This window comes from Pelobates fuscus, chromosome 13 (genome assembly GCF_036172605.1).
Source record: "Pelobates fuscus isolate aPelFus1 chromosome 13, aPelFus1.pri, whole genome shotgun sequence".
In the NCBI taxonomy this organism is placed as follows: Eukaryota; Metazoa; Chordata; class Amphibia; order Anura; family Pelobatidae; genus Pelobates; species Pelobates fuscus.
The window spans coordinates 61,231,500-61,375,678 of record NC_086329.1 but is presented as its reverse complement, the minus strand read 5'-3'; the positions used below and the strand labels follow the sequence as shown (position 1 = coordinate 61,375,678).

At 44.8% G+C, this 144,179-nt stretch overlaps 1 protein-coding gene across 2 annotated transcripts; it reads left to right on the top strand.

The window, feature by feature from the left end:
* Positions 1 to 44,312: 44,312 nt before the first annotated feature.
* On the top strand, positions 44,313 to 143,145 carry PALS1 (protein associated with LIN7 1, MAGUK p55 family member). 2 transcript variants are annotated; one of them, XM_063439072.1, is made up of 14 exons: positions 44,313 to 44,476; positions 70,154 to 70,639; positions 77,769 to 77,977; positions 85,269 to 85,346; positions 87,739 to 87,885; positions 90,882 to 91,043; positions 92,347 to 92,424; positions 97,160 to 97,343; positions 97,685 to 97,756; positions 110,839 to 110,910; positions 118,147 to 118,314; positions 125,810 to 126,012; positions 139,063 to 139,173; positions 142,442 to 143,145. In XM_063439072.1, the coding sequence occupies exons 2-14, from the start codon at positions 70,279 to 70,281 to the stop codon at positions 142,616 to 142,618; spliced, it is 2,022 nt and encodes a 673-aa protein (XP_063295142.1). In that variant the 5' UTR covers positions 44,313 to 44,476; positions 70,154 to 70,278; the 3' UTR covers positions 142,619 to 143,145. The 2 variants fall into 2 exon arrangements, with proteins under 2 accessions (XP_063295142.1, XP_063295143.1); XM_063439073.1 differs by having other exon boundaries at positions 44,327 to 44,375.
* The last annotated feature ends 1,034 nt before the right edge of the window (positions 143,146 to 144,179 follow it).

Here is a 144,179-nt window from a genome sequence, read left to right as displayed (position 1 = left end):
GCTCCTGTGCCACATAAACCACCGTCCATAACCCTTTCACCTCCCCCTCGTTATGGAGGTGATTCTGAAGAATTTAGAGTTTTTTTAAACCAAATTGAGTACCACTTCGAAGCTTCCCCCGGTTCATTCCCTACAGATAGATCGAAATTTGGCTATCTGATTAACCAATTAACAGGAAAGACTTTAACCTGGGCTAACCCCTTATGGGAGAGTGGAAACGCCGTAGCCCGTGATTACAGTGTCTTCCTAACAGCATTTAAGGCTACTTTTGAACCTAAAGGCAGGGAAAAGAATTCTGCTAAAGCCATAATGAGGATAAAACAAGGCAGTCGCTCTGTAGCCGATTACGCCATAGAGTTCAGAACATTGGCGTCCGAGGTTGACTGGACCAATAGTGGTTTGGTGGCTGCTTTTTCAGAAGGTTTAGCTGAGAGTATACAGGATGAGACCACAGCTAGAGACCTTCCGGTTAACCTCAATAACTTTATTGCTTACATGATAGATATCGATAACAGGCTCAGAGAAAGAGAGAAAAACAAACAATGTAATAGACGTCCTAACTTGTCCATAGCCCCTTGTTTCTCTAACCCAGTGGTGATTAGCCAAGCTCCACCTCCAGAACCTGAACCCATGCAATTGGGTATTGCTAAACTCACTGAGGCAGAGAGACAACACAGACGTAATTAAGGGTTATGTATGTATTGCGGCAAGAAGGGACATCAAAGATTTTCATGTCCAGTTCGGCCGGAAAACTTGCACACCTAAGGCACGTACGGGGACCGACCTTAGGTGTGATGTGTATGTCCCCTAAATTGACTAAGAACCGTTTCCTTGTCAGAGTTACCTTGTCTTTTTAAGAAAACCGCTGTACAGTGTGAGGCTATGATTGACTCTGGGGCAGCGGAGAATTTCCTAAACAAAGAATTCTCTGCAAAGTTTCTCCTGCCCTTAACCCCTTAAGGACACATGACATGTGTGACATGTCATGATTCCCTTTTATCCGAGAAGTTTGGTCCTTAAGGGGTTAAGACAGAAAGAGAGACCCATAGCAGTAGAGGCTATTGATGGAAGGCCTCTTACCCAGCCTCTCATCACACACGAAACTCTGCCAATCACTGTCTCAGTGGGTATTCTTCACTCTGAAGAGATGGTTTTTCAAATCATATCTTCACCTACATGTCCGATAATACTCGGTTTCCCTTGTCTCCAAAAACACAATCCACGTTTAGATTGGGTTGAAGGAGCGATTGTGAGTTGGGGTGAGAGATGCAGAGGTGTTTGCTTAAAGCAGATACCACAACCAATTAGTACCATCAATGTTCCCATTGCACCTCCCCTGACCACACAAATACCACCGCAGTATTTGGACTTAAAGGAGGTGTTCAACAAGGCCCAGTCGGAGGGGTTGCCACCACATAGACCCTATGACTGTGCCATAAATTTATTACCAGGTACTATTCCGCCAATGGGATGAGTGTATGCTCTATCCCCCCAAGAAAACCTTTGTTTAGAGGAGTATATAAAGGATGCTCTCAGAGAGTGTCATATCCGTAGGTCCTCCTCACCCGCTGGGGCTGGGTTCTTCTTTGTCTCTAAAAAAGAAGGAGACCTACGCCCCTGTATAGACTACAGGGGTTTGAATAGGATTACGATAAAAAACGCCTATCCTATTAACGTTATATCAGAGCTATGCGACAGGTTGAAAGGAGCTTGAGTCTTCACTAAGCTTGATCTCAGAAGTGCGTACAACCTAGTCAGGATTAAGGACGGTCACGAGTGGATGACCGCATTTAATACTAGAATGGGACATTACGAATACCTGGTTATGCCGTTTGGATTATGCAACGCTCCAGCGGTATTCCAGGATTTTATTAACGATGTCCTAAAAGAGTACCTCCACAAGTTCGTTTTATTGTACCTAGACAACATTCTCATCTATTCCCCAGACCTAGAGACCCATCACGAACATGTGAGAATAGTACTCAAAACCCTGTTAAAGAACGGTCTCTACTGTAAGCTGGAGAAATGCCAGTTTGACCAAACGGAGATACAATTTCTTGGATATGTTATATCTCCGTCCGGTATCCACATGGATCCCCGCAAGCTGGAGGCAGTCTTACAGTGGCCGTTGCCCAAGGGCCTTAAAGCTACTCAACGCTTTATAGGTTTTGCGAATTACTACCACAAATTTATTAAAGGGTTTTCTTCTGTAATTTCTCCTATAACCAATCTAACCAAAAAAGGAGCAAATTGCAAATCATGGCCAAAAGAAGCAAGAGAGGCATTTGAACAGTTAAAATCTATATTTTCCTCAGCACCTGTCCTGACCCATCCAGATCCAACCAAGCCATTTATTCTAGAAGTGGATGCGTCAGAAACAGGAGTTGGAGCCATTCTGTCTCCGAGAGAAAGTCCTGTTGCGCCTTTACATCCCTGTGGATTTTTCTTTCGCAAACTCACACCTGCAGAGAAGAACCATGACATAGGGAACAGGGAACTTTTGGCCATTGTACTTGCCCTTAACGAATGGAGGCATCTCTTAGAAGGTTCCAAAAAGCCACTTTTGATCTTTACTGATCATAAGAATTTGGCTTATATTGGGGACGCTAAGAGATTGCCCTCTCGTCAGGCTAGATGGTCATTGTTCCTCTCCCGATTCAACTTCGTAATTACTTATAGGCCTGGGACCAAGAACACAAAGGCAGATCCGCTTTCTAGACAGTTTGAGACAGATGAAGTTCCTGAACAAGAGGTATTTCCTATCATACCTCCAGAATGCCTCATTGCCACCACAGTTTCCGAAGTGTCTTCTTGTCAGGATCGGGACAGGGATCCAACACGCAGTGTACAAACAGGTGGTAGGTACGTATACCGGACCTTAGAATGGCCGGACTTAACGTAAGGAGTAAGTAGAGAATGGTCTAGGGACAAGCCGAGGTCGAGGGAACGAGAGGACAGGTAAGCGAGAGACAAGCCGAGTCAAAGGGTAACAGAGATAAACAGGGTAGTACAAACAAGCCGGGTCAGAACCAAAGAGACAACTAGAATACAAGAGCACTGAGTGACTAGACAGGCTAGAACCACGACAGGGCAATGAGCAGATGCCGAAAGCCTTACTTTATACCTTGATTCTAGAGGGTAATCACGCCCCCGACGAGTCCTGATTAGTGCTCGGGACTTGACTGACAGGTCGACCCGGGTTGGCGTCATGACGTCGACTACTGAGCGTCGCGTCATATAAGGAAGTGGATCCCTCGCGGTCAGCTTGTAAATGGCCGAGAGGACCGCGAGGAACGGAAGAAACAACCCCTCTGGGAGGATAAACGTCTAAGTCTCTCACCTCCTCTGAGGTAGAGACTACAGGTACCCTGACAGTACCCCCCCTCTCAGAAACGCCCACCGGGCGGAAGGAACCGGGACGAGATGGAAAACGGGAGTGAAAAGCCCTGCGGAGGCGAGGAGCATGTACATCCTCCTGAGGTACCCAAGTCCTCTCCTCAGGACCATATCCCTTCCAGTCAATAAGATATTGTAACTTCCCCCGGGAGATTCGAGAATCGATGATGGAGTTGATTTCATACTCCTCCTGACCCTCAACCTGAACAGAGCGAGGAGAGGATATAGTGGAGGAAAATCTGTTACAGACTAACGGTTTCAGTAAGGAAACATGAAAGGAGTTAGGAATGCGTAAGGCAGCTGGAAGAGCTAGGCGATACGCAACTGGGTTAATTCGAGTCAGAACTCTGTAAGGGCCAATGTAACAAGGAGCGAATTTCATAGAAGGAACCTTTAAACGAATGTTTCTTGTACTCAACCATACCCTATCACCTGGAACAAAAAACGGAGCCGCCCTTCTGTGCTTATCAGCGTGTTTCTTGAACAACATGGAATTATGTAGGAGAATTTGTTGAGTCTGATCCCACAACTTCCTCAAATTGGCAACATGAACATCAACCGACGGTACCCCTTGGGAAGGAGAAACCGAGGGAAGAATGGAAGGATGAAAGCCATAATTCATGAAGAAGGGGCTGGAACGAGTAGAATCACAAACGAGATTATTGTGTGCAAACTCCGCCCAAGGAATCAAACCGACCCAATCGTCCTGGTGTTCAGAAACAAAACAACGCAAATATTGTTCAATCTTTTGATTGGTACGTTCAGCAGCTCCGTTAGACTGAGGGTGATAGGCATAAGAAAAATTCAATTTGATGCCTAGTTGAGAACAGAAGGATCTCCAAAAACGTGAAACAAATTGGGAACCTCTATCGGACACAATTTCGGAAGGTATCCCATGTAAGCGAAAAATCTCTCTCGCGAATATCTCCGCCAATTCAGGAGAAGTCGGGAGTTTAGTTAAGGGCACGAAATGAGCCATCTTAGTAAACCTATCAACCACCGTGAGGATCACAGTCTGTTTTTTAGAAACAGGCAAATCTACAATGAAGTCCATAGCCAAACAGGACCATGGTCTCTCTGGAATGTTCAAGGGATGTAACAAACCACATGGAAGCGTATGAGGTTGCTTAGTCTTCATACAGACCTCACATGCTCCGATGAAATCCCTAATATCCTTCCGTAAAGAAGGCCACCAGAAATCTTTAGAGATCAAGGAACATGTCTTGCGAATACCCGGATGCCCAGCCGCCTTACTGTTGTGAAAACACTGTAAGAGTTCCAGTTGGAGTTCAGGAGGAACGAAATGCCTTGCCCCAGGAGTCTGTCTAGGCGCCAGATGCTGCAACTTCATGATCTGACCAAGCAACGGAGAGTGAATCTTAAGACTCGTGTTGGCGATAATATTGCACCTGGGTACTATAGAAGACAAAACCGGCTCAGATATCGCAGAAGGTTCATATTGGCGAGACAAAGCATCGGCTTTAGAATTCTTAGAACCAGGTCTATAAGTGAGCACGTAATTGAAATGCGTGAGAAATAAAGACCAACGAGCTTGCCTGGAGGACAAGCGCTTGGCCTCCCCAATATAGGACAAGTTCTTGTGGTCTGTCAAAATAGTAACAGGCTGTAAGGTGCCCTCCAATAAATGTCTCCACTCCTTTAAAGCCATGATAACTGCTAGTAGTTCCCTGTCACCAATGTCATATCTGCTCTCAGGACCTGATAGTTTCTTGGAAAAAAAATCACATGGATGTAAGGGCTTATCCACACCTGACCTTTGGGACAGGATAGCACCTATACCTGTCTCTGAGGCGTCTACCTCGAGTAGGAAAGGCAGAGTCGTATCAGGGTGAACTAAAATTGGTGCAGAAGCAAACAGTTCCTTGAGTGTTTTGAAGGCAAGAAGGGCTTCAGTAGACCAGTTCTTAGTGTCAGCCGCCTGTCTGGTCATATTGGTAATAGGAGCTATAATTGAAGAGTATCCCTTAATGAAGCGCCTATAATAGTTGGAGAATCCAATAAACCTCTGAATGGCCTTGAGGCCCCTGGGTAAAGGCCAATCCAAAATGGACTGGAGTTTATCCGGGTCCATCTTAAACCCTTCCCCAGAAATCACATAACCAAGAAAGTTTATCTGGGATTGGTCAAAGCTGCATTTCTCCAATTTGCAGTACAGGCCATGTTGAAGAAGCTTGCGCAATACCCTTCTGACTTGTTTGTGGTGAGTCTCAATCTCTCTAGAGTGTATAAGTATATCATCCAGATATACAATAACGCAGTCATGTTGAAATTCCCTAAGAACTTCATTGATCAGGTCCTGAAATACTGCCGGTGCATTACAGAGACCAAAAGGCATTACTGTGTATTCATAGTGCCCATAACGGGTATTGAACGCCGTCATCCACTCGTGTCCCTGCTGAATTCTCACCAAGTTATACGCCCCTCTGAGATCTAACTTGGTGAAAATCTTGGAGCCTTTTAGACGATCAAAGAGCTCGGTAATCAAAGGAATTGGGTAGGCATTTCTAATGGTTATTTTGTTCAAACCTCGATAATCAATGCAAGGTCTTAGTGTACCATCCTTCTTCTTAACAAAAAAAAACCCAGCCCCGGCAGGAGAGGAGGATCTCCTAATGAATCCTTTTTCAAGGTTCTCACGAATATACTCCTCTAAGACTAAGTTCTCTTTAGTGGACAAAGGATATACATTACCCCTGGGAGGCATAGTACCAGGTAGTAGATTAATCTTACAATCAAAAGACCTGTGTGGAGGTAAAGTATCAGCATTCTTTTTGTCAAATACTGCCTTTAAATCCAGGTACAGGGGCGGTATTTGTACCTCTGTAGAGTAGGTAGAATTAATCGGTGTGTTAACTGCGCAAAGCGGTGACACTGTCCGTAAGCACCTGTCCTGACAACCCTGACCCCATGAGACTATCTCCCCTAATTCCCAATCAATAATAGGGTTATGTTTTTTTAACCAAGGATACCCCAGGACTATGGGAACAGAAGGAGACGAAATAAGCAATAAAGATATGTCTTCCTCGTGTAAGATACCAACAGTTAATTTAACGGGTATGGTTTCACGAAAAATAACAGGCTCAACTAAAGGTCTACATCTATGGCCTCAACGGCCAAGGGTGTCTCCCTTAACTGGGATGGGATAGCGTGTTTGGTAACAAAAACTTGGTCGATAAAGCTCTCAGCAGCTCCGGAATCTATCAATGCCATAGTTTCTAGTACTCCCTTCTCCCAAGTTAAAGAAACGGGTAGCAGAAGCCTGTGATCTTTATAATTATGATTAGAGGACAAAATAGAAACACCCAAGGCCTGTCCTCTAGAGAAACTTAGGTGCGAGCGTTTCCCGAGCGATTAGGACAATTTAGGCGTAAATGACCTCTGACTCCACAGTACATACACAACCCCTCCCTTCTCCTGTACTGTCTCTCCTCTTCTGAGAGGCGAGTATTGCCTATCTGCATAGGTTCTGGAAAAAGTGAGGTTGTGGATTCAGAACTTTGAAATGAAGGAGCTAGTTTAAAGGAAGGTCTATGGTTTCTCTCTCGAGTGTTCTGCCTCTCTCTTAAACGTTCATCAATGCGAGAAATAAAAGAAATTAAATCCTCCAAATTTTCAGGAAGCTCTCTAGTAGCAACCTCGTCAAGGATTATGTCTGATAACCCGTTTAAAAATACATCTATATAAGCCTGTTCATTCCACTTAACTTCTGCCGCCAAGGACCTGAACTCTAGTGCATAATCCACAAGTGTTCGGTTATCTTGTCTAAGGCGCAACAGTAATCTAGCTGCATTGACCTTTCTACCTGGAGGGTCAAAAGTTCTTCTGAAAGCAGCTACAAAGGCATTATAATTATATACTAACGGATTATCATTTTCCCACAATGGATTGGCCCATCTCAAAGCTTTCTCAACAAGTAATGTGATAATAAATCCAACCTTCGCCCTATCTGTAGGATAGGAGCGGGGTTGTAATTCGAAATGGATACCTATTTGGTTTAAGAAACCACGACACTTCTCTGGAGAACCACCATAACGTACAGGTGGAGTGATACGGGAAGAAGCACCTACAGTGGCTACCTCTAGACCTGAACTCACAGGGGAGATAGAAGTATTACGCATCTCCTCTGGTTGATTACTAGAACGAGATAGTAACGCCTGTAGTGCTAGAGCCATCTGGTCCATTCTGTGATCCATGGCGTCGAACCTAGAGTCAGAAGGACCAACCTGAGTGTTTGTACCTGCAGGATCCATTGGCCCTGTCGTAATGTCAGGATCGGGACAGGGATCCAACACACAGAGTACAAACAGGTGGTAGGTACGTATACCGGACCTTAGAATGGCCGGACTTAACGTAAGGAGTAAGTAGAGAATGGTCTAGGGACAAGCCGAGGTCGAGGGAACGAGAGGACAGGTAAGCGAGAGACAAGCCGAGTCAAAGGGTAACAGAGATAAACAGGGTAGTACAAACAAGCCGGGTCAGAACCAAAGAGACAACTAGAATACAAGAGCACTGAGTGACTAGACAGGCTAGAACCACGACAGGGCAATGAGCAGATGCCGAAAGCCTTACTTTATACCTTGATTCTAGAGGGTAATCATGCCCCCGACGAGTCCTGATTAGTGCTCGGGACTTGACTGACAGGTCGACCCGGGTTGGCGTCATGACGTCGACTACTGAGCGTCGCGTCATATAAGGAAGTGGATCCCTCGCGGTCGGCTTGTAAATGGCCGAGAGGACCGCGAGGAACGGAAGAAACAACCCCTCTGGGAGGATAAACGTCTAAGTCTCTCACCTCCTCTGAGGTAGAGACTACAGGTACCCTGACACTTCTCCACTCTTCTGTGCCATAATAGCAGATCAAACTCAGACACCCATGGGAAGACCTCCAGATAAACTGTATGTGTCACCTCCATTGAGAAAAAAGGTACTTGATTTATTCCATGATAATCTCACAGCAGGTCATCCTGGAGTCCATGAAACCCTCTCTACTATCTCCAGGAGGTTTTGGTGGTCTACTCTTACGAACGATATCAAAGATTATGTGGGGGCATGTAAAATATGTGCCGTTTAGTGATGTCGCGAACATAAAATGTTCCGTTCGAGAACGGCGAACGCGAACTTCCGCAAATGTTCGCGAACGGGCGAACCTGGCGAACCGCCATAGACTTCAATAGGCAGGCGAATTTTAAAACCCACAGGGACTCTTTCTGGCCACAATAGTGATGGAAAAGTTGTTTCAAGGGGACTAACACCTGGACTGTGGCATGCCGGAGGGGGATCCATGGCAAAACTCCCATGGAAAATTACATAGTTGATGCAGAGTCTGGTTTTAATCCATAAAGGGCATAAATCACCTAATATTCCTAACTTGTTTAGAATAACATGCTTTAAAACATCAGGTATGATGTTGTATCGATCAGGTAGTGTAAGGGTTACTCCCGCTTCACAGTGACAGACCAAACTCCCTGTTTAACGCACCGCAAACAACCGCAAACAGTCCATTTGCACAACCGCATTTGCACAAGGTTGGATACCAAGCTAGCCATGTCCCGTTCCTTGTCCTCACTGATGTCATTGAAGGTCTATTCCTCCACCCAGCCACGTACAACACCAAGGGTCCCCGAAAGGTGACAACAAGCCCCCTGTATTTTTTTTTTTAAATGTACACTACTGTTACACCAGTTATGAGTTGCACTGGTGTGATACTGTGCCCTGGCAGGCCCTGAAACGCACACGTGTGAAGGAAACTGACTGCTATTATTTCACAGTCAAATTTCTAGTTTTTTTTAATGTACACTACTGTTACACCAGATATGAGTTGCACTGGTGTGACACTGTGCCCTGGCAGGCCCTGAAACGCACACGTGTGAAGGAAACTGACTGCTATTATTTCACAGTCAAATTTCTAGTTTTTTTTTATGTACACTACTGTTACACCAGATATGAGTTGCACTGGTGTGACATTGTGCCCTGGCAGGCCCTGAAATGCACACGTGTGAAGGAAACTGACTGCTATTATTTCACAGTCAAATTTCTAAAAAAAAATTTTAATGTACACTACTGTTACACCAGATATGAGTTGCACTGGTGTGACACTGTGCCCTGGCAGGCCCTGAAACGCACACGTGTGAAGGAAACTGACTGCTATTATATTACAGTCAAAAAAGTTTAGGTTTTTTTTCAAATGCAAGCTATTGTGACACCAGATATGAGTGGTGGCACTGGGCAAGTGGGCACAGTATACGCTGTGAGCCTGACACACACGCTGACAGGCAGGCAACTGCAATTAGATTACACAGGGGAAAAAAAGCAGACTGATGTTCTAGCCCTAAAAAGGGCTTTTTGGGGTGCTGTCCTTACAGCAGAGATCAGATGAGTCCTTCAGGACTGTAGTGGACACTGAATACACTAGCCTAGCTATCGATTTCCCTATTAAATCAGCAGCAGCTACACTGTCCCTCCTCTCACTAAGAATGCAGCTTCTAGCTGTCATGGAGGAAAGACGCACTTCGTGTGAGCTCCCTCAATATCTCACTTTAAGCAGCTATCAACAAGCGAATTTCACCCCAGAAGGGGATGACCCAGCAATGTTGCTCCTACCTGACCGACCCGACATGCTTAATAGCGGTCAGCAACTCGACAGAGTCTTACTTACCTCCGCGTGGCAAGTGTGGCCTGGTGCTCACCGGGCAGGAGAGGCGGCCGATCTCCCGATCCTGGGATGCCCAGGAGCAGCTACTTCCCGGCAGGAGCTCCGTTACCCCCCCTCAGACCGGTGGGGGTTATCCCCGTCCACCCCTGAGAGGCTGTCTGGAGCTAATGGACGCACAGAGCACAGCCGCCCAGGCTGACATACTCATCTGCGACTCTCCCAGTATGGCGGCAGCCACGTGTCCTCCTGGTACCAGCAAAGCATGGCAGGATATTGAGTCTAAGCTGGTGTAACAGACCGTTTCAGCTGACAAGGGGTTAAAATCCGTTTAGGCGATAATCCCCTTTTCAAAGACAGGCACAGCTACTGTAAAATCACCAAAACTCACGAATTGGATATAAGTGAATGCACCAAACTCCCGAACTGCATACAAGGGAATAAGGTAGCACTCCAAACTCCCGAACTGGAACCTGACGAATAGCTGCTAGCAGACGAACAGGAAAAGCTCCCAAGCGGCTTACACTCCTGGCAGTCAGTCCCTATCAGCATACAGTGAATCCCCCCAAGAATGAGACAAGGCTCTGTGTTGAGGGTCAAGCGGTGGTTTGTTTATTGAGGGCTACCTGCCCCTGTATTTATGCAGGTCTCCCACCTGGTGGACACTCCCCTAGGGGACCAAATGGAAGACTGTAACAATGGACAGACAAGTACCAATTACAGACATACAGCAGTAAAACATCCCCACAATGCATCCTGGCTTCCTCCCCAGTAATTCAATTATCTCCCAGGACAAAGGCAAAACTCCATTACACACGCGGGGACAGACTATCACTTTAAAATTCATAAAGTCACAGTTTATACCTAAAACACAGACATGTAACATATCCCCAGATAGCTCAGGTCTGAGTGCACATTATTAGGTGAATCGCACTCAGACCACACGAATACAGTTTAATTGCCATGGAGCTAAAGTCTTTAATTATACGAACAGGCTCCATGGCATGGCTATCTGGGTTAACATTCACATATACAAACTACCGAATTTACATGCATTTGTTTAATCCATACGAATTAGAACCAGGGGCTGGAGGTTCAGCGGTGCCTGCACGTAAAAAATGTCCGGGTTTGGTGCATGAAAGCCAGGCAGAAAAGCGCTGGCTGCCCGGGGAACTCCAGAACACCGCCATCTAGTGGCCGCTAAGTGTAACCGCGGCCACCCAGTAACAATCAATTAAGCTGCGGTTCCACCAACGCGAAAGGCGTCGAAGACGGGACCGGAGGCAAAAACAGAAATGCAGAGCCTGCCCCACGTCAAGCACTCACCTCCACCTTAAGCCACCACAATCCCGCACCGGACGTGAAGCACCACCGGGACAGATCCGACCACCCGACAAAACAAGCTTCCACCACCTCAAGCCGCGAACCCGGCACTCAGCCAGAGACTTGCCTTTGTTGTTCCAGGTATCAGGGACTCCCAGGGTCTGCACCTGGCGCCCAGAAGGGATCGGATGAGCACAAGCAGTAAACAGCAGCCTGCCAAGCATGTCCCACTATAGCCGATCCTCCACACCATGCCTTTGATCACATGAACTGCTCTCTGCACATTAACTAATCGTAAAGTAGCAAGTGTTTAAACATTTCATTATTTCACCTCCTAAAGAGTTTATTGTCGTAGTTCCTTACATGCCTTTACCTTAACCGTTCATGTATTATGTTATTCACTACTAGTCTCATCTCATGGGGCGACTCACACTTTATTTAGAACTAGTGGTGGAGCTGCTGATATAAATACACAGTTGATAACGTGCAAGCTACACCCTAAACATGACAGCCATCTTTCACAACAATGTACTGCTATATACTCATAACCTCAGTGCAACTAGCCATGATATACGCATGTTCAGCCTAGCATGCTCAAATATAACACACTTCTGTCTAAAAAAAAAAATAATAATAAAAAAAAAGAATGCAGCTTCAGAATTAATCTAAATTGTATGCTGTCTAGGAGGTGGGGGGGTCTGGGAGAGAGGGTCTGGTGCTGATTGGCTGGAATGTGTCTGCTGACTGTGAGGTACAGGGTCAAAGTTTACTCAATGATGACGAATAGGGGGCGGACCGAACATCGCATATGTTCGCCATCCGTGGCGAACAAGCTATGTTCGCCGGGAACTATTTCCCATTCGGGACATCACTAGTGCCGTTTCTAAAGTTCCTCCTAGATCACCTCCTGGGCTGTTACAACCACTGCCCATACCTAATGCTCCATGGACCCATTTAGCCAGGGATTTTATTGTGGATCTACCCAGTTCAAACGGGTTTAATACAATCCTTATGGTCATCGATAGATTCTCAAAGATGGCACATTTTATTCCTCTTAAAAAATGACCATCTGCTCAAGATCTCGTCAGATATTCTTGAGAGAGATCTTTCGGTTGCACGGAGTGCCCAAAACAATTGGGTATCGAACTCTCCTTTTCGTCAGGATATCATCCTCAAACAAATGGAGCAGCTGAGAGGGCCAATCAATCCTTAGAATCCTATTTACGTTGTTTTATCAATGCCAATCAGTCTAACTGGTATGAGCTCTTACCCATGGCTGAGTTCGCCAGGAACAACGTGACTCATGAATCTTCTAATCATAGTCCATTTTTTGTAAATCAGGGTTATCACCCTATAATTTTCCCTTCTGAATTCTCAGAAATGGACATTCCTGCTTTAAACACCTGTTTAGAATCTATTCATGAGACTTGGGATTCCGTTCATTCAGCTCTGCAAAAGGCTTCGATACGTGCGAAAGTCCAAGCTGACAAGAAACGGGGTGCCAATCCTGTCTATCATCCGGGTGACAAGGTGTGGTTATCCACACGCCATATCAAACTTAAGGTTCCTTCCATGAAATTTGCCCCTCGGTACATAGGTCCTTTTCGAGTCATCCGACGTATCAATCCAGTGACCTATTCCTTGGCACTTCCTGCCCATATGAGGATTGCCAATTAGTTTCATGTATCTTTACTCAAGCCTCTTACTTGCAATCGATACACTAGAATGTCCACTCCTCCTCCGCCCTTGGTAGTGCATGACCAGGAGGAGTACGAAGTTCAATCTATAATGGACTCCAAAATATCCAGAGGTATCTTGTCCTATCTTGTTGACTGGAAGGGGTATGGCCCCGAGGAATGTTGTTGGGTTCCTGCTGACCGGGTTCATGCGCCCTGTCTTGTCCGGTCGTTTCACAACCACTTTCCCCTCAAGCCAGGTCCTTCCCGCCCGGTGGGTGGTCTTCGAGGTACTGTTGCGGTTGCCGGCCCGCCGTGTGGCACGGCTGTGCCCGACCAGCACAGTCTAGCCGACAGCACGAGCTTACCTGCTCACCGGCTCGCCGTGAACCGCTTACCTGCATCCTCCGGCTGTCGCGCCCGGATCCAAAATGGCGCTGACCGCGTGGTCGCGCCTAAACATAGCTCCGCCCCCGAAGTTTATACTGACGTGCGCATGACGTCACAACGTCAACGCTTATTCTGAATTCTGGTTTCCCTGACTTGGCTTGTGTAAACGGTATTGTGTATTTTCTGGCTTCCTTGACTTCGGCTTTCCCTTTGACCATTCTCTGTCTCTAGCGTATTAGTCTGGCCATTCTAAGGTCCAGTTTACGCTCTGTCCTTTTATTTTCCTTTTCTTGCCTATGTATATGTTTACATAGTTTCTGCGTGCTGGACCACACTAGTAGTCGTGACACAGTGACTTTCAACACTGTTCGTGAAACGAACCAAGTACCGAATGGGAGACCACACACAGGGGGTCGTGTGGCTCCCATTATGGATTGCAACATTGTATCTACCCTCTGTTAATAGGTTCTCAGGGTGGCGGCCGTACGTATACCAACCACGCGGCGGTGGCCATCTTGGATCCTTTGATAGCCCAGCGGTGTTTAGTCGTCGTGTGCCTGGAACTAAAATCGGCTACTCAACGTCACGAACACCGCTGGACTTCCAGACTATTCGGGACCACCGGTCCTTCGGTATTTTCATACAAATGTTCGTATGCTTTCCTGTGTGTTCGTATTAAACGATGTTTCGTGTGGCATTCGGCTAATTGTGCTGGGATCTGAGCGGTGGTTCCCCAAAGGATGCACTCAGATCCCAGCTATCTATACAGATGTCATTCGGTTAAATGGTGCGAATAACGTGCAAGTGATGTATTTTTATGTGAAAAGACAGGTTCTGCTGTACATAGGGATAATCCAATTAATAGTATATTCTTATGGGAGTATCCCTCTAGTACAGCAGTGCATGGTGGGAAAATTGTCCTGTATGCTCAGTATGCTCAGTTCCTCATGTAGTCCCCTACTGTACAACCCCTGCAAAGTCACTCCAGAAACCCCTTGCATGGGGAACTGTGAATAAAAACTCAGTTGACTCCCAGGCTATGTGTCGTCTAGTTCTTGGGGGAAGAAGGGATTATTATAATGCTACCTGGATTATTGTATGCTGTTCCTGTCTACCAGCGGAGATACTGTGTATCGTACTACCTCATGCTGAAATTATTTCCATAGTGATCATGGCTAAGTACTGCTGAGGACCATTCATGCAAACGGCCACCAGACTACCAGATCTTACAGTAATCCATCTGCCATTCCTAGGAAGCCTCAGCAGCAGTAGCTTTGCAACAGTTCCAGCCAAAGTTTGTGTAAAAGATCCTGCTATCCGTTTCAGCGTTGATCCTTGTAGCGTCTCCCGAAATCCAAGCTGAGAAGAGTGAAGTAGTGATTAAAGCTCCCAATCCCCCAAACATGAGTCGAGACTTCATGAAGGGGTAAACGATCTGCTTTATTGATGGCCAAACACAGCCCTTTTATGATGGTCTTCCAGCAAAGGAACTCCCACATGGGACCTTATGGAAGACTGTGACAAAATATACAGCACCAATCAGTGTATAGTACAATTAGTAAACACACCCACAGTAACAGTGTAACCCCTCCTCTCTATCCGGGAGATAATTAACTTAAGTGGTTGCAGAGAACCTAATTATCTCCAGGTAGAGAAAAACATGTCCTTTTTATATTTTACAAAACTGTATTAAAATCTATAACTTAGATTTAACCGAACATATTCCCCCTGTTCCACATACCCCCAGATAGCTTGGATCTGAGCGCATATTATAGGCGAATAGCGCTCAGATCCCACGAACACAGTTCTCAATATCGTCGAGTAAAGTTTAAGTTCACCAGTTGTTCGTGATATTCAATCCGAAAAGAGTTCCATAATTGTAGCTACCTGGGGTCGGTATGTCTTGTGTGAAAGGAAAGTCCCGAACGGCAAAGTGATTAACGTGTTCGGGAGATATTAACCGTATGAACGAGGACTCCGTACATATCAGCGGTGGGTGGCGGAATAAGTGTCCGAAAATAGTTCCAGAGGAATGCTGCCTTTCCACCGCTGAACGTTCAACGTTTTTAAAATGGCGACTGCCACGTGTTTGTCAAACGAACGAGGACCACCATGCCTTTCGTCAATTACCTTGCGGTTAACCACAAGGTCTGGGAGGTAAATGAGCGGCACACAACCTCAGTGGGAGGTCGGGTGCTTCGGTAGTTTGTTCGGTTCTTTGGAACTGCACGAAATAGGCGTACATACGCATGTTTAAACAAAATGCTGTTCCTCTGACGCTTGTTAAAACAGGGATTTCGTTACAGTTTGTTTACCAAATAATTTACAAATCTCAGACTTGAAAAATACAATATCCTGCCACAATATAGAGAACTGTCTATAGATTAGACAGCCTCCAAACCTCGAAAAGGTGAAACGTCAAACAAATGCATAACAACTTACACTGAACTAAGTCTACCATTATAAGGAGGTGAAGAATTTAAATTAACACAAAACTTACTTTTTTCCACCTCTTATATACCTCAGACTACCTCCAAATTTTCTTCAAGTACACTTTATAGCAGCACTTAGTAGCAGAAGCCAAGCTAATTTATCCAACCCTTATATAACTCCTGAAAGCACAACCCCCTATGTTTAACACCCGAGTGGGCCTATGCATGTTAACATACAATAGCTATTAACAAGTAATAAATAGCAATTAGCAAACACCTAACTAATCAGATCAGATGCCTTACCAAATACCTACAGGAAATCAAACCTTACACAATCAAAAACCTTTTCCTAGAAACGACTCTTATCTGTAACAGTAAAAAAGAAAGATCTCAGAGAGTTGAATAATAAAATCACTCTCCAGAATATCTCCAAGTACACTTTGTAACAGCAGTTAGTAGCAGCAGCCAAGGTAAATTTGCCAAGCTAATTTCTTCAACCCTTATATAACTCCTTTGAAACAAGGAAGTGGAGATAACGTTTTGGCTCCTCTCTGAGCCTTTATCAAGTCAGTTACTTGTTTCAGATAAAAAAAATAAAAAAAGACTGCCTTTTAGAAGAAACCTCAGGTGGGCCAGGATATTTCTTTTCTTCCATTTGATGTCTTCAACGATTGGCCCTCCCTTTCTGGAGCACCCTGCAGGAAGAATTCCTTATTTTTAGTGTGTGCATTACACTTTTGTTGCAAAGGAACCTTGAAGGCAGTCCAACATGCGAAATACAGAAGGATGAAGCTGCCAGTCTCTCCGGTATTGGGAAAACCAGTCCGCCATGAGACTGTCTTGTCCTGGGAGGTATTCCGACACGAGCGACAAGTTCTTGTCCAGACAGTGCTAGTAAATGTCATTTGTAATGGAAACCTCCCAATGGGTTTATGTAGCGGACAGCCAAGATGCAGGGAGCAGTGACTCTTGCCCTTGGTGAAGTAGCACATGGCGAACGACCCTGCAATTAGCTCCAGACAGTTGATGTGAAGGGTCTTCTCCTCTGGAGTCCAGAGACCTCCTGTCGCCACGCCATTGCAAGTCGCACCCCAGCCCAGACAAAAGGATGAAATTCAGGCGGTATAAAAATATCGCCTTGCCATTCCAGGCTTCCATGTGTCAAAGCCACCAATGGAGTTCCAGAAAGGCCTTGTCTGAAAGTAACATGAGTTGATCATAGGAGGCCAATGATCTGAGGTAGTGAGCCTTCAGGCGTTGGAGAGCACGGTAATTCAGGGGACCCGGGAAGATAGCCTGAATGGAGGACTAAAGCAGATCTCCTGAAAAATGGCAAGGGAAAGATTTAACAAACAACGAATAAGACAAATGAAGCCCTTACATTTTTAACTACTCAGGTAGTAACAAGGAATTTTGTATGAAGATCCTCTCCTAAGTCACATAATTTCAAGTAAACATAGAATCATATATAAAGGATCAAGAACCACCTTATTAGAAGTAGTTTTAAACAAATAAGAATAATATAAAAACTTTTTTAAATAGTGAAATAGAGTTCTTTCTATGTGGATCATGTTTAGCCTGTAGGACAACGGGAGCACCCAAATGTGTTAAAAAATAAAATGAATAGGAGGTAATACTGATAAAGTGTGATGGATGGCCTAATTTGTTTGGCGCAAGCCACAAGCTTGCGGCACCATTTTTGTGACTGTTTTCCATGTATCTAGATTGTAACGGCTTACCTTGTGTGGAGTCCGAAGTGTAGAGATGTATGCTTATCCTTGCAGATAAACACAGCCCTCGGTAACCAGGTAAGAAGCTATATGGGCTGTGAATCTGTGCACGGGCAGGAACAGTAACCAGGTATGAGGAAACAGACAAGGGCAAATCCAGAAGAGTAGTCAGGCACAAAATTAAAAAGATGGAGGGCGGGGCCTGACTGCCAAGATGGCCGGACGTGTTCCATGAGGGCTCCCATGCCATCGAGCACAAATCTGGATATCCAAAACAATCCAAGCATGCCAGCAGCTCAAAATGCCCAGGAACAGGTGCAGGACCTCTCAGGGCACACAGCGACACCTGTCCCACGTCGACAAGCCACTGGAGCACCTTTACCGGCCATGCGGCCTACACCGGAGCGGAGCCTGGGGCGAGGGGGAGGCGGCCGATCCCCCAGCACAGGTCCTGCTCACACGTCCCACTCGGAGGTTGCCCTGCTGCCCCCCCCTCTGGACCGGCGGGGGATATCCCGGTCCTCGCTGGGGACGACTACCCCCACAACGCGACTCCACAAAGCGACTAAACTCACACAAGCACGGGAACACAGGGGCGCGAACAAGATGGCGGCAAAAAACGCTCTCCTTACACCGCCCAAGTGCACCCTAACGTTCTTCTACCGGCTCTGCAACAATCTTTGGCTCCACACAAAAGGTCGGCACCTTAAACGAGCGATGCAGAGTGTAGCGGCGTGGATCCGCCCAGCTACCCGGCGCCTCCTGTGTAATGGCCCATCCAGAGCCCCCAGACAGCGCCCTCCTCAGAGCTCTTCACAGTGGGAAACGCTGACGGGCCTCCCAAGCATCGGCCGTCGCCCTCCTGAGCACCAGGAGGGAACCAAGCCTGCACATCTAACCTACCACTCGGCAACGCTGGATTCCTCCGGCCAAAGAGGCAAAACCCAGCGCCCACACCCTCGAGCAAAGGACCGCAAGGCTTACCAGACAGCAACACAGCCTCCAACTGGCGACGGACTCGAGCGGAATACCCCTCCAAGACATACTGGCGGCGACCTCCTGCAGCTGCACCAACACCGCAAATACCTGCGGCCCACCTGTCAAGCCTCCAGGGTAGGCGTCGGCTGACTGAGATATTAGGCACCAGGAGTGGACTGTACTCTTGAAGGGACAATACAGGGTCCCACAGTACTCCCAGGATCCCTAAGTGAAACTACCCGTTTGATTTATTTTGTTTCTCTGTTGGCACCATGCGATACTAGCCTATAACACAAAGATATGTCAGTATTGGCTGTAACTACATTGCCCTATAGCATAGTACTTTCAATCAGCATACTCACCTTCATACTGTCAGGGTACCTGTGGTCTCTACCTCCGAAAGAGGTAGAGACTTAGCTGTTCCTCCATGCAGAAGGTCTGATGGCTCCCTTCCCCGCGGTCTATCCGGTCATGCTAGGCCGGCCGCGAGGGAGTGACTGCCTTTTACAGCATCTAGGCAGGAAGTAGTCATCAGGACACTCCCCCGGAATGACCTGTCAGTCAATTGCTGCAGGACCAATCAGGACGCCTCGGAGGCGTGGTTACTGCTCTGAACAGGGTATTTAACAGAGCTTCTTTCATTAGCTCATTGCCCTGTCGTGGTTCTAGCTTGTTCTAGTCACTCAGTGCTTGTGTATTCTATTATCCCTTTTGGTTTTGACCCGGCTTGTTTACCTTACTCTGCTTATCTCTGTTACCCTTGATTCGGCTTGTCTCTCGCTTACCTGTCTTCTGTTACCCTCGATCTCGGCTTGTCTTTGACCATTCTATACTGTACTACTTACGTTAGTCCGGCCATTCTAAGGTCCGGTATACGTATCTGGCTACTGTTTGTACTCTGCGTGTTGGATCCCTGTCCCGATCCTGACATTACGACAGGGCCAATGGATCCTGCAAGTACAAACAGTCAGCTGGCTGCTCCTGATCCTAGGTTTGAAGCCATGGATCACAGAATGGATCAGATGGCGCTTGCGCTACAGGCTCTATTAGCTGGTGCCAATAACCCACCAGAGGAGATACGTAATACCCCTGTTTCTCCTGTCGGTTCAGGTCTAGAGGTAGCCACAGTGGGTGCTTCTTCTCACATTACCCCCCCCAGTACGCTATGGTGGGGCTCCTGAGAAGTGTCGTGGTTTTTTAAACCAAATTAGTATCCACTTTGAATTGCAACCTCGCTCTTATCCTACAGATAGGGCAAAAGTAGGATTTATTATCACCCTACTCATTGAGAAAGCTCTGAGATGGGCCAACCCACTATGGGAGAACGATAATCCATTAGTTTATAACTATAACGCATTTGTAGCTGCTTTTAGAAGAACATTTGACCCTCCAGGTAGAAAGGTTAATGCAGCCAGATTACTGTTGCGCCTGAGACAGGAGAACCAAACACTGGTGGATTATGCACTAGAGTTCAGGTCTCTGGCGGCAGAAATCAAGTGGAATGAGCAGGCGTATATGGATGTATTTTTGAATGGCCTATCTGATGTAATCCTTGATGAGGTTGCTACCAGAGAACTCCCTGAGAATTTAGAGGATTTAATTTCGTTCATCTCTCGTATAGATGAACGTCTAAGAGAGAGACAGAACACTCGAGAGAGGAACCAGAGACCTTCTTTTAGGTTAGCTCCCGCTGTTCCAAGTCCTGACTCCACGATATCTTTGCTTACTGAACCTATGCAGATAGGGTATACCCGCCTCTCTGAGGAGGAAAGACAGCACAGGAGAAGAGAGGGTTTGTGTATGTATTGTGGAGCCAAGGGTCATTTACTCTCGAACTGTTCTAACCGCCCGGGAAACGCTCGCACCTAAGTCTCTCTAGAGGACAGGCCTTGGGTGTTTCTATTTTGTCCTCTACTCCTGATTATAAAGATCACAGGCTTCTGCTACCAGTTTCCTTAACTTGGGGGAAGGAAGTAGTAAGGGCTATGGCATTGATAGATTCCGGTGCTGCTGAGAATTTTATCGACCAAGCCTTTGCTAGTAAGAACAATTTCCCATCCCAGCTAAGGGAGACACCTTTGGCCGTTGAGGCCATAGATGGTAGACCACTACTAGACCCTGTTATCTTTCGTGAGACCATACCCATTAATTTAAATGTTGGTATCCTACACGTGGAGAATTTATCTCTTCTGCTCATTTCGTCTCCTTCCGTTCCCATAGTTCTGGGGTACCCATGGTTGAAAAAACATAACCCTATTATCGATTGGGAGTTAGGAGAGATACTCTCGTGGGGCCAGGGCTGCCAGGATCGGTGTTTGTGCAAGGTTTCTCCATTAGCTAATATTAACATACCGGAGAATCCTACTCAGTCCACAGAAAGACAAATACCAGACCTTTACCTAGACTTAAGGGCAGTGTTTGACAAGAAGAATGCCGATTCTTTGCCTCCACACAGGTCATTTGACTGTAAGATTAAGCTTCTACCCGGCACTATGCCTCCGAGGGGCCATGTATATCCTTTGTCTGTTCAGGAAAACTCGGTTCTAGAGGAGTATATTCGGGAGAATTTAGAAAAGGGATTCATCAGGAGGTCTTCTTCTCCGGCCGGGGCTGGGTTCTTTTTCATTAAGAAGAAGGATGGCACGCTGAGACCTTGTATCGATTACCGAGGCTTGAATAAAATAACTGTCAGAAATGCCTATCCTATCCCACTGATTACCGAGTTATTTGATCGTCTTAAGGGCTCCAAAATCTTCACCAAGTTAGATCTCAGAGGGGCTTACAATTTGGTGAGAATCCAGCAAGGTCACGAGTGGATGACGGCATTCAATACCCGGTATGGCCATTACGAATACACTGTGATGCCATTTGGACTATGCAATGCTCCTGCAGTATTTCAAGATTTGATTAATGAGGTACTTAGGGAGTTTCAGCATGATTGTGTTATCGTTTACCTGGACGACATACTAATACACTCTAAGGAGATTGAGACTCACCATAGACAGGTCAGAAAGGTATTACACAAGCTGCTGCAACATGGTCTATATTGCAAATTGGAGAAGTGCAGTTTTGATCAGTCTCAGGTAGACTTTCTTGGATACGTGATTTCTGGGGAAGGTTTTAAAATGGATCCTGTAAAACTTCAATCTATTTTAGACTGGCCCTTGCCCAAAGGACTCAAGGCTATCCAAAGGTTTATTGGTTTTTCCAACTACTATAGGCGCTTCATTAAAGGATACTCCTCTATCATTGCGCCTATTACCAATATGACCAAACAAGGGGCTGATACTAAGTTCTGGTCTAAGGAGGCTCTGGGTGCTTTCAAGACTCTCAAGGAACTTTTTGCCTCGGCTCCCATTCTAGTCCATCCTGATACGACTCTGCCTTTCTTGCTCGAGGTCGATGCCTCTGAGACAGCAGTTGGGGCTGTTCTGTCTCAAAGGTTAGGGGTGGATAAACCGTTACACCCTTGTGGTTTCTTCTCTAAGAAATTTTCTGGGCCTGAGAGCAGATATGACATCGGGGAAAGGGAACTGTTAGCAGTCATTAAAGCCTTAAAGGAGTGGAGACATTTGTTGGAGGGGACCCTACACCCTATTACGATTTTGACGGACCACAAAAACTTGTCCTATATTGGGGAGGCTAAGCGCTTATCCTCTAGACAAGCTCGTTGGTCCTTATTCCTGACTCACTTCAATTATGTACTGACTTACAGACCTGGTTCTAAAAACTCTAAAGCCGATGCATTATCTCGCCAATATGAACCTTCTACTGTACCTGAACCAGTTCTTTCTTCTATAGTTCCGAAATGCAATATCATTGCTAATACGAATCTCAGGATTCATTCTCCATTATTGGCCGAGATCAGTAAGTTGCAACATCTAGCACCTAAACAGACTCCTGCGGGCCGTCATTTCGTTCCTCCTGCTCTTCAACTGGAACTTTTACAGTGTTTACATAATAGCAAGATGGCGGGACATCCTGGTATTCGCAAGACTTACGCGTTGATCTCTAAGGACTTCTGGTGGCCTGCTTTACGGAGGGATATTGAGGAGTTCATCGCTGCATGTGAAGTTTGTACTAAAACCAAACAACCCCATACGCTTCCATGTGGATTCCTGCAACCCTTGGAGGTTCCAGAAAGACCATGGTCCTGTTTGGCCATGGACTTTATTGTCGATCTACCTATCTCTAAAAGACAGACTGTTATCCTCACCGTGGTTGACAGGTTTACTAAGATGGCACACTTCATTCCCCTGCCTAAACTCCCGTCTTCTCCCGAATTGGCAGAGATATTCGCTAAGGAGATTTTTCGCCTACATGGGATACCCTCTCAAATTGTATCGGACAGAGGCTCCCAATTTGTTTCCCGCTTTTGGAGGTCCTTCTGCTCTCAACTTGGTATTAAATTAAACTTTTCTTCTGCCTATCATCCTCAGTCTAACGGAGCTGCTGAACGTACCAACCAGAAAATTGAACAATATTTACGATGCTTTGTTTCTGAACACCAGGATGATTGGGTCGGTTTGATTCCTTGGGCGGAGTTTGCACACAACAATCTCGTTTGCGATTCTACTCATTCAAGCCCCTTCTTCATGAATTATGGTTTTCATCCGTCTATTCTTCCTTCGGATTCTCCTTCCCAGGGGGTACCGTCGGTTGATGTTCATGTTGCCAATTTGAGGAAGTTGTGGGATCAAACTCGACAAATCCTTGTGCACAACTCTATGTTGGTCAAGAAACACGCTGATAAACGTAGAAGGGCGGCTCCGGTCTTTGTTCCTGGTGATAGGGTATGGCTGAGCACGAGGAACATCCGTTTAAAAGTGCCCTCCATGAAGTTCGCTCCTCGTTATATTGGACCCTACAGGGTGCTGACCCGTATCAATCCAGTTGCGTATCGTTTAGCTCTTCCTAATACCTTACGCATCCCGAACTCGTTTCACGTTTCATTGCTGAAACCACTCATATGTAACAGATTTTCCTCCACAATAGCCCCTCCTCGCTCCGTTCAGGTGGAGGGTCAGGAGGAGTATGAGGTTAACTCTATTATTGATTCTCGAATCTCCCGGGGGAGAGTACAATATCTGGTTGATTGGAAGGGATATGGTCCTGAGGAGAGGAGTTGGGTACCTCAGGAGGATGTTCATGCTCCCCGTCTCCGCAGGGCGTATCACTCTCGCTTCCCATCTCGTCCCGGTTCATTCCGCCCGGTGGGCGTATCTGAGAGGGGGGGTACTGTCAGGGTACCTGTGGTCTCTACCTCCGAAAGAGGTAGAGACTTAGCTGTTCCTCCATGCAGAAGGTCTGATGGCTCCCTTCCCCGCGGTCTATCCGGTCATGCTAGGCCGGCCGCGAGGGAGTGACTGCCTTTTACAGCATCTAGGCAGGAAGTAGTCATCAGGACACTCCCCCGGAATGACCTGTCAGTCAATTGCTGCAGGACCAATCAGGACGCCTCGGAGGCGTGGTTACTGCTCTGAACAGGGTATTTAACAGAGCTTCTTTCATTAGCTCATTGCCCTGTCGTGGTTCTAGCTTGTTCTAGTCACTCAGTGCTTGTGTATTCTATTATCCCTTTTGGTTTTGACCCGGCTTGTTTACCTTACTCTGCTTATCTCTGTTACCCTTGATTCGGCTTGTCTCTCGCTTACCTGTCTTCTGTTACCCTCGATCTCGGCTTGTCTTTGACCATTCTATACTGTACTACTTACGTTAGTCCGGCCATTCTAAGGTCCGGTATACGTATCTGGCTACTGTTTGTACTCTGCGTGTTGGATCCCTGTCCCGATCCTGACACATACTACCTAGCCTATCGCTTAAAGGTCTGGGGACACATGTTATTTTCAGAATGCATACCACTGTCCAGATAGACATATTAGCCTACTATGCTTCACTATTGCTAACCCCCAGGTCAAGACTCTTAACAGACCCTCCTATGCAAACTGTTAGGTGCTATAACGCATGATCCACCTTGTCTACACAGCCTGTGCTCTATGTCACTCTACCACACTCACCTTACTCAACTGATATACTCCTGTCTGCCACATTTATACGTCTCACTAGTCTTCACCTCCTTCAGACAGGATAATATTGCACACAGTAGGATCTCGTCTCACGGTTACACAAATTTAAGTTTGTTAGTCTACATAGCTTGTATAATCTCTGAACGCACAACTATCACTTAGACATGCTAACATAGAACGGAAACGCTACTGTAGCTTACTACTATATCCCTAGCCTGCTATCTCTCATAAATATATAAAATGTGCTGTTTTATTTGCCATGACAATGTTTGCTGTTATGCTGCTTGTCACTGCTGTCGTGGCGTTACAAGCATTTCTGTTATTCAATGCACGTGAAAAATAAAGAATTAAAAAAAAAAAAAATTAAAAAGATCAGGGCAGGCGGCAAACAGGCAATAACGTAGATTCCACATCAGGGGTCACACGCCAAGTCAGTCTTGACAAGCAACAGGAAAAAATAAACAACAAACTGACACTGCCCTCAGGGAAAGGCAGTGTTAGATACCTGGGATAATGATCCATCTGCCTCAGGTGGACTTAGATTGACAGGTAGGAGCCACTGGTGATGTCCAACCCCTAGTGCTGCAGGTAATGCCGGATAAACAAGGCTAGATCCACAAGTACTAAAGTGGTTCAGAGGCAGGAATGCAGGCTTAGGATGCAGAAGGACCCAGGTTTAAATCCTGTCTGGCAACTGTAGGGTGACCAGATCTGGATGGCATGGTGAGAACCGTGACATAGATATAGCTGTGGGTCAACAAAGGGGGGAGAAACGTGACAAAAAGAGACTTTAATGTGTCACATGGCACAGGATGCAGAGCCTCCCCACATACTGAGATATCTACCTGGCCGATCTAGGTATGCTTTTGTTGTCAAGGTGGACTTAAATGGGGAAGGGAAATGTAGTTTGTATAATCTGTTGCTGTTTGAAAATAAAGTTTGTTGCTGGTTGTCTCTTTCCTTGCTGTAACTATCCAAGATCTGCTTTAATGTGAATGCTGGTGGATAAAGGGACTCCAAGCCCAGGTCATAGCACTTAGTATAGTGATCAGCTGTGCAAATTAGTGGAAGTACCCACGGATGATATTAGGGCTGTATCATCACAAACTGGTGGCAAATGGAGGGATAACTTGGAGTACAGTGATCTGAAGAGGTTAAAGTTGACCGGAGATGCACACCAGAGTGCTGCTGAGGGACACAACATGGCTGAGCCGCAGAATGGAGTGTCTGAACCACAACCAGAGGCTTCCAGCATCGCTCCTGCAATGTAATCCCGAGCAATCAGACTAGCCCTGAGAATGCAGGACTACAGGTATGCCAAAGGTGGCTGAGTAGGTGATGGGGATTTGCTAGCAATCGCAGTAGAGGACCTTGCGCACAAGGATCATGACAGGCTGGAGGGATGCTTTCTATTAGGAAGTGGAGCCGTGGGTTGATTGGGCATCCTATTTGGAGGAGTTTGTGCTCTATGAGTACTATGCCCTTGCCCCCTCAGATGTGCTGGTGGGGGACAAGTCAATGGCAATCCCACAATGCTAAGATGTGATTGGATACCAATGTAGAAGCCAAAAGCAGAAATGTGCAGCATGCAGCAGCAGATAATAGATCTGTAGTGCAGCGGATGAGAGAATCGCGGGAGATGTTTCAGTCACTGGAAGCGCAGAAGCTTGTGTCCCCGACAACTTCACAGCACACAACCCTGGAAGCCACGCCAGAGGGGGACATCTCATCCACCCTGCCACAAGAGACAGAGCTGGCAGGGACTGCAGCAACAAGATCCACAGCGGATAATAGAGAAGAGACCGGTGAGAGAGCTGGTGATGCTACAATGGGTAGTGGGGTCCGATATGGAGACTGGGACCTCACTGCACCAAGAAGCATGTGAACCCAACTCTGCAGCATTTTCAGAGGGACAGAGCAGATCGGCAGACCAGGCAGAGTCCCAGTCGCTCAGGGCTGTCCAATCCGGCATGGGGGCAGTGATCGCACAGCAAACTGAGCTTTGTTTGGGGGCCTATCCAGGAGGATGTTGTGATAAAACCACCATGTTATTCGGGACTTTTATTTTAATTGGTTCAGTAGCTGAAACATACCCTGGCTCATTAACTTCAAAGAGAACAGTCGATTAAGTGCTCTCCCTGTGTGGCCGCGTTCGTACAGTTGAAGCCACGTGCAGGAGAAAACGGCGGCCATCTTGTCCGCACAAAAGGAGGCAGCGGGACCTGGTCATCGAGTGTCTGGAACGAAAATTGGACACTCGACTTCCCGAATACTGGTCAAACTATACGAATGCCTGCTTCCTTTTCCCGAACAGCCAGGAGAGCACTGTTCGATAGTTTTGTTCCCACGAACTAGGGGAACAATCGCTGCTATGAGCCAGGAGGAACTATTAGTGCATTTGTTCATTTTTGAGACTTTCTGAACGAGACCGACCGCACAACCTAAACTCATGGAACTATTTCTAGGCAGGAGCCTTGTGTGCGGTCAGCCAAAATTAGACTAACATAAAATATGGGGGGGCCACCATGGCCATTTTGCTTGGGGCCCCCAAATTCCTTCAAATGGCCCTGAATGGACGGCGTGAGTTGCAAACAAATGGTCATATTGCGAAAACTATCAGGACTATGGCTTAGCCGTGGACATGTTTAGTGGCAGCAGGGTTAGCTGAAAACTGCCATAGGTGGAAGGCACGCAAGTCTCTCTGGCAGTGAAGGGATTATGCAGACATTTTCGTTAAATACGTTTATGTATTTTGTGCTTTAGAGATGTTACCTGTAATTCACAATTTGTAATTTTCCCATCAAAACAAAAAATATTGCCAAAGCAGATAGAATCCAAGCAATGCTGACACATCATTCTTAAAAAATAAAAAAAATAAAAAAGGAAATAACAAAATTGCTCCTTTTAACAGAACACTTGGGCTAATGCACATCATAGAAACAACGTGAACCTCTTTAACCCCTTAAGGACGCAAGACGGTTCAGGACCGTCATCTGCATTTTTCCCTTGCCGACCGACGACGGTCCTGAACCGTCCTAAATTTAAAATGTACTTACCCGATCGCCGTCATTCCCCCGGCGGCGATCGGCGTTGCTCCCGTTGTGGGGAGACTGCCTGCAGCCCAGACAGTCTCCCCATGGCGGATTAGGACCCCTGGGGCCATGTGATCGCCCAACAGGGCGACCACATGGTCACAATAGGTGTCCTAGTCTCTGCCTGCAGGGGGACTGTCTGTGCTGACAGGCAGTCTCCCTGCAACTGTAAAATCATAAAAACATTTAAAGTGAAAGTTAATAAAAAAAAAATATTATTATATATGTGTATATATATATGATATATATATTATACCTATATAATATATGTCTATATATCATATATATAATGTCATGCTAAGTGTATTTTTATATTAATATGTACATATATTAATATAAAAATGCACTTATAATTAATTTACACACGTATATATATAATATATATAATAACTATATATATATTGTATATATATATTATTATAAAATATGAATAATAAATAATTTAAATTAAATTAAAAAAATTAAAAATAATAATAACAATTAAAAAAAAATTATATATCTATACGAAATGTTATTCTAACTGTATTTTGATATTAATATATATATATTTATATCAAAATACACTTAGAATGAAATTGTATATATATCTATGTATATATAAATAAATAAAAAGAATACGAACTATTCATATGTCCATATACAAAATGACATAAATAATTATATAAATATACACATAGACTTCAAATATATAAATATGCACATATATTTAAATTCTACGTGCGTATTTATGTAATATTTGTACATAATTAAGTTATTTTATTGATTGCAATTTAAGGGACCTGCCTGCCAACCCAGGCCGAAAGTCTAGAGAATTTAATTTGCTAGCACTGTATTTTACCCTGTAACGTTCTACGACACCCTAAAACCTGTACATGGGGGGTACTGTTTTACTCGGGAGACTTTGCTGAACACAAATATTAGTGATTCAAAACAGTAAAACATATCACAGCGATGATATTGTCAGTGAAAGTGACTTTTTTGCATTTTTCACACATAAACAGCACGTTTACTGATGATATAATTGTTGTGATACATTTTCCAGTTTTGAAACACTAATATTTGTGTTCAGCAAAGTCTCCTGAGTATAACAGTACCCCCCATGTACAGGTTTTATAGCGTTTTTGAAAGTTACAGGGTCAAATATATGGGTCAAATATTTTTACATTGAAAATGGCCAGGTTGGTTACGTTGCCTTTGAGAGCGTATGGTAGCCCAGGAATGAGAATTACCCCCATGATGGCATACCATTTGCGAAAGAAGACAACCCAAGGTATTGCAAATGGGGTATGTCCAGTCTTTTTTAGTAACCACTTGGTCACAAACACTGGCCAAAATTAGCGTTCAATTTAGTTTTTTACTTTTTTCACACACAAACAAATATGAACGCTAACTTTGGCCAGTGTTTGCGACTAAGTGGCTACTAAAAAAGTCTGGACATACCCCATATTGAATATCCTGGGTTGTCTACTTTAAAAAAAATATGTACATGTGGGGTGTTATTCAGCGATTTATGACAGATAATAGTGTTACAATGTCACTATTGATACATTTTAAAAATATATGTTTTGAAACCGCAATATCCTACTTGTACTTATAGCCCTATAACATGCAAAAAAATAGCAAAAAGCATGTAAACACTGGGTATTTTTAAACTCAGGACAAAATTTTGAATCTATTTAGCAGTTTTTTTCATTCGCTTTTGTAGACGAATAAAAGATTTTTCACATAAAAGTAAAAAAACATGTATTTCTTTCAATTTTTCATCATATTTTTTCATTTTTTTAAAATTAAATTACATGAGATTATATAAATAATGGTATGTAAAGAAAGCCCCTTTTGTCCTGAAAAAAACAATATATAATTTGTATAGGAACAGTAAATGAGAGAGCGGAAAATTACAGCTAAACACAAACACCACAAAAGTGTAAAAAGATGCCTGGTCGCAAATGTACAACATCGCAAAAAAAGTCCAGTCCTTAAGGGGTTAAAGCCACAAACTTAAGACAAAAAATACGTATACACAATGTGTAAGGGTTTGAAAGAAAATTCTGAATCCTTACATGTTTACTTTATCGTTTGTTTGATTTTTGTGAACCATATATAAACTACAAGCAGCGTGAAAACTATAAAAACTCAAGTGGCCATGCTGATCAAATTAAATAGTATGCTTTACACAGCGTATAAGGGTGATGTCACAGCACAACGGGAATCTAACAGGGGAAGAGGTGAAAGTCATCCTCCTCCTCCCAAGACCACGCCATATCTGCCAAGTGACCCTATGTAGGGGGAACAGTCTCTATTCTGCTCTGTGTCATTGTGTATCAGGGACCCTTAGGATAGGTGTCAATCCATATCTGCCAAGTGACCCTATGTAGGGGGAACAGTCTCTATTCTGCTCTGTGTCAGTGTGTATCAGGGATCCTTAGGACAGGTGTCAATCCATATCTGCCAAGTGACCCTATGTAGGGGGAACAGTCTCTATTCTGCTCTGTGTCAATGTGTATCAGGGATCCTTAGGACAGGTGTCAATCCATATCTGCCAAGTGACCCTATGTAGGGGGAACAGTCTCTATTCTGCTCTGTGTCAGTGTGTATCAGGGACCCTTAGGATAGGTGTCAATCCATATCTGCCAAGTGACCCTATGTAGGGGGAACAGTCTCTATTCTGCTCTGTGTCAGTGTGTATCAGGGATCCTTAGGACAGGTGTCAATCCATATCTGCCAAATGACCCTATGTAGGGGGAACAGTCTCTATTCTGCTCTGTGTCAATGTGTATCAGGGATCCTTAGGACAGGTGTCAATCCATATCTGCCAAGTGACGCTATGTAGGGGGAACAGTCTCTATTCTGCTCTGTGTCAGTGTGTATCAGGGATCCTTAGGATAGGTGTCAATCCATATCTGCCAAGTGACCCTATGTAGGAGGAACAGTCTATATTCTGCTCTGTGTCAGTGTGTATCAGGGATCCTTAGGACAGGTGTCAATCCATATCTGCCAAGTGACCCTATGTAGGGGGAACAGTCTCTATTCTGCTCTGTGTCAATGTGTATCAGGGATCCTTAGGACAGGTGTCAATCCATACCTGCCAAGTGACCCTATGTAGGGGGAACAGTCTCTATTCTGCTCTGTGTCAGTGTGTATCAGGGATCCTTAGGACAGGTGTCAATCCATATCTGCCAAGTGACCCTATGTAGGGGGAACAGTCTCTATTCTGCTCTGTGTCACTGTGTATCAGTGACCCTATGTAGGAGGAACAGTCCCTACTCTGCTCTGTGTCAGTGTGTATCAGGGTCCCTGAGGACAGGTGTCAATCCATATCTGCCAAGTGACCCTATGTTGGGGGAACAGTCTCTATTCTGCTCTGTGTCAATGTGTATCATGGTCTCTGAGGACAGGTGTCAATCCATACCTGCCAAGTGACCCTATGTAGGGGGAACAGTCCCTATTCCGCTCTGTGTGAGGAGGAGGAACGAGAAATGAGTAGCTCGGCATCCAACCTTGTGGAAATGGGGTCTTTCATGCTGTCGTGCCTGTTGAGGGACCCTCGTATAAAAAGGCTGAAGGAGAACGACCTGTACTGGGTGTCCACACTACTACACCCCCGGTATAAGCAGACAGTGGCGGAAATGTTACCGAATTACAAGTCGGAAAGGATGCAGCATTTGCTAAATATATTAAAAAGTATGCTTTACACCATGGGTCGTCAACCTGGTCCCTACCGCCCACTAGTGGGCGTTTTAGGATTCCAGGTGGGCGGTAGGGATTTCCAGGTTTTGACGACCGGGCGGGCGGGTGCGAGCCGGCGGTACCCCTGTGACTGGGTACCGCTGTGACCATTTGCGGCCCCGGCCCGCGCGGCAAACCGCCGGGGCCGCATATGGAGGGGTCCATCGGGTGGCCCATGCTGTCAGGGCCACCCGATGGATGTGGATTGTGAGGGGGCCCGGTCAGCGCTGGGCGCTTTAACAGCGCAACCGGGCCCCCTGTGATGACATCACAGAGCTGGGAGGAAGTGACTACACGTCACTCCTCCCAGCTAACACTGAGAGCCGCGCGGGAGGAAGACCAGGGAGTCAGAGTGGGAACTCTGACTCCCATCCACCTGAGCCACCACTGGACCCCAGGGAAAGTCACCCTCCTGAATCTAAAAGGTAGAAAACAGGAGGGTGACTTAAATATAATGTGTGTATGTGTTTGTATGTATGTATGTATGTCTTATGTGTGTGTCTGTATGTGTGTGTCTTTGTGTATGTGTGACTGTCTGTTGGTATGTGTGTCTTGTGTGTGTCTCTATGTATGTGTCTTGTGTGTATGTGTCTGTCTGTGTTCCTGTATGTGTCTTTGTGTGTGTCTGTATGTGTTATGTGTGTGTGTATGTATGTGTCGTGTGTATGTATGTGTCGTGTGTGTGTGTGTGTATGTATGTGTCTTTGTGTGTGTGTCTTTGTGTGTCTGTATGTGTGTGTCTGTATGTGTGTGTCTGTATGTGTCGTGTTTGTGTGTGTCTGTATGTATGTGTGTGTGTGTGTGTGTCTGTATGTCGTGTGTGTGTGTGTATGTATGTGTGGTGTGTGCATGTATGTCTGTCTGTGTGTCTGTCTGTGTGTCTGTCTGTGTGTGTGTCTTGTATGTGTGTGTGTCTTGTGTGTCTTGTATGTGTATGTGTCTTGTATGTGTGTGTGTCTTGTATGGGTGTCATATGTGTGCCTGTCTGTTATAGTGGACTATATTAAGTGGGCTACCTAGCTCAGCCTTCCTACTGGGCATTGCTACAAGGAAGGTTAAAAAATAGAAAAAAGGGGAAAAAAAGGTGGGGAGGGGAATTGAGGAGGGAGAGGAGATGAGCTGACGTCTCTATTCTGCTCTGTGTCAGTGTGTATCAGGGATCCAAAAGACAAGAGAATACAAGAGCACTGTGTGACTAGGCTGGCTAGAACCACGACAGGGCAATGAGCAAATGCTGAGAGCTCCCTTAAATACCCTGGTTCTAGAGACTAATCACGCCTCCGCCGAGACCTGATTCGTGTCCGGGATTTGACTGACAGGTCGGGCTAGAATAGCGTCATGACGTCGACTATTGAGCGTCACGTTACAAAAAGGCATAGTTCTCTCGCGGCCGGCGTTTACATGCGCGAGGGGACCACGAGGAACGGGAGAATCATGCCGTCTGGATGGAAAAACGTCTAAGTCTCTACCCGTCTCAGGGGTAGAGACTACAGGTACCCTGACAATACCCCCCTCTCAGAAACGCCCACCGGGCGGAAGGAACCGGGACGAGATGGAAAGCGGGAATGAAAAGCCCTGCGAAGACGAGGAGCATGGACATCCTCCTGTGGTACCCAGGTCCTCTCTTCTGGACCATATCCCTTCCAGTCAACCAGATCAAGGAATATGTTTTGCGAACGCCCGGATGACCAGCCACCTTACTCTCGTGAAGACACTGTAAGAGCTCCAGTTGGAGTTCAGGAGGAACGAAGTGTCTAGACGCAGGAGTCAGTCTAGGTGCCAGATGCTGCAAGCTCCTGATCTGATCAAGAAGCGGAGAATGGATTTTGAGAGTTGTGTTAGCGATGATATTACACTTGGGTACTATAGAGGATAAAACCGGCTCAGATATGGCAGAAGGTTCATGTTGGCGAGACAAGGCATCAGCTTTAGAATTCTTAGAACCAGGCCTATATGTGAGTATGTAATTGAAGTGAGTGAGGAATATAGACCAACGGGCCTGTCTCGATGATAATCGTTTAGCCTCCCCAATATAGGATACGTTTTTATGATCCGTCAAAATGGTAACAGGATGCAAAGTCCCCTCCAATAGATGTCCACTCCTTTAAAGCCATGATAACCGCTAGGAGTTCCCTGTCACCAATGTCATATCTGCTCTCAGTACCCGACAATTTTTTTGAAAAATACCCACATGGATGTAATGGTTTATCCACACCCAACCTTTGGGACAGGATGGCACCTATACCCGTCTCAGAAGCGTCAGCTTCGAGTAGGAAAGGCAGAGTAGTATCAGGGTGAACTAAAATTGGTGCGGAAGCAAACAGCTCCTTGAGAGTTTTAAAAGCCAGAAGTGCTTCAGTAGACCAATTCTTAGTGTCAGCCCCTTGTCTGGTCATATTGGTGATAGGAGCAATAATAGAGGAGTAACCCTTAATGAAAAGTCTGTAATAATTAGAGAAACCAATAAATCTCTGAATGGCCTTGAGACCCTTAGGTAAAGGCCAATCTAAAATGGATTGGAGTTTCTCCGGATCCATTTCAAACCCCTCTCCAGAAATCACGTAACCAAGTAAGGTAGTCTGGGATTGGTCAAAGCTACATTTCTCTAATTTGCAGTACAAGCCATGTTGAAGAAGTTTGTGCAAAACCCTTCTGACCTGTCCGTGGTGAGTCTCAATATCCCTGGAATGTATAAGTATATCATCGAGGTATACAATAACACAGTCATGTTGAAACTCCCTAAGAACTTCATTAATTAGATCCTGAAATACTGCCGGGGCATTACAGAGGCCAAAAGGCATTACAGTATACTCATAGTGCCCATAACGAGTATTGAACGCAGTCTTCCACTCGTGTCCCTGCTGAATTCTCACCAAGTTATAAGCACCTCTGAGGTCTAACTTAGTGAAAATCTTGGAACCCTTTAATCGATCAAAAAGCTCGGTGATCAAGGGGATCGGATAGGCATTTCTAATGGTTATCTTGTTCAAACCTCGGTAGTCAATGCAAGGTCTTAAAGAACCATCCTTCTTTTTAACAAAAAAAAATCCAGCCCCAGCAGAGGAGGAGGATCTCCTAATGAACCCTTTGTCTAGGTTTTCACGAATATACTCCTCTAAGACTAAGTTCTCATTCGTAGACAAAGGGTATACATGGCCCCTGGGAGGCATAGTACCAGGAAGTAAATTAATTTTGCAATCAAAAGGCCTGTGTGGTGGTAAGGTATCAGCCTTTCCTTTGTCAAATACCGCCTTTAAATCTAGATACAAGGACGGTATCTGTACTTTAGTAGAGTCGGTAGAGTTATTAAGTGTGTTAACAATACAAAGGGGTGATACTCTCTTTAAACATCTCTCTTGACAACCCTGACCCCACGAGACTATTTCCCCTGATTTCCAATCTATAATGGGGTTATGTCTCTTCAGCCAGGAGTATCCCAGGACTATGGGAACAGAAGGAGATGAAATGAGTAGGAGAGATATCTCCTCCTTGTGTAGAATACCAGTAGTTAAGTTAAGAGGTGTGGTCTCCCGGAAAATCACAGGCTCAACTAAAGGTCTACCATCTATGGCCTCAACAGCCAAAGGTGTCCTCCTTAACTGGGATGGGATAGCGTGTTTGGTGAGAAAAACTTGGTCGATAAAGCTCTCAGCAGCTCCGGAGTCTATCAATGCCACAGTTCCCCTCTCCCAAGTTAAAGAGACGGGTAATAGAAGCCTGTGTTCTTTGTAGTTATGAGTAGAGGACAAAATAGAAACACCCAAGGCCTGTCCTCTAGAGAAACTTAGGTGCGAGCGTTTCCCGGGCGATTGGGACAATTCAAACGTAAGTGACCTCTGACTCCACAATACATACACAGTCCCTCCCTTCTCCTGTACTGTCTCTCCTCTTCTGAGAGGCGAGTAAGGCCTGTCTGCATAGGTTCTGGAAACTGTGGAGTTTTGGTTTCAGGACTTTGAAATGAAGGAGCTAGTCTAAAGGAAGGTCTACCGGTTGTATCTCGAGTGTTCTGCCTCTCTCTTAGACATTCGTCAATGCGAGAGATAAAGGAAATTAAGTCCTCCAAATTCTCGGGAAGCTCTCTCGTCGCTACCTCGTCAAGTATTATATCGGATAATCCGTTTAAAAATACGTCTATATAAGCCTGTTCATTCCACTTAACCTCTGCCGCCAAAGACCTGAACTCTAGTGCGTAATCCACAAGTGTTCGGTTCTCTTGTCTAAGGCGCAACAGTAATCTAGCTGCATTGACCTTTCTGCCAGGGGGGTCAAAAGTTCTTCTAAAAGCAGCTACAAAGGCATTATAGTTATAGACTAATGGATTATAATTCTCCCACAACGGATTAGCCCATCTCAGAGCCTTCTCAATGAGTAAGGTGATAATAAATCCCACCTTTGCCCTATCAGTAGGGTAGGGACGGGGTTGTAGCTCGAAATGGATACTGATCTGGTTCAAAAAGCCACAACACCTTTCAGGAGAACCAGCATAACGTACAGGTGGGGTAACTCGGGAAGAAGCACCTACAGTGGCTACCTCTAGCCTTGAACTCACAGGAGGAATAGAAGTATTAAGCATCTCCTCAGGTGGATTATTAGGACGTGATAGTAATGCCTGTAGTGCTAGTGCCATCTGATCCATTCTATGATCCATGGCGTCAAACCTAGGATCAGGAGAACCAAGCTGACAGTTTGTACCTGCAGGATCCATTGGCCCTGTCGTAATGTCAGGATCGGGACAGGGATCCAACACGCAGAGTACAAAGAGTAGCAGATACGTATACCGGACCTTAGAATGGCCGGACTTAACGTAATACTACGTATAGAATGGTCAGGGACAAGCCGAGGTCGAGGGAACGAGAAGACAGGTAAGCGAGAGACAAGCCGGGTCAAGGATAACAGAGAAGACAGGTAAGTAATAACAAAGCCGGGTCAGAACCAAAAGACAAGAGAATACAAGAGCACTGTGTGACTAGGCTGGCTAGAACCACGACAGGGCAATGAGCAAATGCTGAGAGCTCCCTTAAATACCCTGGTTCTAGAGACTAATCACGCCTCCGCCGAGACCTGATTCGTGTCCGGGATTTGACTGACAGGTCGGGCTAGAATAGCGTCATGACGTCGACTATTGAGCGTCACGTTACAAAAAGGCATAGTTCTCTCGCGGCCGGCGTTTACATGCGCGAGGGGACCACGAGGAACGGGAGAATCATGCCGTCTGGATGGAAAAACGTCTAAGTCTCTACCCGTCTCAGGGGTAGAGACTACAGGTACCCTGACATTAGGAGGTGAAATAATGACATGTTTAAACGCTTGCTACTTTACGATTAGTTAATGTGTAGAGAGCAGTTCATATGATCAAAGGCATGGTGTGGAGGATCGGCTATAGTGGGACATGCTTGGCAGGCTGCTGTTTACTGCTCGTGCTCATCCGATCCCTTCTGGGCGCCAGGTGCAGACCCTGGGAGTCCCTGATATTTGGAACAACAAAGGCAAGTCTCTGGCTGAGTGCCGGGTTCGCGGCTTGAGGTGGTGGAAGCTTGTTTTGTCGGGTGGTCGGATCTGTCCCGGTGGTGCTTCACGTCTGGTGCGGGATTGTGGTGGCTTAAGGTGGAGGCGAGTGCTTGACGTGGGGCAGGCTCTGCATTTCTGTTTGTGCCTCCGGTCCTGTCTTCGACGCCTTTTGCGTTGGTGGATTTTAATGGGGACTGCTTCGCTTAGCTGTGGTGGAGCTTGTTGGGGCTTCCTGCTTGTTATTTGCTTCCAAAATTGATTAAAGAGTCTGTCCAGCTTAGACTCAATATCCTGCCATGCTTTGCTGGTACCAGGAGGACACGCGGCTGCCGCCATATTGGGAGAGTCGCAGATGAGTATGTCAGCCTGGGCGGCTGTGCTCTGTGCGTCCATTAGCTCCAGAAAGCCTCTCAGGGGTGGACCGGGATAACCCCCACCGGTCTGAGGGGGGGGGGGAATTACGGAGCTCCTGCCGGGAAGTAGCTGCTCCTGGGCATCCCAGGATCGGGAGATCGGCCGCCTCTCCCGCCCGGTGAGCACCAGGCCACACTTGCCACGCGGAGGTAAGTAAGACTCTGTCGAGTTGCTGACCGCTATTAAGCATGTCGGGTCAGTCAGGTAGGATCAACATTGCTGGGTGACTGACTAATGGATGATACCCTTCTGGGATGAAATTCGCTTGTTAATAGCTGCTTAAAGTGAGATATTGAGGGAGCTCACACGAAGTGCGTCTTTCCTCCATGACAGCTAGGCCCTGTCCCCCGGAAGCGTCATTCTTAGTGAGAGGAGGGACAGTGTAGCTGCTGCTGATGTAATAGGGAAATCGATAGCTAGGCTAGTGTATTCAGTGTCCACTACAGTCCTGAAGGACTCATCTGATCTCAGCTGTAAGGACAGCACCCCAAAAAGCCCTTTTTAGGGCTAGAACATCAGTCTGCTTTTCTTTTTTCTTTTTTTCTGTGTAATCTAATTGCAGTTGCCTGCCTGTCAGCGTGTGTGCCAGGCTCACAGCGTTTACTGTGCCCACTTGCCCAGTGCCACCACTCATATCTGGTGTCACAATAGCTTGCATTTAAAAAAAACAAAAACTTTTTTGACTGTAATATAGCAGTCAGTTTCCTTCACACGTGTGTGTTTCAGGGCCTGCCAGGGCACAGTGTCACACCAGTGCAACTCATATCTGGTGTAACAGTAGTGTACATCAAAAAAAAAAACTAGAAATTTGACTGTGAAATAATAGCAGTCAGTTTCCTTCACACGTGTGCATTTCAGGGCCTGCCAGGGCACAGTGTCACACCAGTGCAACTCATATCTGGTGTAACAGTAGTGTACATTTAAAAAAAAAAAAATACAGGGGGCTTGTTGTCACCTTTCGGGGACCCTTGGTGTTGTACGTGGCTGGGTGGAGGAAGAGACCTTCAATGACATCAGAGAGGACAAGAAACGGGACATGGCTAGCTTGGTATCCAACCTTGTGCAAATGGGGAGTTTGCGGTTGTGCAAATGGATGGTTTGCGGTTGTTTGCGGTGCGTTAAACGGGGAGTTTGGTCTGTCACTGTGAAGGGGCGTAACCCTTACACTACCTGATCGATACAACATCATACCTGATGTTTTAAAGCATGTTATTCTAAACAATTTAGGAATATTAGGTGATTTATGCCCTTTATGGATTAAAACCAGACTCTGCATCAACTATGTAATTTTCCATGGGAGTTTTGCCACATGCCACAATCCAGGTGTTAGTCCCCTTGAAACAACTTTTCCATCACTATTGTGGCCAGAAAGAGTCTGGGTTTTAAAATTCGCCTGCCTGGGGGCAGGGCCAGGCCTGGGAGCTGGTCAGCAGCCATTTCTGGGAGCTCCTGTCCTAAAACCTGAAAAAAAGCTCAAAATCAAGCACATTACTAATAAGTTACCGGCTGACATGACAGAAACAAGCAGAGGAGTATGCCTGCTTTCGATTGATGCCCGTCTGATACTGATCTCACCTGGGAAAAGGCTTTACTGGAGCCTCGGCCTACATCCTGCACTAACAATGACAGACCCTGCTCTGGCTGGGGAATGTGGAAAGAGCCTGTAGGATCCATCAGAGACACCCAGACTGCTGAATTATAACGAGGATGACAAGCAGTAGCTAATTTGAGACAGCAGGAGCCACGGCCCCGCTCCCCCCCCCCCCCCCCCCCCTCAGGCCGGTGGGGGTTATCCCGGCCTACTGTTTACTGTTATCAAGTTTAACAAGTTGAATTTTTTTTTTTTTTTTTTTACATTGATGGCCCTGTATATACCATGAGCCTACCTGCCTCACTAAGCATGAAACAAACACTCTGCAAAGCCTACGTGCTGCACTGACACTTGAGGGACGGAGGGGGCTCTGGGGTTGCTGCGCGTGGGCAGCGGGGCCTGACATGCTGCCGCCGCGGCACCCGTGAGTTCGACTGGCAAGAAGCCGGTGCTCCGGGACTGTGCCACGCCGAGATCGTGGAGCCGTCGCCTCTAGGCTTTGTGGGGGGCCTGGAGGAACTTGTCCCCAGAGCTGGGAGCCCTGGGGAACCGGAGGCCTCCGGCGGACCGGTGGCTGTGAGGATGGCCGATACCGACCCTGAGCGGCTGGAGATGGGAGAGACAATCGATGGCCCTCATCTTACCCGGCTGGAGATTCTGGAGCACAGTGGGGGTGCAGGAGACGACCGGTGCGTGGACTTTGGAGGGGGGTCTGGTGCGCCGGTGAATATCTGAGTGCCCGCTGGGCTGTGGAACTCTCGGCAGAAGGCCTGGCATGGCCTGGAGAACTACTGGCAGATGGCTGATGGCCCCGGGGCGGGCCCCCTGCCTTGGTGCGCCTCACTCACTGCCCCCCCCCCGCTGTACATGGGACAGGACGCATGTTCGGAGGGAAGGACATGATAGCCATGATTATAGCCTTTGACTTTTATACACTTTCCCGTTTTTATTTTGGTGTGACAGAACGCCTGGAGATACGTGCACCGACCAGACCCAAGGGAGCCAGGAGATGAATTCACTCCGAAACTCACGCGAGGGCCACAGACTCCACAGAGAGTCTGGATATTTATTTTCTACTTACTTACTTATTTTTTACTTTAATACATTTCATTATTTCCTTAGGCTATGCTTTCTGGGGCTGACTATTGTTATTAGTTTTTAGAAATATATGCAGGAACAGGAGTTATAATAATATGTTTATTTAGAATGCCACCCTGATTTATGCCATCATTGATCAGAGAACTTGACATTAAATTGCAACGTAAAATTGTGAGGGAACACAGTCTTCTCACAGCTTAAACAATTATGGCATAAATGGTCAATATGAAATACATGATAGATATTTAGGCTACTTCTTAAGTTGATGGTTTTTTAAATGTTTCCTCAGTAACATATGCAGCAACCGGAACCAGACTGCTAACTCTGCCCATAGTGTGTTATTATTATCAGTACTTCCTATGCAGGGCCGCCATCAGGGGGTGACAACCATAACGGTTGTCACAGGCTGGGGGGCCCGGCCGCCCGGGCCCCACGTGTAGCGCATGCTGATGGGGCCCATCGGGTGGCCCACTCACTTAGGGCCACCCGATGGGCCCTGTATCTTCAGGGGCCCAGGCAGCGCGGCAACCGTGCAATAGCGCGACCGGGCCCCTTTAAAAAAAATCCCAGCCGCAAAGTACTGCTGGGAGGAAGTGTCCGTCACTTCCTCCCAGCTCCCTCCCCTCAGGGAGGGAAGAAAGACGACCACCGCTGGAGCCACGCCGACTCCCATCAGTCACAGCCTTCCACCTGCAAAAAAAGGTAAGAAAAATTAGCTGTATTTGTGTATGTATGTCTGTTTGTATGTCAGAATGTATGTATGTCTGTGTGTATGTCAGTATGTCAGTATGTATGTCAGTATGTCTGTGTGTATGTCAGAATGTCTGTGTGTATGTCAGAATGTCTGTGTGTATGTCAGTATGTCTGTGTGTATGTCAGAATGTCTGTGTGTATGTCAGTATGTATGTCAGTATGTCAGTATGTATGTCAGTATGTCTGTATGTATGTCAGTATGTCTGTGTGTATGTCAGAATGTCTGTATGTATGTCAGAATGTCTGTATGTATGTCAGTATGTCTGTGTGTATGTCAGAATGTCTGTGTGTGTATATCAGACTGTCTGTATGTATGTCAGTATGTCTGTGTGTATGTTAGAATGTCTGTGTGTATGTCAGTATGTCTGTGTGTATGTCAGAATGTCTGTGTGTGTCAGTATGTCTGTGTGTATGTCAGAATGTCTGTGTATGTCAGAATGTCTGTGTGTATGTCAGAATGTCTGTGTGTATGTCAGAATGTATGTCAGTATGTCTGTTTGTATGTCAGTATGTCTGTGTGTATGTCAGAATGTCTGTATGTATGTCAGAATGTCTGTATGTATGTCAGTATGTCTGTGTGTATGTCAGAATGTCTGTGTGTGTATATCAGAATGTCTGTATGTATGTCAGTATGTATGTGTGTATGTTAGAATGTCTGTGTGTATGTCAGTATGTCTGTGTGTATGTTAGAATGTCTGTGTGTATGTCAGTATGTCTGTGTGTATGTTAGAATGTCTGTGTGTATGTCAGAATGTCTGTATGTATGTCAGTATGTCTGTGTGTATGTCCGAATGTCTGTGTGTATGTCAGTATGTCTGTGTGTATGTTAGTATGTCTGTATGTACGTCAGTATGTCTGTGTGTATGTTAGAATGTCTGTGTGTATGTCAGAATGTCTGTGTGTATTTCAGAATGTCTGTGTGTATGTCAGAATGTCTGTGAGTATGTCTGTGTGTGTATGTCAGTATGTCAGTATGTATGTATGTATATATGTATGTATGCCAGTATGAATTAATGTATGTCTGTGTGTATGTATGTAATGTCGGTGTATGTATGTGTAAGTCCTCATGCATGTGTGTCTGTATGTATGTTAGTATGTGTCTATCTGTCACTATGTATGCCTGTGTGTCTGTATATGTGTGTATGTCTCAGTATGTGTGTGTCAGTACGTATGCCTATATGCGTGTATTTCTGTTTCAGTATGTGTGTCTGTTAGTATGTATTTTTGTATGTGTGTGTGTCTGTGTGTATTCCTGTGGGCGGGATTTGGAGGCGGACCTTGTGGGCGGGATTGGAGGTGGGCCCCAGGGGGCCCATACCCAGAGCTGAGTTAGGGGCCCCAAATTTCTGGTGGCGGCCCTGTTCCTATGATATATGCAGCTGCCTCCTTGGGAGGCTTACCTTTTTTTTTTTTTTTTAGGCTTAGCTCAAGAATGATGGTAATTGCTACCTGCCCTTAATATTATTGCAGAAACCGGAGAAGCGTCGCTGCACACATATAATTTGATTTCTTATTATAACCACCATCTTAGACACAGGCATATGCCTCATCTGTGAGAATACCATGTAGAATGTTAGTTATGTATTACGATTATCTTGTCCCACTGTACTTAACTGTAAGCACCTATCATTGACCATTCCTTACTGTCTGTGAACATGTCTGAATTGCGCCTTATGAGACTACATACACCATGTTCTGAATAACGTATTGTAACATTCCTGTTATTGAAAAAAATTAATAAAACCGCTTGAATGAAAAAAAAAAAAATTAATTGCCTGCCTATTGAAGTCTATGGCGGTTCGCCCGGTTGGCCCGTTCGTGAACATTTGTGGAAGTTCGCGTTCACCTTTCGCGAACGGAAAATTTTATGTTCGCAACATCTCTAATCCCGGCCAATCAGAAAGTTAAGGCAGGTATAAAAGCCTAGAATTACCTTTACTCATTGCCCTGTCGTGGTTTGCCTAGTGGTTGTCGGAGAGCGCGTTCCTTTTTCAAGTTTATTCTGTTTTTTTACTTTGGCTTTGATTTTGACTGCCCTGTATTCTGGTATCCCTGACCTCTGGCTTTCCTTTATCGTTGTGTCCCTTTCTGTGTCCCCTGACCTCGGCTACCACCCTGACTAATTTTTGGTACGTTAGTCCGGCCATTCTAAGGCCCGGTAATACGTTACCTATCAGTCACCTGAGTAACACAATTCGACGTGCTGGATCATATAGTAATCCTGACATTGGTTACACGGGTTACCTAGCGATATTGTTTCTGACAGGGGTTGGAAAGGGTATGGTCCTGAGGAGAGATCATGCGTCAAAGCTTCAGATGTTCACGCTCCTCATTTGTTTCGTTCTATTCATGTCTGTTATCCTGATAGGCCAGGCTCTTCCCACCAGGTGGGTGGTTTCGGAGGAGGGGATACTATCATGATAGCTTACCTTAATCCCACGGACCCACGAGGAGAAGCCAACTCATCCCAGCCGCAAAAATTCTAAATAGTCCACATTCCCTGACGTTTTAAGGGGAGTAGATTTAAAGCAAAAGACACTCCATTATAAAAGGCCACCTTTTGCTTTTGTTCAGTGCCCTATTATGGTTCACTGGTTGTTCCCTCTAGTGCTATACTGATTTCTGTCAGTGTGTTTTGGTATTTGACTTGGCTTGTGTTATATATTGACTATTCTGCTTTCTGGTATCCTGATTCAGCTCATTTTCTAATTTATCCCGTTTTCTGGTTTCCTGACTCGGCTACTCATCGTTATCCTGATCTCTGGTTTTCCTTGACTTTGGCTATACCTCAACCTACTTTGTACCCCTACTTTATAATTAAATAATAATAACTATTCTATCTACATTAAACCCAGCCATTCTAAGGTCCGGTAATACGCTTTCTATTTGGGTTATATTCTGCGTGTTGGGTTCACTTGTCGTGACAATATGGTTGTTCGGGGAATGAGCACTATATTTCCAGCATAACCATATATATGCATACGCAAAAGTTACATCATTGAGGTCTGTGGGTGATCTTGCAAGACTTTGTGTCTTTATATCACTTCATTTCAGTGAAATTCCAACACCGTCATAATAAGTATTTCATAAATCTATCTTTATAAAATACTAATATTTTGGTGGATGTGGAGTGATAGTAGCGCTTTAAGAAGTGTACTAACTACAGCCATAAATTGAATCTTGCACACTGAATGCCGATTTATTCTCTACAAACAGCAGGGGGCAGCCTTCCACCAAAACTTCACTCCTATGAAGTACTATGGCCGTAATGATATGCATCGCACAATTACAGAGTCAACCCCCTTCGAGCGAAACTCTCCCCACGCTCTGGGTGCCCTGTGACAGCATCTATCACTTATAAAGTTTTTTAGGCGACGCCCAGCGCTGACACAGTTTCATTCCACAGCAGTGCGCGTGCGCAAAATCCCAAGCAAGGCCCCCCGAGCGCTGTCGTCGTCGCCCTGTCGCGCATGCGCAGTGCGCCGACCTGAAGTCTCTGTGTGTTTGGGAACCTCCCGCGTCCTGGCTCTCCCAGCGCGGACAGACGGCGTCACTGCGCCCAAGTTAAGGTAAGATTTGGGAGCGGAGTTCTCCTATGAGTGGCCCCTCAGTCTGCCTGTCTTGCTCTAATCAATAAAGGAAACATAGGAGCGGCTCCATATTGAGAGAGGTGAGATCCGCTTGTTTATTATACCTGTTGCTGTAGTCTTTCCTTCTGTTCCACAGGCAGTTTACCTCAGCCATAGACTTGTGAGAGGCCTTCCTATATAAAGCTTCACTTTGGCGTCTCAGCTGCTGTACATAACAGGTCCTTGGATGCTGATCCAGCGTCATAGGAATTGTAGTTCACATCATCTGGAGGTCCAAGTCCTGTGTCTTCACTGTTAGGCGATGAGTAGTTTGTATTACACATTTAAATGGCATTAAAGAAATTACACCTGCCATATGCTTATAGCTTTGTGGTCATATTGCAGAATCTTGGGCTGCCAGATCCACCATGGTCTACTGGGCACATATCCCTTTATACATACTAATGGCAATATATGATAAGTGCTGCCCTGTAGAATGTAGAATCCAAATATTGCAACAATGGAATCAAGTCATGAATCACCGAACACTTCCAAATCATGTGAAGTCTACATTCTTTTTAATGTACTGCACATCAGCATGAAGATGTGACAGATGATGTCTGGAAAAGCCTGGTCTATCTGGTAATCCTATAAGGAACCTTTATGTATACAGTCTTTGTGCCAAGGATTGAACATGTAGAAATATTATATAGCTATACATTACACTCCTTGAACACCAGTGTTCTGTTTGACAATTGAAGATGATCATCACTGTCATTCAGTTTGATTGTGTGTTGTTTTTCATAATTTGTTTTACGGGTTGTTGTGTGTTAGTTTTTGATGAAAATGTTCTGAAGACTGGAAATGCAAAAGAGGGCAGTTTCCTAATTTGCTATTTAGAATGTGGGTTGCATTTAAAATATTACTTTGTAATGGTTGGTCCCCTTGTATGCTCTAATTTGTGTATTGTATTTCATCTGCATAGGCAGTGGTATTCTATTGATCTATATTAAGAGTTCTATATAAGTATTCCTTTTCTTTATACCACTTTCAAAACTGTTGCTTTACTAGGTATACGTCCACACTGTTGATGTACTCGTTTCAAAATTGTAGTTTAAATTATTTAAAGTGGCACTTCATGCATCATACCTATTACAGAGTATTGTAGTGGTTATGATGCTATAAGGCTATGGGTACCATCTTACTTATTTTTTTTTTTTTGTTTAGGAGTAGTTTCTATCTAGCACCAACAGCCTGCCGCATTGGTGTAGTTAGAAAAAAAAAGGGGGACACAGCCCATAGGTTTACAGCACCATAACCAGTATAATGAGTCATTATAGTTATTGTCATTAGAGTGTATATATTGCTATAGCGTTTTAAGACTACGGTTAATTTTTATTTTTTATTTTTTTGTCATGGGTTTATGTATTTGGGAATAGCTTGATAAGTAACTTTTTCAGCTGTAAGTTATAAAACCATGGTAATTAAATTAGGATTTAATTGCCAATAAAAAGGTTTTACAAAATACCTTAAAGGGCACCCTTAAGTACCAAATGTAAACCTTACCTTTTCTGTGTTTGTAGTTGTCCCTAAGGATACCTGTAGTGCCTGTCATTCAGACAGCTTCCTATTTGGTATTCTCACACTCTGCATGAAGATGAGGAATGCTCCCTATAGAGATAAATTAGTATAATGCTTTGAGGAAATGTGAAACTCTGCAGACCCCCAATCCTTCTCTATGGGGAAGCATTGGTTTCACTGAGATGATCAGTGATGAAAGCTGGGGGATGAGTGGTATCTGCAGTGAATTGAAAGGGGAGTAATCTGTAGCTTATGTTTATAGGGGGTCATGTGCATTTAGTACATCTAACATTAGAAATACATGATTTTATTTTTAACGTTAGATTGGTTCTTCAAAAATTCTCATTTACATTGGTGAAAGCAGTGCTACTACTGTAGCAAACTATGTAATGTGAATAGGTGCCTGTGACTCGTTTCTATTGACCTGCCCTTTTAAAATGCAAATGAGCAGGAACAGTCTATACAAAAACAGTATTCACTGCTCCCTTTACACTCCTGAGTGTTAGTCTGACTCAGAGTAACATGTCACATCCTTATTTATTACATTGTGAATATCAAATTAAAAGGGACACAGCCCAAATACTAAATAAACATAAATTACTGTTTAGTCGATATACCCCAAACGAAAACTTGCATGTATGTAATTATGCATTTTTTTCCATTGAGGGTATGTCTAAAAACAGCTTTCAAAACCTGCAGTTCTCTTGTCTGCTGTCTTTGCACCAGCCCACCTCCGTACTGAAACAACTTTCGGAGCATGAGTCAATGTAAACCTTGCAGTAAATTAAGTGGTGCTTTATATGCATTTTAATCCAATTTAACTCCCAATTACATTTTATTGGCTTGTGTTAGCCATGGCTCAGATCAACTCTTCCACTGATCTGAATATGCTGCATAGCATACCTTCATACAGCAAGTGTCACATGTTTTGTGCGAAATATGTTTTAATATTGGCAATAATCAGTCTCTTAAACCAATATGGTTGATATTTTACATATGGCAGAGCTTATTATAGCGAATAATAATGCTCTTTTTTATTTTATCATATTGGTAGATTGTGTACAGTCTCAGTATGACTTGCAAACTACAGGACTGAATTTTTTTTTAATTTTTTTTTTTAAATGATATTTAAGGCAAGGTATGCAACTAGTGGCACACCTGTCAAACACATACAGAGAAGAAATCTTGAAAAAACAAAACAAAACATAATGGTCTCCACACAATGTAAATTATATGTGAATATATGACAGTTCACCTGAGACCATAAAACCTTGGATAGCAATGATAGGCTGTGAAATCTGGATTTTCTTTTCTTTTTCCTGTCTCTCGTTTTTTCAAACTGCACATACCGTATATACTCGAGTATAAGCCGACCCGAATATAAGCCGAGGCCCCTAATTTTATCCCAAAAAACTGGGAAAACTTATTGACTCGAGTATAAGACTAGGGTGGGAAATGCAGCAGGTACTGGTAAATTTCTAAATAAAATTAGATCCTAAAAAAAATATATTAATTGAATATTTATTTACAGTGTGTGTATAATGAATGCAGTGTGTGCGTATGTGTGTGTGTATGAGTGCAGTGTGTGCAGGGCCGGTGCAAGGATATTTGCCGCCGTAGGCAAAACATTTTTTGCCGCCCCCTCCCCCCCCATATGTCCTGACTTCCCCTCCTCCTCCCTCAGTGGTCCTTACCTCCCCACCCCCGTGTTCCTTCACTCCCCCCCCCCCAGTGGTCCTGACTCACCCCTCCCCTAGTGGTCCTTACCCTCCCCTCCCCTAGTGGTCCTTACTTCCCCCTCCCCTCCCATAGTGGTCCTTATCCCACCCCCCCCCCTCTCATAGTGGTCCTTATCCCCCTTCTCCCTCCCATAGTGTTCCTTATCCCCCCCCATCCCTCCCATAGTGGTCCATATACCCCCCCCCCTCCCTCCCATAATGGTCCTTATCCCACCCCCTCCCATAGTGGTCCTTATACCCCCCTCCCTCCCATAGTGGTCCTTATACCCCCCCTCCCTCCCATAGTGGTCCTTATACCCCCCCTCCCTCCCATAGTGGTCCTTATACCCCCCCTCCCTCCAATAGTGGTCCTTATCCCCCCCTCCCTCCCATAGTGGTCCTTATCCCCCCCCTCCCTCCCATAGTGGTCCTTATCCCCCCTCCCTCCCATAGTGGTCCTTATACCCCCCCCCCCTCCCATAGTGGTCCTTATACCCCTTTTTTTTATTATTCATTTTTTTATTATTATTTTATTTATATTTTTTTTTCGTCCCCCCTCCCTGCTTGATATATGGCAGGGAGGGGGGCTCTCCTTCCCTGGTGGTCCAGTGGCAGTTCAGTGGGGGGGAGAGGGGGGCTGGCAGAGCTGTACTTACCTTTCCTGCAGCTCCTGTCAGCTCTCTCCTCCTCTGCGCCGTCCGTTCTGCTCTTCTGTCAGCTCCCAGTGTAAATCTCGCGAGAGCCGCGGCTCTCGCGAGACTTACACTGGGAGCTGACCGAGGTGCTGAACGGACGGCGCGGAGGAGGAGAGAGCTGACAGGAGCTGCAGGAAAGGTAAGTACAGCTCTGCAAGCCCCCCTCTCCCCCCAGTCTGTATTATGGCAATGCAAATTGCCATAATACAGACTCTGACTCGAGTATAAGCCGAGTTGGGTTTTTTCAGCCCAAAAAATGGGCTGAAAAACTCGGCTTATACTCGAGTATATACGGTAATTAGTTTGATACAGACCTGAGGGATGGAATTCAGACTCTTTGTACAATACTAGTTAGTATATGCTTTAGGGGTTTTGGAGCATATAGTACCATTTTTTTTTTTGTAAAGATTCTTTATTTTTGTTTTATAACATTGTCTGGTACATAAGTATGGTCAAGACAGAAATTAAGAACAAAAAATTAACAAAGTATAGGTGGTGAGTGCCAACCCAATGAACTATGGGTGGTCCATAATTACAGTAAAAGTTGAAACAGGGTGGGGTAGTCTGGCTGGTGCTTGTTTACCCTTACAAAATGGGGTATAGCTCTGTCCAGTAACCAAGGCTCCTTCTGGTGGCAGTTTGCCTGGCCCTGGACCTGGGGGGGTTGGTATCTAGTGTGCCAGACTTTCTAACTTGGGTTAAGTGTAACGGTCGTTGGAGTTGGGTCCACAATGTGAGTGGGGTGAGAGTCTCCGTGAGGCTTCGGGGGTTTAAGTCATGGTTATGTTGACCTCATTTTCTCGGTTCTATGGTGATTTGGGTGTTTGGTCGGTGGACTTGTCGAGTGTTGTCGGTTTGCGAGGTGGTGGCAGTATGGTCACTGGGTGGCAGAAAGGTATAGAATAATGGGGTAAGGGATAGAGAATTGAGTTTAGAAAGGGAGGATAAGAGATTAGGGGGTGGACCACACTCCCTCGGGGGAAAGGAGCGGGGTCTGGATTGGTGCTAAGGCATCGTTCTTGTGTTGTGTTTCTTTTTTGTTTTTTTTTTATAATTCTTTATTTTTGCAACGGTATTGAGTAGACAATTTGAAAGGTTCGGCTCGTGCAAGAGCCCATTCGTTTTCCAGGTGATGACATGAATATACAAGTACGTCACAATACATGTTTTGGATTCGTTAAATAAAGACAGCATTGCTACTTTCATCCGTTGCCATTTTTACAAACGAATAACATAAAAAAAGAAGAAATGAAAAACATATTAAAAGAAAACTAAACTGCGGGCCGGGATACCGGTCATCTCGGCCCAACTGTGGTGGTTGGGGTAAGGCGGGGGGTGGGAGTGGGTATGGAGGGGATATGGGGGGGGAGGTCATATTTCGGTCTGTTGGTCGTATTTGCCTCTCCCGTCGGCTACCTTGCCTTTATCGGTCACTGTAGGTTTCCCAGGGTTCCCAAGTCTTGGTGAAGGCTTTGGTGGAGCCTTGTATTTGGGCCGTGAGTTTATCCATGAGATGGCATTCTTTTATCTTGTTGATCACTATTGTTACTGAGGGGGTGTCTTGTTGTAGCCAGGTTTGGGCTACTGCTCTCCTAGCCGCTAGAGTTATTTTATTAAGCAGTTGCTGGTTTGGTTTGGTCCAATCCTCTTGGGGTCTGGCTAGTAGGAATGACCATGGGTTTAGTGTTACATGTCTGTCCATAATTTGGGTTGACAGTGTTTGAATGGCCTTCCAAAATATTTTAATCTTGGGGCAGTGCCACCACATGTGGGCGTACGTCCCTTTGTCTCCGCAGTTGCGCCAGCAGAGGTCTGTGGGCGTTTTTTTCATGTGGTACAATTAAACAGGGGTGGTATTCCACCGGAACATTGTTTTGTACGACTGTTCCTGCATTGTGACGCAATGGAGGTTTTTGCGTTTGCCTCCCATATGTCCTGCCAGTCTATGCCCTCTAAGGTTTCCCCAAGACCGGCTTCCTATTTGTCGGTGTAGTGGAGGACGCCCCGTTCCCGCGTGGTGGAGCAGAGGTGGGAGTACAAGAGTGATATCATGCCCTTTTGGTAGCGTTCGGCTAGGCATATTTTTTTAAAGAATGTCAGTTTAGTTTTGGCCGCTATTTTAACAGACTCTTGGGCAGCATAGTTTCTTAGCTGGAGGTACCTGAAAAAATCTGCAGGTGTCAGAGTTGTTCTAGTTTGTAATTCCGTAAACGGAATTATTTAGTCTCCTATGTAGAGTTGGTGGACTCGTTGAAGGTCTGCCCTTTCTAGGCCTTTGAAATCTCTAGGTCTCATGCCTGGGATAAATGCCCTGTTTCGGTATATGGGAGTGAGGGGGGATGTCGTTGCTGTTTGTATTTTATAGCGTATTTTTCCCATAAAGGGATTGTTTGTGATAGCTGGGCAGGTGGTCCTCAGGAGTGCTCTATGCTCTTTCGGGGTCCAAATGTAGAACTGTGGAAGATCTGATTTCATGATCAGAGATTCCAGGACGACCCATCTCCTGGTTTCTGGAGGGGTATGCCACATTGCTATTTGTGTGAGGTGGGCTGCAATGTAATAGAAATGCAGGTGTGGTAGGCCCAGGCCTCCTCTCGCTTTCGGACGGTATAGTATATTGCGGGCTACTCTGTCTCTTGTTGTGCCAAATGAAGCGATCAATAGTCCGCTGTAATGGCTTTAGGTCGTTCTTCGTTATGGGGATGGGTAGGGCCTGAAATAGGAAGAGGATACGGGGTAGGATGTTCATCGTGACCGAATGAATCTTCCCGATCCATGATATTGGTTTGTCTGCCCAGGTCTCCATGTCCGCTATAAGTTTAGTGATTATGGGTGTATAATTTAATTTGTAAAGCGCCGCGGGGTCTGCCGGCAATTTAATGCCGAGGTAAGAGAGAGAGATTGGTGATATGTGTATGTGGTAGTCTGATGTGATTCGGGTGATCTCATTATGCGTGAGGAGGAGTGGGAGGGCACTGGATTTCTCCATGTTGACCTTGTAGCCTGATATTGTGCTATAGGTCCGTCGAAGGGGCATTAGTGCGTGTATGGAGTTGATGGAGGACGTCTTCCGCATATCCGGAAACTATGAATTCTTGGTCTGCTATCCTCAACCCCTGTAATTTCGGGGTGTTCCCTGATTGCCTGTAGGAGGAGTTCAAGAGTTAATACGAAAAGCAGCGGGGAGAGGGGGCAGCCTTGTCAATTACCGTTGTGTATGTTGAATCGTGGGCTGTTTGATCCTGTCAACTCTATTTGCGCTGTTACGTCTGTGTATAGTGCATGGACTGCCGTGATGTGGGGTGGGGGGGGAGAGTGTATGTTTAAGTGTTCCAACAGTATGAACATGTAAGGCCAGTTCACCCTGTCGAACGCCTTTTCATGGGAGAGGGCTATCGCTGGTGTTTTGGTTGTAGTAAGCATCCAGATTGTGTCGATGTTTCGTCTTGTATTTTCAAAAAGCTGACGAACCCCACCTGGTCTGCGTGAATGAGGCGAGGGAGGTGTGGGTTAAGTCGTGTCACAAGTATTTTGGCCAGAATTTGACTGCCATGGTTTATGAGTGAGATGGGTTGGTATGCCTCCGGTTGAGCATGGTCTTTATCTGGCTTGGGTAGCAGTACGATGTGTGCTTGTGTCATGTCCTTAGTAGGTGGGGTCCCTTCCATTAAATCGTGGAATAGGGTTTCCATGTGCGGGAGCAATTCCTCGCGGAAAGTTTTGTAATAGCTTCCCTCGTAGCCATCAGGGCCCGGGGCTTTGTTGCTCTTTAGAGAGGAGATGGCTACGTTAATTTCGTTTTTGGGGATTGGGGCTGATAGCTCAGCTATGGCTGCAGTATGGAGTTTGGGTAGTTTAAAGCGGCACTGTCATGCCGAATCCCGTTTTTTTTTTTTTTAACCCCCCTCCCGCCTCCACTACATCCAATTGACCCCCTAGTCACCCCCAAATGCCCCTAAGCCCCCCAGATTACCTATTTTTTTTTTTAATTCTTTATTTTATTCGTGCATAGTGGTAACAACCGTTTGCACTGCCACAACAGCTGGTGCAGACAAATACGTAAACATCTTAAAACATTAATATGGCATCAAAAACAGTGCACATTTTTTGATATTTGAGAGTCAAGACATACGGATTACAAGCACGATTTTTTAGTTTGCGCATGCGTAGTTACTTAGATCATTCTTTAAACTGTTTAACTAACGAGATATACATTTATATTTTGCTAGAACATGCATCTCTAACTGGCATTGATACATTTATGATAACATATCCACTCTGTACAACCTGCTGATAGTGCGAGTGATACTTAAAGGCTATTGGTCTGAGTAGAGTAAGTGTGCTTCCACGGTAGGTGCTATTCAGTTGAGAAGGAGAGGCTGTGCTACCCAGCTGATGGTGAGTCTTATCTAGGCACAGTTATGTTCTTAGATTTTGGGCATAGGGTCTGTCTGTCTGTCTGTGATCTAGTTAGTATGCTAAGGTACTTGCTAGCGGACAGATGAGGTTCTAGTGTCTAATAGCTACCCCCAGCTCCCTAGAGTAGGTTCAGAAACGGGCTACTTAAAGGTCACATATAAAGCAGCTATACCCAGGGCATTAATTAGGCAGCCTGTGGGCTTGTCACAGAAATGAGGGTTAACAGGCTTATGGGCCATCGCCGTAGTGCTAACGAGCCTGTTGGTTGAGTGGGCGTTGCTTTCAGTAATGTGGCGTGTAGTTGTGTCGTCTTTAAGTCAAAACATATACGCTATAGGCATACATCAATAAGAAAATACCTTAAAATAAGAAAACAAGAAAAACAAAAAGGAATTATGTGGAAAGTGAATTAAAAAGCTAACTGAAGAGCATATATACAAGCTTTGTTCATAGATGGGTAGCCTGAGTGGGGTCACCTAGCCTAAAAAGTGGCCGGGTGAGGTATTCCTCATATAACCGGGCATTTTCCCCTCGGGAACAGTAGGCATAGTATCAGATCAGTATGCCCCCATGCACCCTATACCAGAGGACGGCAGGCTTTCGGTATAGGTCTGAGAACGGTCATACAACAGCATTACTCGCCGTGCCCCAACAAGTTATGAGTTACACAGAATTACATAGTGGTTGCGAAGTCAGAGCAGTGTGTTATACAAGGGGACAGTCAAGTTATGCTAAGGTTATTGCTGGGACTTAAACAAGCTCGATAAATTTGAACAGCTTGCGGGCGTCGTGGTGCTCAAGAATAGCTGGCACTTTTTATGTTATGAGAAACAATAAAAATCATAGGGTAAAACAAGTTACATGAGTAAAGCGTATATGACAGCTATGCATATTGACATGTACTCATTATCTAGATTACACATTGCTAGCAATAAAACATTGAGATGAACATATAGGTAAACCAGTAAATGGGCTCATTTATGAGGCTGTGAGCGTTCATACAAAGTTAGCTGTAGTTAGGGTTAATTCTGCTTCGTGGCCACTGGGTACTGGTCGCACTGTAAAGACTCTTAGGGAACAGTTAGTTTTAATTTCTCTGCCAGGGAACTGGTGTACATTACGTGCTGTCCGTTTATCCTACACCTCTTGTGGGCCATCGGATCTTGGCAGGCTGTATGGTCAGTCAGCCGACGCCTGTTCTGCTGGGCTGTGGTCGCTGTGTGTGAGCCTCCTGGGCCAGTGTTCTCCCGCTTGTGTGCCACGGAGGGGCTCTCCAACTATGCCTCCCACCGGCATCGAGTCTCACTGCCCCCTGGTCTTCTTTACGGCCGACACCGTAAGTTTGCAGGTGCTTTGTTGCGCCTCGCTGGGTGAGGGTTGCTGGGGTCGCTGGGGTGCTGGTGAGTCGGCATGTTGCTCCCTGAGGCGTGGGGACGTGCCCGTTGGCGCCTCGGGTATCTGGTGCTGCTGCTCTCCGGCATCTTCGTACCCCGGGAGCCATCTTGGAGCCGCCGGGTTGATGGGCGGATCCAAGCTTCCACCTTCCTCATCGCCCTTCTGTACGTCCGTACCTCGGTATAGTGCTTGGCCCAGAGGCCGGCGCGCATCTGGTCATGGAACATCCATGTATCCGCAGGAGGCTTAGTGCGCACACGTGTGAGGGTCGGCTGTGAGTGAGCCGCCATCTTGTTTGGGTCCAGGCAGGCCCGACTTGCTTTGGGTGCCCTTGCATGGTCATGCTTGATTGCGGGGGTGTTCGCCCCCATCGAGGACCGGGATATCCCCCGCCGGTTCAGAGGGGGGGGGGTAGCAGGGCTATGCTGTATCTGGGCTGTTGTGTTGGTCCCCTGCCTAGGGATCGGCCGACTCCCTCGGGCCGTAGGTTCCCTTCCACTACAGGCCACATGGTCGGCCGCATGGTCTGCCCGGGCCATTCCGCCTCACTTTGGTGCCAGTCTGGTATCATTCTGTTCCTCTAGGTTTCGTGAGACGGATTCTGGTTATCTGGAGCCGCCAGCGTTAACGGACCTGTCGGTTGTCGCTGATTTGTGTTTAGTTTTGCTGGAGCTCTGAGATTGTGCGTCCGGCCATCTTGGCTTTCAGGCCCCGCCCCCCGATGACCTATTTTTAAATCTGTATTTTCTGCCCTGATCTTTATTCAGGGCGCCGCCATCTTTGTGTGGGTAGGTGAAGTCCCTGTGGGACACGTCATCTACCCACACTACACAGACTGTGAGATTCCCGCACATGCCCAGTGAAACACCTGGACATGCGAACGGGAATTTCATCTATTCATTCATTCATCAGACAGACGAATGAATGAATAGAAAAAATCAGATGAACAAACTAACACTGTGTATCAGTGTTCGTTTGTTCGTTCAGTTTATTACAAGGAGGGAGCTACCGGCGTGCAGCTCCCTCCTTGTAATATGTAAAGACAGAAGCGGTGGGGAGCTGTGCTCCCCACCACTTCATAAGCCCCCCAGATCCCCCCCTCACTCTATGGGGGTCAATATGACCCCCATAATAGCACAAGGGAGATTAAAATCTCCCCAATGCCCCTACTCGCTATACCGCGAGTAGGGGCATGTCCACTAAACAGTGAGCAGCCTGTGGCTGCTCACTGTAAAAAAATAAATGGTAATAAGGGGGACCTACTGTGGGACCTAAATGGTAATAAGTAACTAATAAAATAATAAGGGGGGGGACCTACTGTCCTCCCCCCCGGCCCCCACCCCTGCGCGGTGGGTGGGGGCCCTAATAAAATAATAAGGGGGGGGACCTACTGTCCTCCCCCCCCTGGCCCCCCCCCCTGCGCGGTGGGTGGGGGCCCTAATAAAATAATAGGGGGGGGACCTACTGTCCTCCCCCCCCCCCTGGCCCCCACCCCTGCGCGGTGGGTGGGGGCCCTAATAAAATAATAAGGGGGGGAACCTACTGTCCTCCCCCCCTGGCCCCCACCCCTGTGCGTTGGGTGGGGGCCCTAATAAAATAATAAGGGGGGGGGACCTACTGTCCTGGCCCCCACCCCTGAGCGGTGGGTGGGGGCCCTAAATAAAGATAGGGGGGGGACCTACTGCCCTCCCCCCCTGGCCCCCACCCCTGAGCTGTGGGTGGGGGCCCTAAATGACCCCCCCCCCCATCAAGGTGACTAGGGGTCCCAAGCCCCTAGTCACCCTCCCCCCCAACCCAAAACATTCTAACCCCTACCTACCCCCCTCACCCTAAAAATAGTGAGGGGGGAATAAAATAACTAACCTGTAAAAAAAAAAAATTAAATAAATTTTATTAGGGCCCCCACCCACCGCGCAGGGGTGGGGGCCAGGGGGGGAGGACAGTAGGTCCCCCCCCTTAATATTTTATTAGGGCCCCCACCCACTGCGCAGGGGTGGGGTCCAGGGGGGGAGGACAGTAGGTCCCCCCCCCTTATTATTTTATTAGGGCCCCCACCCACAGCGCAGGGGTGGGGGCCAGGGGGGGAGGACAGTAGGTCCCCCCCCCCTTATTATTTTATTAGGGCCCCCACCCACAGCGCAGGGGTGGGGGCCAGGGGGGGAGGACAGTAGGTCCCCCCCCTTATTATTTTATTAGGGCCCCCACCCACTGCGCAGGGGTGGGGGCCAGGGGGGGAGGACAGTAGGTTCCCCCCCCCTTATTATTTTATTAGGGCCCCCACCCACCGCGCAGGGGTGGGGACAAGGGGGGGAGGACAGTAGGTCCCCCCCCCTTATTATTTTATTAGGCTGCTCACTGCTTACTAGACATGCCCCTACTCGCGGTATAGCGAGTAGGGGCATATTATTTACTAATACTAAGTAATCTTTACTTAGTATTAGTACATTTGGCTGAAAGACCAATTCAGGTCTTTCAGCCTTTTAGTAGATAGCTCCCTGATACCGTGGGAATTAGGGAGTTATCTACTAAGCGGCTGCAAGATGCAGCCACAGCAATGAATAGAATCGGAGTTTCATTCATTAGAATGAAATTCCGATACGAACAAAGTACCGAATTGCATCCTAACACCAATGGAGAAACTCTTCTCATTCTGTTAGGATGCAATTCGGCAGTTTTGCCAGCGTTCTGTCTAAGTGACAGGACTTTCGGCAATACTGACAGGAAGTATTGTGGGAACAGGGAGGAAAGCTAGGGATCATGGGAAAATTGCTCTGACCAGCGGAAATGAAGCACACTTTGCTCCTCCGCTGGTCAGAGCTGGTCAAGCGGAGGAATCCTCCATAAGGCAAAGAGTCCCTACTTTGTCTTATAATTTTAAAGAAAACTAAAGAAGACTGGAAGAAAAGAATAACAGATCCCGAGAGAGGGGGAGAAGAGGAAGAGATTGAGGAAAGGTAAGTTCGGCATGACAGTGCCGCTTTAAGGCATGCTAGGAATTCTGATGTTCTCTGGCAGACGGCCGTAGTTGGTGTGCTGCCTTGGGGTGTGTGGTTGTATAGGGCTTCATAGAAGGAGGTAAAGACCTGCGTTATCTCCGTCGGCGTGGATTTCATGGTGCCATCTGGGCCTCGCATGGACGTAATGTGTGGGCGTTGTGTTCTGGGGATTAGTGTGCGGGCCAGCAGAGTATCCATTTTATTTGATTTGTCGTAGTACGTCCGTTTAGTCTATGTCAGTGCCCTTGCTGTGTCGTCTATCAGCAGTTGTCTAATGGATATGCAGGTGTTGTGTAGGTGTTGAAGTGTTTGTGGGTTTGGTCTGTTTTGTGGCGCTGTTCCGCTTTACGGAGGGTGTCTAGTAGCTGGTGAGTTTTGGGGTTTTGATTTTTTTTTTTCTTGTGCGTCGCTATTTTGATGAGGTGGCCTCGGATTACAGCTTTGTGTGCTGCCCAGACTGTCATCGGGACTTCTGGTGTCAGATTTTCTGCGAAGTATGTATTTAATTGTTTCTGTACATCTGCTACAACTAGCGGGTCTTTTAGAAGGGAGGTATTGAGCCTCCATGTCCATGGGGTGGGGCTGAATAGGCTGTCCAAATAGATTGCAATGTCTGCGTGGTCGGACCAGGCAATGGAGCCTATTTCCGTTTTTTTTTCGTGAAGCCCGCTTGGTTAGTCAGAAAGATGTTAATGCGCCAGTAGGTGTCATGGGGGGAAGAGTAGTAGGTATAGTCTTTATGACTGTGGTGTTGTGCTCTCCACGCGTCTATTAGACCCATTTTATGGATGAAGTTATGTAGTTGTTTATCTTGAGCACCCATGCCGTGGGATCTGGCTAGTCCCGGGGCGGGAGCTTCTGTCGACTGCTGGGGAGGGGGTAGCGTTAAGGTCACCTCCTAGTATTACCACTCCACCATGTAATGACAGGACTGTGTCTGTCATTTGGTTCCAGAATTGTGGGGAGGGGGTTTTAGGGGCGTATATGTTGATCAAGTGTATGGTTTGTGAGTAGATTCGGCCTGTCACTATTATGTATCTGCCCTCTGGGTCATTTACCACGTGGGTAAGGTGTATAGGGCATCGATTGTGGACTAGGATAATTACCCCATTTCGTTTTTGGAAGGCTCGTGCCTCTGCGGCTACACGGTAGGTATGGTCGCGGTGGGAGACCTGGGCGGACCTAGGTAGGTGCGTCTCCTGCAGGAACGCGATGTCTGGATTTAGTCTCTTCAATTCTCTGAATAGCGTGCGCCTCTTGCATGGGGCGTTGAGGCCCTTATCATTGAGTGAGGATACTTTTATTGTCATGATGTTGGGTTGAGAGTGTCTCTAATGAAGTAGAGATGTTGGGTCATGACGCAGGCATGGCCCTCTCCCACCTCTGCTCCCCAGGCCCTTTGCGTGGATGGGATTCCCGTCGGGAGGAAGTCAATGTATCAATTAGTGACCAAATTATGTTTAGGGTAGGGGTTGGGTTGCATTGTAGAGACGTAGATTTTGGGATGGGGTAAAGGGGTAGGATAGGGGGAAGGGGGGTGCAGGAGGGGTACAAGTGTACCTGTCTGGTCTTGTGTCTTGCCAGACTGTGGGGGGGGGTACCTGGACCCTAGCCTTCTTCAGGTCTCTTCCCGTCTGGGGGGGGTCTGGGTCATGAACCAAGTCACCGGGGGTGACCCCTATACCATTAAACTTATTATTATATGTCGAGTGTCGATAATGTCCAGGACAAGTTGTGGGTGTTGGTTTACCCTTTTTTGTCACCGTTTTCTAGAGGACTAGGCTGCTGTGATTGTTTGGCTGAGGGGTATATGGTCCTCATAGTCGAGCCATTTCTTGGCACCGTAGTAGAAATCACGAGTTGGAGGGGGAGGCTGGAGAGGGATGCACTGCCCTGTTGGACACCCAGAGTTAGATAAAAAAGTAATTATGTGTGTAGGCGGATAGAGTAGATATGGCCTAGTAAGTTTTCCTAGTATGAAGGTGATCTACTGGAGGGGTAATGCGCTAGAAGCGCCGATGCTGTACCTGTGTAGGGGGGGTGCTGTAACCTGTCAACCTCGTATTCTGTGTTTTACATACGCATGGCACGTAAGGGTACTTTGGGGCGCTGAACTTATCCTGTGCGCATCCATGTCCAGCCTGACCTGTGCTACATCCACTCCCCGTTAGCACTGCTTGGTATGTCGCCTTGTCACCTAGTGTGTTCCCTGACGGTAGGTTGTCGTGTGAGGTGGGGTGGGTTGTTGGGGGGGGGGGGGGGGGGGGGGGGGGGGGGGGGGGCTCTGCGTCGAGTTTAAGCCAAGGTCATCAGTACATAATTTGCATTACAGGTATCTCATATACATTCAGTTATATCTCATCATCGGTTACTTTGATGTAATACTAGGCCATCTGCACGCAGTGCGTGGCTTCCTGCCGATCTGTGTTACTGGTCTACCGTGTTACATTTTCGTTAGCTATCGGCATTGCTTAGTAAGTGGCCCAGTGGGCGTGAGTGTAGCTGGTCCTGCTGTGTCTGACTTTGTTCTTCTTTAGTGTGGTACCTCCCATGGTGCTGTGGGTGCGCTCCCGTCCTTGCGGTCTAGCCTATCGGAGTGTGGGTGTTGGCGAGTGTGCCCTTGCTCCACACAAAGTGTGATGTTTATTGAAGTCTTTTCAATAGATTCCAATAGAATCACTAATGGCAAAACTTCTCCTACTGTTATTGTGGCTTGCTGTGAGATTTTAGAAGGGCAAAATACAGTATAAGTAAAGGAATAGCTTCTTCTGATTCTGAGATAGATGATTGGTATTTTGTGATAAAGAAGGGAGTTATTGAGGATTATTCTTCTGAACATTTGTGATTAACCCCTTAAGGAACAAATTTCCGGAATAAAAGGGAATCATGACATGTCACACATCATGTGTCCTTAAAGGGTTAAAGGTGATCATTTTGAATCACTCAGCCTTCAAAAAAATATATATAAATATATATTTTAGATGAGATTTGTTTGCACCTTTAGGCAGACATTTCAGCTACACATTGGATTATTTAAGCCTACATTTTGAGATTCTTTCAATTGACATTGAAGTCCTGGCAATCCGCACTTAAGTGAATAGCCTCTAATAAGCGAGCTCTGTCATGTACATTGTCTGGATTTCCCAGGAGAAGCACCCCAAAGAGGTTGGGTGGATCAGTCAAGTTCTTACATGTTGGATAAAACAGGGGCTAGGTGCAGCACCTAGAATAGTTCTAATTTGGATATCTGCAACGACAAGGAAAACGAACTGGAAAAACTGATAGTGTAGTATATTAAAGCATATGTCTAATCTTAAGAAAGTTAATGCCAGGAAACAGAGTGAAGGGCACTTTTCAAGTCTGCTGTGATATCCAGGTTATCAAGCAGTGAAGGGCACATTTCAAGTCTGCAAGGATAGCCAGTATATTGAACAAGCTCCCTGTGGATTTAAGGTTGCGATTTTATGCCTGTAAAACTTAGTAAGTTTCCATCTCTGTACCAGAACCCGCTTTGGAAACATGGAAATCCTCCTACTCGGACTCCTAGTTTAGATTTCAGGTGTGCTATGTCTATTTTTCTTCAATCTTTGAAAAATGAATTAATAACATGCTTTGCAAACAGGACATGGCAAACCTCCCACCCCTTTCATGTGACTTGGAGATGAGGACTGAAAAGATATATTAAAAAGGACTTCACTGATTCTTCATATTTCCTGGAATTTTGTTTTTAATGAAATATACTTCTCATAGTAACACTAGGGTTTTCTGAGTTAAATTTTAAGCCCTGTGTTGTTTTCTTGGTGACTGTTTACGTTGCTTTTTTTTTTTCCATGTTTAACCCCTTAAGGATACATGACATGTGTGACATGTCATGATTCCCTTTTATTCCAGAAGTTTGGTCCTTAAGGGGTTAAGAAACTTTGTAGGGGGTTATGGTGCTGTGAACTTATTAAATATCATTTTCTACCCTATAGAGGCTATAGTGGTTATGCTGCTTGTGTGCTCATTTAACCCCTTAAGGACACATGACATGTGACATGTAATGATTCCTTTTTATTCCAGAAGTTTGGTCCTTACGGGGTTAAAAAAAAAGTAAATGTAAAGTATTGTCGGTCATAGATTCTTTAAGATAAAATTAATATTTGTGTATTTTCTAGAAAATCTATGACTTCGTCTAACTGTAATACCTGACTATATTGTCTGTTTGGCATACCTTTAACTCCATAAGGACACATGACATGTGACATGTCATGATTCCCTTTTATTCCAGAAGTTTGGTCCTTAAGGGGTTAAAGAGACTAGACCCTATAATCATTTTATTTCACGAACTGGTTAAAGTGGATTAGCATTTTATTTTCCGTGAATGCGTCAATTTGTGGGAATTTTTTTTTTTTGGCTCTTGATGGCAATAAAAAAAAAGTTGTTGAGGTCACTAGTTCAGTGGGAATTTACAAGATGGAATTGTCCCTTCAACTCAATCTCTCGTTTGCCTAATCCAGAATATATATCTTTCCCTCTCCCCAGATTGTAGAACATAGCATCCTTCACTATAGAGCATTTACTACATCTCCGGGTGACTGTGTTAGGGGGGTAGGTGTGACTAGGAGGCTGTTTATTAACCATGTATACCGAACCATCCTCTTCCAGTGCCCCTTTACTATTTCTAATATAACACCAGGCTCGACAAATCCCAGGTGTTGTATTATAAATAGTAAAGGGGCACTGGAAGACAAGGGTTCGGTATTTTTTAGTAGGGCATATCGGACATTTGATATTTGTTTTATTCATACCTGAGAACTGCTGTGGCAGCTCCCTGCTTCCACTACTTCTGCCTGGAATTTTCTCTGGAGAGCTAAAAGAAGCTGGGAGTAGTTGAAGTGACGGTTAGTTTACCTTGTTTCCAATGCCGCATTGTCCAATATGCTCTTTCTGTGGCTGGCCCGAGCTTGATCATCTTAGCCAATTCAATACTTTCCCCAATCAGATTGTCTTTTCAGACTGTAAAAGCAGAGTTTTACTCTATTTTATGTAAGCGCCTTATATGACAGCCACTTGAACCACTTGCTTAAAGTGCTTCAGAACACTTCAAAAAGAGTGTCTGAAAATGGGCAAAACTGCATACCCATTGGTTAGTTCCTGCTCCGTTCTCAAACAAGTTTTGCTCACTTGTGCCATCACAGTAAGAAACTATACTATTTGTATATCCGACCAGATCCTGTTCATATGGGCAGTCCAAATGTGATATGCTAGCAAGTTCCCACTGCACGAGAGACATAGCAACCCCAGTTAAAGGGACACTGTAGGCACCCAGACCACTTTAATTCATTGAAGTTGTTGGGTGCTGTGTCCCTGTTAGTGCTGCAATGTAAAACAGCACTAGAGGGCTTTTGGAATCGTAACTGACTTTTGCTCTGATATCTGACGCTGGACGTCCTCACGCTCTGCATGAGGACATCCAGTTTCAGATTTGTCACCATAGGAAAGAATTGATTCAATGCTTTCCTATTAGAAGGTCTAATGCGCGTACGGCATTTGCCGCGCATGCGCATTAGACCCCATTCAACGTGGGAAGAAGGAAGGGTGGAGCTTTGATCCAGCACCAAGGTATCTTGGCGCTGGGATCAGGTAACTCTCTTTATTTACTGGGTGGGAGGGGGGAGGCAGAGGGATCGGTAGTGCCAGGAATACAGCTTTGTATTTCTGGCACTACTGTATCCCTTTAATGGCTTCAGCTTTCTTTGGGCCTCATTAGCGAGGTGTAGGTGCATGTCTGGTTTGTTCTTTTAATTTTGGGAAACCCTAAGCTAAAGCAGCGAAACAAAAACAGATATGATAATAATGAGAACTACAATAAAATTTTGTTTTTGGCATACTTATATGCCTATGGTCTCTCTATGTTTTTATTTAGTTAATAACCTTGTAAGTTTTGTTTTGGCAACATGATGTCATTTCTGTTTATTTTTGGTTTTAATACCATTGTGTTAGCATGTTACTATTTTAGCGAAGTGTTTGATCAGCTCATAATGTGAATAGCGTACTAGCTTACTCTGAGATTCTATTTCTCCCTCCTCTTTTTATTCTATTTTTTTTTTTTTTTGCTTTTTTAGTATAAAATTTTTGTTTTTATATTCAACTGACCTCCTCCACAAAGGTTGTCCAGTTTCTTGCTGGGAAAATGTTCCTTCTGGCAGCCCCAGATGTAAGTTTCTTCCTGATTCACACAGTCATGTGTGGTATATGTCAGACACAGTAAAAATAGGGATTTCACATCTTGCATTTTCAGGTTTTTTAATCGCAATGCTTAATTTAAGCAGTGTCTTTTAACACCATTTTTCATTTACATCAACCATTCATAAATGATGGTGTTAGTCTCAGTAAAACTAATTTAACCCTTTCGATTGGAGAGGGCTCAGTATGTGGAGTCTATAGGTACACCCCTTGTGGTGCCACCACTAATTGGTAAATGTAGTAAGGTTACAAAGCAAACCAAAGTGGCGTTATGGGGGCCCATTTTTATTAATAATAAAAAAATAAACAGAAGTAGTCCGATACCAGACAAGGGGTCAGACCAGACACCAGTAGGGAGTCATTAAAAACTATTTTGTGTCCTAAATGTCACTAAACTGTATAGTGTCAGTGTTTCTGTGCTGAAGATATGTTTAAATAGCCCCATCTGTGTTGAATGCACATCACCAACTTAATGTGCCCCTGCCCATCTCCATGCAGATGCACAAGTAGGCGGCAGAAGAATTACACAATAGTTGACCTACAAGGAACTGAGATGGTGGCACGGTCTTGCATGACAACACAAAATGGATTTCTACTTTTAACTTAATTTTTCAGAGTTCAAAAATATTTTTTTTGGGTGCAGCGGGTGTTAAATATAGAGGATAAATAAACGTATAATGTTAAAATTAGTGGGAAATGACAATTCCTCTCAATGCATAATCTATATAATCCATTAAAAATAGGGACATATTCACCACATAGGTTTAATTTAATGAGAGAGCATGAATTTCACAAAAACATGGAATTTCTGAAAAATACTGACATTAAGGAGTTTGCTTGAATTGTTATAATAAACACTCATGAATTTGGGGGGAGGGGGAGTTTTTATCATGCTGGTAACATGCAGAAATCGCATACATTGTAAAACACCTTTTTGTAGAAGGGAATTTCTTTGCTCTGGTCTTTCTTAGCTATTTTCCAGGCTTACTAAAAGTTGCCATAGGAACCAATGATCTTAATGTCAGCAATGTTCCTGGAATCTCATGTGAGTGAAGCTCTTTTCCTGCAGCCTGCAGAGTATCCCTTCTGTATATGATATTTACAGTAACTCTTTCATGGTACCAAGTAAACTTTTTAAAATTTAGGTCACAATGATAACTTTCAAAGCAACATCAAAAATCAAGACACCAATATGTCACTCCTGGTTTTCTCTCTTCTATATTTTATAGATGCTGTAGCTCTCTTTTAGTGTCTTAAAAGGAAACTAATGTAAAAAAATAAAATTAAAATAAAATTCTTAAACCTGCCTTTATTCCAGGACAAAGACTGACTCCTCACTGCAAGCCCAATTCTCCTTTGGTGAAGTTATCATGACTGATGACTTATGTTTCATACAGAAGGATTTTAACACATGTGGTACATGAGATGCAATCTCAACTATCTGCCACTCCGGTTCTTCAATGTAAGAAACATTGAATCCAGTAGTACTCAACAGAAAAGCATTGGGTGCACACAGTGTCCAGGGCAGCATAGTCTGCATGCTGACATCCGACATCAAATAGTCAATAACTGAATCTATTTGTTGTAAATCTATAGTTACTGTCTGACAGCCACTGGTAGCTGTGGAAATTTAAAATGTAACCTGTGAGACAGAATCATCAGGTTTTTTTTGTATTGTTTACGAACAGGGCTTGTAGGAGTAGCATTAATGTCCCAAAATCACTTAATTAAGATGAAGGGATTTTGGTACTTAAAATAGCATTTTAAAACCCTAGAAAATGCAACTATTCCTAGTGGCACATCCTCTTTGCCAGTACTAGTTTCCCTCAACAATCTAAGACCGCATATTTAATCTATTCTTAAATTAGTAGCGATAGTGCCTTAGCAAAAGGGGAAGATAGTGGGGTGGAGACAGTAAAATAATGACAATGGGGGGTGATTTATCAAAATGTTATGTTCTAAAAATTGGTTTAACCCCTTAAGGACCAAACTTCTGGAATAAAAGGCAATCATGACATGTCACACATGTCATGTGTCCTTAAGGGGTTAAAGTATTGAAAGTGGAGCAATCACAATGAAACCAGTGGAACCAGGAAGCATATTCATTTTGGTGATTCCTTCCCTTTTAAATTATTGCATCACATTTTAGAATAGAGTTCTGGTAAATTTGCTCCAATGAATTGTCAGTCGTCTGGCTTCCTTAGTGGGATATTTGCGGTATTCCTTAAAGTGACCCTGTAGGAACTATGCTTCATCTCATTTGAGTGGTTATAGTGTCTGGAGTGCCATGCACCATTCAGCCCTGAACCATTTTTAATGCTAACTGAAAGTACTCAAAAGCCCATTTCCTCTTTGATGCTTGGGCTCATAAGGAAGCATTAGCCTGAAACGTAATGGGTGGGTGTGGATGGTTGAGAGTATAGACTGCTTTCAGCCTGTCATAGTGCCATAACTTCAGTAGAGGCTGGGCTGTGAGTGGCCAGGGACTCTTAAGTAGTGTTACATTGCTTTAAAATGGTTTTAACTCTGAATGGAGGAAAAGTGCCATAGAATTCCAGACACCATAGCCAAGTCCGTAAGATGAAATGATTATGGTGCCAACAGTTAGTTTCCCATTTTAGGAACATTTCTAGTTAAGCTGTTTTTTTTTTTTTTTTTTTTTTAATATAAATTGTAGCACAAACAGTCTGTTCCCAGGAATGGGGATTTTGAAGCTGTAGATAAATGTGATAATGTTGTTTTTATTGAAATGTCACTGGCAAATCCCTTATCTTTACTCTTTTGCTCTGTGAAATGTACCCCAGTTTGCACATGGTAAATTATTAGACTTGTGCACAAATGCTTTTCGACTGGGACAAATTAATCTGATAACTTTTAAATCTACACGTGAATGAATCGATTTGTCTGAGATAGACCAGTGGATTCTTATTCATTGAATTAGACTCCACATGTAAATTTGCTACAATAGATTCTTTCGGGTGCAGATTCAAAGTAATTTGATTTTGTCATCCCAGCTGACGAGTATTTGTGCATAAGTCTAGTAAATCTATTGCTAGCTGATTTCATGAGCCAGGCATATCTGCTGTAGCCATGGCTTACAGAAGCTGGAAGAGAAAACTTGCTGTGTGCTAGGAACTGTATAATGCCAGTCTGTGGAAGGTTTTCAAGTAGTAGACATCTGTGACATTAACCTCTGCAAATTGTGCGCTTTTTTTCCCCCTTTCATTAACTCAAAATTCTGTTTACTTTTTTTTTTTCTTTTTCTTTTTCTGCTACAAAATTAAGTTTTTAATTGAGTTGTGGTTTTCTTTTGTTTGTTTTTTGAGGCAGCACTTTGTTGCTGTTTATGGATTATACTATGAATAACTCTGTGCATTGGATACTACATTCCAGAATGACTCCATACAAGTAGACCTCAGTGTATTAGTACATTGAGGTAGAGATCCTTAGTATAAAGAAGCATCTTCTTGCACACTGGCTGTGTATGTTTGTGTAGAACTATGCAATTGTATTCACAACTTGTAGAGTACAGAAGTAATGCAGGATAGAAAAAAGATGTCAGCACTTGTGACGGAGACTTTTTAGGTAAGTAAATGTACTATTTGATTTTTTTTTTTTCACTGGACACCGATGTTAAAGCAGACATGTCACATTTAGGGTATTTTTGCTAAATATGCAAAGTCTGCAGAAGAGATCTCATTAGCTGCTTAATTGCTGATGAAGATTAGAAAGCAACTTTGTAAACCCCATGGTTTTCTATTAAAGGGACATTCCACTGCCCATATACAAAATAACTCCGCATGTAGTAGATATACCCCAAATGAAAACTTGCATGCATTTAATAATGCATTTTTCTATTGGGATGTATCTAAAAACAGCTTACAAAACCTGCAATTCTCTCATCTGCTGTCTTTGCAAACCATCCCCTTTCTATGGCTGTCTAATCACAGACTTCCCAATGCACCTCAATGAGAAGTCTTTGCAAGGTAGGTGCTCTTGGCAAGTGCTGCTTCTTGAGTTTAGCTTCACTGAGCAAAACATACCAGGAAGTAACATTGCCTGCTGTCTGCTTGAAAACCAAGTGGGTTAGTTTATAAAAGTGTCCGTTTGCATTTGTATCTGCACTTTCTGCAAAATTAAAAAAGAGGACACACTTTTCATACATAAAGCTTTACAGCACGCTAAAGTGCTTTAGGGGTCTGGAGTGTCCCTTTTAATACAAGTTTGGAAAGATGTTAAGGAGATGCTACACTGTATGTTTTTAATTCGTTGTGCCACTGAATATATAATAATGGAATTTGTATAATAGTGTAGAATTTTTAATAGTGTGATACTTATCCTCAATATTTAACAAATGTATTTGTGGTGTCTGCATGATATAGAAATGGCCATAACTTACATATAACTGGAACAAAGGAGTGTCTTATTCTTTGTTTCCTGTCAATCATTGTTATAAGCTCTCCCATTTTCCATCACTGGACATAGTTTGTGGAGGTGGAGAGATAGAAGCAAGGTCTTTAGTTTAGAAAAAAATCTGTGCCAAATTATTTCTGTATTTGTTTTCTCCAAGATCTCACAAATGCATATTGTTTAGGGAATAAGCTAAAATAATATCCATATGTGATGAATACTAGTATACTGTCATGCATTTGACCTAAATTTAGCAAGTTGTTTGTGTGTCACAGTACTCTATTTGGGTTTTCTGTAGTTTGTTGTTTTGTGTGTTCATTTATTTTCTTTCAGTACAGAATATAAACTATATTTAAAGGAACACTGTAGTGTCAGGAATACAAATGTGTGTCTGTAACACTACAGTGTTAAAAACACATTAGGTGGATGGCAACCCCTTATCCCCCTTAAAAAGGGTTAAACTTAACCTTTATCTCAGTGCTGCGCGGATCTGAAGTGACTGGCTCTGCCCCTACTCTGCCTCCTTGGCATCAATTTTGAAGATTTTAGCCAAACCAGTGCTTTTCAATAGGAAAGCATTGGGAGGCTAGTGTGCACGCATGGCAAAACACTGCACTGCGCCAATCAGCATCTCCTTATGGAGATGCTTTGAGTTAATACATCTCTATAGGAGAGCACACCTATAGTGGCCATCTCAGTGACTGGCGCTAGTTCCTAGGAAATAATATAAACACTGCCTTTTCTCTGAAAAGGAAGCGTTTAGATTAAAAAGCCTGCAGGGACAGGCTATAGACACTACAGCCACTACATTAAGCTACAAGTTATTCTTGTGACTATAGTGTCCCTTTAAATACACATCGAAAACATGTAATGAGTCTGTAGTAAATACAGCTGACCTTTCTTTAAGTAAATATTGTATTTGTGTGACCGGTGCAATTTAAACTAACCAGTTCATGACAGATTCACTTGAATCATGGATGAATCCCGTTTTTTTTTGTGTTTTTTTTTAACCCCCCTCCCGCCTCCACTACATCTAACTGACCCCCTAGTCACCCCCAAATGCCCGTAAGCCCCCCATATTACCTATTTTTCATTCTTTATTTTCTGCCCCGATCTATATTCAGGGCGCCGCCATCTTTGTGTGGATAGAGGAAATCCCTATGGGACACGTCATCTGCCCACACTAGATAGACTGTGAGATTCCCGCACATGCCCAGTGATACACCTGGACATGCGAACGGGAATTTCATCTACATCAGCAAGATGCAGCCACAGCACGAATAGGATAGGAGTTTCATTCGTTCGAATGAAATTGCGATCCGAACAAAGTCCTGAATTGCATCCTTACACGAATGGAGAAACTCTTCTCATTCTGTTAGGATGCAATTCGGCAGTTTTGCCGGCGTTCAGTCTAAGTGACAGGATGTTCGGCAATACTGACAGGAAGCATCGTGGGAACAGGGAGGAAAGCTAGGGATCATGGGAAAATTGCTCTGACCAGCGGAAATGAAGCACACTTTGCTCCTCCGCTGGTCAGAGCTGGTCAAGCGGAGGAATCCTCCATAAGGCAAAGAGTCCCTACTTTGTCTTATGATTTTAAAGAAAACTAAAGAAGACAGGAAGAAAAGAATAACAGATCCCGAGAGAGGGGGACAAGAGGAAGAGATTGAGGAAAGGTAAGTTCGGCATGACAGTGCCGCTTTAAAGCAAAAGAATATTTCCTTATGCGATAATTATATATTTTCTTGTGTAAAATCAAGGAGTATAAAAATGGTACACTATTTTATTTGCATTGAATAAGGTGTTTTGGGCTTGAAACATTTATCACTCGTTTAGACAGTTCAAATAAAATGGGATATCACTTTTTAATCCCAATAGATCATGTACACCAAGTGTTTTCTTTTCTTTTTCTTGAATATATGTTAGTGTAGTGAGAAATGGCATCCGTGCAAATAATTTTTTCTCCGATAATAACCCAGCGGTCACAGTAATTCTGTTCCATGGGTAGTCAAAATAGATCCCACCTATGTCCCATCCCTCTCCATCCCCAAGTAGGCAGCTCCTTACCAGTGACTCTAGCTTGATTGCCTGTGTCAGCATTACAACAGAATGACTTCTGACATGACATTCAAATGTTTCAAATACAAGACACTGTCCAGAGAATTATCAGATTAACAACCATTCACATTCCATAGTTACTGTAACATATAGCTGACCAGCTTTTAGACTGGGTTCTGTTTTTTTGCCTGTCCTCTAAAACACTGTGCTATATTTAAATTTATAAAATATCCTAAAATATGAATTATTCCTTTATATATTTATATTTTTTTTTATAGGTCACAGATTGGTGTTGAAAATATTGAATGGTCTGTGTGGAATTTCTGCCCAACCATGGAAGATCATATAGACGTTTGGAAAAATACAACTTTATAACATACTAGATAAGTTGGTTCAAGCAGCCATGACCACTTCCCATGTGAATGGACATGTAACAGAAGATTCTGATAGTGAGAGACAAGCTGCAGATTTTTCTCAAGGGGAACCACAGAAACACAGAGAGATGGCTGTCGATTGTCCTGATTTGGGTTCGAGGGCTATGCCAATTCGCCGTAGTGCTCAACTTGAGAGGATCAAGCAGCAACAAGAAGATATGCGACGAAGACGTGAGGAGGAAGGAAAGAAGCAGGAACTGGATGTTAATTCTTCCATGAGATTAAAGAAATTAGCACAGATTTTTCCTAAAACTGGAATTGACAATCCAATATTTGACACAGAAGAAGGACTCTTTCTGGAAAGTCCTAATCATGCTGTGAAAGTATTGGGTAGGTGTTCACTCTTAAATGTTTTTTTTTTTTTTTTGTATTCTCATGTGAAACCATTAATTATGGGTAGTATATAGTAGAAGTATCTGACAGAATATCTCCAATACTACTTCATATTGATATTTAAAAGTACTGTTATTCTGGCGCAAAATGCTCAGTTGAAAACCGTAACAAAGGAAACTAGCGTAAGGTTTCTATTTTTAGCGGTTTGCACTCAAATACCGCTAATATAAATTCTAAAGCAGTCCACACAGGGTTAAGGGTGCGTATGCAAAAAATATAAATAATGGCAGCAAGACATACGCAACCAGAAACAAGGAAATGTTTTCATTCTGCTTATTTATTATGCAAGTGTGTATTCATTTAAAATTATATATATATATATATATATATATATATATATTTATTTTGCTATCAAGTGTATTGTTTCTTGCACCACATTACAAAATGGTTTATTTATTTATTTATTTTTAGGGGGGGAGGGGAGTTGTTTTGTTTTTGCACCAAAACAACTTTAATGCACTTGATACATTTTGGCCTCATTAATATGGTGTTTTTTTTGTTTGTTTTTTTAATTGTCCAATCTTTTGTTTATGTAGAATTCTGCACTTTTTGTAGAATTCTATACAATAAACCTGCCTCCTTTGAGCCATGCCCCTCCTGCCAGAAAGACTTCCTTGCCAAAAGTGTGTATACTGTCTGAGTTTCGCTTTGCATGCTTTGTGTAAATTTATTTTGGAGCAGTGCAAGTGCATAACAGAACAAAAACATCCCACGAGGGGGAATAAAACAGATTTTTGTTCAGTTAATTGATTCTATAAGATGGAATAAAATGCATTGTTATTCACAGCTTCTTGGGTTTTAGCCCCTTTTGTGCCTGAAAATTCCATTTGTAGCACTTCTGCTCTATGTTTGTTCCACCGTGATTTAATGCTTTATCTTTAAATGCAACTAAAGACGTATAGATTTTAAAAGAAAAACTAGGGCTTTCTTTTGATAGCCTTTATGTATGCATAGCAGAACATTACAAATGAATAAAGATATATATATTTTTTAAAATAATAATTGTATGGTTTTGCTTATAATAATTTCTACACAACTAGCACAAATTCAAAGGGTAACTATTTACAGTGACCATGGTTTCTGGAGTCTGTATTTGTGATAATTCTCTTTGAAATATACATACAGAGTACATACATAGATTAACCACTTAGCTGCCCGAGGTGCAACTTCACTTCCAACAGTGTCATAAGCCAACAGAACAAAGCTCTTAACTGGTTAATGTCAATTATGTGCAATGTCAGACACCCAATGGTAGTATTAAGATCTGGCACCAGCAATAAAATATATAATTAAAGGCAAGTGGCAAGGGTAATCCTGAAGATACAGAGGGCATATGAAAAGGAAAACCAAAAGTAAAAAAAATGACAGGGCAGATTTAATAAAATTAGGCGTACCTATTGTTACAGAAACTAGACACACAGGAACAGAGGGGTTGAGGGCCCTGCTCAATGAGCTTACATGCTGGAGGGAATGCGGTAAAATGACACAAAAAGTTAAGGATAGTATTAGACTAGTGACTGTTGCAGAAGAGGAGTCAGTTGGGAGCTATTAACAGTTTAATTGATACGCTTTTATGAAGAAGTGGGTTTTTAACGATTTTTTTGAAGGAGTGGAGACTGGGTGAGCATCTAATGGAGGAGGGAAGTCAGTTCCACAGGCATGTTGCAACCCTTGAGAAGTCTTGAAGGCGAGCATCAGAGGTGGGAATACGGACAGAAGATAGACGTACCGTATATACTCGAGTATAAGCCGACCCGAATATAAGCCGAGGCCCCTAATTTTTCCCCAAAAAACTGGGAAAACTTATTGACTCGAGTATAAGACTAGGGTGGGAAATGCAGCAGCTACTGGTAAATTTCTAAATAAAATTAGATCCTAAAAAAAATATATTAATTGAATATTTATTTACAGTGTGTGTATAAAGAATGCAGTGTGTGCGTATGAGTGCAGCGTGTGTGCGTATGAGTGCAGCGTGTGTGCGTATGAGTGCAGCGTGTGTGCGTATGAGTGCAGCGTGTGTGCGTATGAGTGCAGCGTGTGTGCGTATGAGTGCAGCGTGTGTGCGTATGAGTGCAGCGTGTGTGCGTATGAGTGCAGCGTGTGTATGAGTGCAGTGTGTGTGAGTGCAGTGTGTGTATGAATGCAGTGTATGAATGCAGTGTATGAATGCAGTGTGTGCAGGGCCGGTGCAAGGATATTTGCCCCCCCCCATATGTCCTGACCTCCCCTCCTCCTCCCTCAGTGGTCCTTACCTCCCCACCCCCGTGTTCCTTCACCCCCCTCCCCCAGTGGTCCTGACTCACCCCTCCCCTAGTGGTCCTTACCCTCCCCTCCCCTAGTGGTCCTTACTTCCCCCTCCCCTCCCCTAGTGGTCCTTACTTCCCCCTCCCCTCCCCTAGTGGTCCTTATCCCCCCCTCCCTCCCATAGTGGTCCTTATCCCCCCCTCCCTCCCATAGTGGTCCTTATCCCCCTCCCTCCCATAGTGGTCCTTATCTCCCCCCTCCCTCCCTCCCATAGTGGTCCTTATCCCCCCTCCCTCCCATAGTGTTCCTTTTCTCCCCCCCTCCCTCCCATAGTGGTCCTTATCCCACCCCCTCCCTCCGATAGTGGTCCTTATCCCCCCCTCCCTTCCATAGTGGTCCTTATCCCCCCCTCCCTCCCATAGTGGTCCTTATCCCCCCCCCCTCCCTCCCATAGTGGTCCTTATCCCCCCTCCCTCCCATAGCGGTCCTTATACCCCCCTCCCTCCCATAGTGGTCCTTATCCCCCCCCCCTCCCTCCCATAGTGGTCCTTATCCCCCCCTCCCTCCCATAGTGGTCCTTATCCCCCCCTCCCTCCCATAGTGGTCCTTATCCCCCCCTCCCTCCCATAGCGGTCCTTATACCCCCCCTCCCTCCCATAGCGGTCCTTATACCCCCCCTCCCTCCCATAGTGGTCCTTATCCCCCCCCCTCCCCTAGTGGTCCTTACTTCCCCCTCCCCTAGTGGTCCTTACTTCCCCCTCCCCTAGTGGTCCTTACTTCCCCCTCCCCTCCCATAGTGGTCCTTATCCCCCCCCTCCCTCCCTCCCATAGTGGTCCTTATCCCCCCCTCCCTCCCATAGTGTTCCTTTTCTCCCCCCCTCCCTCCCATAGTGGTCCTTATCCCACCCCCTCCCTCCGATAGTGGTCCTTATCCCCCCCTCCCTTCCATAGTGGTCCTTATCCCCCCCCCTCCCTCCCATAGTGGTCCTTATCCCCCCCCTCCCTCCCATAGTGGTCCTTATCCCCCCTCCCTCCCATAGCGGTCCTTATACCCCCCCTCCCTCCCATAGTGGTCCTTATCCCCCCCTCCCTCCCATAGTGGTCCTTATCCCCCCCCCTCCCTCCCATAGTGGTCCTTATCCCCCCCCTCCCTCCCATAGCGGTCCTTATACCCCCCCTCCCTCCCATAGCGGTCCTTATACCCCCCCTCCCTCCCATAGTGGTACTTATCCCCCCCCTCCCATAGTGGTCCTTATCCCCCCCCTCCCTCCCATAGCGGTCCTTATACCCCCCCTCCCTCCCATAGCGGTCCTTATACCCCCCCTCCCTCCCATAGTGGTCCTTATCCCACCCCCTCCCTCCCATAGTGGTCCTTATACCCCCCCCCCCCCCACAGTGGTCCTTATACCCCCTTTTTTATTATTTTTTTTTTATTATTATTATTTTTTTTTTTTATTATTTATTTTATTTATATTTTTATTTTTTTTTCGTCCCCCCTCCCTGCTTGATACATGGCAGGGAGGGGGGCTCTCCTTCCCTGGTGGTCCAGTGGCAGTTCAGTGGGGGGGAGAGGGGGGCTGGCAGAGCTGTAACTTACCTGTTCTGCAGCTCCTGTCAGCTCTCTCCTCCTCTGCGCCGTCCGTGCAGCTCCTTCTATCAGCTCACACTGTAAGTCTCGCGAGAGCCGCGGCTCTCGCGAGATTTACACTGGGAGCTGACCGAGGTGCTGAACGGACGGCGCGGAGGAGGAGAGAGCTGACAGGAGCTGCAGAACAGGTAAGTTACAGCTCTGCCAGCTCCCCTCTCCCCCAGTCTGTATTATGGCAATGTAAATTGCCATAATACAGACCTTGACTCGAGTATAAGCCGAGTTGGGGTTTTTCAGCCCAAAAAATGGGCTGAAAAACTCGGCTTATACTCGAGTATATACGGTAAGTCTTCAGCAGATCGTAGGGGCCTAGACAGGACATACTTGTGTATAAGGGAGGATAGATCGGTGGGAGCAGCAATTATGTAGCTATTTGAAAGCAAGAACCAGAAGGGTGCGACATGGGAGGTGCGGGCGGACAGGAAGATGAGCCTCGCTGCCGCATTCATTATGGACTGTAACGGCACAAGTTGGGAGCATGTAAGACCACTGAGAAGCGTATTACAGTAGTCAAGGCGAGAAAGGACAGTGGAATGAACCAGCACCTTAGTCGCAACTGGCGTTAAGAAGGGGCGGACACGCGCAATGTTTTTGAGATGGAAATGAAAGGATTTGGCGATAGACTGAACATGAGGCTTGAAGGAGAGGTCGGAGTCAAAGAGAACACCTAGGCAGTGAGCCTGCGTGGTGGAGCTGATGGTAGCACCATTGACTTGGAGGGAGACAGACACAGGAGTAACAACACTTGAGGAAGGAAAGACCAGAATTTCAGTTTTGGTCAAGTTTAGTTTAACCCCTTAAGGACACATGACATGTGTGACATGTCATGATTACCTTTTATTCCAGAAGTTTGGTCCTTAAGGGGTTAAGGAAGTGGGCAGAGAGGCAGAGACACTAGTCAAGAGGGACGGGGAGAGATCAGGAGAGGGCAGGTAGATTTGCGTGTCATCTGCATAGAAATGATATTGGAAGCCAAAGGAGCTAATGAGTTTACCAAGGGAGGCAGTATAGATGGAGAACAGTAGGGGACCAAGGACTGAACCTTGGGGGACACCAACAGAGGAGTTGGGGAGAAGAAGCAGAGCCAAAGAAAGAAATGGAGCACCAGGAGAGAGCAATATCTTGTAGACTGATATTGCGGAGGATGAGAAGAAGCTGTTGATGATCAACAGTGTCAAAAGCTGCAGACAGGTCAAGGAGAATTAGGATAGAGTAGTGACCACGAGATTTTGCAGGGAGTAGATCATTGGATACTTTGGTCAGTGCCGTTTCCACAGAGTGCTTCGCGTGGAAAACAGACTGAAGCGGATCTAGCAGAGAGTTGGACTCGAGGAAGTCTATCAATCTCACATGCACAATTCTTTTGAGGATCTTGGATGCAAAAGGTAGTAGCGAGATAGGACGATAGTTGGATGGGGAGTTAGGGTCAAGATTGGGCTTCTTTAGAATTGGGGTTACAGTTGCATGTTTGAAGGGCGATGGAAATATACCAGAGGGGAGAGAGAGATTGAGAATTTTTGTGAGTGGTGGAGAAAGAGAAGAAGACAGAGTACGGATGAGATGCAAGGGAATTGGATCTAGGGAGCAGGTGGTGGGGTGGGAGGACTGGAGCAGAAACCTCTTCCAATGTAGCGGGTGCGAATGAACATAGAACAGCAGAGTGAGTGAAGTTAGAGGAAGTATTGTAAGGGGAAGAAGAAAGATGGGAGATCTCTTCTCTGATTGTAGAGATCTTGTCAGTGAAGTGAGTTGCAAAGTCGGAGGCGGTCAAGTTAGTAGGTGGAGGAGGAACAGCAGGGCGAAGAAGAGAGTTAAATGTGTGAAATAGTCGTTTGGGTTCGCGGGAGAGTGTGGTTATGAAGGTATTGAAGTAATTAACTTTTGCAGAGGAAAGAGCCAAGCTGTATGAGCTCAACAAAAATTTATAGTGGAGAAAGTCAGATGCACAGTGAGACTTTCTCCAACAGCGTTCAGCAGTTCTGGAGCATTTTTGGCGGTATCGAGTGAGCTTGGTGTGCCAGGGTTGTTGTTGGGGGCGCCTGTGGCGTTTTAAATGTACAAGGTGCCATAATGTCTAGTTGAGTGGAGAGGGTGGAATTGTAGAAGGAGGTTTGAGATAGGTAAAAGAGTTTGGAGATAAGTGGAGAAATGCTCTAGGTCAAGACATTAAAGGTTTCTGTGAGAGTAATGTTCAGACGGTGGTGTCAATTGGGTCTTGGGTATGCCAATGTCAAAAGTCAGCAGATGGTGGTCAGATAGAGGAAAAGAAATATTGGAGAGATTAGAGGCAGTACAGAGGTTGATGCAGGCGAGATCAAGAGTGTTTCCCCCTGTATGGGTTGCTAAATTGGACCATTGCGTAAGGCCAAAGGAGGAGGTTACAGAGAGCAGACGAGAGGCATCAGTGCAATTGGGGTATTCAATGACAAATTACAAATAAATTGGGTAATTCAATAACAAATGTTTGAAAAGAAGAAGATACTCAAAATAATTTGACTTATTAGTCCTGGAAGGCTATATACCCAGTATTTCAATTATTATTTAACAAATAAAACAAACCAAAACATTTATTACTGTTTAGATTACTGAGATCTTCATGAGAAGAGACGCATTATGTGTCCTCATCCTTTGAGTGGTAATGCCAGACTTTGAAGACCTTTGATTTTCAAAGTGTGAAATCGCCTCTTGTAGTTATCAGACTTACATCCACTAGAAGTATTTTTTTCAGACAAAAGTAAACATTGGTGTTTTATTTATGAAGGTGGAGTCACCAATGTAATCTGTCTACTGGTTCCGCTGGATAACCCTACTTTAAGTTCATTAGACCACTTTTTTTCAGTATAGAACACTTTGATAAATATCCCCCAATGTTTCAGTGTCTACTCCTACAATTCACTGTGTGCCCTGGACTGGAGTTTTGTTGTCTATTGCTTAATATAATTTTTACTTCTAAAGTTGTATCCTTAAGGGATTAATACAGAATAGCACATCATGTGAAAAAAGTTAATCCAAATTATTGATGTTGTGTACAGTATTTTGTTTGTGCAATTTTCATAGAAGTGACATTTTCTCTATTTCACACACATTTATTTAGAGTTAATGAAAACGTGAAAACTGGATAAAAAAAAAAAAAAACTGCCTTCTTAAGCATGTCTCCAACATTTACATTTTTAGAAATTGAAGAATTGTTGTCTTCACTGAAAGATATTGAACACACTTTGCTGGACTCTCAAAGTCGAGACGACATTTATTTACTGTTACAGCTGGTTCAGAATGTAGACTTTAAGAATGCCTTCAAGATCCACAATGCTGTGGCCGTGCACATGAACAAAGCCAGTCCCCCTTACCCACTTATTCCTAATTCTCAAGAGTTAACACAAGAGGTAAGTGTATGTATGCACTTGGGTTGTTGTGTGAAGAGTATTTGTAGCTTGTTTTGATTCTAGTGTCTATTGCTTTACTGAGTAACTAAATCGTCAAATTGTGTAGAAAAATCCCTGGTGTGTGGCAAAGAATTATGTCTAAGGGAATTTATTATACCTAGCCATTTTTTTCCTAACTTGACCCACTTATTTAAATCCTCTTTAATAGAGATCAGTTTAAGATTTGTAACCGATGGTTGGTGGTCTAGATTATTTTTTTTTCCTACAATTGAAACAGATATTCTCAGTGTTTTGACCTTAATAAATTTAGAGGATGGAATGCAATTGAATTTTTTTTTTTTTATCTGTTTTTTTTATCTTTTTATTTTCTTTGTTATGAACATAGACTTGATTGGGGCTAAGAATCAATCCGTAATTACCAAACCTATAGAAAACAGGAAGGTTTTCAGCGCTTTTCCGGTACTGATACAGTCCAAAGGGCAGCTAAATCCCTACAACCGGGGTCTCTCATCTCGTAGAGAAGCAGATAACACAGGGGATGGTGTGGTGCCTGGAATGTCCTTGGAATTCATATAATAAAACAAGGGAGAAATTGAGAGCTGATAGCAAAGTAGCATTTCCCATAAATAGCAAGTACAAATAAATACACTCTCACTTTTTGGAAGCCAAGATGTAGCTCCAACTTGAATGCCTGGGCGGAATGATCCCCGCCTAAGAATATGGTGTAGTATAGACTCTTGTAGAAAATTCTTGTGGTGGAAATGACTCTCGTAGATATGTGGGAGAGATAAAAGGTGTATAGTGCAATATGTCAAGTTCAATATAAAAGGTGTGCACTCACGTATTCTGGAGCTTAGAAAGTGGCTCCGCAGGTCTAGTGTAGAGTGGCATGATCCCCACTCTTGGATATCGGTGGTGATGGTCTCTCTCTGATAATATAGATAAAAGAAGATAAAACCAAAAAAGTGTACACTGTATGGAGTGCAGAATAAAATTAAATAAAATCTACTCACATTTAGTAGAACAAATAAGGATTGGTCTGTCCAACAGTTGTGGGTGGTATTATCCACACCAAGGATATGGTGTTCAGGAATCCTGCAGGAAAATTCTCTTGTTGATAAAAAAAAACTTAAACTATAAAAAGTTAGAGTAAAAAAGCTATATAAAACAATATTATGATGCACTTAACGCATTTCACCATTCGATGGCTTTATCACTTTTGATAAAGTTTAAGTGCAAGTTGCAGCACCTTGTGCAGAGGTAATATTCTGCTGTTTCATAATCCATGTATGCTTGTTGAAAGATGCATTTTGAGGAAATGGTTGTAGTGCTATGCGGGTGCCAACTTGTTTTATAGTAGGCGGGTTGTAACCAATTAATTGGCAACTGTAAGTATGGACAGTCCATTAGCTTGATATATGTACAAAATTCCAGTACTATTATGTGTAGGTCCTCTTAAAATATGCTGAATTCTAGTGATGAAGCTATTTGACCTCCCTACCCTGTCATAATGCTTGCAATAGCAAATAAAACGTGAGTGTACTCTAAGTTGGCAACAAGTAAACCCATTGCCCACAGCTCAAGGGTACTGAAGTTGGCTAGCTGGCCAGAATAATCACCAGGGTAGGGTGATGGGTTGTAAAGTGGGCTACCTGTAGATGAATGAATATATTAACATGTGAGAGAGAGGCTGCTTCTCCTGCGTGCATTTGCTATAGCCAATTTGTTAGGCTTGAGCTACCAGGCCTAACTAGAACTGAAAAGGGAAACTTGGGTACTGGGGTCATAACGTGAAAATACATTTTCTTTTAGTTCGTAAGCGGATACCAAAGGCAGAGCTCAACTCAGATGTAGCTCCCTGTCCAAGATCCACCAGTTAACGTTTGCCTAACAATTTTTTTTTCTCCACCTGTATACTATTGTTTGGGGGTTGCTTTTGCCATAGCTCTTTAGCAAGCAGTTGGTTTGCTTGTTGTCACTTGACATAGTAAAGATGCTTCAGTTTACTAAAGCATCCTCTCGGCTTTGATTATTTGGCATTTTGAAATGTCTCTCCCTTAAAGGGACACTCCAGGCACCCAGACCACTTCTGCTCATTGGAGTGGTCTGGGTGCCAACTCCCACTACTCCTAAACCTGCAAGTGTAATTATTGCAGTTTTTTAATAAACTGCAATAATTACCTTGCAGGGTTAATTCCACCTCTAGTGGCTGTCTACTAGACAGCCACTAGAGGGAACTTCCTGGATTATAGCAAAGATTTCCTTTGCTAGAGCGTCGCTGGACGTCCTCACGCTGTGGGAGGACCTCAAACGTCGCTCATTTCCCCATAGGAAAGCATTGAAATTCTTTTTCAAGGCTTTCCTACGGGGTGCGCTAATGCGCATGCGCGGCATTGCGCACATGTGCATTAGTTCTCCCCGGCCGGTGGGCGGGATCAGTCTCGCCCACCGGCCGACGGAGACAGTAGGAGGAGCGGCGCGGAGGAGGAGACCGTGACGAGGGACATCGTCGCTGCCTCAGGTAAGTGACTAAAGGGGTTTTCACCCCTTCAGTAACCGGGGATTGGGGGTTGGGAGGGAGAGGGAACCTTCAGTTCCAGGAAAACGGATTCTTTTCCTGGCACTGGAGATTCCCTTTAAGACTCCTATAGTGGATACAAAGAATATTAGCACTGCAATTATTTATTTATTTTTGTTGAAAATAATGGCTTCAGATGGTCGGTTGAATGCTTTCAGAAGAGCCGAGGTTGTTACATGTTGGGGTGTGTGTGTGCATACTTTTTTTGAGAGTTTAAGGTTAAAAAACTGTGCGCTGATTTTTAAAGGAACACTCTGGACATAACTTAATTGGGATTACTTTATTGGTACCAGGAAGTAACTGGCGCACCAGCTTACCTTTAGAGCTCCAAAGTCTTCAATCCAGCACTGTATTATTCTCAAGCCATTTTTTTGAACGGGTAACTACCAATTGGCTTAGGGTGTCACCTGACACAGTAAATCAGCAGCACCCCTGTCTAAGGCTTCCTCTTTCAAGAATCAAAGAGAAGTAGGACAGGGGCAGAGATAAACACTGGATTCAGGATTTGGGATTTAAACTGTTCATGAACTGTTTAACCCCTGAAGATAAGTCTGCTCCAGGGACTTTCTAGCACCATTCTGATTAAATTGTTATGGTGCCCTGAGTGTAACTTTAAGCCTTGCTTAGTTTGGTAAGGGGTTGGCAGTACATGTTCTGGAGTAATGTCTGCAAAGCTATTAAAATCCTTGCAAATTATTTAATTTTGCATTAAGTTGTTACTTTTATTAAATTGCAAAACGTGCTAGTGTAAAAACGTCATTAATTTGCATGCTAAGTTTAAAAATCTGGCATGGAAGGCTTAGTCTTTGGTGTCTCTGTGAAATGTAATTTACTCCTCCCCCTTCCAAATTGGACAAACGTCTGAAAATCTGTGAGCACTCTAACCATGGGGTACTAATGTAAGTGACTACAAGAATAATGCCCCTGTAAGGGTTATCGCTAAAGTTAGAGTTCAACGTGAAGTTTAACTTTAAGGTCAGAGTAGCTGACCCGGTAGCTTAGCTGACTTAGAGAATGTTACATTGAATTTGAAATTCACTTTGAATTCTCACTTTAGTGAATTACCTTGTAGGTATTCAAAATATCTTATCCTTAGAATGTCAGCCTTTCATATTTTGTTCTCTTCTTTCCTTTCCTCAGTGCTGATGTTAACCTTTGAAAAAAATGATACACATTAAGAATAATATCTTAACTGCTGATTTGGGCTTCTTTACATTGTATATTATTATTTTAAAAATATTTTACCAGGAAAGATACATTGAGATTTCTCTTGTTTTCTCGTTATGGTACAATAAAATACAAAAACAATATTAATACACAATATATACAAAATTTAACATAGAACAGGTAGGAAATATATAATCGACCATGACAGGTGCATTCTGTCTTGAGGTATGTAGAGAGGGATCACTTAAAGGTGTGCAGGAGGTCGTTCCACAATTGCGGCGCTCTGTAGTAGGAGGATCGGGCTGCTTTCTTTTTCTATTGAGGTAGACTAAATAAAGTGCTGATTATGTATCGGAGGTTATAGGAGGTGGGAACAGCTGAGGAGAGCATTTTGCTCAGGTAGGGTAGGAGTTTCCCAGAAGAGCTCTTAAACACAATATAATTACTCAGGCTTAAAAGAGACTTGTGTCCATCAAGCTCAGCCTTTCTCACATTTGATTTTTGCTGTTGATCCAAAAGAAGACAATAAAACAATTCTGGAGCACTTCCAATTGTGCAACAAACTAGGAAAAATTACCGGTACTTTCTTTTTGTAGTGCTGAGGTAATCAGATTTCTAATAACCCTACAGCAAGACCAATATACATAAAGAAAGATTCACTTTGCATGTCTCTGATATCGCACGTTTTTTGTATATTGGTTAAACAAGCTTGATCTACAACCTGATAGCAGAAGATAAAAGCAGATTGAATAGTGAAAATAAAAGCGATTTGCATTGACTGTTTAAGAGTTGAGACTTGGGGGATAAGCATGTTTAAAACATAATATAGGTTATCTAGGTTAGTGTGAAGAGTGCCTTTCCAGGAGGCCACAGCATAAGTTCAATGTTAAATCGGTACCTAACAGACTAGATGCTAAACAATTATAAGAATCAATAAGAAAAAGTAAATGTACCAACAGACTACATTTGTATTGAACAAGAAGCAGCAAGTCACATCAGCCAACAGCCCTTTGATGACCTTTGATGACCTTTTGACTTATTTTCTCGGTTTGACCACATGTGCAGGCTAGCACCCAGCTCAGGAGAGTTCCCCTGCAATGCCAAGTTTATGCTGTATAGTTAAACTTTCAGCTTGGGAGATAGCCCTTCTGATGTTCCAGGCACCGGACAATGTCCTAGGTATGGCCCCGAGGACCTAAGCCTGGAGATTTGGATGATCAGCCTGTAACCTCCGTGAGCGTATTAATTTCAGCTGCCATTTTCGGGCCTGCACGCGGGTTGGAAAATGCCGACACCTCTATGATAACAGGCGGTAAGCTCTGGGTCTCTTTCCTCTGTATTTCACGTTGCCGTGGAGAATGCAAAAATCGTCAAAGAGCAAATTGAGCCTGGTAAGAGTTTTGGAGAGCATGTGGTGTCTGCCATTCGAGTAGCTTGCTGGCTTTGTGTAGCTGTAGATCAACACCATGTTGTAATGTAGTTGTGGCGTCAAGCCTCCAAGAAGTGGACCAGGATCACCCCCACCTGTCCAGAGGGGGTGACATGGGGCAACAGAAAGATTCGGAGTGGGTCCAGACCTTTGCAGACTGAGAGCAGTCGCCTCTCTGTCTGATGAGGCTGCTAGGCCACACTATCACCGCTGGTGGCCTCTGACAAATACGGCTCCCTGCCACTCCTGATTGAACCTGCCAGGTCAGGGCTCCGGTGAGTCTCCACCAGGAACAGATTTGGAGTACTGGATGGCTAAAAGCAAGGCTAAGGAAAGGCTGGATGAGGAGCTCAAACATAGCACGTCTGGTCACCATAAATGTCAGGCCTGGCCCGGAAAAAATAATTACTTCTTGACCCCAGAATGACAATCGGATATCTCATTGGATCAAGAAGCTATAACCCCACCAAATTAAAATTTATATCCCTGTATATTATATTTTTGCAAGTATTATCCAATTGCTATTTAAACATCTGTATAGACTTATTGTTCTTACTGTAAAAAACAAAACAAAAACTTTTCTTTGCCTTAAATCTCCTTTCTTCCAGTCTTAATGCATGACCTCTTGTCTATGTTTAGTCCTGTTTATGAATAGATTTCTGGACAATAGTTTGTATTGGCCATGAATATATTTGTATAATGCTATCATATCCTCGTTGAGGTGCCGTTTTTCCAAAAACATTGTTAACCTCTCTTCATAAATTCGCCATTTCTTTTTTTAATTTTGTAGCCTGCCTCTGCACTTTTTCTAGTGCCATAATATCCTTTAGGTGCCCAAAATTGCATTACAATATGTATATAAGCTTACATTTAATTGTACAAAAGACATCACATTTTTTGTTTGTCAAGATTCTATTGCAAGGTATATTTTTGCTATGCTCAGATTAGTATGGTATAAACTATGCTGAGCGAGGAAAGTATCTTTTGGATGTCAAAGTTTAACTTTTTATATTATTGCCAGTTTCTTATGTATGTTAATCTGTGTTTTTTTGCTAGAGTATTGCTTAGATGCCCCAGCATATGAAGAATTACACATAAAGAACTACTCTTTTTATTTATTTATTTTAAATGGCGTTATTAGCAACAAAACTCTTTCGGGCTTTGCTGTGGCCACTTGGTAGCTTACATGAATTTATACTCCAAATCACTCTATCTGTTGGAAATATCTGACAGTAATAAAGAATGTTTGTTTTTTCTCTAAACACTGGGCAAATTAAATCCTAGTGTGCTTGGAAACAGCTGTTATCCGTTTCCAGAACTGCAAATCAGTGCTTTTTGTTTTAATTTACTCCAGAAAAGTGTGTAGGCATTATTAGTTTAAAGTTGTATTTTTTTTTTTTATTATTATAGTGCATGTCTTGTGTTTCAATTTCTTGTCACTACGATTAGCTAGCCCGACAGCCTAACTGGAACTAAAGCTTTGTCTTCAGTCCATATCTTGTTTGGAATTATAGATTTTACAGTGCTCTCCTCTGGAATAAACGTTAGCAACATTTTGTGGATGCTGAATAGTATACTGCTACATGTTTTTCCATTTGTATAATGTACAAATAGTTCTTCTACAAGAATATCAAAGTTACAATTCTAACAGGAAACTCCCTCGATTTTCACATACTGGTATTTTATTGATATTTTTTGTTTTGACTTACTATTTTGTATTGGTTATGTTCATATTTTTCTACATCTGGCTTTTCTCAAACTACTGCATCGCCTCTCGTGCTTTGGAATGCATATCTTTGCCCTGTAGACCTTTAAGTGTCTATAGATTATATATACCGTAAGCTGCAAAAAGGTGCACTTTATATATTGGATACATCTGTGTGTGTGTGTGTGTGTGTGTGTGTGTGTGTGTGTGTGTATATATATATATATGTGTATATATATATATATATATATATATATATATATATATATATATATATATATATATATATATATATATATAAATAATAAAAAAAATTTTACTGTATGGTCTTGTGCTATACTTTTTGTGAAAGAATAAAATGATACCTGAACATTATATCAGGTACTTTAATATGTTTCATTTCTTTTAATAGGTGCAACATGTTTTAAAGGCAAGTCATCAAAAAGAAAGCCAAGAACTAAATGCAATTCTAAATGGGCCACATATTCAGGTAAGACTCGTTTTTATTTTTTAAAATGTGTATCTTTTGTTTTTTTTGTACGAGAATACAGCCAACATAAAATCTTGCCATGCAACAACAGCAGTAGCAAGCCGGTAAAAAACAAATCATTGTCATGGCATACAAGTAAAACAGCACAGGATTTTGTTATATTAGGATATTCAGGCTAACCATACATTAATAGGTAGAGGTAGCAACATAATAGACAGGCTTAATATGCATGAAAAACACAGTGGAAGGGTCATTATGCTGGATCTATATGAAAAGCATAGGCTTAATAATACAGGCTAGGGCCAGGGGTAGGCAACCTTTGGCATACTAGATGTCTTTGACTACATCTCCCATAATGCTCTTACAGCCACAATGCTGGCAAAGCATCAAGTGAGATGTAGTCCACAACATCTTGGGTGCCGAACGTTGCCTAACCCGAGGTTAGGCTATAATAATAAGAAACACTGAGTAATAGTGGTGCCACTGGGTACTTGTCAAAACTGGAAACACATTGTAGTAGGAGACCCTGTAATTAATACCAGGAAAGTGGATATAGTTAACATAGGGTCCATGCCATGCAGGATCTAGCCAATGCCACAAGTAGGCCTCAATTGACATACAATCTCAAAGCATGTCATGCTGTCACCACTCGCCAACACACAGTCCCGCAATAACCGCAAGGTGGCAGGCAGATGAGCAATCGAGGGTCTGCTTGATTCGGAGATTTCAACTCTGAGCCCAAGCCATATGTGGAGTCAGCATCCAAAAGTGAGGGGACCTCCATCTCCGCATGAACATGGATTCTGGGACGTCCTAGTGCTCACCAAATGTTTTTAAAGACCTAATAATCTATACTTCCATGTATTGCAGGGTTTAATGCCCACTGTCTTTATAGAACAAAATACAATAAAATGAATGTATTCTTGCTGGTGTTCAGGCAGTTTAGCAAAAGCTCATTACCTGTGAGTCTAGACCCATGACTTATGTGATTATCTACTCTACATGTTAACTATATCCCTAAATATTCTCTAAAAAAAATAATATAAAAATTTGCGACATCTGTAGACGTTGATAAAACAACATCTTTAGCCACATGTTCCACATCTGATGTAGATAGAAATCTAATTTCTTCAAATCCTTACCTTTTGTCATTTGTGCATTCATGTTAATGGACAGGTTGCCAAACACCTGTTTGGAAAATTTGATGTATATCATTGACATAGCCAGTACAAAGTCAGCAGCTACAATACTTAGATATTTTTCCTAACCAACATAAACAAACAAAACCTGTTTAGCCTGTTTTTCTTTATTTCTTTTGTAAACATAAAAGATTACATGTCAATTTGTTTAAAAATATTAATTTTATACCGAAGCGTTGCATCTCTTCGCTTACACTTAGCTGTATTCATTCAGAAAAAAACGCTTCTGTGACCAAAACGTATGTAGGTAATGAGTTGATGTGCATTCACAAATCCTGACATCATGAGCAAGCAGCAACACAGTTTTTATAAGCGTTTTATAAAGATGTATTTAACAAAACAATATAAATATATTGGAATTATAGATTTTACATATATATATATATATATATATATATATATATATAAAATATCACCCATTGTACAGCGCTACGGAATTTGTTGGCGCTATATAAATAATATATATTTATAAAATAAATTAAAATAGATATGTATTACGGTTTCTTTATTACTGTAACACTCATCACCATTATACAAAAAAGAGAAAACCAATAAATATTATATTCTTATGGTCTTTTTTTGTATAGTGCTGATGGGGGTTAGAGTTATAAAGAAGCCGTAATACATATAATAATCTAACTCCCCAGGTAATTGCACTTCTATTTTATGAGTGGTTGTATTTCGCCATTTTTAAAATATAGATATTTTTTAAAGGAATAAATACTGGTTATCACATGGCATTTAAAACTGCTCATCTGAGAAACCTGCAGGTCAAGTGTTTTCGCTTTTAAAATGGTTGCCTCCGGATTTGTGTTTGACACTTTTGTTATTTTGACTCTAATATAACATTTATTTAATTATGTGTATTGACCAAATTTGGTTGAGGACATGACTAGAAACAAATGTGCAAGATTTGGGTCTACTTTGCCCACTTTTAAGAAAAACAATGGAATACTGTGCACACAGTTCATTTTGTGTCCACAAGCCGATGTTCAACCTGTATATTGGTTTCTAATCTGTATTTGATGTAAACAAAATATAACAACTATTTTAATTGTCAAGTTCACTTCACTTCCATGGTGTTTAGCTTAACATTCTTATGACTGTGCCGGATTGTTTATCTGAATGTTTTTACTGCAATGTGTTGTTACTTTCATGTGTATTTGTTTATTTTTTCGTCCTCTCTTTATTAGGCACTTCTTTTAGCACATGACAAAATTGCAGAGCAAGAAATGATGCCAGAACCAGTATCTGAAGAGAGATTTTATGAAACCATTGGGCAGTATGGAGAAGAAACTGTTAAAATCGTTAGAATAGAGAAAGCAAGAGATATCCCATTGGTAAGTAAGCTGAAGCATTTGATTGGACCACAGGATCAAACACCGCAAAATGAAGCATCCTGCATCACAGAAAAAATGGATTGGTACACAGGCAAACATGGGTCGTTGATGGGCAGGCAACCTATGTATTAATTAGCAGTCATCTAAATTCTACATTTAGATTATTATTGCAGTGTTATTATTGCAAGTTCAGCAGTGGAGCATAGTGTTTGTAAGACTGACTTCATGAGAAAACTGCCAATGTCTGTCACATGCTAACTGAAAGCAAACACTGCTAGCTAAAACCCTGTGGGACACTGCTACCCAAACACTGAAATGCTGCAGTGGTAAGTATGTTTTTTTTTGTTTTTTTTTAATTTTATTTTTGTAACCTTTTGTCCACTGCACTCCTTACCTCAGCAAATAATTATAAAATGCTTACCAGTGAGAAGGATTGAGGAGCTGAAAATTTAGGAGTGACAATTCTTCAGTAGTGTTGATTTTTTTTTTTTTATTTTTTTTTATTGTGAGGGGGGAGGGGTGGGGGGGAAGAATTGGTAAGAAGATGTATTTTAGCTGGTCAGACAGTTTGCTGATGAAGGGAAAGCTCCTTAGACTAGACATTCTCAGTCCGTTAGAAGTAAAAGATAGTTTAGCGCTAATAATACAATGGGTAGGCAGCGGCCTTACAGAGGGCAGCCCTCTTGCCCTCTTAGATAAGAATGTACAACAAAAAAAGGAGAGAGGCTGCGCCAAAATTAAATAAAAAAAAATAAAATAAAAATAGTCCCAATATATATCAGAAAATAGAATGTCTGTTCCACAAGTTCCACTGGTGTTTCCTCTGTCTGTAATACTTCAAATCGTCTCGTGATATGGAAAACACAAAGGGTTTCTTTGAAAATGCCAAACCACATTTTGAACGAATCTGAGTATATCGTTCATAACCTAATTGTATGCCTCAAGTGTCACAAATGTCACACAATTTATTCAAAAAGATCTTTTGTACTTTTTTGTAAAATGTATTCAAAAGCGCAAAAGGCCACTATCCCGTGTGACAAATGTACAGCCATTATCATAAACTCCAGGTTTATGCAGCTAGAAAGCTGAAAATATTTTTCTTGCTGTAGCTATAATCGTTTGGAGGATTTAATTTTACACTAAATAGTCTACAATAGGACTAGTATGATTCATTTGGTGGGGGGGGGGGGGGGGGAAGATAAATCTGCAAGTCTTTCTCGTCTCAGAATTTGTGCCACTTTGAGCAGGACTCTCGCCACGTTCTCTTCCTTTACATCCGACTTGTCTTGTTGCAACTCTTTGCTTGTTAATTCACACAGTATAGAGCGTTGTGAAATATGTTGTTACTTTACAAGTAACAATCATTTTCACTAAGAAAAGATGATTCAAGGCACACCTACATTTTGTACCTTCATCAGCAACTTGTAAATCTCATATACGCTTGCTTGTTTTACGAGAGATCTTCAGATCTTCATGTACTATGTGTACTTCTAGCTAAACTGACTTCCCATGTGGGAATTTATTTATTTTAACACACTTCTTTAAAAGCTATACTTCAAGACTGTAATCAACCTTTTAAAGGGAAACTAGTGCCAGCAAACAGTTGTTTTCCTGCAACTATAGCTCCCTATAGTGCCCCTCTCTACGGGGGGGTAGTGCTGAAGGGGTTAAAAACCTTAGTCCATCGCCAATGCCCCTCGGGTATTTTTACTTTATCAGACATTTCTGGATTCCAATTCAGTCTTGTGCTCGTCTTCCTGATATCAGGATGTAATTTCTTATCCCCGCATACTGATATCAGGTAGTGAACACCATGCAGCAGCGTAGCATAGGGAGGCTTACGTATCCAGTATATCATGCAAGTGTGTGTACTTTGAAGTATATTCCCTGATGGTCCAGCAGCTGCAGCATAAGCAGTGCACACATGGCTCTCGCTGTTCCTATATAGTCATCAACATGCCTGTATGAATTAAATTCTGTCATTCAGATGTTCTCTAGCTCACTGAAGAAATGCAAGAGCATTCTGTGTGCACTGTAAAAATGCAAAGACCTGCTGCTTTCATCACCAGGGATAATTAACAAATGCTTTAGTCTCTTAAAGCATGATACAGAGGGTGGGTTCTCCTGGTTTGCTCACTGCACTCTTTGAGCTGTGTTGAAGCATACTAATGTGCATCATTATGATTTATTATTATTTTATTTATTTTTGTTATTACTGACCTAGGATTTAACAATTTCTCACAGCACATTTTTACATTCCTAGTGTTTTTTGGAGAAGAATATTTGAATATTGTGTAAAATTTGTGAACAAAACCAATATGGCAACCAAACAGTATATTAATTTTACTTTTGTGTTTTGATGCCCGAGAACTGTCCAATTTGGGTGTGGTTCCGTTATTACATGCAAAACTTGAATACAAATCTCTTTCCTTCCCTGTCTGATTCCGGAGAGTGCCGGAGTCCTGGTAGTGAACACGTGTAGTTGGGAACTCAAGAGATTGCTGCACAAAGCCCAGTTATAAAAACTGTGAGCTGCACTTTGTATACAGTGACAATATAACTATCAGCTGCTTTAGAAATTTCACTCATCTTATGTTTTGAATGGAAGACTGGCTGAGGGCTTAACTGCGTATCCCTTAAAGTCCTGTTCAGGACAAGGTTAAATGGGGTAGTTAAGTCAGACCAGAATGAGAGGCTCCTTTTTGGTAGAACCTTTTCCTGGTGTAGAAGAGGTCTACATGCTGCACCACTAGTCTGTTGACATCAGCACAAAATTCTAAGAGGGTTGTTTTGAACACATTTTTGTGTTAAAGGGTTTCAGAAAAAAATTGAAGCCAGTAGTAAACATTGTTGCCTTGCCACCTTATCTTTTGAACCTTTCCAAAATGTTTTACATTCAAGATGTTGCTAGGCTACAAAAAAACACTAAGGAAAAGCTTTTTTTTAAAAAACAAAAACAAACATTGACTCATATTGCTTCTGTTTTTGTAATACAGGGGGCTACAGTTAGAAATGAACTGGATTCTGTCATTATTAGCCGAATAGTGAAAGGAGGTGCAGCAGAAAAGAGTGGTTTGTTGCATGAAGGTGATGAAATTCTTGAAATAAATGGCATAGAGATCCGCGGAAAAGATGTCAATGAAGTGTTTGAGCTTTTGGTAAGTCTATAAATCTTTGATTTCAAATTATGTCAGACTTTACTGTTACATAAGATACAGGTTACTCAATTGCACTCCCTTTATGATTTTGTTTATTGTGAACATCTAAAATGCAAGTCGCCACTGCAAGCCACGAGGGTCCATGGCACACTCACCATGGCTGAATTTACTGCCGCAAATAGCTGGTGGGTGAGTGGAAATTCTGAGCTCCGATTTACTTTTATTGTGTAGATCAGGGATAGGCCACCTTCAGCACTTTAGGTGTTGTGGACTACATCTCCTTGATGCTTTGCCAGCATTATGGGACACGTAGTCCACAACATCTTGAGTGTAATAGTTTGCCTACCCCTGATCTGGATAATACATTGTGCAATACATAAAAAGGATCTCACTGACCATGTGGTTGTGAAGGAAGATGTTTAGGTCCCAGAATCCTACAGTCTGTATCCACTTCACGGAGTAAGAAACAACTTAATTTCCCTGCAAGCAGCACTACAGGTGTGGGATTACCAACAGGCCACATCTAACTAGTTTAAAAAATAAAAAAAGCTTCAAAAGATCAATGCATGAAAGGCTGAGGTCCTTCATTTCTAAGCTGGTTGCAGTGAGGATGCAGACTTGCAGAGGATACAGATTGATATGTAAGAGTGGTGTATTTAAATGCTGTGTTTAAGGCTGGCAAAAGGATTTAACCATCTAGTGATAGTCAGGGAGTGACTGTGTTCTAGTTAGTGCACTTGTGACAGCTAGGATTTATTTTCTGTTATTTTGTTTTTGGAATTGCTGGAAAAATACACATATTTGATTGTACAATAAATTGTGTTAAAGACTACCATATTCTGTCGTGTATAACACTAGAGCACTGTGCTAAGATCTCTAACGCCGTGAGTATTAACTTGCACATCTAAAATATAGTTTTTGAAGTTGTTTGTTTTGCATCTATCCAGGACTCGCAGCTTCTGGCAGTGAGCTCTGCTTAGGCTAGGCTTAGCTGCTGCCTATCAATCAGTGAATCTTGTTATTTTTACGGAGAATGCTAATCATATCCTATAAACTCTTCACTGCTGCTGCCGTGGTTTTGTATGGAAGAGCTGAAATGTGGTCCAATACTTACTTGTTAATACAAAGTGGGCAACGCAAAGAGACCATGCAAAGTGCAAACTTTGCAGTTTAATATTTTGGAACTTTTTTTGTTTTTTCGTAATTTTTTGTGAATGTGTAAAAATATTTAACTTTATAAATGTGAAAAGTCTAATGATGTTTGGTATTTTGTTCATATATACATACTAATTTCTTGTTTTAGGCTGACATGCATGGCACCCTGTCCTTTGTTCTAATTCCTAGTCAACAAGCAAAGCCACCTCCTAGCAAGGAAACTGTGGTAAGTTACCTTTGTACTTATTACACTCCCACTTTTAGCCTCACGATCAATCCTGCCAGTTAGAAATAAAATGCCTAATTGGTGCATGTTCTTATGGCCATCTACAAATCCATGTTTTTCTTTCATGTTGTTAAATGTATGCTGTTCCACAAGATTTAAGTAGGTAGAGATTAATACAGGGCATTGTAGCAATTAAAGGTATTAAAGGCTTACTCCAAGCACCATGGCCACGTTAGTGATTTGAACTCCACCTCCATCACTGTCAATTGGGTGTCTTCAGCCAGCCTAGAAGTAGAGTTCCAGGCTGACTAATGCCTATTCTGTGTAACTTTCATTGCACATAATTGCATTAATTAGCCACGAGTGGTCAGCTGATGCTCTCAGCCACTGAATGGCGAAAGCCAAAGCTTCTATGGCACCGCATGAGCCAGATGCACGAGGCATCAGCAGGAACCCAGATAAGAGGGCAAGATGTTTGTGAACAGTTTAGTCCATTACTGGTGAATTGGGCAAGTGTACTACTCGCATCAAAACCCTACAGCAGGCATGATGATTGGAGTAAACCTTTAAGATATACTTAAAAGATAACTGCCACCAGAATTATTTTCGGTTTTTGTTATTATAAGAATCCTTACAGCATATAATGAAAAGATATGGCATTTTTGTTATGAAGTGTATGGGAAAAATACCTGAAAATCTTGCCCTAACTTTCACAGAATACTTGATTCATTTGTCATATTCATACACATTCGGTCAGACTGCGATAGAAGTCAACTGTTGGGCTCCTGCTTCACTCCCTGCACAAAACCGTAAACTCATCAGCCATCGCTGTGTGGTCTGCCTGGTCCAAATTCTGACTGTATAGGCAATTCTCATATTTACTAAAGAAAAATGCGATCAGAATCCAGTCGGCCCAACCGATTTCTATGATATTGGTTCGGTGTGTAAATCTGATTTTACACATCCGAACCAATCTACAGCACCCGAATCGCATATTATCATTCATTTGCTTTTTGCCAGCAACCCCATAAATTAAATAACCTACTTAACCCCCTCCACCACCATCCTAATAAAAGGAGAGATGGCATCTAAAACCTGTCATACTTACCATCAGAAGTATTCGAATTCTTCTTTCTTCACCTCTAAAAAGACTAAATTAATTGCTGCAGAATGAGCACTCCTAACTAGAAAAGCCCTTTTTTTAGGCGTCACACACTATACCAGGTATCGCAAAGCGTGGCAAATTTCCCATGCTTTGCAACTTGACAACGAATGCTTTGATTGGTTGGCTAGTACACCAACCATTTAGAGCACTCTGACAACCAAGTCTCATGAGAAGTGATTTTTAGCGTTGTGCCATCTGGCTATCAGCAAGCAAATAGTTCTTCAAATTATCATTCACTTGTAAATGATCACTTGCAATTCCAGAACACTAGATTTATTCGGAAAATCTGACATGTCCACTTCTGAACCAATGTTACAGAATTGGTTCTGATGACCGTATTCCTACCGCAATAGGCTTTAGTAAATATTAGAAATGCCTGAGCTGCCGGAATTCAGGCAAGGCAGACCACGCAGGGCAATAACTGATGACTTCACTGTTCTGTGCAGGGAGTTAAGCAGGAGCCCAACAATTGGATTCTACCTCAGTCTGACCAAAGGGATCTAGTGTTCTGTGAAAGTAGAATCAGATTTTCAGGTATTTTTGCATATTTCATTTAATAAAAATGCCATTTCTTTTCATTACATTCTGCAGGATTCTAAAAAGCAAAACACAAAAAAGTCTGGGGACAGTTGTCCTTTAACTGTAAATGTATGCAAACAAGTTGTTGACTCCATAATGGCAATCAAATTTAGTTTGGATCAAGAAGGAATATTTTCCCTTCTTGTGGCACAATTGTTTTTTTGTTTTTTTTGTCTTGGTTCAACATCATAAAATAATGGGTTTCAATGTTTAATATGATGAACTTTAGTTTTTTTTAATTTTTTTTTTTTTTTTTTTAACCTGGTCAAACTATCTAACTGAAATTCTCCAGGCGTTGTGCTGTGCATGTTTTGCTACCATGTCAAATGTATGTTATATTTTAAATGTACAGTGTGATCATGCCCTCATTTACAAGCACATTCCCTTACAGTGTTAGCTGTTACAATCTGAAAGTCTGCATTGCCATCTACTTGTTCTTAGGCACAAACCCTGAAATCAACAAGATCCTAATACTGTTCACTGTGTGAGAACTATTCTCTAACCTCTACTGTGATCTTAGAAGATGTTTATCTAAAATAAACAGCTTGAACTGGCTGTGCTGGAATGTTAAGAGCAGTGGCTTTTAATGGTTGGCTGGAATTTTCAAGAATGCACCTACAACTGATGTATTTATTTATTACTGGTATTTATAAAGCGCCAACAAGTTCCGCAGCGGTGTACAATTAGTGGAGGACTTACAATATACACAGACAAATACAAAAGGTAGAGAGGGCCCTGTCCGTGAGCTGACATCTAGCCATAGAAGCTCTTTTATACAAAGTGCTTAGCTAGATAGCCTGTGAGCTTGCAATCTAAAGTATACAATGGGGATTTGAGACAAGAGGTCGCAGGGGAAATTTTGGAAGCTGGCTAAGAGAAGTTAACAGAGATTGGCAGCTATTGGTAAAATATAAAGGGAATGAAAAGGTAATTGAGTGAGAATCTTAATGTATGTATTGGTTTTTAACCGTTAGACTTTTATTACATAATGTCAACACTGATGAGTTGTTTCATTAAAAGACCACAACAAGGGCGGAGCCTGGCTTCCAGGCTGCAAGGACGTGCTGATTTAGAGCTCCTGAGCATCATGGCACGATTTGGGGCAAAAAACCCAATAAAACAGCACGCTCAACGCCTGGAAGGTGACAGCAAAACCGGGACACCCGGGCAAATAGATGGATACCAGCCGTTAACCAATTGCTTACCGGCACCAGCATCAAGAAGCCTCCTCGAGGCCCTGTTGGGGTGAGACGGCCGCTCTCCTCGCGGGCGACTCGGCAGAGAGATCCTCCAAACGACTCACCTCCTACCCCCCCCCCCCCCCTCTGGACCGGCGGGGGTCATCCCGGTCCGCACGGTGGGTTCGGAGCTGCCAGCCACACCGAGAAGCGAGGTGGAGAAAGACCACTGTCGGCGCCCACGAGGCACCCCTAAGATGGCGGACAGTGACACGCCGCCAGTGCTGAATCAACCCCAGTACACGCTGATCTACCAAGACACCGCACAGCGCCTGGAGGTAATATTCAGCCGCTTCTGGGCAAACCTTAGAGACCGCATGAAAGCAGCACAAACCGCTCAAAGTCCAGCACGGATGATGGGTGGGGGAGGCAGACAGCGGCGGGGAGAGGAGCGCATACCCTTGGGCAAAGCGACAGGCGCCCCACACACTCCCAAACCACAGTGCCCACCCGGGTTGGAGGCTAAAAGGGCGAAGTCCCGGACGCATCGTCCACACGCAAGGAGGCTTCACTGCCAAAAGAGGCCAAAGACCACCAGGCCCTCCATTGCCCCCGTCAGGGAAAAGAACTCAGGCTCCAGAAGCTGCAGAGTTAGTGGCACCGTGATGCAGGCCTACACAACAGCCTGGGGCTGGAAGGATGTCCCCACACTGCCCACCGCTGCAGCAGCCTCCGAAACTACCTCAACCACTGTCCACTGCTTCACAAGAGATGGCATCGGATAAGAGAGACTCTCTACACAAAGCCTCCATACAGGTCACCGCCAGGCTCATCATCTTCAGCCTAAGGCTGTTGTACTGTGTGACCAGGATTGACACCCAGGGAGAAAAGGAGGCATCACCACACACAGCTCCGAACCACAGTGACCCACAAGCTAACAGTCATACTAATTGTTGAGCCAAGGTTATCGTTTCTTTTCCTCTACTGTTATGACTTTCCATCACGTAATCTATATAAAACATATTAAGCGTAAATATAACCAATGTTGATATAAGCATCATGAATATCTAGCTAGCATGTTGACCACAAGCTACTGAAAACCTACAACCTATCTTAACATGTTATTGTTGCGTGCAATCGCACCCTATACCCTAAAAAATGTGCAAGATATATCAAATACCCCGCTGTTGTTATTGTTTATTTGCAGGCATCACATGCCTGTATGTTAAACTTTTCTGCACTGCAAAAAAAAATAAAAAATAAAATAAAAAAAAAGGACCACAACAAACTAGTTTTCCTGGCACTATAGGGTCTTTAGTTCCCCCCTCACCCTCAGGGTCCCACTCCCGCTGGGCTGAAGGGGGAGGAAGGGGTTAATCACTTCCTTTCTCCAGCGCTGGGGAAATTTCCTCCCTCTTCTGACGTCCGCCCTGAATGCGCATGCGCGACAAGAGCCGTGCGTGCATTCAATCCGTCCATAGGAAAGCATTTCTTAATGCTTTCCTATGGACGTCAGCGTCTTCTCACTGTGATTTTCACAGTGAGAATCGTGGAAGCGCCTCTAGCGGCTGTCAATGAGACCGCCACTAGAGGCTGGATTAACCCTAATGTAAACATAACAGTTTCTCTGAAACTATGTTTAGAGCTGCAGGTTTAACCCTAGATGGACCTGGCACCCAGACAACTTCATTGAGCTGAAGTGGTCTGGGTGCCTATAGTGTTCCTTTTAATATGTGCAAACTTCTGGTTTTAAAATTATATTTTAGCATCATTACTCTGTTTGCAAATCATGCATGTTTTCTCCTTCCATCAGGTACATGTGAAAGCTCATTTTGATTATGACCCTTCTGATGATCCTTACGTCCCATGCAGAGAGTTGGGTCTTTCTTTTCAAAAAGGTGACATACTCCATGTAATTAGTCAAGATGATCCCAACTGGTGGCAGGCATATCGAGATGGTGATGAAGACAACCAGCCTCTGGCAGGACTTGTACCAGGTAACACGTGATGAATTAGGTTTTACTAAGCATTTTTATAAAGTATTAAAACTGTAAATCTTCATGACAAGCTGTGTATTGTTTACTGTCATTACTGTAATTCTTATTCGCTGTAGTGTGCTGTGTTTTGAAAATGTCCATTCACAAATTAGTTCTGGCATTTCAGCTTAGTGTGCCAGTTACTATATTTAACTGTAGGCAGATGGCAAGCTGATTTTGTAGGTATGGTAAGTGGCTTAAGTCTTCTGAATTGTTTTACAAATTAGATTAATAGGAATGTGAATTCTATGACGTAAAATAGTGTAAAACATTTTTTTTTGCATGTTTTTATTTACAAAAAGGGAAAGTATTTCAACAGCAGAGGGAGGCTATGAAGCAAACGATAGAAGAGGATAAGGAGCCAGAAAAATCAGGTTTGATGCATCTTTTTAACGAACACTTTAAATCTGTACTTGTATACTCTCCTTTATTAATGCTTGCATTTTTACTTTTCTATAAGCCACATGGAAAAATATTTTCTATAGTATTAACCCTAAAATCAAACAAAATATTTAAGAACACTATCACCACTATTGGTTGCTGCCTCAAGTATTTGGTCGCTTTGCTGGATCAGTACTGATTTTTATATCTAAGTGCAGCCACCCTTAATGACCTCTGTGGTGTAATCTCTGGCAAACTGTATTAAGAAGGGAATTGGAGGCACACCCATAACATGCATTTCTCAGCAATGTTGCTGCTGTAAGGACTGCTGTACAAAATCCAGATAAATGTGTTTTCAAATCTTACAAGGTTACCTAAACCTATAATATTGCCAAATAAGTGCGCTAATACTGGAGATGGTAGATCTGAAAATAAGCAAGGAAAAGTATAGTGCTGATGGTATGTATAAAACCATATATAGGTAGGGGTGAGGGGAAAGGACTCACATGGTCGGAGGAAGCCCAGACAGGCGGGCGAAACGCATCACGGAGACGTCATCAGAAGGCGGACCCGGAAATGGTCACGTGAGCGGGACTTTCGAAATCCAGCGTTGTTCCTGACTGTGGCATTCTACCTTTTGAATACATGTTTTTATGTGGGTAGCTTACACCGCTGATACCCACCACTTCTAAAGTAAGAATTTTTAACCATTTTTTATTATTAAACTTTGAACATACTGTTCAATTGGGGGTCTTTTGCCTTTCTATACCACACAGAATCGTTCTTTGGCTTGATCGTATCCAGTATACAGCCTTCATCTACAGATTGTGTGATTTTCACTCTCCAATAGAGCTGTGAAAATATGTTTTTTTTTTTTTTTTTAAAGATTCTTTATTTTTCATTTTTCATTCTTCATAAACAAAGGTTGATGAACGTTTTACAGAAAAAAGAGGTTGGTTAGTCAGGGGGTAACAATGATACGACACATTTTTATTTACACATAACTCTGGCATTGTGTTTGGTATCTCATACATTATATTCCCTTGGGGACTTGAGAGTTGGGAGGTTCGTGTGTATGACCTTACGGGTCATGTTCTCTTTGGTCAGCTGTTGTTGCGGAGGTTTAGGTCGGTTATGATGTTTCTGACCAGGTAACGGTCCCGAAGTTTGCCAGTTAATAGAGACAAGTTAGGTTGTAGGCTTGTTGGGTCAGGTATTTTGATGACGGTCGTTCTATTGTTGGGGGAAGGGGGAACATTTGTCTTGGGAATTACGGCCTTTGGGTCGTTTAGTGACTGTGGCGATGGCGGCATGGCCTGGTAGGTGGGTTGGGTGCTGTGGGGAGGGGGAGTGTTGGGTAGGTGGGTTGTTAAGGGTGGGGAGAGGGTTGTGAAGAGGGGGGTTAGAGGCTGCTGCCCTCCTGGGTACTCCCCCCGAGCCCAGGGTGGGTGGGAGTGGTGTGGGGTTGGCTGGTTAGGTGTGTGTCTTCGCATTCGTTCTATGTTGTGAAGAGGGGGGTTAGAGGCTGCTGCCCTCCTGGGTACTCCCCCCGAGCCCAGGGTGGGTGGGAGTGGTGTGGGGTTGGCTGGTTAGGTGTGTGTCTTCGCATTCGTTCTATGTTGGTGGTGTTGGTTGCGTGATCTGGTAGATCACCATGGAGGGTTACTGTGGCCTTCTAGCCATGGGTCCCAAACTTTGTGGAATGATTTAGGGGTGTCGTGTATCTGTGCTGTCATTCTGTCCATATCTATACTATCTGTGATTTTTGCGTATATTTGAGGGTGGGTGGGTATACGTGATGTGGACCAGTGTTCTGCAATTGCTCTGCGTGTGGCAAGGGTCACTTTTGCTATGAGTTTATTTTCATTGCGGGTGAAGCTATCCAGCGGTTTGGAGAGTAGAAGAGCCCATGGGTCGAGGGGTACTGGCTTGTCCAGTAGTCTGGATAGGAGGGCCGTTATCGTTAGCCATAAGGGGGTAAGTTTAGGGCACGTCCACCAGCAGTGGAGGAAAGTGCCTGTTTCGCCACATAATTTCCAGCAGAGGTTGGCGGGGCACTGTTTCATGGCTTTTAGGCGGTAGGGAGTGAGGTACCATCTGAAGAGCATTTTGTATGCCTGCTCTTGATGGGTGACGCATATTGAAATGGATTTGGTAGATGCCCAGATGTCAGCCCAATCTGAGGGGTCTTCGGGGGGTCCCAGGTCTTTCTCCCAGGCCGTGATGTATGGGAGGGATACCTGTGTATGGTGTGTGGTTAGAGTCTGGTATATGGTTGATATTTGGCTCTTTCTGAATGGTGAGTGGAGGGTGTCCCTTTCAAAACTGGTCAGGGATGAGGTTGCTGCTAAGCGGACTGTGTCTGTTGCTGCGAAGCTTCGAAGTTGGAGGTAGCGGAAGTAGTCGTATGTGGTTAGGGTTTCGGGGTTGGGGATGTCGGTGTATTGCAGGGGCTTTCCATTGGGGTAAAGGTGTCCTAGTCGAACTATGTCGCGGTCTTCGAAGTGGGCGTAGTCTTGTGGAGTGAGGCCTGGTGGAAACATTCTGTTGCGGAGGATTGGGGTGAGAGGTGATAGGCCCGTGGACAGCTCGAATTTGTCGCTTAGGTGGTCCCAGAGGTCTAGGGAGTGGGTGATTGTTGGGGAGGTGGGGGGTGGCAGCGATCTGTATTTTTTTTGGAGCCACATGTATTGGGAGGGGTGTTTACCAAAGATGAGATGTTCTAAGTCTACCCAACGTTTGTGTGAGGGGGGAAGGTGCCAGTGTTGAATTTGGGTGAGGTGAGCCGCATGGAGGTAGAGTGTAAGGTTGGGGAGGCCTAGCCCTCCGGAGGGTTTGGGTACGTATAGTGTGGATCTACGGACTCGGGGTTTTTTCCCGTTCCAGATGAATCGGTCTATGGCAGTTTGCAGTTGTTTGAGGTCTGTTTTTTTACAGGGGATGGGTAGTGCTTGGAAGGCATAGAGGAATTTGGGTAGGAGGTTCATTTTAACCGATGCTATTCTCCCTAGCCAAGATATGGTCATCGGTTTCCAGCGTTCCAGATTTAGGAATGCTTTTTGGAATAGTGGGGGGTAGTTGGCTGTGTATAGGGTAGAGGTGTCGTTGGTGATTTGGACCCCTAGATAGGTGATCGCTGATGGGCATAGTCTGAAGGGGAAGTCCCGTTTCAGGATGTGGATAGTTGATTCCGAGAGGTTAAGCGGCATAAGGTCTGATTTAGTGGCGTTGAGTTGATATCCGGAGATTTTTGAGTAGCTTTGTAGGGTTGTTAGGAGGGTGGTTAGGGTCGGGACGGGGTTAGTCAGGGTAAGGAGGATGTCGTCTGCGTATGCTGCGATTGTGAATGTTTCGTCCCTGATCCGGAGCCCTTCTATGTGTGGGTCATTACGTATGGTCTCCAGCAGGGGTTCAAGGGAGATGGCGAATAGTAAAGGGGACAGGGGGCAACCTTGACGGGTTCCATTCAGTATGGGGAAGGAAGGTGGGGTGATGTTGGGGATTAGGAGGTGTGCGGTCGGTGTGTGGTACATTGCTTTTAGAAAAAGGGTGAATTCTTGTGGGAATCCGAATTTGTGGAGTACTGTCAAGAGGTATGGCCAGAGAAGGCGGTCGAAGGCCTTCTCGGCGTCTAGGGAGAGTATCGTGGTGGGGAGGCGTTTATGATTGGCATACCAGATGAGGTCTATAGCTCGTCTGGTATTGTCTTGTGCTTGTCTTTGAGGGATAAAACCTACTTGGTCTGGGTTGATAAGTTTTGGTAAGAGGGGGTTGATTCTTGTCGTCATCACTTTGGTCAGGAGTTTTAAGTCTATGTTCAGGAGTGAGATGGGGCGGAAGTGGCCTGGGTCTTCGTGGGTCTTACCGGGTTTGGGTAGGAGAGTAATGTTCGCTCGCGTCATGTCGGGGGGTAGTGGGGTGCCTTTGAGCATTTCGTTAAATACTTTGCATAGTCGTGGGGTGAGTATGTCTCCAAATGTTTTGTAGTAGATGGCTGTCAGGCCGTCAGGGCCAGGGCTTTTATTGGGTTTTAAGGTTTTTATAGCTGCTTGCAGTTCTTCTGGGGTGATGTCTGCGGAGATTATCGTTCTAGCTGTGTCTGTGAGGGAGGGGAGGGAGAGTGTTTTGAGGAAGTTGTCCGTTAAGGTTTGGGTGAGGTCGGTTCGGGGGTTCGGGGTGTGGTTGTAGAGGGACGTAAAGTAGTCTTGGAATGTCTTCCCGATTGTGTGGGGGTCTCTACTCAGTGTGCCGTCTGATGTACGAATCTTGGAGATTCGTTTCGAGTCCGTTAGGTGCTTGAGGCGTTTTGCTAGCATCGAGTCTGCTTTGTTACCCTTCTCGTAGTATTTTTGTTTGGTCCATGTGAGTGCTTTAGCTGTGGCTGAGAGTGAGAGGCGTTTGAGCAGGGTCCTGGCTGCTGAGAGCTGGTCAAAAAGAGAGGGAGTTGGGTTTTGTTTGTGTAGAGTTTCTAGACGGCCTATTTCAGAGATAGTGTCCATGAGTTGTCTGTTGTGTTGTTTTTTGCGTGTCGTTGCAATGGCTATTAATTTGCCTCTTATGACCGGTTTGTGGGCCGCCCAAAGGGTGATTGGGGAGGACACAGAAGGGTCATTCAAGGTGAAGTATTCTTTTATGTTTTCTGCCAGGGACATGGTTACGAGCTTGTCTTGTAGGAGCTGTGAGTTGAGCTTCCATGTCCACGGACGTGTCATGTTGGGAATTGAGAGGGTGAGGGAGATGTCGGCATGGTCCGACCATGTCCGACCATGTCCGACCATGTTATATGGCCTATGGAGGTGTGTGTGATTCTGGATGTGATGTTTGGGGAAATGAGGAAGTAGTCGATACGGGAGTAGGTGTTGTGGGGATGGGAGTAGAACGTATAATCTCGAGTGGAGGGGTGCTGGGCTCTCCATATATCCAGGAGGTTATGTGTGTGAAGGAATTGAGAGAAAGGGGCGTCGTTGTGTGAGGGTCGTGGGTCCCCTTGAGATTTGGATGTGCGGTCCAGGGTTGGGTGGTGTGTGGCGTTACAGTCGCCCCCTACAATGGTGAAGGTTGCCTTGAGCGTTGTTAGGTGGGCCGAGAATGTTTGCCAGAAAGCTGGGTCTGGGGTTGTGGGGGCGTATAAGGAGGTGATAGAGTAGGTTGAGGGTCCTATTTTGCCCGTGAGCGTGAGGTATCTACCTTGCTTGTCCGGGAAGGCTTGGACGTCGGTCAGAGGGCAGGTTGTTTTAAGTATGACGGCTACTCCTTTAGTTTTGGCTTCTGGTGAGTTGGCATGGAAGCTGCGGTTGTAGTGTTTGTTCCGGAGTGGGAAGTGTTTGTGAGGGGTGAAGTGGGTTTCCTGAACTAAGAGAATGTCTGCTTTTTGGCTGTGGGCCCATCGTAGTAGGGCGTGACGTTTTTTGGGGTTGTTAAGGCCTTTTGCGTTGATGGAAACACAGTGTAGCTTGAGTGTCATGGCCGGGGTTGAGTTGGTCAGGTGCTGGGGTGTGTCTGTGTGGTGTGGGAAGATCTAGAGATTGGGTATCGGGGTCTGGGTATTCCCAGGAGGGCAGCAGGGGGAGGAGGGTATGGCGGGACGGGTGAGGTATACGGAGGGGGTATAAGTGCTGGTCTTATCTCAGTTGCCAGCAAGGGTGGTCTGTGGTGTCTGGGGTCTCTCTGGTTGGAGTGGTCAGAGACCGTCGACACAAATCAGGTCGTGTGGGGGGAAGAGGTCGTCTGTCTAGGAGTGGGCGGCAAACAATTTGCGATTGTAAGTGGGCAGTCTGGTAATAGTGCAAAACCTGGTGTAATGGAACCTGGAGAGTAACTTTTGGAACTATTTACAGCAGTGTGTACTTCTTGCCGCGCCTCGATGCGACATTGGGTTGTTTGGTGTGTTACGGCTTAGGTCTCTTCTGTGTGGGTAATACGTCGTGGTTTAGGGGTCACGTCCCCCCGGGCCCATGTCTAGGGTGGAGGGCCAGTGGAGCCCTGAGGTCGCCCAGGGCCCCCATTGCTGCCTGAGTATCTCATATCCTTGAGGCTCAGGGCCGTCGCGGCCCCCCGCCTCCCCCGTCCCGAAGGCGGAGGGAGGGGGAAGGCCGCCAAGACCCAGGCCGTGTCCCCTCCCGTCCCCGTCCCTGACAAAGTGGCACCGTGGTGCGGCACCCGATCTCCGGACCGTCGCGGCCCGCCGCCCCCGGCTGTCCCGACCGCTGAGGCCGAATCAGGTGTAACCCGTGTGATGCAGTGCCCGCCCCAGCCGGGACCGTCGTAGTCCGCCGCCCCCCGTCCCATGGGGGGGGGGGGGGGGGGGGGGAAGACCACCAGGGAACCGGGACCTCCCTCCACCCATCTCAAGTATAAAACAGAAGCTTTCTCCAGAGACCGTGTCCCCCACTCCAGCATCATACATAAAACATAAAACAGAGATTGTCCCCATAGAGCCCCTACGGTATTCCCAGGGTCCCCAGAGTTTTGTTGGTCGCGCCAGAGGCGCCGCGTCCACCCCGTGCCCGGGCCGTCGCAGTCCGCCGCCCCCCCGCCCCCAAAAAAGTGGGGGGGGGGGGGAAGACCACCAGGGCCCCGGGGCCTCCACCCCCAGCCCCAGGTGTAGGACAGCGGCTGTCCCCATGAAACCATACCCCCACCCCAGCCCTGGGCATAAAACAGAGAGTGTCCCCATAGTGTTCTTACGGTATTCCCAGAGTTCGTAAAGTTCTTGGAGATCGTGTTGGTCTTATAGGTCGGTGTCCAGCCTCTGGGTGTTGGGGTGTACTTTAGGTCGATCAATAGCTGAGTGGGGCCTTAGGCATATACGTCCTGGGGTGCTATGCTGTATTCCTCGAGGTGTTGTGTGGCCCCGCTGGGGTCTCCTAGGGCCGCGGGCAGAGGCGTGCCAATCCGGGGAGGCCCAGCGCCGCCAACGCGGGGATCGGTGCCGGAGTGCAGAGTTCCCAGGGGGGGTCTCAAGAGCGCTGAAGTGTTCGTGCGGTGGCGGGGCGAGCGCGACAACCAGGGTCTCGCGCCGGGCCCCGGGGTTTGCGGTCAGGTCTCTAGGTTGGTTTCAATGCGGGTACCAATCAGGGTTCTTCTGTACATGCAGCTGGGTCTAGTGTGGCGGGAAGGGTCCGTGTGAAGTAGCTGTAATTAGGGTCGTTGTGGATTCGGTCGAGGCGCGGCAGCCGTGCCGGTGTGTGGGTTTAGGCTGGGGGCTGCCTGGGGCGCTGTCTTCTGTCGCGCTCCCTTTGCGGCTGTTGGTCCCATGTTCGGTGTTGGGCTGCAGGTTGTTGCGAGTTTGCGGTTATGTCTCGGGCAAGGTCCTGGAGGCCTAGTTGTTCGGCAAATTCCTGGGCTTCTGATGGCCTATACAGCGTGTATGTGCGGTTGTCGTGTCGCACCATGAGTTTAAATGGATGGCCCCAGGAATAGCGAATAGTGCTTGGGTTAGAGGTTTCAGCTCTCTGCGTTTGCGGAGGGTTGTAGGCGCTAGGTCCTGGTATAATTGTACCGCATGGCCCTCTATTTGAAGTGGGGTCTCTCTAGTTGCGCGCATTATTGCTTCCTTAATGTGGAAGTAGTGGCAGCGGACTATGATGTCCCGTGGTTGTGAGGCAGTTGCGGAGGGCGGGCGGAGGGCCCTGTGCGCTCTGTCGAGGAGAAGATCTGACGGTGGAGCGTCTGGCAGCAAGCTGCTGAAGGCCTCATGAAGCATGGCATTGAGGGCTTCTGGTGCGGAGGATTCCGGCAGACCTCTTATGCGGATGTTATTCCGCCTGGATCTGTTGTTCAGGTCTTCTTGTAGGTCCTCTAGGTATGCTATTTGTCCCTGCACTTCCTTGAGTGTGGCCTCATGGCTGGAGGTGATGGCGGTAACGTCGGCCATTTTGTTTTCCAGGGTGTGAGTGCGTTTCGTTAAGTCAGTCAGGCCCTCTTTGAGTGGGGCTAGGTGTTTTGTCAGCTCATCAGCCACTAGTGATTTCATGTCAGATAGTAAGTCTTTTAGGTCTTTCCTTGTAAGGGGCGAGGGCTCCCTTTTGCGGCTAGTGACGCTGGTGTCAGAATCTGAATCTGAGGCCTGCAGGCTGTGTGTGTCTGGCAACTCTTTGTCTGACCTGACTTTGAAGATTGGCGCTACGGCTGCTCCGGTTCTGGATTTTCGTCCCCCTCCCATCTTAACGCGTTCCGTTGTGGGTCGGGGTCGCGGAGGTCAGTTTTCGGGTGTCTTTGTGCGGTATTGCCCCTAATGTGCGCTGATAATTGTATTGCCGCCACGGAGCTCTCCTACAACGCGGCCATCTTCGTCGGCGGTTAAGCTCCGCCCGAAAATATGGTTTTATACATAACATCTGCACTATATTTTTCCTTGCTTATTTTCAGATCTACCATCTCCAGTATTAGCGCACTTATTTGGTAATATTATTCATTTTATGTGTATACTAGTTTGTGTCACTTGGTTATAGTGCTGCTATACTGTTGTAGCACATTTTCTTAGCGCTCACGTGTTATTGGATTACCTTAACCTATCTTGACAACAAATATGGTTATTTGGTTAAACCATATGGCTATATAGTGTTCAGGCTTTCCACTATGTCACCGTTCCACAATATGGGTAGTCCTATTCCTATCTAACATGAGAGATAAACATGCAGAGGCGGCTCTCTAATTAGGCGGTTTAGGCGGCCGCCTAAGGCCTCGCGCTGGCTGGGGCCTCGCGGCCGCCTAAACCGCCTGTTGGCAGAGTGTGTCAGGTCCTCGGTCAGTGACCGAGGACCTGACACCAGGAGGGAGCCCGGCGGCTTGCCCGGTATGCCGCCGGGTGCGAGGCCCCTCCTGGCTGCCCGGCCAGCCACCGCAGACACCGGTCTGCAGCTCCGCAGTGAGCAGAGCTGCAGACCATGTGTCTCGCGAGAACCGGCCAATCAGAGCGTTGCCGCGGGTTACCACGGCAACGCTCTGACATCTCGCGAGATTACATACAGGAGCAATGGCCACCGAACCACCAGGGAGACCACTGGACCACCAGGGAAATTAAGGTAGGCTCTCTGTCACCCCCCTCAGCCTCACCCTCCCACCACCCTCAGCCTCACAACCCCCATCCACCCTCAGCCTCACAACCCCCATCCACCCTCAGCCTCACAACCCCCAGCCACCCTCAGCCTCACTACCCCCAGCTACCCTCAGCCTCACTACCCCCAACCACCCTCAGCCTCACTACCCCAACCACCCTCAGCCTCACTACCCCCAACCACCCTCAGCCTCACTACCCCCAACCACCCTCAGCCTCACTACCCCCAACCACCCTCAGCCTCACTACCCCCAACCACCCTCAGCCTCACAACCCCCAGCCACCCTCAGCCTCACTACCCCCAGCCACCCTCAGCCTCACTACCCCAGCCACCCTCAGCCTCACTACCCCCAACCACCCTCAGCCTCACCACCCTCAGCCTCACTACCCCCAGCCACCCTCACCACCCCCAACCACCCCCAGCCACCCTCAGCCTCGCCACCCTTAGCCTCACTACCCCAAGCCACCCTCAGCCTCACTACCCCAAGCCACCCTCAGCCTCACCACCCCCAGCCACCCTCAGCCTCACTACCCCCAGCCACCCTCAGCCTCACTACCCCCAGCCACCCTCAGCCTCACTACCCCCAGCCATCCTCAGCCTCACTACCCCCAGCCATCCTCAGCCTCACCACCCTCAGCCTCACTACCCCAGCCTCACTACCCCCAACCACCCTCAGCCTCACTACCCCCAACCACCCTCAGCCTCACTACCCCCAACCACCCTCAGCCTCACTACCCCCAACCACCCTCAGCCTCACTACCCCAAGCCACCCTCAGCCTCACTACCCCAAGCCACCCTCAGCCTCACTACCCCCAGCCACCCTCAGCCTCACTACCCCCAGCCACCCTCAGCCTCACTACCCCCAGCCACCCTCAGCCTCACTACCCCCAGCCACCCTCAGCCTCACTACCCCCAGCCACCCTCAGCCTCACTACCCCCAGCCACCCTCAGCCTCACTACCCCCAGCCACCCTCAGCCTCACTACCCCCAGCCACCCTCAGCCTCACTACCCCCAGCCACCCTCAGCCTCACTACCCCCAGCCACCCTCAGCCTCACTACCCCCAGCCACCCTCAGCCTCACTACCCCCAGCCACCCTCAGCCTCACTACCCCCAGCCATCCTCAGCCTCACTACCCCAGCCACCCTCAGCCTCACCACCCTCAGCCTCACTACCCCAGCCTCACTACCCCCAACCACCCTCAGCCTCACTACCCCCAACCACCCTCAGCCTCACTACCCCAAGCCACCCTCAGCCTCACTACCCCAAGCCACCCTCAGCCTCACTACCCCAAGCCACCCTCAGCCTCACTACCCCAAGCCACCCTCAGCCTCACTACCCCCAGCCACCCTCAGCCTCACTACCCCCAGCCACCCTCAGCCTCACTACCCCCAGCCACCCTCAGCCTCACTACCCCCAGCCACCCTCAGCCTCACTACCCCCAGCCACCCTCAGCCTCACTACCCCCAGCCACCCTCAGCCTCACTAACCCCAACCACCCTCAGCCTCACTAACCCCAACCACCCTCAGCCTCACCACCCCCAACCACCCTCAGCCTCACTACCCCAACCACCCTCAGCCTCACTACTTCAACCACCCTCAGCCTCACTACTTCAACCACCCTCAGCCTCACTACTTCAACCACCCTCAGCCTCACCACCCCAACCACCCTCAGCCTCACTACCCCCAACCACCCTCAGCCTCACTACCCCCAACCACCCTCAGCCTCACTACCCCCAACCACCCTCAGCCTCACTACCCCAACCACCCTCAGCCTCACTACCCCCAACCACCCTCAGCCTCACTACCCCCAACCACCCTCAGCCTCACTACCCCCAGCCACCCTCAGTCTCACCCCCCACAACCACCCTCAGCCTCACTACCCCCAACCACCCTCAGCCTCACTACCCCCAACCACCCTCAGCCTCACTACCCCCAGCCACCCTCAGTCTCACCCCCCTCACCACTCTCAGCCTCACTACCCCCTCACCACTCTCAGCCTCACTACCCCCCACCACTCTTGGCATCACTACCCCCCACATCAGCCTCACTACCCCCTCACCACCCTCAGCCTCACCACCCCCACCACTCTCAGCCTCACCCTCACTACCCCCACACCACCCTCAGCCTCACCACCCTCCACCACCCTCAGCCTCACTACCCCCACACCCTCAGCATCACCACCCCCAACCACCCTCAGCCTCACCACCACCCTCAGCTTCATCACCCTCAGCATCACGCCTCACCCCCCACCACCCTCACCTCCCCCACCACCCTCAGCCTCACCACCCACCCTCAGCCTCACCACCCCCCCCACCACCCTCAGCCTCACCACCCCCCCCACCACCCTCAGCCTCACCACCACCCCACCACCCTCAGCCTCACCACCCCCCCACCACCCTCAGCATCACCCCACCACCCTCAGCCTCACCACCACCATCACCCTCAGTATCAACTCTCACCACCCTCAGCCTCACCACTCCCACCACCCTCAGCCTCACCATCCCCCACCACCACCCTCAGACTCCCCACCCCACCACCACCCTCAGCTCACCGTCCCCCACCACCCTCCGCATCAACCCCACTCCTTCTCACATCCCCCCTCCTTCTCACACCATCCCCCCTCCTTCTCACACCATCCCCCCTCCTTCTCACATCACCCCCCCCTATGACATCACCCCTCCTCCTTCTCACATCACCCCCCCTCCTTCTCACATCACCCCCCCTCCTTCTCACATCACCCATCTCCTTCTCACATCACCCCATCTCCTCACATCACCCCCCTCCTTCTCACATCACCCCCCTCCTTCTCACATCACCCCCCTCCTTCTCACATCACCCCCCTCCTTCTCACATCACCCCCCTCCTTCTCACATCACCCCCCCTCCTTCTCACATCACCCCCCCCACTCTCACATCACCCCCCCTCACTCTCACATCACCCCCCCTCACTCTCACATCACCCCCCCTCACTCTCACATCACCCCCCCTCACTCTCACATCACCCCCCCTCACTCTCACATCACCCCCCCTCACTCTCACATCACCCCCCCTCACTCTCACATCACCCCCCCTCACTCTCACATCACCCCCCCTCACTCTCACATCACCCCCCCTCACTCTCACATCACCCCCCCTCACTCTCACATCACCCCCCCTCACTCTCACATTACCATCCCCCCTCTCACATCACCCCCCACACATCACCTCCCTGTCACCATCACCCCCTCTCACCATCACCTGCCTCTCCTTCTCACCATCACCCCCCCATACACACAACACACTTCAAGCAGCTACCCCAAACACATAGGGTCTCAGACAAAAACGCAAAAATGCTCACAGAGACATACATTCACACACAAGGATACTCTGTCAGACACACTCTCAGGCAAATACACAGGTAAACTTTTTTGTTAGTGGGGCCTCATGTTTGAGTTTCGCCTAAGGCCTCATAAAGTCTAGAGCCGCCTCTGTAAACATGCTAACTGCAATATCTACTGCTTTAACTGCTTCAAAGACTCACCTCAAATGTATGCTCTACTGAAGTCCCTTCCAAAGGGGGCATATAGAAAGGAGGGGTGGGTTGCTCAATCTAAAATGAATATGGTCTGGATTTCAATCTATACAGAAAAACAGTAGCATTGCTGCAAAGACCAAAATATATGCAAAATCCAGACAAAGGATCAGTGCATGCAGTATAGGCATTCTGTGACATACAGGTGTGCTTAAAATGGGTCTGTCGCCTTAAACTTGCCTTTTCCTATTGTTTCCTCTTCTCTTCCTCATTCCCAATCTGTTGTTTTCTTAATTTCTGATCTATTTCTCTTTTTGTGTATTTTTCCTACACTTGACAAATCTGACAAAAGGATGGAGCTTAACCAAGATGTACTTCCATTGTCACAGAATATGATGAATCTTTTTAATTATTTATTTTTTCCCCTTTCTTTTTTTGTCTTTTTTTTTTTTTTTCTTCGCAATCTGAGATTAAAATTACATTTTAATATTATTTCTCCTTTAGGAAAATTGTGGTGTGCAAAGAAAAACAAGAAGAAAAGGAAAAAGATTTTATATAATGCGAATAGGAACGATGGTATGTCCAGTCAAATGCGTTTTCAGTAAACATATACGCTTAGTGATGATTGGTTGTTTATTTCTAAGAGCATGTTTAACTATAGTATTAACCCCTAAAGGATGCGTGACGGAAAATCATGCTTATCCTACCCTTAAGGACGCATGACGGAAAATTTCCATTGTGCAATATTTTTCCTTCAGGGTCTGTTTTGTTTTCTTACTGGTAACTGTGTGAGCCCCAGGTATCATTAGATTTAGTGGCCCCACACTTTTTTTTTTTTTTGTGCAGTTAAGTACATTGCTAGGTCAAGCCCCACAACAGCGCACACATTGTATGCATGGTAAACAGTGGCAGGAATATATGCACAGTTTTTGTGATACTTAAACAATCCTAGCTTAACCAATGAGTATGCGTAATAAAATGTAGTATACATGGTAGGTAATGGTTGAATACCAAGGAGTCATGCAAGTTAAGACTTGCTAGATTTAACAAATAATAAGTAACATATAGGGTTAACTTTGAGCACCGGCTATGGTTGAACATCTTAATTGCTATGCTTTGTTAGGGTTTTAACGTGATAACTAGTCTGCAGTATGACGAAGGCCTTATATCTATTCAGTTGTGCTTGCATAGTATTGCTCGTGAAAGTAGTCCCCCGGGTGCCCCGGGTGCCCCGTCTTAACACAGCATGTGAGAATAAAAGTGCATACATTCAAGGAAAAATTTAACGTTTAAACGGTAGATGCATAAGATCGATGTCTACATGAGCAGATTTATAACTTATGACTCGGGAACGTGTTCGATGTGAGAGTGAAGTGTGTACATCGGTTAATGCTTGTGCATGTGGGTGTACCTGCGTTACTGTGTGTGGCGGGCCTTTTGTAAGTTCAGTTGACTTTTAAGCAAATAGGTGATAATAATAAATGGAAATACTAATAGCACCCCCTCCCCTCGATCCCCCCTTACAAAAAAATCAATAGGTTCACTGTAGCCTATAGTGAACGCCTAGAGTTATTTAACTTGGATTAGGAGATATGCAACAGGCATCTTGCCCGATAAAGAGTCTCATCACCAGCTTTCGGTCAGCCATCACCTTGCAGGGGCTGAGCGCAGTCCCTTCGTGCAGATTGTTGCGTCCAGCTCGGTGCCTCATAGATGAGGTGGGACAGGGTCCCAGAACCGTGTGGACGTGAGCTTGGTGGGGTGCACAAAGTCCTCTTTGCGGTTCTCCCTGTGTGCCCCTTGGTTCAAACGTGGGTTGCAAGTCTGCTTGGGGACAGCCGTAATGAAAAAAAAAAAAGAAACAAGAATCCAAAGTTGGGGAATTCGAGGTAGAAGTAAAAATAGTCTCCTGAGTCCTGGCAAGGGCCTGCTCAGCTAACCGAGCTGGAGCAGGGAAGAAGGGTTGCCCGGCAGTGGGGGGAAGACCAGAGCGTGGGATACATGCTATGGTAAAAGGTTGTCTGGCAGCTGTCTGGGCATTAGTAGGTCACAGCCGGTGGTCTCTGTAATTTTGCGTTGCATCCTTGCCAGGGGTAAGTGGCTCTGTGTCCCTAGGTTGTAATCACCGCATATGCATCCAGCTTGGAGCTCTGGGGGATGAATGGGGTGATCCGTTCCAGATTCCAGGCATAGGTGCGAGCTGGGGAGCCGTTATTGTTGTTAGCTGGTCCTTCTGGGGACAAAGAGTCTTGGGGCAGACCCAGGAACCGCAGCATGGCCAGAGATTACAGGATATCCTGGATGGTGTGTGTGTTCGATCCTCGTTGGACCGTCAGTGCCCTGGAGGACCTCCAGCGGTAATCAAACTTGTGGACTTGGAGTACTGAGGTGAGTGGCCTGAGCAACCTGCGCAAGGCCAGGGTGCCTCTGGACAGGTCTGCGTAAAACATGAGTTCCATGCCCTCAAAGCGGAAGGTGGTTCTTTCACAGTGATGATGACATCCCTCGTGGCTGTGGGTGGTGCGCTTGTTGGTTTAGGGACTCTAAAGACCTCTTCTGGGGTAATTATTGTGGTCTGTCTGTGTGGCAATATTGCCGGAAATTGGCACCCCATAAGTTTAGGCAGGTCCACCGCTGGGATGTCATCCAGGACTCCCCTGATCTTGATGATCTCCGCCTGGCGTCCTCCAGATTCGCAATGCAGTGTTCATATTGCTGAGTTTGCGGTTTCAGTTCTAGCATTGTGTGTTGCATTGTGGCGATATTCTGGGCCTGAGATTGTGAGGAGCACTCCAGCTTGGTAATGCGGCCTGTAAGGACTCTGAGGTCTGTGCGGAGCGCCGTGACATCCTCGTGGATGCTCTGTTTCAGGTCCGCTAGTAATGCCTTCAGGACCGCTGTGGTAATCGGCTCTGAGTCTGCCTCTGTGCCTTGGTGTTTCGCCTGGTGGGCTGGAGGACTGTGGGTGCTCTTCCTCTGCGTCATCTGAGAAATCGGAGCACCCGACATGCAGTGCCGCCATGCTTGTTTCAGTGGCTCCTTCCCGATCGTGAGGCCTGAGGTGGGCTTGATCGGTATTGTTTTTTTTCCCCTTTTCTCCCCATGTGGTTTTGGGGTATTTGCCCGTCGGTTAGGATGTGAGGGGGGTTTTTCTGAGTGTTTTTCTCTGTGTAAAGCTCGGAGCTCCTAGTGCTTGCGAGTGTTCGCTTCAGTGTTCAGGCTCCTCCCCCCGGCCCCAGACTTTTTGATGAGCTGCATGCAGTGCTAAAACTCAGCCCTGCATGTAGCCTTTTAAATCTACAGAGAACAGTGCAGCTGAGCGATCAAGCTCAGCTACAGTCCTTCTCTCAAGTGATCTGGTGCTTGGGAGACCCCCAGGGTCTGAACAGACCCTGGAGGGTCACCCTCTATGCCCCAATTCCATTCTGATCAGTGCTGGGCTTTTTCAGTTGCCCAGCACAGATCGCAATGCATTAGACATAATGTCTTCAAGGTAGGAGACTGCAGTACTGAAATTAGCCAGTAGATGGCAGCAACTGTCTGTTTTCGTTTAAAATCCCTTTACTAATATCAGTACTGATCTTAGCAGAGGGAACCCTTTGGGATTGATTAAATTAAGGTTTATTATTCGGATTAGATTTATTATCAAGTTTCCAAAATTAGCCACTAAAATGCTACATGTGTGTGTACAAAAATGCTAAAACAGGGGCGGAGCCAAGCAGCAGAGCAGAGAAGTCGCATGGCGCTGAAGCTCCGGCGATAAAAGCCTAATATCCCTTACTAACCTTGTCAAATCCGTCCAAACGAGCTGCAAAACGGGAGACAAGAAAGCTAATATGGGACGCAAGTCCAAAAAACAGAAACAAGAGCAGCCGAATCGAAACCTCGATATCGGAGAGATGTGGAAGCAAGCCCACGGAGCTACTAGGCCCAAGATGGCCGTCCACGCGGAGACATACTCCGAGATGTCGGATGACTACTCCCTGGGGGACGACACACCCGACACAAGCGTGTCCACAATGCCCACTCCCAGGCCTGTGAACCCCGATGCCGCACCGGTAACGACAGGGGTACTTGAGGCCCTACTAGCGGACTTACAATACACGATCCAAACGGCTGTTGCGGCCCTCCGCGCTGACCTGCACGGCATAACGGGAAGGCTCGATGCCATGGAAGGCACCTCTACAGCACACGCTACCCACCTTGCCTCCATACAACAGGAGATTGGTGGTCTGAAAAATAAAAATGAGGAATTCGAACGGAGGTTTGCCGCCATGGAGGACTCACGACGGGCAGCCAATTTAAAAGTCCGGGGAGTGCCGGACGAAGTCCCGGAGACCAAACTACCGCACCTTGTACGCAGGCTCCTGACGAAGCTGCTACCTCCGAAACAGGCCAAAACTATATGCCTGGAAAGCATCTTTAGAGCCACAAAACCGGCCAAAGCCCCAGCAACAGCTTCCCGCGATTTGATAATCCGGTTCCAACAGAGGAAAGATAAAGCGATGACCATAGCAGCAGTTAAAAACTGTATCCCATACAAATTCGAAGAAATGTCCCTCACATTTTTTGCGGACCTTACTGGCGGCACCTTAGCATGGAGGAAATCCTTGTCACCATTTACCACCCTTCTCAGGCAAAAAGGTATACCGTATAGGTGGCGCTACAACCGCTCCCTGCTCATCCTGAAAGGGGAGACTAAGCACGAAATCTATGACCTACGCAGCGCACAAGATCTACTACCCACGCTGGGATTGCCTCGAGACGATCTACGCTGCTCAGCACCTGCAGAATCTTCCGCTCAGCGACACAACTGGGACCCTGAAAGAGTCACTGACTTTGTACCACGGCAGCCCAGACGAGGAGCCTTCGACACAGTCGCTACATGAAGGCCTCCCGAGAACAAGCAGCGGTGACCAACTATTACTGGGGCTATTCCACCATACAGTTATGATCATATAACGCCTCAGTTGATACTTAATGTTTTATTGTTCCTTTGCATGTACCTATTCTTTTGTTTTTATATATACTGAAAACCCTCTGCTCGACCTACTAACCTCGATGACAGTGGCATAGGTCTTAACGACATACCCCCCTCCCCCCCCCCCCCGTCTACGCTGAACATGTAAGAGAGGCCACTCAACAGTTAGCCATAGGTAGACGGGTCACACACTAGGTATTTCAGCTGCGTACACATAGACACACCCATGAGCGACTGCTGGCAACAAGCAAGCGCACAACACGCAGCTTAGTACGCTCACCCCTTATATGCACTACTAACTCTAGCGAAAGCAACACTCTATAGCCCATTCATTAAACAGAGGCGCAGACTTAGCCGCCACGGACCACTCATAGAGACTCATCTACGCCTATACACAAGCTCAGTTACACCTACGAAATACAATAATATAAAAATTGTGCAATGTTTATGCCGCCATGTATGTTGACTTACCTGCAAACATGTTCGCATCAGCTGTTGTGGCGATGCTGACAAAATGTATAATATATGCACGCATAAAATAAAGAATTTAAAAAAAAAAAAAAAATGCTAAAACAACTGTATAATAAAGCTCAAAATATACCATATGACATAGCCCGTGGTCTCTACTTTCACAAATGGTATGCATTTATGGGGTAATTTTAACTGTCAAACTGCTACAATGCCCTAAAATAAGACCTATCAAGACACATCAAATTCATCTATCAAAATTCTAATTGTAAAAACTGTAATGGTCAGGACTCTTTTAAGGCACTGTAGCTTCACAGGATAGTGGCAAAGACATATATTGGGGGTATTATTTTATTCAGACGAGTTCGCCGAGCATAATAATGGGGGTTTGATCACAGTGGCACATACCAGACTTAAAAAAAAAAAAATGACCAGCAAAAATATAATGTGTATGTGAAAAATATATATATATTTTTACACAAAGTTTGGCATAAACTGATGAAAAAAATGTCATCACATTAAGGCACAATATACACCATATGAGATACTCTGTAGTGTCTAATTTCACAAATGGTAGGCCCTTGTGGGGTAATTTCAACAAAGTGCTACAATGCCCCAAAATGAGACTTGCATCTATCAAAATTATCACTGAAAACTGAAATGGTCAGTTCTTTTTTTTTTTTTTTTTTTTGGCACTGTAACTTGACAGGATAGTGGCAAAGGCATAGATTGGGGATATCGTTATACTCAGTAGATGTGGCTGAACACAATATGGGCTTTTCTACAGCAGGAGTACACATTAGGTTTACAAAACACACATAAAAAAACCTTGGGGGGTGTGTGTGTGTGTGTGTGTGTGTTAAAAATCTGAAAAAACACAGTTTTACTACAATATTTAGCAGCGATATGGCTCGTAAAAAGTGTCAGAATACCCTTAGGTAAATAGCCTGTGATGTCTGCTTTATATAAATATATACGTTTGTGCAGCAATTTTGATTTCTGTGATGGCTATTAAGCTTACAAGACAAATTCTAAAAAAAACTCTGAAAATCAGAACAACTAATTGAATTTATTTTGAATTACTTTCCTTAAGCTGCACTTATTATATACACATTGTTAGTGCCTAAACTGTGTGGGGGGGGAATAACTACCATATATACTCGAGTATAAACCGACCCGAATATAAGCCGAGGCCCCTAATTTTACCCCAAAAAACTGTGAAAACTTATTGACTCGAGTATAAGACTAGGGTGGGAAATGCAGCAGCTACTGGTAAATTTCTAAATAAAATTAGATCCTAAAAAAATTATATTAATTGAATATTTATGTGCAGTGTGTGTGTTTGTGTATGTGTTGCAGAGCCTTGGTGGGGGTGGGCATTTTTATTATTATTTTTTTAATTATTATTTTAATAATTTTTATTTTATTTTTTATTTTATAAATATTGTTATTTAATTATTATTAATATTTTTTTCGCCCCCCCCTCCCTGCTTGATACATGGCAGGGAGGGGGGCTCTTACTCCCTGGTGGTCCAGTGGTATTGGCAGTTCAGTGGAGGGGGCTGGCAGGAAGCGTTTACTTACCTCTCCTGCAGCTCCTGTCAGCTCCCTTCTCCTCCGCGCCGGTCCGGTCAGCTCCCTTCTCCTCCGCGCCGCTCCGGTCAGCTCCCTCTGCAAGTCCCAGTGTAAGTCTCGCAAGAGCCGCTCTATGACCCCCGCGGCTCTCGCGAGACTTACACAGGGAGCTGACAGGGGAGCTGACCGGACCGGCGCAGAGGAGAAGGGAGCTGACAGGAGCTGCAGGAGAGGTACGTAAGAGCTTCCTGCCAGCCCCCCTCCTACACAGCCCCTTGTCTGTATTATGGCAATGTAAATTGCCATCATACAGACAGTGACTCGAGTATAAGTCGAGTTGGGGTTTTTCAGCACAAAAAATGTGCCGAAAAACTCTACTTATACTCATGTATATACGGTATATATTTTAATTTTGTAAAAACAATTTTTAATAATAAATAAGAATATATTTATATATATGTCACATCAGATTAAAGCCTTTTTTTGTCCTTTAAAAACCGGTATATAATATGTGTTGGTGCAATAAATAATAAAAATGCAAACTGAGGTTGAACACAAACAGCAAAAATTGCTTGTGTCCTTAAGGGTAAGTCTAGTTTTTGAAACCTTGTCCTTAAGTGTAAAGTGCAAAAAGTGTAACTATAGTATTGTTTACTTAGTTTGTCTGCAAACATGTTTGCTCCTAACAGCACTTTTTCTCGTCACCAGTTTATGTAACAACATAGTTTTATGTTCAGACTACATTGTCATGAATGCTATTTTTATGGTGCTCTTTTTCTTCCTAAAAGATTACGATAATGAAGAAATTTTGACTTATGAAGAAATGTCCCTTTATCACCAGCCAGCAAACCGAAAACGACCAATAGTTCTAATAGGTCCACAGAACTGTGGCCAGAATGAGCTTCGCCTCAAATTGATGAACATTGAGGCTGATAGATTTGCAGCTGCTGTACCTCGTAAGTATTTTCATTTTGTTGTGACTGTTATTTTAAAGCAGAACTTTCCTTGTTCACTCACTCACATTGCGACACTTCAGTATTCTTTACAACATTGTTGCTGTTTGATGCTACAGGTTCATTACATTTACATGCCAAGCAAATCAAAAAATAAACTACACACAATGTTGTGAAATTAAACGCAACCTATAAATAAAATAAAAGTTTTTTTTTATATTTATGAAACATTATCCCGGGTGTGTGGGGGACTTTGGATGCAGGGATTTTGGTGCTTAGTGTCCCTTTATTTTTTTAACACACTCCTTATGTAGTGATACTGGTGCCAAGACTACCCAGGGCTTCTGGAGAGCTAATGGGAGCTCATAAGTTCATCCAGTTCACTATGGTTTCCCCCACTATGTGCTCTCAGAATGTTATTACCAGATTGTAACCCTTCTGTTTGGCTGTTATGTACTCTGATAGCTCTGTCTTACCACAACTGCATCTTGGTTTAGCCTAACGTATTCTCCCTTGTGAGCAAGAAGTCCTTCATAGTTCTCACTCCTGCAAGACCATACTTGGTGCAACAGCCTATCGTAGTACCAGTGTCTTTATTCTGGGTAAGTTCTGGATACAGCCTCCAAGAGGGCCTTTCTCACAAACCCTAGCCTGACAAAGATTTGGTCTACCAGTCTTGGCTTTTTCTAACACTTCTCATTAGAGCAGATTGTATAGAGTTTCTGGGGTGCAGTTTAGTTCTCCACCCCAATCAGGGCTGGACTCCTCTGGATGAGAGGCAGCTAATCAATATCCTAGATCTTCAATCTTTGATGCTCTCACGTCATAGCAGATAACTGCATTGGCTTATGTCAGTGAATAAGCAACCCAAACTCTATGGTGGGAGGTCTCCAGGTTTCCTCACTGGGGGTAGGACAGCAAGGTGATTGGCTATACTATCCACATTATGGGTTTAGTTGGCTATTAACTAAGTTTAACTAGTAGGCAGATTTTCTCTGCAGCCAGTTGTTTAGCCGGGGGACGTTCTGGAGATTGATATAATGGCTACACAAATTGTGAAGATTCTGAGGTATTGTGCTCAGTCCCAGGCAAAAAAGCCTGCTTCGATAGATACACTTGTAGTGTTCTGGGATTACAATTTCATCTACCAGTTTCCCACTTGTCTACTAGTAACCTAAAGCGTCAGGCCTCTGCCCTTTCAGTTCTTTCATAAGTACCTGAAACATTTTCTAGACTTAAAATGTCGTCTGCTTAATGCATTTGCTTACTTTATCATTCTGGTCATAATGACTTCTTCCTCTTTGTTCAAAGCCAGGCATGGAGAGGCTTCTCTGAACCTCGGATGGGATGTGGATCTACATGTTCTTCAGATAGTGTGATTCCTCCTTCATCCATTTTTCTGTCTGTACTCTTGGCCTCCTGGCTTAAATCTCTGGTTTAGAAAGCTTATTCCTTTGCATACAAACAAATGCCTGGTAGGAATACTGCCCATTCTACCACAGTGGTAGCTACTTTAATCTTAAGGCTTCCATAGAGCATATTTGCAAAGTGGCCTCTTTGCAAATATGATCCTCTTGCACACTTTTGCCAAATGGACAGTTTGTCCAATCATAACATTTGCGTCCTGTTAATTATGTGGCTTGTGACTGTGCTGCTAGGGTATACTTTATTCTACAAGTAATGGATTCTCTTGGACCATGACCATGTAATGAAACTTGCATATACCAATATATTTTTGTCTAGGAGGCTCCTTCCTGTTATCTCGCTTAAGAATGCTGATGACTGATAGAATTGCTAGTGGCTGGATCCTTTTGAGCCTTTTTACCCTGCTATTTACCTTTCGGTCTGTTTGAGAAACTTCTCATCAAAAGAGGCAGGAATTAGGAAATGTCTGAGGCATTCTGTGATTGGTTCTGACTTCCCAGTTGGAGGATGCAACATGCCCCATGTAATAGATTTACAAGGACCAAGGCCAAAGCATACATTTTGGTTTAAGCTACTTATGGGGCTTTGCAAATTTCACAGAAATTATAGTTCTGCTTTTATGGTGTTTACTATCCTTATAACACAGTGACATCTGGAGTTAGAATGATTTAAAACTTGTTACAGTCTTATCAGAGACCTGAAAGGGGGTGCTGTCCATTCAGAATTCCAAACATTCCTCAGGATTCTTAAGTTGCTCATAAATCAAAGCTTTTTTTTTTTTTTTTTTTTCCAAGGATCTACCTTCAGTTAGATATACGTTCCTGCAGTTTGTCAGCCTTATTTTAAGCATTTTTTTTTGCTGGAGCAAGCATGAGAATAGTTGCTAGACACATTAGTAGATTAGAAGCAGCCGTGGCCTGGGAGCCACAGCTGCAGGAGCAGTTCTAAAACCTTCCTTAGTTATACTAAACGTGTAAGGAGTATTTTGACGTTTAATTAAAATGCTGCTGATTATATAGAATTTAGGTTTTATTCATATTTAGTTCTTAATAATGTGAACTCCTTTGGGCAGGGCCCTCTTTACTGACTGTCATATGTGTTTTGTTAGAATTAAATTTGTCTTGTTGTTATTGTACAGCGCTGCAGAATATGTTTCCGCTAGGTTATTGGTTTTGCTTGCTGGTAATATAATTGCAAACGAAAGTACATTAGAACAAGCTTTTATTTATTTCTAAGTTTGGCCTCACCTAGTGAACTTTGGATACGTGCCCATTTTCCTCCTGTTCAAATAATTCAGCAATGATGATTGATTTTCACATTTTTGGAGAAGTAGTTTTCGGGCTTTAATACAGCAGCACAGTAGTGGACCCGTGTATAATGAGACACTAAACCATGTATACTGAAACACTAAAGCATCGTAATTAAAACGCTTTCTATATAATATTTAAAGTGTACAATTGTGGGCACATCATATAATCCTCTCTGATCATTTAATGTTCTTCAAAGGCAATAAAATACACAGATCAAATAGTAGTTTTATACACGCTGTATTAACTAACAAATTGGTAAATTCGCATTAATAAATTTATAGTTAATACCACACATTACTGGTCTCCTCCTGCCCTAACGTTGTCAGTGCATATCATCCCTAACAGGACTTATTTCTGTTCACAGAGGAACACCAAAGTCCTCCTACAGCAGGTATAAAATGTCTACACATCCTTTTGAAAGTGCAGAAAGTTTTAAATGTAAAGACAGAAATGACAATGTAAATGTCAGAATTGTTCAATCAGTAATGTGATCTTCTAAGAAACTCAAGTCCAAAGAAAAAAATTATTAGGAATATTTGAGATTGAAAAAAAAAAAAAAAAACACGTCTCCACGTCCTTTCATGATGGGTAATAGGGCTGCATTTACAGTTAACTAACTATATTCTAAGTCATGCCTGCAAGTAAATGGCATACACCTGCCACCGAGGAACATGACTCTGCTTAGACCCAGATTAAAGTCACCTTTTACTTTAGGGTTTCCTTGACCTTTGAGGTTGCATCCTACTACGAAAGCCATGGTCTGCAAGAGTTGCCAAAGAAATCGCAAGAGCCAATTGTTGAAAAGTACCTATCAGAGCCAGATGCGGTCAGAATTCAGTCAGTCACACCGATTTATGTATCATTCATTCGGAAGCATTTAGAAAAATATCTGCATGGGACCTGTGAAATAACAGGGAAGCATAGTCCCAAGGGTTTAGGAATCTAATGGCCCCCCACCCATAGGCGACAGGTGTGAGCCCTAAAATGATTCATTTTGGGAAGAGGACCCACGAGCCCCCACCAGTGAGTGGGGATCCTAAATAATTATAAATGGACACGCCATTGTTTAACCACAAATAATGTCATGCGCCCCCAGATTACAATGGGTACCACAACACAATAAAAATAAATTACCCTTCCTTTCACCCCTCACCCTAACAGTGAAGGGGTAGGGGAGGGGGAAGGCAATTAAACTCGCAATACAATAATAAAGTGGCTCGATCCTCCTTTTCCTCTAGAGCACTGCAATTATGGAATAACCTCAGGGAAAACATTCAAATCTTCATTTAATCTAAAATCTTTTTTTTTTTTTTGTTTGTTTGTTTTGGTAATGCATATATTAACACATAAGGTCGCACTGCCACAACAGCTAGTGCAACAGGTCATTAAACATTTGATAACATTTGCATGGCTTGTCATAACTTGCACATTTTTAGTTTTGGTCGGGGTAAACAGGGTAGTCTCTATAGCTTGAAGTACGTACCTGGTGTCTTGTGGGGTTTTATCATCTCTGTTGTGCACCTGGTGAGGTACGGCTTGGGTGGGATGTGCAGTGTGCTTGGCTTGCGTGCTGGTAAGCCCATGTCTGATTTGTTGGGTGAACCTAATATGTCCCTGGCAGTACATTAGTGATTGTTGCTTTTAAGTGACATGCTCCCTGTAGTGGGAGGTCATGTTGCGTTATGATTTTCTTAGTTCTACGCCTGGCTCTGTCAGGGTAGATTGTGTGTCCCATGCTAAATTTCTGTCAGGCGGGGGGGGGGGGGGGGGGTAGTGATTCGTGGCTCATAGGCCGTATAGTCGGATGGGTTATGTGTCGGGTAGGTCGTCATGGTAACAACAAAACAATAATGGGTTAACGAATAAACTGAAAAATTGTAATAGCTTGTGTTTGAGCTGAGTCCTTAAGGTGGTAGCTCTCTCCCGTCAGTTTCAGGTTGCTGCCGCTTCAGATTGTTCCCTGGTCGGTCCTCGTGGGATGAAGGGGGTCACCCAATCAGGGTTCCATTTGTGTGTCAAGGTGGTAGCACTTAGAGTCGTAGCGGGAAATCTAAAATCTTTTAAGCGATCTATGGCAATATACTTCAGCACAGAATGCACCTGTGATGGTTACATATATTTATTACCTGTTATGTAGTGTGTGTGTGTGTGTGTATATATATATATATATATTTTGTATATTGTATTTTTGTAATATTGTATCCTATTGTAATAATGCAATGTTTTGTGGACCCAGGACATACTTGAAAACGAGAGAAATCTCAATGAATCCATCCTGGTAAAATATTTTATAAATAAATAATATCTGCTGAAAAAATATATATACTTATCAGAAGTCTTCTTACTTATTATATTAGCTCCAAAAAATCCCAAATAAAAATCAATAATTTCCAACGAAACTGCTTAAAATAATCATTCCTCCCTCCCCCCCCCCCCCCCCCCCCCCCCAAAAAAAGCCAGAAAAATTATCAAAAACTCACTCACTGCAATAAAATGAATCAATCTTCGACCAGGTACTCATAGCTGCAGACAGAGTAGTGATAGCTGGGAAAGTCCTTATAAAAGCTTTTCAACATTATAATCTAACAGTGGGAAAGCTTCTCAAGCAATATGAGTAAGAGTTCTTTGATTGGTTGGCTAACAAATTAGTCAGAGCGCTCTGACACCAAAGTCTCGAGAGAAGTTACTCCTTTCGAGACTTGACTGTCGGCGCACTCTTACTCATATTGCAAAGCGCAGAAACATTTTCCCACACTTTGCAGTAGCTGACATTGCGCAGGATACCCATATAATGCTTTCCTCACCATTTGCATTCAGTCTGCTGCAAGCACTCCATAGGTGATGGTTGATTAATTGTATTGTGTGTGTGTGGTGGTGGTTATTTTGATTCTTTTTTTTATTATTATTTAATCCGTTGCGTTGGCAAATTATACATAAAAAAAAAAAAAAAAAATAATATTCTTTATTTTGGTTGTGCTGAAAGTACATAAGCGCCTGCATTTCCACAACTGGATGTGTCAGTTGAAATGTGAATTAAACATGTGATATAATTTTATAAAGAAATAGTCATGCTAACATTGATAGGGTCAGGCGGTACTGACCGTTTGATCAAGTATAATGATAAGGTAGAAACAAAGAAGTAGAGTTATGTCTAGAGCTGCATCAGGTTACATCAGAAGTAAGGCAATTAGGGAGTGTTAGACATATGGTTTAAAGGTAGTGAGTGAATCAGAGATTATATACTGGGCATTTTAAATTCAAGATAGTAACTTGAAGGTCTTTATATCTGAGGTAACTTCTAGATTGAGTTGCACTTAATGTTAGAGTTACCACTGGGTTTGGGGTTAGTCATCAAAAATAGTGCACCGCAAGCCTCATAAGGAGGATAAAAGTATAGTATAAAACAGGTCAAAATAATTTATAGAAATCAAGATAGTAAGACAGTGGCACTAGATTCGTCAGAGTGGTAGGCTGTGATTTGTTTAGAGGCCCCTTTCATCCCGTGCCCAATATTGGGAAGCAGCAGACCATGTTGGAGGTTTAGTGTCCCTTCTTCCTGCGGTCAGGCTCAGTGGATTCTGCGGGGCTCCGTGAGGAAAGTCACTGGAATGCGTGGCCAGGCCCTAACAAGCCACGATTTCTCCTCGACCTCCCTTGGTTAGCTGGAAGGGTGGCTGTGAGGCCTGACAGGTAGGACACAGTCCACTGCGCTGCAGCCTCCCTCCTCCCCTAGTCTTAGGGGATTGTTCTTTTTTTGTCTGCGGATCTACTTGTCAGTTGGTAGGACCGCTGTCTCTTCGGCACTCTGGATCACGGCGAGCCCTAAGGGTGGGCGGTGGGTCGGACAAAGCTTTGAGTCTGCCCCTTGCGCTGAAGAGAAGTTAGTTGCCTGAGCAGAGGGCCGCGTTGGTGGTCCTGTCACAACGAGGGTAAGTTGAGGTAGATTTTCAATTCAAAGCCAGAACGTTTGGCAGATTGAATTTGATTTCAAAGCGCTCCTTCCATGTCAGACCTCCCTGTGTCTCCTGACTTCGTGGGACACACAGCTGTGTGGCCATCTTAGTACAGCCTCGTGGCCTTCTGTAGAACTGGAGTGTAGGGTAGTGGTACCTGTTAAGTTGCTTTCCCAGTGGGGACCGGGATATCTGCCTCTGGTCGTGGGGGGTGGTGGGTGGGGGGTGGGAGGGGGTTATGGTTGACAGGGCATTTCCCTGCAACAGGCTGTCAGACCTCTAGGCCTCAGCGTCCGCATAAGGTTAGTTTGAAAGTGTGCTGTTCGAGCTTTTAGATGGCAGACCACTTCAAGAGTAAGCTGTATTTTGAATTAGCTTTGTTCAGCAGGTTTATAGCGTAAAAGGCCAAGATTTTGAAACTCCTCCACCCATTTTAGACATCAGGCCCCGCCCCCAAATTATACATTTTTTATTTATTTTTATAGTATATTACCAATATTAATCTTGTTTAGTTAGGAGTAGTCAATATTTTCAGCAATATAATATCCATTGGTTTAGTCCTTGATTACATGACAGCTATGTACATTATGCGTGCTGCGGGGTTCTCAAAATAGCAGCATAGATAGTCGTCTATTGCTTGTAAAATTTAGAGGTAGTATGTCTGTTTAGGTGTGTAAACAATAATGGAACTAAATATCGCCGACTCTCACAACAAAATAGAAATGTGTCGTATTAATGTAACATATGCATCATATATCACTAAAGTAATAATGAATTGTAATTGCATTTATATCACTCTTTTTTTTTTAGATACAACTCGAAATAGAAGAGATAATGAAGTGGCTGGGCGAGATTATCACTTTGTGTCACGACAGACATTTGAAGCTGATGCTGCTTCTGGGAAGTTCATTGAATTTGGAGAGTTTGAGAAAAATATGTATGGCACCAGTATTGATTCTGTGCGACAGGTTATTAATTCTGGGAAGATTTGCCTTTTAAGTCTTCACACACAGGTATGGTTTCATTAAATTGTGTACAACTCTACTAGTGCTTGAAAGAAATAAAACCAAAAGTTGTTGAAAGGGGTAAAAACCAAACGTTACTACGCTTAATGCTGTGTATATCATTAAAAACCGCAAACTGCCGTGGTTATGGTACCAGGAGTGCACTGTCCTCTCCACCCAACATAAATAGTCAAACCATTTAATATGGGGGAGGGAGGAGGGCAGTAAGATCCTACTGGCACCTTATCCACTACAAAATGGTGTTTGTAGTGGTCTTTTAAAGGAACACTCCAATGCCAAAACAGGCAGAAAAAAATCACTGCATATAATCATTGGGGCTATATGTTAAAATAGCTTGCAAAGGCTTCAGATTTTATGAACTGCCTTAGCAAGCCCTCCTCTTTCAATCTCTTCAGAGGAAATTACCTCAATGAGAACCCTCTGACTTGCTGCTTATGTGGACTCCGCACGGTCTGAGGTCTGTGTGGAAGGAGGCAGTACGTGCCACTTCCATTAGCTCAGGGGAGCTAACAGAAGTAGGAAGAAAACCTCCCTGGTTGTTTGATGGCAAGGGTGGCGTTCTCTAGTTAATTTTTAAAATTGCAGATTTTTCATAGAAATCCGCACTTTTCTAAAGGTTAAACTAGGATACTCCTCACCCAAGCTGATGTGCTTTTGGTTTGTGGAGTGAACCTGTAACTTTAATATAAATGACATTATTTTAAAACAAACAAAAGTGAGTTGTAGAGTGTAGCTGTAAAGTGATATTTAATGCAAAGTGCACAGAGAAGTACAAATAATCCTTGATAAACAAAACTTTTATTATTGCACTGTAACATGGATGTGCAATACAAAAGCAAATAAGTACAAAGAAATCAGCCATGCGTCCAAAGTCACTCTTATTTTGGGTGCCAGAAATGAGCCTAAATGTCTAAAGAAAACAAAAGAAAATTACCTGCACACTATCCGTAATACTGGTCTTATAATAGGTTACGGGTACTACGGTCATTACCATTGCAGTGTAAGTCTATTTAGGAATAATTGGTATGTAGGTTTTAATAAGAGTACTCACTTCTGTCTCATTAAGGATTTAACATTTTCACTGACATTGGTCAATATTGTTGTCATAGGGCTCACCTAAGAGGTTTGCCTTTGGCATTGGCAGGCGAGATAGATTGACACTGTAGTGGTTATGGTGTTTGGAGCGTTCAGTGATTCAACTATTACTAATAAAATTTGATTTGCGGTATGATTTTAGCTGCACAGAGGTGCTCTCTTGAGTGAATGTGAAGACGTTCAAATATATAATTTAGATCATTTTATAAAGCCTTTTCACTAATTCAGACTATATTTAAATAGCAGTAAAAAAAAAAGACTTAAATGTTGTTTTAAATTACCCTAAATGTGTCTGCATCATTAATTGATCTCCATAGCACTGACTTCAAGTGGCCTACACAAATAAGCCCAACTAATTTGGTCAGTGGGTGGCTTTTGGAAATTCATTTACAGTGCTTTGTCAGCATTTCTGCATCGTTGGACTTGCTGCAAATAAGTCCCACTACTTTTTATTTATTTATTTAAATAAATTGTACACTGCTGTCAGCGTTTTGTTTGTTATGTAGGAATTCCACTTGCTTATCCACTGAACAAATAAACCATAATGGGGAACGTCTTGAGCAGGACTACTGATGGCAGCTGAAGTCCCTCTCACAAAACATACACGGTATCATCATCATGTTAGTAGTTTTTCACATTTGAAACCAGATGACTAATCATGCATATTCAACCCCTATTCTCTTCTATGACCAGTTTGCAAATGCATTGACCACCAGGTGCACGATCTGTCATTGACAGGTTGAATAGTTTACCATAAAGAAAATGAAAACAAATGTTTGCTTTTCTTGAATGTTTGTTTGCACCCTAGAAAGCAACCTTTGTTATCTTTTTGTTATTCATTATTTTGTTTTTTTGTTAATTCAGTAGTTACCATCTGTGAAGAAAACCCCTGTTTTATGGACTTAGTTTGACTGTTTTGTTCTCCCCCCTCTTAGAACACCAGTTTAAACCCTTAATAACTGTCAAATTTTCAACTCTGTCTGACCCTTTTAACTGTCATTTTGTTTTTCCTCTGAGCAGGAGTGATTTTACTGCATGAATATTGTTGCTTTGTGTGCATTAAACAGATCTCTACCCAGCATTAAGCCTCGGCTCATGTGTGGAGGGTTATGCTATGCTTGTGTCTACACCCTGCCTGGAAGGATTATTCGATAACTAATGGGAGAAAGGGAACCCAATAGGGGGTAGCAGCAGCAAGAAGACCAAGCGCTGTATTGTAAGCGAACTAATGGAGCTGGACAGGGAAAGCGTGGTTGCGGCAACCCCAGCTGTTCGTGCAGAAGAAAGCAAAGTGGACCGAGAAATAAGGGTACGGCTGGCGCTGTTCGGGCCAAACCCTGCACCAGAAATCATCCTTCGCATAATTGACAGTGCGAATGCAAATGCGAATAAGCGAAGGGATTTACAAATCCGCTTAGTGGAGGCGCAGAGAACTACAGCGGTCGCACCGAACAGTTCCAGCTTTAACCCCGAACCGCAGAAAATCCCCTTCAGCGCATTCAAAGCATTTGAGGAGGCTACAGACGAGATTGATGGCTATTTGGTGGACTTTGAGAGACTTTGAGAGACAATATGCCCTACACAAGATACCAGAAGGGGAACTGGTTTAAATTTTGGCTGAAAAGCTCTCTGGCAAAGCAGCTGATGCATTCCGAGCCATTACTGATCAGGACATAAGCAGCTATGAGCGGGTGAAGGAAGCCCTCCTAGCCCAGTACGCAGTGACCCCAGAGGCGTACCGGCGGAAACCCCCGGGAGTCCAGGAAGACGGCAACCGATTCGTACACAGAGTGGACTTTGCAGGCTGCATCGAGCAGCCACCCACTGGGTGAATGGATGGCAAGCTACCACCCTGGAGGAATTATTACTACAGTTTTTCTCCCTGCTACAAACGGATGTAAAGGAATGGGTGAGGGATCGAAACCCCCTCACCCTGCAAGAAGCAGCCCGGCTTGCAGATGAATATATGGAAGCCCGCAAGCCAGAACGACCATACCTCAGACCTCAACCAGCACGGATTGAGCCACTAGAACCACTGTCGGGGCAACTATCCACCACCACAGCGAGCCCCAACAGCCGTTAGTCGACCTCCCCAGACTACGGGACCCAGATGTTTTCGGTGCAAGCAGGTGGGACACTACCGCAGGGATTGCCCAATGGAACCTACCCAATCTACGTGGAATCGTCCATTCGGTACCAGCTCCCAACCAGCAGTGCACACCATTGACTACCCTGTGTCCTCTACCTGGGAGTTAACCAGGGAGGAGCCCTTGGCGTTCCTTCATGAGGCCAACCCGGTGCTGGCCGCCAGCAGAGATAATCGACAACACCACCGACAACTAGTGATGGTTAATGGCAAGACAGTGCAAGGCCTACGAGATACAGGAGCCACTATCACCCTAGTACAGTGATGGCGAACCTTTTTGAGCCCGAGTGCCCAAACCGCAATACATGCCACCTTTTTTTCCTTAAAGTGCCAACACTGCAATTAAACCTGAATACTGAGGTATAAGTTTAGAAAAAACAACTCGTACTGTTGTCCAAACTAATTAACAACTTTTGTTTTAAAAGAACACAACAACAGAGAGTTTGATACAAATTTTAAATAATGATATAAATAGATAAATTTAAGCTTATATTTATTAGTATCTCCAACAAATGCAATACATACACACACAGACTGCTGAATGCATACACACAGTCTGCTGAACACACACACACACACAAGACTGCTGAATACAGAGACTGCTGAATACAGAGACTGCTGAATACAGAGACTGCTGAATACAGAGACTGCTGAATACAGAGACTGCTGAATACAGAGACTGCTGAATACAGAGACTGCTGAATACAGAGACTGCTGAATACAGAGACTGCTGAATACAGAGACTGCTGAATACAGAGACTGCTGAATACAGAGACTGCTGAATACAGAGACTGCTGAATACAGAGACTGCTGAATACAGAGACTGCTGAATACAGAGACTGCTGAATACAGAGACTGCTGAATACAGAGACTGCTGAATACAGAGACTGCTGAATACAGAGACTGCTGAATACAGAGACTGCTGAATACAGAGACTGCTGAATACAGAGACTGCTGAATACAGAGACTGCTGAATACAGAGACTGCTGAATACAGAGACTGCTGAATACAGAGACTGCTGAATACAGAGACTGCTGAATACAGAGACTGCTGAATACAGAGACTGCTGAATACAGAGACTGCTGAATACAGAGACTGCTGAATACAGAGACTGCTGAATACAGAGACTGCTGAATACAGAGACTGCTGAATACAGAGACTGCTGAATACAGAGACTGCTGAATACAGAGACTGCTGAATACAGAGACTGCTGAATACAGAGACTGCTGAATACAGAGACTGCTGAATACAGAGACTGCTGAATACAGAGACTGCTGAATACAGAGACTGCTGAATACAGAGACTGCTGAATACAGAGACTGCTGAATACAGAGACTGCTGAATACAGACACACACAGTCCGCTGAATACAGACACACACAGTCCGCTGAATACAGACACACACAGTCCGCTGAATACAGACACACACAGTCCGCTGAATACAGACACACACACACACAGTCCGCTGAATACAGACACACACACACACAGTCCGCTGAATACAGACACACACACACACACACACAGACTGCTGAATACATACACACACACACACACACAGACTGCTGAATACATACACACACACACACACACACACACAGACTGCTGAATACATACACACACACACACACACACACACAGACTGCTGAATACATACACACACACACACACACACACACAGACTGCTGAATACATACACACACACACACACACACACACAGACTGCTGAATACATACACACACACACACACACACACAGACTGGTGAATACATACACACACACACACACACACAGACTGGTGAATACACACACATACACACACACACACACACACACACACACACAGACTGCTGAATACACACACACACACAGACTGCTGAATACACACACACACACACTGCTGAATACACACACACACACACACTGCTGAATACACACACACACACACTGCTGAATACACACACACACACACTGCTGAATACACACACAGGAGGTGCTGTGTGTGTGTGAGGGGTGCTGTGTGTGTGTGAGGGGTGCTGTGTGTGTGTGTGTGTGTGTGAGGGGTGCTGTGTGTGTGTGTGTGTGTGTGAGGGGTGCTGTGTGTGTGTGTGTGAGGGGTGCTGTGTGTGTGTGTGAGGGGTGCTGTGTGGGGGGAGTAGGGGTACTGTGTGTGTGGGGGGGGGGGAGTAGGGGTACTGTGTGTGTGGGGGGGGAGTAGGGGTAGTGTGTGTGGGGGGGGAGTAGGGGTACTGTGTGTGTGGGGGGGGGAGTAGGGGTACTGTGTGTGTGGGGGGGGTAGGGGTACTGTGTGTGTGGGGGGGGGGGGTAGGGGTACTGTGTGTGTGGGGGGGGTAGGGGTACTGTGTGTGTGGGGGGGGGAGTAGGGGTACTGTGTGTGTGGGGGGGGGGAGTAGGGGTACTGTGTGTGTGGGGGGGGAGTAGGGGTACTGTGTGTGTGGGGGGGGAGTAGGGGTACTGTGTGTGTGGGGGGGGAGTAGGGGTACTGTGTGTGTGGGGGGGGAGTAGGGGTACTGTGTGTGTGGGGGGGGGAGTAGGGGTACTGTGTGGGGGGGGGGGAGTAGGGGTACTGTGTGTGTGGGGGGGGGAGTAGGGGTACTGTGTGTGTGGGGGGGGGAGTAGGGGTACTGTGTGTAACAGTTGTCAAAATGATAAAGACTGCATACTGAGGTTAACAAATACCAATACCTTCCTTACATCAAACACTCAGCAGGTTAAACGTTGTCCATTATAGGTTTCATCCTGAAAGTACTATTTATACTTTTGAGAAATCTTTTATCACATGTGTGGGGGGGGGGGGGAGTAGGGTACTGGGTGGGGGGGTGTAGGGGTACTGTGTGGGGGGGAGCAGGGTTACTGCTGGGGGGAAACAGGTTTTAATATACTTTTTTATAATCAGTATCTTCTTTCTCTCTTCATCCCCCCCCTCCTTCTTACCTTTAATGAAGGAAGAGGGGGGGACACCGCCATCCCTGGTGGTCCGGTGGTGGCAAGCAGTGCTTCCAGGTCGGGAGGCAGGGGAGGGATCTGTGAAGCAGCTCCCTGTCCTCCCGCGCGATGATGTGTGGAGCGTTGCCATGGTAACGCTCGGCAACGCTCCACACAGCATCGTGCGGGAGGACAGGGGAGCTGCTTCACAGATCCCTCCCCTGCCTCCCGACCCGGAAGCAGAGTAGGCGCCTGCCGTTTCGGGCAGGCAGGTGCCTACTCTGCATTAATGGCGGACCTATGGCCGCGTGCCCACAGAAAGGGCCCGGCGTGCCACAGGTTCGCCATCACTGCCCTAGTACAAAGAGACTTGCTCAACAACCACGAGCCATCCGTCAAATCCATCGCTATACGGGTAGCAGGGGGAGCCGTCTACAGGATTCCTACCGCCCAGGTTCAATTGGATTTGGGTGTGGGGTCTGGAACTGTGAAAGTGGGGGTCATGAAGGATTTGCATTCAGATGTGATGCTCGGAAATGACTTGGGTCTACTTACTTCCGCCTATATGCCTACACCTAACCAGGAGGTTCAAGCTGTGACTATCCAAGCTCAGAGCTGAGCTGCAGAAAGCCACTCTCAAACTCTGGAGACCCAGGTAAGACCTGCTTCCCCGACCCTGACGGTTGAGCCCGTACCCTGGGACACTCCTAATGATTTTGGGAAAGCGGTAGCGGGAGACCCCACTTTGCTAAGATACCAGGAAAAGGCCATCTCTGACCCAGGGGGACTGGATGGAGAACAGTATGTGTGGGAAGGGGGCCAGTTGTATAGATTTACAGATTCCCGAACCTAAGCCCCAGGGCCAAAGCAAATACGTCAGCTAGTGGTACCCCAGAAATACACGCAGGAGCTGATGAGGATTGGGACGATATTCCATTAGCCAGACATTTAGGGATTAGATGGACGGCGTACCGAGTAACCCAAAACTTCTTCTGGCCGGGAATCTCGAACGATGTCCGGCGGTATTGCCAAACGTGCGAAGTATGCCAGCGGGTGGGTAAGAAGGGTGACCACCCTAAAGCTAAGATGGTTTCAATGCCCATAATTGAAGAACCCTTTAGTCGAGTTGCTGTAGACTTAATAGGACCCCTAGCTCATCCCAGTCGCTCAGGTAAAAGGTACATACTCTCTCTAGTCGACTTCGCCACTAGATATCCTGAAGCGGTAGCACTGTCTTACATTGAGGCAGAGACAGTGGCAGATGCCCTGGTCAAGGTGTTCTCAAGAGTCTTATTTCCCCAGGAAATCCTATCAGACCAGGGTACCCAGTTCACTGCCGCTGTGACCCAGCAGTTGTGGAAGGTCTGCCGGATAAAACCCCTGACTAGCTCCCCGTACCATCCCCAGACCAACAGTCTATGCGAGCGGTTCAATGGAACTCTGAAGCAGATGCTGAAGACGTTCACGGCCGCTTGCAGGGACTGTGAGCGCTTCCTGCCGCACCTCCTTTTTGCTTACCGGGAGGTCCCGCAGGAATCAACGGGGTTCTCCCCCTTTGAGTTGTTATACGGGGGGCGAGTGAGGGGACCTGATTAGGGTGCATTGGTAGGGAGCCACAGAGTCAGCAGGAACCCTGGTGGTGCCATATGTGCTGGAACTGAGGGACCGTATGGAGGCGTTGACCCAGATGGTGCGTGAAAACCTCCAGTCGGCTCAGCGGCGCCAGCGGGTATGGTACGACCGGAAGGCCAGGCACCGTAGTTTTCAGTTAGGACAGCGAGTTATGGTACTTAAACCAGTCCGACGGGACAAACTACAGGCTGCCTGGCAGGGACCCTACAAAATTATTGGGAAAGTATGTGACACTACATACACGGTAGCCAGCTGTGATGATGGGAATGTAAAGCGCACATTCCACATCAACATGCTGAAGGAATACAAGGGTAGAGAAGATGAGGTGGCGAGCGTGTGTATGCGCCAGCATCCGAGGATCTAGACACCATACCCCTGCCGGATCTATTGGAGGGCGACCAGAGGGTACGGGCTATAGAGTTGGTACAGTTGGGGGAACAGCTGGGACCACAGGAACGGGCCCAGGCAATCGCCCTTCTGGAAGCCAAACAGGCTACGTTCTCTCAGGTGCCCGGGTACACGAGACTGGCCGTCCACAGGGTGGAGACCCCAGGCCAGGCTCCCTTGCGGCATCCCCCCTACCGCATCCCTGAGGCAGTCCGGGAAGGGATGGATAGGGAAATAAATGAAATGCTATGCTTAGGGGTCATTGAACATTCCGAAAGTCCTTGGGCTTCGCCGATAGTGCTATTGCCGAAGCGGGACGGCACGACCCGTTTCTGCGTCGACTACCAATGACTCAACAATAAGACTGTCACAGACGCCTACCCGATGCCCCGGGTAGACAAACTGTTGGACCGGATTGCTAACAATAGACTTATGTAAGACTTATGTAAGGGCTACTGGCAAATTCCCCTAGCTGTGGACGCCATTCCGAAATCAGCCTTCATCACCCCGTTCGGCTTATACCAGTTCCGAGTTATGCCGTTCGGGATGAAGAATGCCCCAGCCACTTTCCAATGGATGGTAGATCGCCTCCTAAATGGTCTCCAGGATTATGCATGCGCATACCTGGACGACATAGCGATTTTTTGTGAAACCTGGGAGGCCCACTTAGAACATGTAGGGACGGTACTGGATAGAATCCGGGAAGCCTGATTGACCTTGAAGTCTGACAAGTGTCACATTGGTATGGCGGAGGTGCAGTACTTGGGCCACCAGGTAGGATGCGGAAAACAACGTCCGGAGCCCGCTAAGATTGAGGCTGTTGCCAACTGGCCCACCCCCCGTACCAAGATGCAAGTTATGGCTTTCTTAGTGACAGCAGGCTACTACAGACGCTTTGTCCCTGACTATACCGCCCTGGCCAAACCCCTGATGGACTTGACAAAAAAGAACTTACCCCCGACAGGTCTTGTGGTCCCCGGAGTGCGAGGCAACCTGTCTAGCATTGAAGCAAGCTCTTATAAACGCACCTGTTCTCGCTGCCCCTGATCCTAACAAACGTTGCATTGTACACACAGATGCTTCAATGTTTGGACTGGGGGCAGTAAGTCAGGTCGAGAAGACTGGGGGGGAAAGCACCCTGTAGCCTATTTGAGATTAAAATTGTTGCCCAGGGAGTTCAGCTATGCGGCCATTGAAAAAGAATGCCTAGCTTTAGTGTGGGCATTGAAGAAACTAACACCCTACTTATATGGCCGGCCGTTTACCCTCATCACGAACCCCAATCCTCTCGTCTGGTTCAATCGGGTTGCAGTGGATAATGCCCGACTTCTGCGGTGGAGCCTCGCATTACAACCATATGGCTTCACCATCCACTACCGACCTGGGAAAATGAATGGGAATGCGGATGGCCTTCCCGACAAACTGAATTAGCGGCCTAAATTTCGCAAGGATTACCCGGACAGCCCCAAGTCGACCCGAAAAGGGTCCAACTGTGTCTGCAGGAACTGTCAGCAAGGGGGGAGCAGTGTGAAGAAAACCACTGGACTTAGTTTGACTGTTTTGTTCTCCCCCCTCTTAGAACACCAGTTTAACACCAGTTTTTGTCATATTTTCAAACTCTGTCTGACCCTTTTAACTGTCATTTTCTCTGAGCAGGAGTGGTTTTACTGCATGAATATTGTTGCTTTGTGTGCATTAAACAGATCTCTATCCAGCATTAAGCCTCGGCTCATGCGTGAGGGGTTATGCTATGCCTGTGTCTACACCCTGCCTGGAAGGATTATTACTGGGAGAAAGGGAACTCAAGACGGTCAGAGAGGGTTGGACCGTCACACCATCCAACTCCTTAAGTGCAAATCACAAATGTGAATGTGTCTGAGAAAGTGTCCAGAGCTATTCCAGAGTATGGGATGTCATCTGAAAGGGGGTTTGATTTTTTTTTCCAATGCATCATTCTGCTGGAGTAAGTTTTATCATTTAAATGGGAATTCTAAGCAACATAACCATCGTAGCTCAGTGAGCAGAATTCACAAGTCTCTCTTACATTAGGGAATGTTTTACCTAGTATTTTGTTGTTTGCAGTTTTACACAGCAGGGAACAAGTTGTCCCCTTGTTGTTGGTGCAAGTGTCATGTATGAGACTTATTCTGTCGTTAGGGCTATAAGTTCCAGGAGATATGACAGAAGAATTCCAACATCCGGACAAGAAGAAGATACCAAATTGCATTCTCAGTGAAATGGGTGTTAAATTACATGTGACGGGGAGTCGTGAAGACACTTGAAACGTTTGCACGGTGCTACATTTCTTCTGCCTCACTCTTAAGGTACAAGTGGTAATTCTGTATGTTATGGCTGTTAAAGCAATTGGAGGATCACAGAATTTCCCTAACCAGCCCAGTAATTCTCCACCATGGGTATGTTAAACTGTCACCTTGTTTTGCTTCAAGTCCCTTATCTAATAACATAGTGAGGAAGGCTTATGATCTGTGCACATGTGTACACACCAAGCGTATTTCACACAGAGACTGCAGAGTCTCTTCAGAGTGGATCATTTTACTTTGTTTTTCTTAATTTGGGTTATAGTTGAGAACACACCATAGATGGACAGATCTTGGAACATTTGTGCCGGAAAGTGCAAAATAGTCTCAGGATAAGTTTAAATATTTTGCTCACACTCTTTTATTTTAAGAACATTTCCAAATATATTGAAATAATGCAGCCCCCATCTTTCCTTATCGCAAACTCTGTGTGGAGTCTCATTCAGTCGACAGTACACGTGTAATGATATCCATCGATGCATCTCCTGGTACAGAGATACAGGTGGGTGTGATCCTAGTCCATTCTTGGAGGCCTTCCAGACCAAGCAGGAGCAAGGGGCAAAGAAGTGACATCTGGAACACCTGGAGTGCCGAAGGTTGCCTACCCCCACCCTACAGTAACTCTACTAACATAGCAGAGACTTGCTTGTTCTCACAGTCAAGAGGGTGCATAGCACAATGTCATGTCCAGGCTGGAACAAATCTTTTCTGACTTCTGGCAGCGGATGGAGCACTGGCTTTGTCACCCACCTACCTCCCACTGCAAGCAAGTGACCACTCTCCACAACCGCAATCCCAGACCTCTCATCAGGAGCCCACGGATCTGGCGGGAGTGCATACCCAAATATAGCAGTGGAAAGAGCAGTGCAGCTCATCCAGATACAAAGTGGCACGGAAATGGGTACCAACTCTGGAGGTGCACAGATGAATCCCACCAGCAGTGTCTGCAGTGAATCGTCATCCTCCATACGGAATTAAAGGTGTACAGCTCATCTACCCGGTGCAGGACTGCACTCTGCCTATGAAAAGCATAAGACTGCTTTGGGACAAGATTATTTAACTTTTAAATGACAGTGAATTGAGCGGTGAGTCTGTAGGGGTATGATCTAGACACTAAAACTGCTTTATTAAGCTAAAGTGGTTTTGATGTCTATGGTATTTTGATGTAAGTAATTTGTTTCTCGTAGTGAGAATGTCTATAGAAAGGCAGGAGAATTATGTCCATATGTGAACACAGCTAGTTGTGAATGAATGATTTGGGACTGATCTAATACTTTATCTGCCATTTAAGTGCGTAGTGTATTAATAAATCTAAATTCTTCTGCAGTGAAATAATATCCTGCTCACCTTGCCTCACCTAGTTTTGTCTAATTTGCAGGCAGATGCCTTCAAGGAACACTCTTTCAGTGTTTGGGAGCCCTGTATACAATTCTTAGATGCACATAAATGTTTTGTTTGGTAAACTTTACTAATTGGTTCTTTTTAAGAGTTCTCCAGGGGCGATTTCCAGTTTGACCTAGATAATTGCGAGAGTTGGGGTCTGATGTCTGTTTAATGTTTTATTTTCCCTTCTGACATGGGGTACTCTATATTTTTCTGTAGAGAACCGTATATCACTAATTACATTTTTAGTTTATTTTGTCTTAAATTGTTTAGTCTTAAATAGATTTTTCTTAACTGGCAATATCTATGTGGGCTGTTTGGTTATGTAATCCTGACAGCATCTTTACTCTCTGTATTCTGCTTAAAATCAATAAAACACAAAATGGAGAAATAGAGTAAACAGATTGCAGATCAGGAGCCCGGATACAAGTCAAGGGCTCATGAGCTGCACCAATGTAACCACCTAATGGGGAGCTCCAACTAGGGCGTAACCCTCCAAAATATGCAGGAAATATGAGAAGGGGATGTATAGAATCCCACAAGGGGAAACTAACATCAGGAGAGCTCCACGGTATAAGAAATGAGGAGGGGTGGGCAGTGCCCTACCTTTAATCAATCTTAATCAAACTTAAAAAAAAAAAAAAAATCTATTAAACGGTGCCGAGGGGATCCATTAACTGGAGTACTAAATTGCATCTAAGTTCCATCTGCGTTTATACCCCTTGTTCTCTGTGGACCCTGTGCCTTTTCTCTCTCCCTAACCTCGTTCACACTACCTTCCCGTCAGTCGGACACTAGGGGAACTGGAACTTAGATGCAATTTAGTACTCCAGTATCATTTTGTTCTGACTAAATTTTAAAAGTTATTCCCACTTTCAGTCTTGTATGTATTCAATATACTAGCACAGGGATAGGCAACCTTCGGCACTCCAGATGTTGTGGACTACACCCCCCATAATGCTCCTACACCCATAATGCTAACAAAGCATCATGGGAGGTGTAGTCCAAAACATCTGGAGTGCCGAAGGTTGCCTATGCCTGTACTAGCATATCTAAAACTTTTCTCTTTTGCTGTATATGTGATCAGCAGCCACATTCTGTTCATGTGATCTAAATTTCTTCTCTTTACAGGCTTTGAAAATGTTGCGTAATTCAGATTTAAAACCATACATTATATTTATCGCTCCACCCTCCCAAGAGAGGTTGCGTGCATTACTCAATAAGGAGGGTAGAAATCCAAAGGTATGTTTTTGGTTTATATTTGTAAATTATTTTCCGTGTTCTTTGTCTGCAAATGGGTAGCACAGTAGTAAAAGGATAACAATTACAATTTATTTTCCTTGTTGTCATGCTAGGAATGTGTGCAGTCTCCCTGTTTAAAGTCAAACCTGCGTTGATTGATTTGATTTGTGGAAAACTAGCCTCTCCCTGCATGCAAGGTGCTGTTGGTTTTGGTGCTGCGAGAGGGTTCATGTTTCGTGTTCCCTTATGTTTGGTACAGAAGATAGAAAAACAAAATCTAAAGCATATTCTGTTTATCAGAAGTAAAATCTTGTTCAGGCTTTACTGTACAACTGTATACAAACTGTAGTAATTGTGCCTTGATACCTACATGTGCTTTCAGTCATTGGTTCAGCAAAAAAAAAATATATATATATTTTTTTTTTAAATCTCACTAGGTACAGTGACTCTTCAGGGGGTATCTTTCATTCAAAATGAAATTCACTGCTTAAACAGATAAAAATAAATAAAACAAAAAGTCAACTGCAAGTATGATTGCCCTACGAAAAAAAGTTTTTTATTTTAAAAATGATGTTCATGATACAGTGTAAAAACTTAGTTTAAAAAAAATAAATAAAAATAAACCACTGGCACAGTATTTAAAAAATTATATATATATATATATATATATATATATATATATATATATATTATCTCTCTCTAGTAGAGAGCACTCTGGAGTCTTGGTGAAGTAAATTCAAACTGCTGCTTTATTAATCACTGTGTTTGCTTAATAAAGCACCAGTTTCAATTTACTTCACCAAGACTCCAGAGTGCTCTCTACTAGGTATATATATTTTGGTTGGAGATTGTGCACCGGAGCACAAAAAGACCGGGGCGGGTATATATATATTTTTTAATTCTTTATTTTATGTGTGCATCGAATTAACAAGCAGTTTTGCACTGCCACGACAGCTGGTGCAAACATAAAGGAAACATGCGGTAACAGTACTGTAGCATCAAAAACCATTGCACATTTTTAAATTATAGCAGGAGTAACACATTAGACATATCAGGCTGCGACACAGTGCTAGCGGTAGCTGTAGTTAGGTTAGCTGGATGCTCTAACGCACTGGAAATGTGTAGGTCTTTAGATTAAAGGCACAGCACCCTTGGGTGTCACCAGAAGGATTTTAACTATGTTAAAGCAGTTGGAAAGAAAACTCATAACATCAAGAATATTGTAGTGTAGGCGTTTCTTGCTAAATTGGGTAACACACATAGGAATTGCTTAACAGATATATGATAAACAGTTGCTTTGCTGGATGTGTATCATTGACTCAATGCGGAACTAACTGTATCATAAAACAGATATAGGAGATAAACGGTGCTTAAGCTATGCAATTGGGTTTAACTGGGTCGGTGATTAAGAAAGCGCAGCAGGTTGCATAGATGATACAAGTGGGCTGCGACAAAGGTAACCATTTAAAGCATAGCGTTGCGTTCTGTATAGAGGGGACCTAAAGAAATAAGGAAGGTGAGAGGAGAGAGTTAAACAGTGCGGTGTGTCCGCAAATCAGTCCCGCTCAGCCCTTGCCGGTTCGCGGCATGTTGTCATCAGGAGTGTGAAGGCAGAAAGTATCGGAGCGGCAGTTGCGGGGCGAGGACCCTCTCCAGGCCCACATAGAGGGTGGCATCGTCTGACTACTGGCTCGATGGCTCTGTGAGTTCGAGGAATACCCATATCGGGTGCAGATGGAGCCGGTGTCCTGTCGCCGCCAGCGGCGGGCATTCCTTCTGCAGGGTGGTCGATGCTGTGGAGGCAGTTTTCTCCTGGCCCCTAGCCTGGGCGGGCTGTGTGCTTGTGTGGTTAGCTTGGGGATAGTCGCTGTGCCCGGAGTGGGGCGCCTCTTCCCCCCCCGTTCCCCGCTGCAGTTTTGCGGTCTGGCTGCCCTTTCGGTGGTACCTTTCTCTGTACTCCGTAGGCCCGGTTCAGACTGTTATTATCTGGGTGGGGTGGCTGATTTGCCGTCAGTGCTTGCAGCCTTTTTCCCAGCCTGTGCCAGAATCGGGCAAAAGCCGCATCTAAACGCTGCTGTGTGTCGCTGTGATCCTCCATCTCAGGTAGGCATTTCAGCTCGTATTGTGTGCTTGCCGCCGCCATTTTGGGTACACCGTGTGCTCGGCTGCCCTGATGTTGCGTTTCCTCGGTTTGTATGGTTGGCTTACAATTGCCATTCCAGTCGCTTGGTGTGGATCGAGATGACCCCCATTGGTCCGGAGGGAGGGGAGGGGTTTGTGGGTTGGGGGGGAGGGGCTGGCCCCGTCGAGGGTTCCATGTCCAGGTCAGTCAGCCTGCCCGATCTCTATTAGGCCTCAAGGCATTTTGTCCTGTCCCCGGGGTGTTACAGGCTTGATTTCGGTATCGGTTGAGAACCCCCGGTGTCCCCTTTATGCTAGGTTCTCTCCAGGGTGCGATTGTGCTGTTTTTTGGGGGGATTACCCCCGAAACGTGCATAGTGTAGTGGGAACGGAGGTTCAGCTTGGATGCTAGGCTCCGCCCCCAGTTTAGGTAAATTTAAGGTAAGTTAATTAGGGTTAATTTAAGTTACTTTAAGGTAATTTTTTTTTTTTTTTTTTTTTTAAGCTTAAAGGACCACTCTAGTGCCAGGAAAACATACTCGTTTTCCTGGCACTAGAGTGACCTGAGGGTGCCCCCACCCTCAGGGACCCACTCCCGCCGGGCTCTGGGGGGGAAGAAGGGGTTAAACTTACCTCTTTCTCCAGCGCCGGGCGGGGAGCTTTCCTCCTCCTCTCCCTCTTCCTTGCGACGTCATCGGCTGAATGCGCATGCGCGGCAGGAGCCGCGCTCACATTCAGCCGGTCGCATAGGAAAGCATTATCAATGCTTTCCTATGGACGCTTGCGTGCTCTCACTGTGATTTTCACAGTGAGAAGCACGCAAGCGCCTCTAGCGGCTGTCAATGAGACAGCCACTAGAGGTTTTGGAGGCTGGATTAACCCTCAGTATAAACATAGCAGTTTCTCTGAAACTGCTATGTTTATAAAAAAAAAAGGGTTACTCCTAGAGGGACCTGGCACCCAGACCACCTCATTAAGCTGAAGTGGTCTGGGTGCCTAGAGTGGTCCTTTAACTAGAGATTCTGATTGTTGTGTTGGTGCCAGACTTTCATTTTAATGCGGTCATTTTAATGCGAGATACATATTTTTTCCATTATGTGAGAGTACATTTTTGTATTGACTTTTTTTTTTTTTCTTTACCATACAGCCTGAAGAACTGAGGGATATAATTGAAAAAGCAAGAGAAATGGAGCAAAACAATGGTCATTATTTTGATGCAGCAATTGTGAATACAGACCTAGACAAGGCCTTTCAGGAACTTCTTCGACTAATCAATAAACTGGACACTGAGCCTCAATGGGTCCCATCTTCCTGGTTGCGGTGAAGACGAAGAGAAAATGTATTTGGCAATCATAAAAGGTTGCGTATCAAATGTTTAAGCACTGAGAAGCCAGATTGTTTTATAACATGTTGATTTTGCATTAACACACTGACCATCATTCAGTGGATGATCTGCAAATTCACATCTGTCATATCAGATTTTTATGAAAATTGGAGTTGTAACATCCTCTGATTATCAGTTTAGTTAGAAGTCATAACACTATGTCCTTTGAAATTGTTTTTCTGCATTGGTAACTGAATATCCATAAATTGATAGACTGAACACGCAATCGTGTTTACATCCTATCTCTGGAAAGGGTTTGGTGCAGTTGCCAGGATTATGTGGTTAATTCATGTGATCTTTAGTTTGACGATTGCATCAATTTAAAATTTATCTCGCAGGTGTAATTCACATATAGCACTCAGCAGTGTTTGCAACAGAAACACCTTAAGTACTTGTAAGTAAACTCCATAAATAAGGCCATTAAAATTTGACTGTTTTTCAGTTTACAACTTTGAACAAATTTGATGGGGGAAAAAAACTAAACACTTCTCTGAAATGAGTGTGCTACTTGTATTTATAAACCCAATCACTACTAATCCTGCAAACTGATATAAAATGCACTCAACTTTGTATTATTTGTAGAGTGTACTGTTACCTGGCTTGCAACAATTTTCTAAATGATTTCTGTGAGTATCAAATATACACAGATTCATCCATTTCTCTGCTCATTTGTGGAGGGGGGAGAGGGGGGGAATCATTAATAAGATAATGTTGGGAATTACTTTTAGTGACTGTATACAAAATAGATTGTGTTTTAGCAATATGCTTTAGCAATTTACCTGGCAGCTGGAATATTCACTCTGCCACCATTTTTAAACAAATGTAATTTTTGTATTATCTTGTATTTAAACATTCCAATTTATAAAAGCACTGATACCAGCAGTAACTTCCATTTTTCAAATAGCAAAGAATGTAAACTCCTTTTTTTTTTTTTTTTACATTCTTATAAATAAATTTGGATTTGTACAGTTATGGAAATGAATACATGTAAGTACAATTTATTTAGTTCAATACATCTGTCATGTGAACTACTGGTATGTCAGATTCTGGTAGCAACTGAAAATTACAGAAATTATTCTATTTCAACATGAGAGATTTAAACTAATATTTGCGTTTTTATTGCAGATTTTTGTTTTTCCTTCTCCATTATGTTTAACATTTATCATTGTTTAAAAAAAAAAAAAAAGTTAAATATCAGAGGAGCGTCAAAGATTGAATGCTTTTCATATTCCTAATCATTCATAGTTCCAAACATTAGAGAATTGGTTAACCATGAAGAGAGTGGTTTGTTTTGTTTTTCTTTACACTGGATACTTACACATTTATGCAGGAAAAATGTTCTTTGTTTATCTCCTTTATAATCTGTTTTTTTTTTTTTTTTCTGTTTGATAACTTATCAAAAAAACTCTTGTAAATGTATATGTTTAAGCTTATTAAGATAAGTGTATTTCCAGTTCTGATTCCCCTCCTACCCCATAGCTGCCTGTAGCACCTGATTACT

Excerpts from the sequence above, each read along its gene's own strand:
- PALS1 (XM_063439072.1), top strand. The coding sequence starts at position 70,279 with ATGACCACTTCCCATGTGAATGGACATGTAACAGAAGATTCTGATAGT. Across the intron at positions 70,640-77,768 it reads TCATGCTGTGAAAGTATTGG|AAATTGAAGAATTGTTGTCT; the intron begins GTAGGTGTTCAC and ends TTACATTTTTAG. Across the intron at positions 97,757-110,838 it reads TAAGGAGCCAGAAAAATCAG|GAAAATTGTGGTGTGCAAAG; the intron begins GTTTGATGCATC and ends TTTCTCCTTTAG.